Source organism: Bombyx mandarina, chromosome 01 (assembly GCF_030267445.1).
Source record: "Bombyx mandarina strain Sakado chromosome 01, ASM3026744v2".
NCBI lineage: Eukaryota > Metazoa > Arthropoda > Insecta > Lepidoptera > Bombycidae > Bombyx > Bombyx mandarina.
The window spans coordinates 10935115-11047817 of record NC_143208.1 but is presented as its reverse complement, the minus strand read 5'-3'; the positions used below and the strand labels follow the sequence as shown (position 1 = coordinate 11047817).

The 112703-nt window shown below is 35.3% G+C and overlaps 2 protein-coding genes across 11 annotated transcripts; both read right to left on the bottom strand.

The window, feature by feature from the left end:
* Nucleotides 1-3774: 3774 nt before the first annotated feature.
* ftz-f1 (ftz transcription factor 1) lies at nucleotides 3775-83870 on the bottom strand. Of its 7 annotated transcripts, XM_028179608.2 has the most exons (9): nucleotides 83556-83870; nucleotides 21436-21729; nucleotides 12412-13034; nucleotides 8272-8530; nucleotides 7961-8061; nucleotides 7700-7842; nucleotides 7331-7390; nucleotides 5444-5493; nucleotides 4178-4317 (listed from the first exon to the last, which is right to left on the bottom strand). In XM_028179608.2, exons 1-8 carry the CDS (start codon nucleotides 83731-83733, stop codon nucleotides 5445-5447), a joined length of 1707 nt encoding a protein of 568 aa, XP_028035409.1. In that variant the 5' UTR covers nucleotides 83734-83870; the 3' UTR covers nucleotides 4178-4317; nucleotide 5444. The 7 variants fall into 7 exon arrangements, with proteins under 7 accessions (XP_028035410.1, XP_028035409.1, XP_028035406.1 ...); XM_028179605.2 differs by lacking the exon at nucleotides 83556-83870 and having other exon boundaries at nucleotides 21436-22949; XM_028179607.2 differs by lacking the exon at nucleotides 83556-83870 and having other exon boundaries at nucleotides 5444-5487; nucleotides 21436-22949.
* A 3110-nt stretch (nucleotides 83871-86980) lies between these two features.
* On the bottom strand, nucleotides 86981-112252 carry Mcad (Medium-chain acyl-CoA dehydrogenase). Of its 4 annotated transcripts, XM_089729958.1 has the most exons (11): nucleotides 111964-112096; nucleotides 110689-110785; nucleotides 105350-105517; nucleotides 103811-103914; nucleotides 98063-98163; nucleotides 94405-94485; nucleotides 93873-94003; nucleotides 92687-92795; nucleotides 91358-91498; nucleotides 88329-88518; nucleotides 86981-87651 (listed from the first exon to the last, which is right to left on the bottom strand). In XM_089729958.1, exons 4-11 carry the CDS (start codon nucleotides 103851-103853, stop codon nucleotides 87419-87421), a joined length of 1029 nt encoding a protein of 342 aa, XP_089586084.1. In that variant the 5' UTR covers nucleotides 103854-103914; nucleotides 105350-105517; nucleotides 110689-110785; nucleotides 111964-112096; the 3' UTR covers nucleotides 86981-87418. The 4 variants fall into 4 exon arrangements, with proteins under 4 accessions (XP_089586084.1, XP_028035431.1, XP_028035430.1 ...); XM_028179630.2 differs by lacking the exon at nucleotides 103811-103914 and having other exon boundaries at nucleotides 111964-112252; XM_028179629.2 differs by lacking the exon at nucleotides 98063-98163 and having other exon boundaries at nucleotides 111964-112176.
* Nucleotides 112253-112703: the final 451 nt, after the last annotated feature.

The window sequence follows — 112703 nt, the reverse complement described above, 5'->3', positions numbered from 1 at the left end:
CAAGATATTCCTATACAGGTCGGCCAGGGACCGAGACGCAAGGGTAGAGTTTCGATCGTGGCGCAGAAGGTGCTCAGAGCTATTCCCACCTACCCGCATATCCTAACGTTTTGTACTATGTTCACAATACAAGAATATTAAACCGTGACACGTGAATATTAAACCACCCCGCCTCCCGAGTCGTGTACCCACCACTATCTACAAAATAACATAAATAGCCGTAACATCTATGGTATCAGATAAATATTAAAAATTTCAACATCAAATGCTATATTGCATCGGTAATTAATTGCCAGTCCCACATTTTAGATTCAACGATAACCATTTAAAAAGACCGAATTTAAATTCTGTATACCTCGCCCTAACTATATGTACAATTTATCGAATATAACTAACACGGCTCGCGAAATAAAGTTAGGTGCAACGGAAATTATATAATAAAGGTACTTAAAAATTTACAGCTATTGTGAACCCTCCAGGCTGAGACCTGTCCATTCGCTCAAATTCACGCCCTCACATAAACTTAACCCAAGGGAATACTATACACAGACTAACGTTAACAACATCGATTGAGATTAAAACTAACTTACAGTTAATGAACAACAAAGTGGTTAACATACAAGTAGCGAGGGTATAAGTCGAGGCGCGTCACGTTTCGAATACGTTTTGCGGTTATGGTTATTTTGGAATGTGTGCGACGCGTACGTATTCTTCGACTGTGCTTCGGGTGTAGCGAGGGCCGATGACGTAATGGCCGCTACCACGCGTGCTACCCGCGCGCAACCGAACCTCAGCGGAACGACAGCGCCCTAACTCGTCCATCGCTGCTCGACTGCGCGCCTACTTTACCACTACACGTAACTTATACAACTAGTTGAACTCAAAATGTACAATTTTACATTAGAACACTCGTCGTCGAACATAGAGCCTTAAACATTAAAAATACTTATCGTTTTAAAATCATAAATATAGAAAGTTACGCTTACGTAAAATTTAAAAATACAATACACGTTACAACCTAACCTTAGCCGTACGTAAATGGATTTCGGTTTAAAATGAATCGATTAGATATAAGAGTGAATTCATGAAAACATAAATGAAAAATACATTTACCGATTTAATAACTAATGATAATTATTATAAATTATTGAACACTGGCACCTAACTTACAGAGGGTCATCATCGGTGTGCTATAGTGCCAACAAAAGCTTTGTAGTTTACAACTGCGTGAGGGTATATCAAGTCACATCTGAGCTAACGCTGACCCTATTCATTTTACTTCAATTAATGGCACTCGATTTTTGAACTATACCACATCGTTGAAATACTGAAAACGATATTATCATAGAATCTACATATTGTACGTCTACAAAACTTTTGGAAGATTTGCGAAAGCAATACAACGATAAAGATGAAGCGGGAATACTTAAATTATCAAAATAATACATTTTAACGGTAGGTAGTAAAAATATTGCAAAGTTTACAATTGATAAAAAATAAAAAAACTAAATTAAGATTGTGATTGTTGTACGAATTAGGAAGAAAAGGCAGTGTCGCGGATAAAGTTTAGCATTGTTTTGCATCAAATTTATACGGAAGTAGCTTCCGATCAAAAACAGTAATCCTAGTCGCTACATTGGGTTCACTATGAGGCCGGTCTTTTATTGTTTTTTACTGCAGCCACGTCACGGCCGTCTAGTACAGGTTTGTAACTGAGTAGAACCGATGAAGTTTGTTAAAGAACGAACACAGCCTAACTAACTACGTCACACCATCACAGATCAGCTTTGCTATAATTGGTAAAGCGTTTAAACGCGCAAAGGGACAAACATTAAAAACATTTATTATTATTATTATTATTACAAACAAATTCTATCTACATGTCGATGTCACATAAGCACGAATAGCTTTCAGTAAATATACAATAGTTTTATAGCTGTATTCGTAATCAAATGAAAATAATTAATTCGATCTATTTAATTTGTTACATTTACTGTTATTGATAACCTTATTGTTAGCTGCACCGTGCACGGTTAGTAGTAAATATTTAGTTTATTTTTAAACATACTGTTTAAGAAAAAAAACGGATGTTAATACTATGTGGAAATTCTATTTTTGTGTTGATTTTCGTTCGCGGCATCTACTTAATATGTACGGTACGGTACTTTTTTTAACATTTACACTACTTTGTTCAACATTCAAGCGAAATTTATAAATATGGACACTAAAAATAAAATGTTATATATATCACTCGTATCACATTTATTAAAACTCTATAAAATACTATTATTTTTAATCAAAATAATTCATTACATATTTTAAAAAGGTATCTTAAAAACTCTGTGAGGAACTTCATTTTAAAATTTGATAGTAGCTTGAAAATGTTTACATACAATGGGTAACTACGTCCTTTTGTATATTATTTATTCATTGTAAATCATTCCGATCCGCGTTAAAGCAAAATTATGTCGCTGATTATATATAATTATAATTTATTTTTTTATAAGCAAAAGCAAACAGATTTTCTTAATCGTGTCAAAACTAAGACAACTGTGTTCACTGGACGGTATTTAGAATTAACGTGGTGCCATATAATTTGTACATTGATTGTAGAGCTAGTTGAGGAATACTAAATTAAATTTAAAATTCATCACTCGTTAACTAGTCGTTGACGCCTACGTTCGTTTCGCACTTAGTGCGGCCTAATATGACCAAAACAAGTTTTAGATTCACATGAAACACAAAACGACAATCACATAATTTGTTTAACTAAAATAATGAACAGGACACGTGATGTGCACTCTCCTAGCCTATTGCAAAAAGCACACCCTATACTCTGGCTTCTTTAGAACCTATCGTATATCACAAAATGCCGAATACTCTATGTTGCATTGTTTCAATATGATCAAGAGTAAGAGATGTAATCTGTGCAATAGACTTGCTCTACGAGAAAATTGACGACAAAATATTACAAAAATAAAACGTTCTCAAATTAAATTTGCAACGTCCTTCTGAGAATTCTGTACAATGATAACATTAATTATTATGTAAAATTAGTTCCACTTTAAAAGCAGAAAATATTACACTTCTTTCCCATAATAATATGCTATTATAATTAATTGTTAGAAAAATACGAAATTATGTACTTTCAAGTTAACATATTATATATGTTAATAAAGAACAATATGTTTAATATAAAAATACATCATCTCCGTCGGCCGTAAGCCGGTAGACGCTAGTACCCATATATTTAAAAATCTATGATTTTTAAGGCTCTTGCATGTAAATAGAGAAATATTTTACATGATTACAGTATAAGTAGAATTAATCACTGTAAAATGTGCTAAATATGTTATTTACAAGGATAACTTCATTTGTACTGGTACGGCCGATTAATTTTTGATAAAATATTTATGTAACACTCAGATATTTTGAATACATATTTAATAATTTTTTCATATTTAAAATTTGATTCACTTTTCTAACATTCACTTTTCAAATCTCTTAACACATAATATAATAAATATATAATACATATCTTTAGATATTTCCTAAAATTTAAAAATATGAACCCTCGCTAGAGTTATTATTTATAGTAAAATTAATACGATTTATTAAAGCGAAACCTTTCACTCGTGCTATGTTAACTGTCACACATCTATTCATTCATCAATGTACTATCACATGCATCGCAAATACATGCAAGCTTTAGAACACAACTCGTAAAATTTATCTGTAAAGACATTTATATTTATCGTAACTATGGTGCTCAGATTTTTTTTTTTATATAGAAGTAGTTCAATAATTATAATGAATAATATAATGCGCACGAATGAAATTATACTAACATTTATCGTATAATATTACACATAGTTATCTCTTCTACTAATATTAAAAACTGTTCATCAAATTTCTTCTTTTATAATCACAGACGCTTTCCTAAAATATGTATATGTTACTCTCTGAAGCGAACTAAAGAACAACAGAGAACGTAGTTTACAGAGTGCACTTATACAATTCTGGAGTAATACGACATTGACTGCTAAATAAATTAACAAAGCTACACAAGACTGGTGTAATATATTGCATATTATGTTATAGGTAGATAAATATTTGTTTAATCTGTATTGGGACTAGGCACGCGCGGCAACGCCGGCCGGCGCTCGGCTCAATAACTTATTTAATTTAATCACACACCAAGCTAGTAACTAAAACTAATTAATAAGTAATAATTAATTATGTTCTATTTGTTGTGGTGTCGTCTGCGCTTGGCGCTTCTCAGCTCTTCAACTTTATTCGTCACTGGTACTTCAAGATCTGGAAACAATTTAACTCATATAATACATTATGTATTACAATCTTTTTAATGACACTTTGCGTATGAAATGTTCATTAAATATAGCAATAGTGTGCTCTAATATTTTTGATACGCGTCTGTCATACACGTCTGTTTGGAATCGTGCTACGAACCGAGTTCAATTAAACATGTACAATTTTATTTTACATTAAATTTTATCATTTCATCGTCATCATATAGATATATATATATATATATTTATATATACATATATATTAATACATATTTGTAATGAAAACGTTTTACGCGTCAAAACGTATTTTTCAAATAGCAATTCACACTAAGTAATTATATGTATAAGTATTTTTAAGTATTTTAAAATATAAACTTCTTTTTACCATAAAATGGTTAAACATTTCCATAAAAACGTTGTTAATAGCACATAAATATATAAAAAGCTTTATAATGCCAGGATGTATACAGAGATCCATGATTACGTTTGTTGCCTTTTAAATTTAATTTGAATATAATCCTATTATTGAAATTATAAATTAATTTTATATATCGATTCTATCTATTCAATTGATACTTTTATGAAAAAAATATTTATTTAGTTAATATATTATTATTCTTAACCCATGAAGATGAAATTTGAATGAGAAAAACAGCATACTGCAACTTATTTGCAAATAAAACATAACACAACTTCTTTCATTTAAAAAAAAAAGCTGATAATGTTCTCAACTGCAAGTATTTAAAACACGTTAAAACTATCTATGGTAATCGTACGTTTACCATAGCGATAACACGGTACATAGCCAATAAACATTATGAATTGGTTAGCCACATTCTCCTTTATAACTGTATTGTAAGAATTACACACGCAGATCCATAACGCCTCCTCGCTTCGTATATCAAAGAATTATTTACAGTTTTCATTGTTTTTTATTTAGCACAAGTGGAAGAGATAAGTGATGCGTGCTATAAGTACATGAGAGAGTGCGAGAGGCGTGCTTTTCGTGAGTTTTAAGATCACACCGAGCGCACTGGATGAACAGCAGCTATGATATTCTTTAGACATAGCTTTTGGCCATTCTTTAAGTCCCGTTAGCTCAATGTCACATCAAATAAGACCTTAATGCTTACTCTATATCGGAGAATGCGGCTCAATCGTGTCGCTTGGCTGGAAACTGCACCTGACACAAAGAGCATTATATTGTCGGTAATCTTAAAGTTACGTCTTGTGCTGAATTAATGCTTTTTATAGTGAATTAAAGTAACCATTCCAAAATTTAAAACATAATGCTAGGTATGTGATTCTTTAGAAGACGTAGCAAGAGAATGTAAGCACACATCATTCTTGAACATATATTGAAAACTATTTTCTTTAGAGCAGAATCAAACATTATGTGATTCATTATGTCTAATAGATATCTTCAGGACAGAATATGAATGAAGTTAACTCTTATTCATTTAAGATATTTTACACTTTTATTTTATTAAATGATGCGTTTTGTTCTCACAACAAGTAATGAAAATATTTACAGGAGTGCAAATATAATATTCTTCTATAGTTTGTAAGCCTTCAGAAATATCAGATTTTCTAACTACACGCGTTAATTTTTCTAAGGTATCAAAGAATATATTTGGATAGATCTATTTTGTATATCGTGCAATCCGTGTTGATATATTCCCAACTAAACTTGTTTGCAGTTACAAAGATGAAACATAGCTAAATTCATTGGGTGCCAATTAAGGCAATTGGTTACAGAACTCGCTCTTGCGGTTCAGGAGATTGTTACATTGTTACCCGTCATGCATGAGGTCGCATGTCCAAGACTGGGCACGTATCACTGTTTGTGCGAAGACGGTAGACAATATTAACAATATATATGCAAAGTTAACGGGGTTCTGATTTATAATCTCACAGAAGCTTTCTTTACTTTTGAAAGTAAAAAAGTGTTTATTTCCAAGAATATGTACATGCAAGCTCTTCCTCCCCTTAAACTATAGTAAAGTAAAATTGCGCGTTCTGTATCAATAATGTAATTGGAACAACTGGAATCGTTTTCTTATTAAATTGGGCTGCATAAAAAATTAATATAATACATAAAAATCTGAAAACGTCTCGTTAGCTTCCGATACTGAAGCGATAAAATGATTTGATGAGAGAATCGAGAGATGGAATGCTTCGTCCCTTTCCAACAAAACTAGGTTTGAATAATTTTTTGCGCATATAAGAAGTAACCTCATGACAACCTACATGCAATAAAACTTTCGTATTTTGCGAAGATACTTTATTAGATGGATAATAGGAAATTGATCCTTTTCGATGTTCTAGATTAGGCAGCGGCTTGGCTCTGCCCCTGGCATTGCTGAAGTCCATGGGCGACGGTAACCACTCACCATCAGGTGGGCCGTATGCCCGTCTGCCTACAAAGGCAATAAAAAAAAAAAGATTGTATTTTTTATAAGTCTAAAAGAAACAACAACCATCGACAACTGGACAACAGAACTGAGTATGAGTGACAGCCCAACGACGTATATAACTCATGGTAGAAGCGTGGGGAAGCATATAGAGTAATAATGTATTTTTAGTAAGTGTGATATGTTATACAATAAAGAAAGGCTATAATATTAGATAATATATATTATTTTTTGGTATATAATGCGCTAAACCAATTTACATTATATAAAAGCGTGCCGTGAATGTGTTAATTGTTATATTTGAAATCCAGAGACGCCAAACTTGTTAAATTTGTATTTTTTTCTTGTTAGATATTGTATAAGTGTAAGCTGTAAACATATAAAGATTTATATTTCAATTAAAATAAAACGTTAATTTTAATAATGTTAATAGTTAGGTAGATTAATATCCAACAGTACTTAAATTTTTTTTTATCACTTTGACTGGCAACTCTGTTTTTCAGTTCCATAAATATGTTATAACTTATGACGACATAAATAATTACAAATAAATACAATAAATAAATAATTAATTTAATAAAATACAATAGTTATAGGGTAACATACAATCTGTCTAGAGTTGGTGTGTGCTCTGCACTCCGGTTTACCATTTCGCCTCCGTTCGGCCTAGAATAAGACACAACCGATATTCTCAAATGTTATGAGAATTCAAAGGAAAAACTACAACCATTTCAAAAAAAAAAAAAGAATAATCATTAACGTTTCGGTTATTAAAATTTATTTCGAACCTAAATTTATAATAATGGTCCTAAAATTATTTCTCATTTTATTAATATAAATACATAGAAATCTGTCAAGTCTTTTTTATATAAGTGAAGTGCTGCTCAAGGACTTTTAAGAAACAAAACAACACGTTTCTTTATTTAAAAGTAGTCTTGTTCAGATGATGATTTTACAAACACAACTGATACTCACTTGCGTTTTGCGTGCAGCATTTCCATGAGAAGAGTCTGGGTAGGTGCCTGGCCTGCACAATGCCGCTGGTACAGGTGCTCTTCTCCCCGAGCCGCTAAAGCGTGTATCTCTGGCACTACCATTACAAGTTTTCCAAACTTATCCTGAAACGGAACACCGTAATCGTTTTACAGGGCGAAAATTAAATGTGTCCTATGTGATTCGAAAATCAACCTTAAGACCATAGCGTTACAGTTATTTTTATAAGATTGCATTACTGACCTGTATCGTTGGATAGCAGGTAAGAGTGTAGTCAAGAAGGGCGGCTTGTACTGTTTGGTAACCTTCACGAACGCACTTCACGTTTACGATACCCCTAACCTCTGAAATAGGATATAACTCTTCAAACAAATTAAAGATGAACAATTTTTTTTATAAAACCTTTGGTTTTAAACACAACACAAAAAAAATAAAACGCGAAGAAATAAAAATAAACAACATTCGCTTAGGAGCCGACAAAAAAATAACGGAAATGTGCAATCATAATTACATATATCTTAAAGTAGAAAAGTATTTGAATACAACATACTAACCGGGATTGAGAAGAAGCATGAATTTAACGCATATGTAATCTGGAACGTCGAATTTCAATTCTGCTAGTTTATTCTGTAATTCATTGAAGTGGTCGGCTAATGAAGGAACTCCAAGTAGCCCCAAACAGAGCAGGTCAAACTTCTGCCCGTTGTGGAGTGTGGTCTCGTCTGGCAGACCATTGTGCATTCTCTGGTGTAAATGATCCAAAACCAGCATAACAGACCATGAGTCCTGTAGAAGTTTCATTTGGTCATCAACCTGCAACAGTAGTCAACCGCATTGCTATTTGTGCAAAATGCAACTTAAAATTAGTTTGAAGTTAAAAGGTAAAAGAAAAGTAAGCTATGTTATAGCAATTTGATTACAAAGTTTATCTTATACCTGATGGCGTATTACTGGGTGCTGAACAAGAGAGGGTGGAACCGATACTTCCTAATTCTAAAATAATGGAATAACTCGTTTCATCGAATCACTTGAGATTTACTGTTGTTTTCGCCATCATGTGTTCGACCTTGTCTAATGTATTTTCAAGCATAATATGAAAACATAGTTTGTCATTTAAAGTCCTTGTCTCTTAACTTTTAGAGGGAATCAATCCACAATATTTATAGAGTGAGTGATTCGATTGAAGGAGTGTACAATATTTTCACTGTAGTTAAAATAATTGTTAAGTTTTTTTTATTGATGTATAAACGATTTTTTTTATTGTTAATTAAAAAAAATACAATTCTCAAATAATATTTTTCGAAAATGTAGAAGTCAATCTTACTACTTGAAACTTGAAACTTCAATACTTTACTGAAATACACGAGTCCTTAGTTCTAAATGTCGTTTCATAAAGAACCACCGAGTTAAAAATGAACCATCCACAGGTGATAAAAATTTAAAAGTAAAACATCGTAATAAACAAATCACTTTTCAACTGGGAAATAATATGCAGATATAATCCGTGGCCGTGAAGATAATATGTCATCCAGTTTTGCAAAAGAAGTAAACTAAGTTCAGTATCCAAGTAAATATATTTTAAGAGTCCAAAAATAAACACGCCAGCATGTGGTCACCAGAATTTTACAAGTAACGAGTCAATGTTGGTGCTATAGTTTGTTATACTTGGTACATTTCAATATTCGCATAATTATTTGCATTTAGAAACCGATAAAGAGGTGTGTTCATATAAATGTTAAAATTTGATTTGTTTCTTGGAAGCTTAAATGTTTATATGGATTTTTTAATTATTTTCAAAACAAACAGTCATGCCATTCATTTGTGTAAGTATTTTGAAGGAATGGGTATCTGCAAGTTCAATTTTCATATCCACAAAAAAGATTACTTAGTGTTTAAATATATCCAAATTACCGTTTGTTTACTTTTGTCGATTTTGATTTTATGTTTGTATGTTCGTCCGAGTATCACATAGTACCATTGACGCACAATAGGTGGCGCGATTCAACAAATCAGTAAGTGGATAGCGGAACGTGGCTGAATCGGACTCACTCAAAATCAAAATTAAGAGTCATCAGTCAGATGAATCGTATTTTTTGTACTTTTAACGTATTATGAAAAGCTTATTATCTACTATACAAAACAATAATATGTACGGGACAGCCGGTATATCAGTACTACACACGCTAGCATTTATCTTTTAGAATAGATCTGTTTCGATTTTCTTAGTGGGAAGTCTGAAGTTTAGTTGTTTCTAGATGTTATTTTAGATGTTTTGAAAGATTAGATGTGTATACATTCAACAACAAAACATAAATACAATTCCTTTTTTAGAGTGCAAGAACAGTTGTGAACACAGCAACGAGCACTTGAGTAGTTACTCAATTTAAATACGAAAATTATTTCTTAACTTTAAAATTCTTAATTTTCAAATAAAAATACTGGCACACAATAGTTTTTTTTAATACGCGGTTAATTGTTTTTGTGTATTTCGGTACCCTATTTTTATAAAATTACATGAGAAAAAATGGATAGTGTGCGAGCCCGTCAAATTTGTCGTTTACGAAATGTGTTACAACTAAATTTTAGATCTCGAAGGTGTTGCTTCATCGTGCACTGCTTGCTCAACGCGATGGATCGATCCGATGTAATCAAGTTGTTCAATCGGTAAGCGAACTCAATCATTTCTCAAAGATTATGGCAAGATTTTGACATTTAGTACGGTAGAGAATTGTAAAGTACTTTGCGTATATAAAAACAAAAAAATAATATTATTCAAAACTGGCAAATCTAGGAAATATTAAAATTAAAGGAAATTGTTATCGAAAGTTTTAGTTTAGATATTACTATTGTAACGCTTTAGAGGTATTATTTAATGTTGCCATATACTAGCATCCGAGTTTCAAAAATTTAATGTTACAGGTTATGTTACATTTGAATCGATAATTGAAATTTAAGGTTTGTGGAGCGTAAATTTAGTTGCTCTAATGACTGGTCTCACTCAGTTATTAGTAATGTCGAAATCAAGGCTTGATTAATATCTAGACTACAGGAGAATGACGCGATCACGAAAGTGAAAGGCGAAATGGTAAATTTTATCATTGAAATTGTGTCACAATAAAACATGACTGTTGAAAAACAATTTTACCTCTAGAAAATGTATGTGAATCGCGATGTATATTTAAATTGGGGTTTGGTTTAATGGATTTTTTTAATTTAATGTTGATACTGATTACGAGATACGAAAATAGAATGAGGTTAATTTACATATTTAAAATCCCTAAAATTACCGTGGAAAAATAATGAAATTATTACTTGAAAAGTCGTTCTTCTATTCAAGTTCACGGCTTTGTTATATGATCAAACGTAATTTGTAAGACATTATGTAAGAGAAAGCGAAGAAAGGCCACGCAACTCGTTACGTTTCCGTAGCTATCGGTTACACTATGTGGTAAAAAGTGCTTTCTCGCGGCAAGTCGGCCACGGGCACTGTGTCAAGTGCGACGACGAAAGTGCAGCGTTGCCGCCCCGCATGCCTGCATCGTTACATCACGTTTGTCTGGAGAAAGCTTAGGTCATCAACATCTTCCCCCTTGAATTATTAAATTTGTTATGACCCCATTTTCACCGGCAACGCTTGGTATCATTTCAATATCTTTTGGAATGTGAAATTGACCTATATATATAGTTTATATGGGTTGCAAAGGAAAACATCGAATTTCCGTAAACGCGTGTAAATAGCACTTAGTTCCGTCGTCGTCTCGATTCTGAGAAAGATCGTAAATAAGACGCGTCATTTTAGCACAAACAAAAATTACTAGTTGAAGAGTTTATATCTGCTAGAAAGAGACGAGAATATTTGCTCAGACCGGCAACGTCGCCCTCCCACGTGATAGAACTGCGGCTCTTGCGTAAGCGTACGACGACCAGTGTGGCTGCCATTGCCACCACTGTTCTGTTTCTTCGTCGATTGACATCTACTACTGATTGATTGAACTCATTTATGACACCTCATAAATTGATTGTTCCCACTTAGACTTACAAACTTATTGTGCCATAGAACGAATTTAATATTTTTTATTCAGTTTCTGATTTCGGTGATGGTTCATTTTTTTCTCACTAAATATTCTATAGTAGCGCAAGAAACGTTGGTACTTCAAAAATACCAAGCTTTCGAAGTTTAATTTGAGTAATATATCATTCTAATTTTGTAAACATGTTTGAAGTTCGGAAAAGAAAAGTAAGGGAGTATGTATTAGAAGGCGGCACCGCGGCACGCTTGTCGTGGGAACTTGACCCAGTTGGTGCGGCGTGGCGCGGACAGCGCGGTGTATCGATTGCGAGAGGTACCGCGTCGCCCACTGCGTCACACGCGCCCCTTACTCACACAGTCACCCAGTAATGAGCGCAAACTATTAGACAAATTGTTATAAACATTCGCAGAGCTAATCAATAAATCAAACAAACTTATAGCACAGCATCGCAAAGCTACATATTCGCCAGCAATTTGGTGTACACCAGGATATGGTTTAAGGATTTGGGTTAGGATAATTCATACTTATCTGCATGTTTACTGTTGATCAGGCTCTCATTGCGTCCGGAGGTCTTGATTTGGTCTTTGGATAACGGATTCCCTACTATCAGGTGGTTTCAATCTTCACCTGTTTATGTAAAAAGTAATAATAAAAATAATTCACCTTTAAATACTTAAAGAACACTGTGTTTCTTGCCCAATCCACTTGAGAGAATAAATTTTGGTCCAGCACTTTGCACATTAACTCGAAGAGATCTACTTCGCACTGGTTATATGTTTGGCTTTGTAAGAGTCCGAACAGTGCATTCTGCCACTCGCGGTCATCGACGGTTTGTACGAATTCTCTGATCATTGGAGAAACTCGTAAAGTTTCAGTGCTAGTAGCTTCGGCTGTGCTGGATGGTGTAGCGGCGGTGTTCGATTGTGTATCGAACGTGAAAGCATCCGGCGACGCCGAGTGTGGTGAGTGGGCTTCCCACTTGTCGTGAGTTGGTGGTGGAGGTGGCTGCGGTGGCTGTGGCTGAGCCCCAAGGAGCGCTGGTCCCGGCGACGACTCAGGCGAGGACGTCAATGACGATACTTGCGGAATCTGTATCTCTTGTTTAACGGATACAGCTGTGTACGGAGAACCAAAACCAAGGACTAATCCACCGTCCCCTAGAGAACCACGCAGAGTCTGAACGGCGATTTGTCGCTGGCGCATCATTTGTAATTTACGGGCACGGTCTCGTTTGTACATAGGGCCAAATTTATTTCGACCACCGCGCATACGATCTGCTCGAACCGCTGAAAATCATAAAAAGATAACACATATAGTGATTGTAGTAAAGTTTGTGATATTTTATCAGTTCCGTTAAATATTAAGTGATTGGTTCGGGACACGTTAACAAAACGAAATCACGGCATTTTTTTAACAAATCATTGTGTCTTGAATTTAGTCTCGTAATTTAATTAAATAAATCAAACTGTGCTAACTTTCTGAGATATTTCCCAAATACAAAATAATTTAGTATCTAGTCATCGGTTATTATATTTGTGCCCTGTGCACAATTAATCAAAATATTTCAGCTTTATTGTGGAAGCGTTAATACAGAATTACTAACTAAAGAACCTAAAGAATTACTACATACATACTACATTATAAAATGAAAGTATAGACTTGAACAGCATTGAACCTGGAAGCGAAGGGGCTTTCAGTGAATAGCAGAATCGTCCAACCCACGAGTTAAAAATAACAACCAGTTTTTATTGTAAGAGTGGCTAACGCGCATAGTGCGATAAGGATAGATTGTAGGGCTTCTTTAAAGGTTAAACAGAGATGGAATGTGTAACGGATTTAAAGCATTGCTATGTGCGATTCAGCCAGCCGGCTTTGTACTGCAAACCAGACTCTCATGTAGGTATTGAGATTCTAATTAGTTTTTGAATAAATCTTGTTGGATTTTTCACTAACAGAAATGAACTTTACATTTGCCAGTTAGTCTATGTTAAAAACAATAATGATTAAGAATGTACTCTAGTAATTCGTTTTGAGACCGATAAAATTTACTAAGAGATAATAAAAATTGCTTCTATGAATGTGGAATGTTTGTGAGTTTATGTTTTATATGTTAAACATTTCTTGAATGATAAATTATATTTAAATGCTTACTTATGTTATGAGTATTAGGATTAAGGTTTGACAAAATGCAATTTCGAACGATATGTAGGGGTTCCAATATTTTGTAAATAAATATATTTGCAATGCATAAGTTAGTATAACTTAATGAATGTGTATAAACTCATAGTAATGTATTTCAGTATGGTCACAGAAATTACTTTCAATCTAAATCAGATTTTTTCAATCTTTCCATGGGTGGGACAAAAATAATGTTTGGTCTTGAATGAATGTAATTTAGAATTATAACACAACTTAACTTAATAGAGATTCAGAGTTCCAGTAAGGTAATTTCTGTTGAACTCATTGTTTATTTATACAGACTAATTAAATTCAAGTGGTAAAATTAAGTTGTGATGTAATAATTTATAAAAAGTATTCTTAATTATTAAGGACTACACAAAAAGTAAACATTTTTCCGTAATACTCCACCACCAATCAATAATTTTAGTTTTAATGTTAAGTTTTTATCATTTTACTAATTACCACTTGTTAAGAAGAATAGTGTGCAATTTATTATGTCAATGTCAAAAATGAACAAAATCGTAATGGGTATTTTGCAGTTAAATAGTAACATGTAAATTTTAAAACTATTTATTTTTAATTTAAAACACGCTAACAACGAACCACAAATTATTGGTAAGCATAAAATACGTTTAAATGCAACAATATTTATTTTTGTAGTCAGTAAAAAAGAGTCAATATGCATCGCGGTGTTTTAGTACGTTGTTCATAAACTTACAAATGTTTTCAAAACATTAATAAAAAACCTATTAATAGGTCTTCATTATTCGTTTAACACAAATCTGCATTGGTCGTTTCTCGTATCATAGACACAGCTGAGAGTTTATTGATATGTAATAGTATTTTATTAATAACTCATAATATTGTAAACGAATGAATATACTATGATAGTCGATAATGCGGTAAACGAGGTCAGTCATTTATTACTAAGCTAAACTAGATCAAGGTCAAGGTCATTTTTACAAATCAAAAACATACGTCTCTGTGACAAATAGACTTCGGGCCGAAATAGACACATACGTTTGTGTTCACCTCGCATTCTGATGTTATTTGTGGCCTGTAGCCCAATTGTCAGAGATGGGTCAAGGTCTATCTTGGGAACGAGGTCACGCAAAATCGAACGGTATCCTTGCCTCTTTTACAGCCAAAACTTTATAATGGGTGTTTAATTTAAACAATCTCAGAAATTTTAGGCTGCATGATCATCAATATGACCTTGGCATACGCGTCAGGGCCGTCAAATGAAGTAATCGTGTCAACGAGATAAAAAATAGTATGTACTGAAAGGACGGGAAGAGGTGGGGATCGCTCCTTGTACCGACGAGCCGGTGAAACTTGGTCAAGGCTGGCGGAGTGCTCACCCCGCACTCCGCGCCTCACCGTACGAATGAAGCCGGTGATGGCCGATTATTGCCGAACACCCGCACGCATACGATCGCGCGTTGAGATACCTACGTCGACGATCATTACACCATTACACAACACTGTTAAATCATCAACCGTGATGATCCGCCCAACTATGTCAAGATCTTTCATATAATACGATTGGAATTTTTAACTAGGTCTTATTAGAGTCCAAGTGGATCTTTGCCACTAACAGTATTTAAAGATTTTGCACCTGATTACTCCATGTATACACATATTGAACGTATTGGAGATTTTGTTAAAAACTAAAAACCCTACAATGACACATTTTATGTTAAACATAGGGAAACCGGTTTATTTCTGCTATTACAAACGGTTTTGAAGCGCAACAAAAATCCTTCTAAGATGGCGGCACTCGTAGAAATGTCGTAATAATACGACAGGTAATGCCTAAAAAATAGAAAGGCCCGGTGTGCGAGGCCGCTCTGTCGAAACACTCTATTCAGGTCAAGGCAGCGCGCCGAAATAGTCGGCTGGCGCGCGCGTTTTTATTGTGACTTAACATCTGTCCTAGCTCTGAACGCGTGACCCCTACAGTACTAGATTCACAATCGTATCGTTTAGATACCTTGCATAATAATACCATTATAAACATTAGTGGCCTTATTTAATAAGCGCGGTGGAAACTTAGGAATGGTTACGGCACGTTGTCTTCTGCATTGAAAGTCGGCTTCAAACACGATCGAAAGAGACAAAAGACGGTGTAAGCTGGAATTAGTTGCATCGCTTTGTATAACAAAGCCCTACGCCCTACGCCAAAGAGCGTTAAAATTAATTTAATCAAGTCCTTCATTCTATATCTTAAATGGGTTTAATTATTGTTGTTAGTTGTTCACGTTATGTAGGTACGAGTTCGTGAATACATAATTCATGTTTTAAGTATCTGAATTTCCGAACAGTAGTTGCAATAATTTATATCATAATAACTTTGAGTTACGTAAAACTCTGTCCACACTGCGGTCAGCGGTCCATGTAAAAACCGTCATTATTCTTCGCCATTCTACTTGCCCTACCCGGCTCGGCTTTGTTGCGCAGTGGAACAAATAGCAATATATTGAGTACACATGTGTAGGCAAGTTTTTGTTCATCACTATGTATAATAACCGGCAAACTTCTTGAGCATTTGTTGGCGTAGTGGGGGTAAGTTTGCGCATGGTACACTCACGTGCAAAAACATTATTTACTTTGCGTCATAATGCTATTAAATTATTAAAATCAACATATGTATTTATTTATATATTTATTAGAACATCAACAAAACATATAGGTTAATAATTGTAATAATTTAATCTTGGGGTAAAATAAATATTCCTTCTATTAAGTCAAAACTAGAGCTGTTGCCAGGTCTTGGTTCTTGGTCTTGGTGGTTGGTTTTTTTTCGTTATCATAATCTTGACCATCATCATCATCACTGTTTTCATCACCCGAGTCGCTATTATCGTGATGAGTCGACATAGTGCTCATCGGCGTAGTTTACAACTCGGTCGATTCGGTCTTCTTTTTTGTCTATAATTAATTATTTTTTGAAGATATTCGATTCGTAGTAATCGAATGTTACTTTTTTCATTTACGAGCTTCCGATTATTTTCTGTTCTTTTTTTCCATCTGAAGCCTAGCTCTTTCATAATTCGTCGTAAGCTTCATTCCGAGCCATTAAAATTTATATCTTCTTTAAATTTTTAGAAGCCTTTCTACGATACGGAGTTTCGCTGCTTGTTACGTAGTTATTATGATTACATCTTTTTATTACAGATTGAACGAAACTATCCATTCCGGTAACTTTCTTCTTCCCTGATCTTTTCTTACCCGGAGTCCGAAACACGGCGAGCAAGCCAGAGCCTTTAGCTTCGTTAATAATGCACCTAACAGTACTCACTGATGTTTTTGTTGCTTCCTTAGTCTGTTTTAATTTTTCCATATCATTCTTCCCCTGTTTTATAATGAAGCAATATACGTCGTACACAAATTTTCTACCCTTTCTTTTAAGTACTACACCAGTTTGTCACGGCATAGTGTATGTTTTATAAAAAATCAACAAACACTCATCAAATAGCAATGGCAACAAAGTCCACAAGCAATTATAACAAATAACTTAACGATTAATAACGATAGACTTTCCACTGTACGCAAGCGTACTTTTGGGAGCAAGCGGAATGAGGGCGCGGTGCGGGACGCAAGGTTCGACTGATCTACCAATAACGCGCTCGATACGATTTCCCCTGCCGTCGCGCCTCACCCTCACCACCAAAGTGATCTAAAATTCGGTTCTGCGCAGTCAAGGTCATTTGCTCAAGAAGTTTGCCGATTACTATACTCTAATATTATTTTATTTGGGTACTCTAAATTTTAATTTTGAAGTAACCATTACAATATTAATAAATGCTGAATTTAAGGCTGACGTTAACTTGGATGTGTTAATTTTCAGTAGTGATATGACGAATTGTAAGCCCGCACGGCAATGGATTCTTCATATATCAAACATACACGTTATGATATCTATGGGTCCCATAAGCACTAACTAACCACTAAACAAACACTAAATGAAAACAATTCAAATTATGAACTTTTAAAGAAAACAATTACATTTACATACATACATATCTAAACTACCTAAGCACCTACGATAACATTATTCTCATTTCTTATTTTACAACATATAAACACACTCTCATTTCATTAACTATAAAATTAAATAAGTTGTGTGTGTAATTAATAATTAATTTGAAAATACTAATAATATAAAGGAAATCTGGATAGATGGTTCCATTAGCATCGAATGCCCATTATTATTATTTAAAGTGACTGAATAGTTTTACCAACGACTAACAATAATCATACAAAGTATCACTGAACAAAGCAATATAAAGTATCACTTAATATTTCTACATACAAAAGTGACGTAAAGGTACGCTAATTTGCGTGTTTGACTTCTATTTTACATTTTTTTAAATGTATTCCTCTAAAAAAGACAGTGTTGATAATTTATTTCGGTCTTGGTTGCATGAGAGTAATGTTTAATTTAAAAATATAGATAATCAACATTACTTTGGGGCGACCTATAATAGTTTTCTCTTTAGTTCAGTGAAACGTTGTTGCAATTCAGTGGTTGTGGGAAAATTCAATCATCAAGTGCAACTAAATTCGATATTGATAGGTACAGTTGGTATCTTCATGATGTTAAATGGGCTTATTATTGGCCTTGTAATTAAAATCGGATCAAATTTATAATAAAATAATTACGTTCTTCTTAGCTGACTACTAACTCACATTTATTCTTTTAAAAATGTCTCCACCGGGCACTGAAAGTTCGACCAGAATCAGCTCAGTCGTTTCATAGATAAGCCTAGACTAACATACACGACGGACAAAAATATGGGTATTTTGGTAATAGTAAACGGTTACCAACGATGTGAGCTTAAATTGCTTGTATTCTGGAAAAACGGACAGATTAGTACTACATATTTATTTGTAAGTAAAAATATGTGGTTACCATTTTTACAGATCTACATGGCGTTTGTCATGTTTGAAGCCGACTGTCAATGCAAAAGATAATAAAACGGTGCAGGTAACGATGATACCATTTTCAATAATTACACAATTCAATTAATCCATCTGTGATACTGCTAGAAAACAATAACACGAATCGGAGAAGAGAAGGTGGCTGTTTAATGCTGGGCCGATTTGGCATCCTCTACAGTCAGGTAACGCGATACGTGTTCAGGTCACATTTGGGTAGTCCATTGCGACAGGGCGACTGAGCGTCTTGTGAAACGACGCTTGCGCAGCGCACCCCACCGACAACGGCGCTCGATTGTGTCGAAACGACACGATACAGTCGCTGCTGTGAGACTGATCATCAACCCTGATCGCTTTTATAATTTACGGAATTTTTGAAATCTTCTCCATGTTATGTTTAGAAAGCAAAGATTTAGTCTTTCTAACGAATTTAGTTAGAATATTGTCAAATATCATACAGATAATACAACTTAAATTCATAGATGCTATATAATTTCGAAATTTCTATAAATGTAAGGTTCTATTGTCCACAAAAACAGCTACTAACTAACATGCTATAAAAATTTAAAGGTAAAACCGTGGAAACTTGGTAAACAGCAAAAAAGTTGGTATTATTCTTTGATGACAAATTTTATTTGTTTACGCAATTCAAATTCGTTTGTAGTCACGTACTGTAATTTATTTCTATTGTATGTCTTGAGTTTTCTAATTATTTATTTCGTCTCAAAGAGATTATTAAAATAAATAAATACACCATATACGGATTAGAACTGCCGCTAAAGTCTGTTCTGTCTAACCACCATCATTAAGGACGTGTAATAAACGATTAAATACAGAGATGTTCAAAATATTTGAAGCAAAAATATAGATTCAGGTCAATATGCTTCTAGAGTTTTAAGCGAGTGCTTTCGTTGTGGCATTGCACAAGCCTTGCTACGGGTCGGGCAGGCGGTGCGAGGCTCTCGCAACCGCCGCTATTCGGGTCAGGCAACGATTTGTGTGAATTGTGTCATCTGTCATATGCTTGCGATAAATGTTACTTGTTTATTTTTGTTTTTACTTTTAATTCAATTAATATACTTTGACTTGGTTTCGACACAGTACATGAGAAAGTTATATTAGAAAGAATTAGGTATACCAGCTGCATACCTTCAATGTAATTAAATATTTTTCCGAGAGCTCATAGATTATTTAGTCTTGTGTCGTTTACCATTAATTGAAAATATGCAATCCCTAATGGAAACATAACCATTGCAAATTATCATCCTAAATTTGCATTGGTACTGAGTGTTGCAAACATCATCTGGCGAAACACAGAATGGCGAGCGGCTCACGCACACCACAGCAATTGCACGTAGTGTACATGCACGCACAATCAAGCGGCGCGCGCGCCGCATCGCGGCCCCGCTTGCAAGTAGGTCAGGGAGCTCTGCGGCCGCGCGCGTTTTAAATTTAGAACGATCCGCACTTCAAGCTCCGCCCCACACGATCACCGACTAGATATTAATGATTTGCCTAAAAAGTAATCACCTCTAACCGCACCCTTACTTTTATCAGTTATGTAACATTAAATAAAAAAATTAATAATAAACATTACCAATGACAAATAAATTTTAAATACACGATAGTAGAACACGAATTTAGACGTAGTCAATAAAAATAATGATATTATAATAGGTTTCGGTTTCAATGAATCGTGACCTAGGTGAATTTCTTGTTAGGATTGTCAGTCTTAACAATTAACAATCCTTTTGCCTTCTGGCAAAGAATATCTCTAAATCAAATCGTATTTGCAGAATTACACAATTATAATTTTTCCTCATTTTTTAGAACGGGGTACTATAACGGAATAATTACAAACATATTTTTACAAGTATGAAATGATTATGTGTACGTTTATGGTGGCAAATAACAAGCTATGTTGCTTGATACATTTTACAACATCTTGCTATAAGTAATAATTTACGTTTGGCCTGAAATGTGTTACAAATGATGTGTTAAATGTTTTAGAGACTAATAATTTATTAAATTTTTGTAGTGCGAAAACGTGATGTTACTTGGAAAATGTAAAATGAAACTACATACTGAACGTACCTATGTATATATAATTCATGACAGTTTGAATGTTTCGAAAATAAGAATATTCGAGGTTCTACTAATAAGCATTCGTAGGTGGGAATCGAACAATACTGTTGTCAAACAATAATTTGCCTAGTTACGTGGATGAACATGAAGAAGTTAATACATGAAACATTAGGAAATTTGTAGTGAATTTTGTAAACGTTGAGCTAAATAGATAACGGTGAAGAATGTGTGTATTTGGGAAGTGGGTTGCACCGCACCCCAGTGTGGGTGGCGCTACTCAGAAAGCTGGCACAGTAAGTTGGAGCTAGATGATATTCGGAATCGGGTAAAGGTCGACGGAAATGCACGGTTTTGAGGTTCTCTACCAAGTTTGATATGTAATCTATGCTGTAATTTTCTCTATGTAGAGCTATACTTTCGGATGAAACTGACAAATATGTAGTTAGAAAATAAGAACAGGATACAGTGATAAAACCTTACCTTCAAGTTTCATGCCCACATCAAGACATTTCTGGAAACGGCAAAAGGGACAGCGTTTCCGTTGAGTTTTGTCTATGTGGCAGGCTCTTTCGGCGACGCATGTATAAACCTTCTTGTTCTGAACGGTTCTTTTGAAGAAACCTTTGCAGGATTCGCACGTCAGCAATCCATAGTGGTAGCCGCTGACTTTGTCTCCACAGACGGGACACAATTCTTCTATTACATCCTTGGTATCAGTTTGGTCGCAAACTGTTCCTGCTGTCGGCAGATACGCTCCTGGTTCACCTCCAGTGCCTGTCGGAAATAGATATGAAGCATCCAGATTGGCATATCCAAATGATTGTTGTTCAGGGGGGCATTGGTATGCTGCGCCTTGGGGCACATATTGTTGGGAAGCACTGGAAGGTCCACCACCCGAAGCCGATCCTTCTGGACCAGGACTTAAATCAAATGGGGACATATTAAGGGACATGAGGCTTGTTTGCTGGTCCATCGTCATGCTCAGCCGCACGATGCGGCCGTTTTTATTGTAAATCCTGAGCGGCTTTCAACCGCAAAAACGTTCACACAGTCACCGAGTTCACTAGCGGTCTGGCCGCAACACTAGCTGCCGCTTGCGAGCTGCACCTGTTCAAGCACTAAAGTAGGCACGGAAATCCAGCACATTTTGTCCTATAACAATTGTGTGAAAATAATAGCGCTTCGCGCTAATATCAGTCACTATTGGAACTATAACGACCTATCGCACAAGTCTTCAACTGTGCGCGGGGTTAGTTACGATCGCGACGAGTAGATTTGACTGACGGTAGCACGCGTACCTCACAGTAGACGTACCACGATCGACTGGTGGCCGGCCGGCGACAACGACGCGCGTGCCGGCGCCTCCCGCATGCGCGCCCCGCCGTCACCCGCGAGCCCCCGCCCGCTCACACAATGGAAAACGATTAGGAACCCATGTAATAAGTGAAAGTGAGTCGGTGACCTACTTTCCCGCGATCCAGGTCTATGTTAGTGCGCGTTCGCGCTGTTGCGCCACCGCTCGGGTGGAGGGCGGTGCGGGGGGCGGCCCGGTGACCCAGTTGCGCGTAGTGCCGCAGCAGGGCAGGGTTGCCTCCTACAACTCGTGTCTACATTCGAAATATTCGCACACGGCTTTACTTACGCTAATTTGTCAACAGAAAATAAATTAGCTCTACTAACGTGGTCGCTCACATCGTTTGTCAAAATAGAGTTTAAATTGCCGGAAAAATCTAGATTGAGGTCTCAGTACCCTTATACACAAAATTTTAAATGATATTCTTATCATACCCATAGACAACGCTTGTTACGAAGTCGTACAAAAAATAAAGACCTATAAAGCATTCTTAAATACAGAGCTTTAAGTAATTAAAATTAAATAAAGTTCTTGACCTACTTTATTTTTAAAATCATTCGACAGGTCACGAACAAGTGACTGTAATAGCCTTGTGTATGCAGTGTAAAAAAATTCGATGCGTTTACACTTAACACTCTACAATTGTACGAAAATTAAGAAAATATCCTAAATTACAAGAGTACCGATAAAGAAACGTATCAAACATATAACTACAAAATTTCATGGTAAACTCAATTATTAAATTATAGATTAAACGGATTGAATGAGAGTCTGTATATCAAACTGTTTATACTGAATGTAGATCTAATCCAAAGAAACAACATATTTGCATGACTCTCCCTACCAATATTAAGTTTCAATATGTTTGAAAGGTTAAAGAAAAAATTCTATTCCGTTGATCGTTTAGGAATCAGAACAAACATTTATATAGGATACACAACTAACTCAGAAAGTCAGTCTCACTGAATTATTGTAGAGCGATGTTAAAAATAATTAAAAGTACTTCTTACATTTAATCTCTGTTGTTAATTATCTTGGCTAAACCCTTTATATTGTACCCTATACTATCACTAATTTTCGGTGAACTAAAATTGTGTAATTAATTAATTAAAATAAAAGTTTTTATAAAACGTTCAATAATACTTGTTGAAACATATCATAAGTTAAGGCAACCAAATATTGTTATTTACAATGAAATAATGCCATTTAGGCATCGAGACAACGAGCTTTGACGCAGCAAATACTATAAGTTAAATTCCTCATCTCATGTTTCAATAACATGGTTATGCTGAGTACGATTAGTACTAGACGTAACGTTGCAAAAAAATATGATGTTTGTTGCTTAAATAGTGCGACACATTTATTTTCATTTTATATAACCCTCACAAACGTCTACAAAGCAATCGTACGTAGTAAACCATAGTGTGCATCGGTAGGCAGCGGCTTGACTCTGCCCCTGGCATTGCTGAAGTCCATGGGCGACGGTAACCACTCACCATCAGGTGAGCCGTATGCTCGTCTGCCTACAAGGGCAATAAAAAAAAACCTAAACATGCATAATAAACTTAAATGACTCAATAGTTTAAATTTCATAATCAAGACCTGAATACCGGATAAAGTGCGCAAGGCGGGCATACCCGAGGTATGTCGTTTTCGCTATCATGCAGACGCTTCGGCCTCTGATGAAAGCAAGAGTGCTCGCAGAGTCGCACGCGCAGTTTGCTTTCTTCGCAACGACGTCATACTTTCTCCGTGCTCGATGACGCGCTTTGATGTAACGTAACGTAATACGCGCGTATGTGACTAGCGCTCGTTTTATAATAATAACATTATCGCATGCTGTTTGCGGTGCTATCGATAGACACGATGTGTGATCGTACGGTTATTTTAACTAGATTATGACCGAGCTTTCCTCGGTTTTTTTTTTGGATAACGCCATCTTGTTGTGTCTTTAAAGCGGTTAGTTGCCCTCAATTAAGAAAAATAGTATTATTATTCGCCAATAGATGTCGGGAAGACTTGATTATTGAAAACACGAATAAAACAACATTTTCTGAAAATAAATCGTAGCTAGATCGATTTATTGCCTCCGAAATCCCCTGTATAATAAATTTTATGAAAATCGTTGGAGCCGTTTCCGAGATTCAGATTATATATATATATACAAGAATTGCTCGTTTAAAGGTATACGATTTATTTATACATTTTATTTTACCTTAAGCCAACATTATAAAAAAATAATTATTATATCATTATCATCTAATAATAGATCCTTTCATCCCTTGGGATACATAAAATTATTACTCACAAAATATATAAGGAAACGGATAACCGAATTAATTTAATACATACGTTATGTTGCGTAGTACATGGATATCGTTGTAGCTACATACATATTTTTGAATGCTCAGCTCTAAGATGGAACGTGTTTATAAATATCAGGAAGTAAATCAAGATCTTGTTTGTGTGCTAGCTGTGTGTGTGAGACGGCGCCTCTCCGCTGGTAGGAGTCGGGCGGGCGGCCGGCGCTAGGGAGGATTTTGGGTGCCGGAGCCAAGTGCAATGGGTCAGTAGGTCAATGATAATCTCTCGTCTAGGTTTCACGATCGATGATGCTCTTTGTTGAGAAATTACGTTTAATACAGGCTTCTTGAATTTTCAACATTAAAAGTATACGTTAATATTCGTAGCCTTAAACCTTTCGATAAAAAAAATACGTAAGTACGTACGCATTTTTTGTTCATGTTTTAATAACGAAACTGTAACGAAAATTGTTATCGAAAATTGTAAAAGAAACTGATTGCCTGTATGTAGGTAGAGTATAAAATTAACAAATTTTAAACAACAAGTCAAAACAACAATTATTAAATTCAGCGTTCATCTCACGTCTCATCATCACATTACTAAAAACTCTAAAGAAATAACAACGTGCTTCAATAATACAAACATTAGTATCAATAGTATAATTCTATCGACATAGCCATTTGCTAAGTATAATAAATGATCAGTTTGCAGTGCAGGACGGATGATAGCAAGATAAACAAACGTTAGTTTAATAAAATTGCAAAACTGAAAAATCGCGAAGAAACGAATATCTTGACGATTTTAAGTCTCGCTAAAGAATCGTACCTTATGTGCCTCGTAATTACTTATTCTATTCTAGAATGATATGTTCTAAGCTGATATGAAACTACGTAAAAGGCATATTTGGAAGGCTCAAATAAAAAAATATTAACTTTGGTTACAAAATACAGAAACGTTCGTGAAAGTGAACTCTGTTAGTCTACATGAATAGATTGATGTCTTTGATTCAGGTCATAAGAATTGCTTGCCTTGTCTTTTAATCAATAAAGCACTAAAGAAGCGAAAAGGAAATATTAAACTTTACTTCCCATTCGTTTATATATATAAAAATAATGTGATATCGGCATACATATAGCTTGTAATCAAGATATTTCCATTAGTAAATAATTTTTTTATCTATGCAGAGTTTTCCATGCCCAACATAATTGTCGTCACGTGGAATTTTTGATGCTGTATCTCATGGTCCGAGCGCGGTGCAGCAAGCTTCGTTCTAACCTTGACGATATTATACATTTTTACATTCTATCTTTGAGTGTTAGGTAGTTAGCATCTCAATACTTTATGTACGTAGCGGAATTTATTTGTTTTCATTTATTTCATCTAAGTAGGGAGAACGTCGAAATTATAAATAAGACAAAAAACGAGTTCAAACCGCAAGAAGTAGGTATCTTCTTGTTTCATTTATTTTGGACTACATTGTTAATGTATATGTACACTGTTTGAATTGAATTGTCAAAGCTAGTACTTTTTCCTTAGCGACTGTCGTCTCTTTCGACTCTGTAATGGTGCCTATGTAAGAAGTAAAATATGGTAAAAAAAATTTTTAGATATCGTCTGATCTTCATTCCATAATTTTTTTTTTCCTACCTAATCTGATGGTCTGGAGAGACGTAGAAGACTTCTACATTACATTTCTAATTTGGCATGCGGCCCATTGGTTTGTTTTTGGTTTCAGATATACTTAGGATATAACTGGTTTATACAACAGGTATTTTAATTTAAAATATTGTGTCGTATTGTAAGTATCATACTTTATAATAACGAAAATCTTCTCAGCTTGATAAAAAAAGAGCTCATTGTCTATTTGACAGCTTTCCGTTCATTTATGGCCCACTTAGTATTAACATCTCACCAAATTTGCATTTATGATATGTGTTGTTTAGCTTTCTTTCAGTTTGTGTTTTCAAATTTAACGATTCACTAAGATCAAAAGAGCCGCTATGTATAGAAAAAAACATAATGGATGGAACGCTAAAAGTGAAACATTTACCAGACATTAAAATTTACTTTAAAGTTAACTGTGTGCAAAAAATTCATTTCTTTGAAAGTAACCGGACATTTATTGCTGATGAATAACTAGCGTAGTTAATTTTCTAAAATGCAATCATGATATTTATTTAATATTATATAACCTGTTTTCTGCATATGTATTCATCTATATATTAATACGTGAAACAAAAACTTTGTACCCCTTTTTAAGAAAATTGCGCGGTCGGAGGAGAATGACATTTACCACACTTATAGAGAATATAAAGAAGGAGTGCACAATGCTAATTTTTTTTTAAATAATGCATAAAAGATACATTCCATCAATAAAGAAAACATTACACACACTGCCATGTATTTGACACACACACACACATATGTATATAATTATTCTCTTTGTACTCTTGACTCTACGTTGTTACTCTTTGTTTATTGTCAAACTTTAGTTAATGCTTAAAGTCTGTGGTCAAATTGAAAATAGGTTAATATTGTTTATCTTTAATATTATTTGTCTATAGTGTAGTCTTGGCGAAATCTGTGATTATAGAAGTATAATAGTCCATAACAATGTTCAAACTTATAATTTCAATTAATTATAGTCGAATTTCGACTACTGCGGGACAACTAGTTTTCATAATTTAATTAACACTAGTTGAAATGTGTTACTTGCCAACAATGGCAATGGCCTTTCGATCCGCCAGATGGAAAGTGGTTATCACTGTCCATAGGCATTGATAATGACAGAGGCACTACCATGTCGCCATGTACCTGGGAACTTCAATACTCTTTTAAAACTTCTTTTGCGGACATATCATACATAGCCCCCGAGGGATCTTGCAGCTACTGATATAATATTAAATATCTTTAGCTTTTATTCTACACAATGATGTACACGGTCAATATCGTGCCTATGATGTAATTTAATTTTCATATGGAATTTCTATCTCATTTAGTTAAAACATCGAGTCAGATGCTTAATCGGATCAAGATGTTAAAGCATATCGCAACTCGTAAACATTATCCGATTTGAGCTACCTACGCTCATTCAGTACGCTGCGCTAAAACAACAATTTTTGTCTAAAAATTAGTCCTAACTGTATATTACATCTATTGGTTAGCATTAGATTTAAGCCACTGAAGTCACTGATGCTGTACTGATAAACTTAAGATTTAATCAATTTTGGAATGACAGCTAATCAACCTTTCAAAACCGGAAGGCTTATTAGTTGAAGCCAAATAAAAAATGTTGATGTTGCCATAAAAAATAGAATTTTCTTGCAATATGCAATTATTATTTTTACATTATCCATAAATTGCTTTAAAACATTTCTGTATAAGAAGCATTATACTAATATGACAATTTTAAGCTTTCACGATTAGTGAAAATCGTTAATTCGATCGTAAATTATCACTACTATTTAAATCTCAAGGTCTCCCCGCACACAAAACAACAGTCTCTTCAGCTCTTTTTTTCTTATAGTGTGCTACTATTGTTTGCTTCGGGCAAAAAAGGGGATACGAAAAGCACTCATTAATTCGCGATACCTACTAAAAGTGTATTACTAGTTTCGTCTTTTAGTTTCTCCCTACTTACGTAATATCCGAGAACTCCTCTTTGTGCCCCTCCTATACTATAACTTACATATGTATCAAAACAAAGTAATTGGTCATAATTTATTTCGTTAATGCCCTCAACCAAGATTTATTTAATAAATATAATTTTTGTTCATCTCAGCGTGTCGTCGTCTTAATTTCGTATCCTTGAAGCTTATTCCTCAATGATAAATCGACTTGAAACATCCCGATCCAATTCTCTGGAGTGTTCCCTTAACCTACAATCGTAAATTGCTGATTATATCTATGCAATTTAGAACTAGAAATACGGGTACGACTTCTGTTACCATTTATTACGTGTCTCCGAGAAGGTTATGTAAATTAGGTACTATTGATACTTTGCGATCTAATTGAGACTTCGACCACATGTTACAAGATGGGTGGTGTTATTGACGTTATGACGTCTGTGGTCTGCCATCAATACCTCGATGACCTATTTATTCTATCCATCAATAATAAAAAACGCATATAGTAATTTGCGAGTTAAACTTACTTTTTCTTTATTTTAAAAATATTTATGTGAAGCTTCACTTGCTGTTTTTAAATTTAATCATATTTAATGTTTCATGATATAGTGAACCAAGATTATTATGACCACAGTCCCGTTTCCCCGTACCAATAAGCAGTCAGGCGTTGTAAATTAAATTAAAATAATTGCAATTTCGGTTTTGTGATAGTTCGCGGCATTTAGTATCTATATGGGCATCAGTAACGCCTTAGCAACGTGCTACATCACACTCACGCACGTATGAATGTCACAATATAAAAAAGAAATAGGTGATGTATTAATTTTTCGCTGCAGCTTTGTAAGTATAATGCATCGCAAGTATGTATCGATACAATGCCCCCGAACACAATCATACAGCAGCATGCATTAGCATAAATCCATCAGAAACGATGCGCATATCTTGGCACAACGTGAAACATAATTAGGCGTTGACCCAGTTTTTTTATCAAAGCTCGCGTCGATACGTTACTCGTGCGCATGTGGCAAGGCACACCCACTGCACACAATGCGGCTTGTTCACCGTGCAAGCCGTACTTCTGTTACGTGCGAACGACTGCAGTGATAAGTAATATTTGTTTCGATTTTTTAAAATATCATTTATCATTTTCCTTAATGAAACAATCTAAGATGATTCAAATTATATTATTATGAGTTTACACGTGGAATTTCCGCGAGTGCTATCTTTTAAAATAGGTTTATATTCCAAATGTATTTAATTAAACATTAAATTTAAATAAATAAGTTTGGATATATTTAATTATGTACTAATTTAATAATTTCACACAGTTTGTATTGCAAGTTTTATTGATATTTCACTTTAGAAAGTGATGTATTATCGATTATAATCACTGACACCGTACACAATAAAAAAAATATTTAGGTATACTATATTGTTCACACTTTTACGTAATGGTTATGGAATTTCGAAAAACTAAAATTTGATACTTTCAAAAAATATATATGATAACATTAATGTTCATCAACACTAACGAACAAAAAAAAGAAAAGCAATTTACAAATAGCAGAAAATGGCACTAGACAGTTTGTTTCTGTTTTATTTATATGTATATAGACATGCGTTATAAAAACCAATAACATAATATAATACTTAGTCTGGCCATAAATACTGTTACAATTAAAAATAAACAAAATATTACATTTGAATTTGGAATCTGTCATTTTTATATGATTGCTCATTGAGTTTTCTCATTTTGGCGCCAATCAGAGCTGAAGACTGGCCGTCGTCTAGTCCCGATCTTAATCCGCTGGATTATGATTTACGGTTAGTTTAAGAGAGTACGGCTTGCTCTACACGCCATGATAATTTGGAATCCCTAAAACAATCCATACGATTGGCAGTGAAAATTTTTCCCATGGAAAGAGTGCGTGCTTCTATTGATAACTGGCCTCAACATTTAAAGGACTGTATTGCAGCCAATAGAGACCACTTCGAATAAACTTTTTATACTATAAATTGTTATGTATTAAACTAACACACTGTAAAAGTAATAAATGTTATTTGCCATAGATTTTTTTGTTTTCCTTTGTAACAGTATTTATGGCCAGACTAAGTATAATGTTATAAGAGAAGTTAATTAAATTAAAACGATTGCCCCGCCGTTTTTATTGATTCCAAATGACGTCATATACAATGAAGTTCCATTCAGGTGAGTTTAGGATTGATTGCGCGGCAATGTTTAAAATAATAACTGGTATGGTTGTTTATTGTGAGGTATGTAGTTGTAAAAAAAATATTTAATTTTTTAAACCGATAAACCTCACCCGCTAGCCATATCGGTTAACCAAATTGCTTGGATTCCAGAAGATAGGCTTGTATAAGTTGTCGAACTTTTAAATTTCTATTAATTTTCTATTTAAATATTAAATATACCTCCTAACAATTTTTAATTCTACATTGTCGTAAATTATAAACGTGAGTTGATTTGTTTGTTCGATTCACGGCCAAACTAGTTAACTAATTCATTGGAAGTTGTCAAAGATACAACTGTACTTCATATTATTACCCTTTATGTAGGTGGCGTTTGTTAATATTTATAAAAAGAAAATTCATAATGTAAAAAATTTAAGAGATTAAACAATAATAATACCGCTTATTAAATGGTCAATAATTTACCAATTTATTACTAAAGCTGGGTCCCGCAGTATCACTGTCAAATAGAGCCGTATAAAGAAGTATTTTTTGTGTTGAGTAACCGCACAACTATAATTATTGTAGCCCTAACTATTGTACGAAAGAATGTTGAACAATATTTTTTATGACTTCAATGGAAGCACTTTATAAAGCTGCCAAACCATTGGAGATTCAAGAGACCACGCAAGATTCATCAAATTAATCTAGAGCCATTCTTAGATATTATTAAATATTAATTATACTTACTAATTATAAGTTGGGAGCAACAAACTAGTTTGCGTCGACTGTTAAGTCCTATGTGTACCGTGCTTTTGTTTCAGTACTTCTCTTCAATTGAAGCGATACCACATAAGAAGTGACGATAACACAATTTAGTTTTAAGTAAAATAGTGTAAGTGCTCATTGCTTCAGAAACTCCGCATATTTTAGGTTTGTTTAAGTTAAACAGTCTTCAGATTTTTTACTAAACTTGTTATAATTGTTCCAATATTTATAAAGGTTTATGCGTAGCAACAGAAGTATTATTGCTTTTTGATTCATAAGTACATTGGTGTTATGTTTTATTAACCTTGCTCTAGTAAGTGAGCAGACAAGAACCCCATTGAAAACACGTGTGCTGACCAAATGAGCGATCGCCAGTCATCACAGCTAAGCAGTAATATTGATCGATCTAGAGAACGTCACGACACTATCACACAAGGGCACGCGTTATTCTGCTTACAGAGCATATGGCATGAGACAGAGCATGAGGCATACCAACTAATTTCAGTAAAACTTGGACAAATATGTGGCAATAAGTCGTTTTAAATAAGACGTGATGTAAACTTACAAATTACAATACCTACTTAAAGAACTCATCTTATGCTACAGATGTAACAAAAGTCAACGAAGGTAATAAAATAAAAGCATCATCTCAATATACTTTTCCTTTAAAGTCCATAGATAGTGGGAGCCCCATACAGAATTTTCGGTATAAGTAAACCATTGTAATATATAGTGGGAATGAATTTCTCACGTACATGTAAATAAGGTAAGCCTTGGCCTAGTTACCACGATTTTAGCGGTATTACAAAATACACGAGTGATGCGGCGCCAGCGCACCGATGTTCCACCACGCACAGAATTTCCAACTAGCGACAGACAAAATACGGGTTGTTTCATCATAGGCAGTTTGTTTTTATTTTAAGCAATATTTATTTAGCCACTTCGGTATATCCTACTACATTTTATTCATCTAACGGCAGTGTTTAATTATTTGCAACAGATATCCGCGGACAGATTTCTTTCTTTCGTAAAAAAGTTTTCTTCACGTGAAGTGCGACCAAAGGCTAAGTTTTCAAAATTACATTACTAGTCCTCGAGAGTTTAACAGTTAGTTTCAGCTTTTTAATTTTTTGTTAAAAACGATCGATATTATCTTATTTTACACAATGTATAGTATTACTTCGGTAAATGGGTGCCTGGGTACCCAAAAAGTGGCTAAATAATTTCGCTTTTAGTAAAAGGAACAATTTTAGATTTCCTTGATTTACATGACGAAATTACACATATGGAAGCAATAAAATACTGACGCCGGTAAAAAATAAAAAATTAAAATTAAATAGAATAGATATAAAAAGCAACATTAGATAACAAATTAACTCATTAAAAAACTTTTTAATTCATCTACTTTTTTAATTTAATATGATTTCAGATATCACGTGTTCGTATAAAATAATTTATGGAATTTTATTGTTTTAAAATTACAAACGAATGCAATAAATGCCCTTACACCACCTCAAATGGAAAATCAATAGCTCTGTGAAAAACTCGTTTCATACCGATTGGAGAAACAGTTTTTCAGTAAATTGATAAGACGCAACAAAGACATTTTTTGTTTATATATAATTTTTTCATAGTGAAAATACTGTAATAAAATATACTTATTTATTTCTCTACAACTCTGTATATAAAATATTCAATGTAAATCAAAAAGTTTTTACTGGTGGTAGGTCCTCTTGTGAGTCCGCACCTGTAGGTACCACCGCCCTGCCTGCTCCTGCCGTGAAGCAGTAATGCTTTTCGGTTTGACGGGTGGGGTAGCCGTTGTAACTATACTGAGACTTAAGAACTTATATCTCAAGGTGGGTGGTGCATTTACATTGTAGATGTCTATGGGCTCCAGTAACCACTTAACACCAGGTGGGCTCTGAGCTCGTCCACTCATCTAAGCAATAAAAAAAGTTAATGCCGTCATCCATCTTGAGACAACACCGAAGTCTCAATTACATTGTAAAAATCAGTTCCACTGTGCCTACATATTACACGACTGCTTCCTAAGAGAAATATGATGGATGGATAATAAAACATTGCATACAATTTATTCATTTTGAGACGTACCTACTTACAACAGATCGATAATATGTATGTTGATTAACACGAAATGTGCAGGCAGACGCACAAATATACAACACATGTGGAAGTGGCACAAGGCTGTTTGGAGAAACGGTGCCGAGCTGTTAAGAAAACAATCGAAAGTGCCGAATTACCTGGCGACAAATACGTTTTCATAGTGTTAATTTTAAGACGTAAAGACATTCATGAAAGAACTACCTCACGTGTTGTCACTATGTAATAGACGAAATGGTAGTTAATTTGCCATTCTTATATATCTACTCGAAATGCGTGGGTATAAATGAATGTTCCCTAGACTTAATCACAAGAAAATTGTCAGTACGTAAGGAGAAAACATTGTGACTGAAATTACCGATCATGTTTCAAGTTTTATTACTAAGCAACTAACTTACTCATATAGCAATGATAATAAGATTTGATATGTAAATCTCAAAAAAATTATTTGTAGCTCATTATGTACACGTAACATTATAGAATCGATTTTGCAATTTATTTATTTATGTTATTTATTTTATTTATTTCATTTACTTCAGATTTTGCATCCATATTACCTACACTTCATTACCACTGCATTAACATTTCATTTATACTAGAATTAAATAAAAATAATAACTACAATCTAGGACTAAAACAAAAGCAATAATAATAATAATAAAAACAAATAATCTAATAATAATAATAATAAAACAAAAATTAATTACATTATACCATGGAAAGATTCATATATAATGTAATTACTGATCTGCGACAAAATACAGTTCTAGCTTTAAATATACATAGATGCTATTTGAAAGCAAGTTTTATACTCTAAACGAATTCACTGGATTGTTAAAAATCGATACTTTCACTGTTTCGTAGCAGTGTTGCAATAAGTAAGGCCAGAGGGTGTTGCCGCGACACCAAATGCACAACTTCGTATGTATTAATAATTTTCTTCCTTTGATAATGTATTCGGAACGGCAAACGTAAAAGGAATAATAAACAAGCTACCTTGTAACTATTAGTTGATCTGTGGCAACATTGCCTAATTCTAACAAGGTCGCATGAAATGTTTAGGTAACGAGTAAGCTACGAGCTTTAATATTTATAACAATATCCTGAGCAGCGACCTTAGTTTTATTTTACAAAATTAAATTATATATCAAGAAAATAAAAAAAATTATCAGTATATTTGTATTAAAATATATTTTCTATTGAAAACAATTTTTACATTGTTGGCATCGAGTTTCGAATCATTCTAGATTTCAACTTTTCAAATTATTATTCTAAATTACCAATCTTGTGACAATTTTTATTGTTTGAAACGCGTAGAGATTCTTATTTCTAAATATTGTTAATTATCAACGAAGCAGCTGAAATGGGAATGACGTTGGTACTGGTCCGGATATCCGCGCGTATTCACACACCACTACAAAACATTTATGTTTACATTTCCTTTTTGCAATACCAACGTGTATTTATTATAATAATAACGTAAAACTTGAACTGCATTATACACGATGATATATAGAAATAAAAACCACAAGGATCTGTACACTTTACATAAGCCATATGATGTCTCTGTGAAACACGTTCATTGGTACGTGTATTGCAACACGCGCGAGTGCCGTGTCCTACTTACCAAGATAAATTGAAATTCAATTTCGCCAAAGGGCAACTTCGAATGTGTACACTCTGAATACTAAACGGTTAAGAAGAATAATGTAGTTCTGGAAAATACTAAACACTGAATTTAAATAGTGACGCCATATTCGGATCTTAAAAATGAAAGTTGAAAATGAAGCAACACGCGTGATTTATGAACGATACAGATGATTTTTCGAAAGAATAAAGTTCCTTCTTCATCATAATTTAATAATAAATTAAATGTGTACATAATAATTATGTAGGTACATTTTGTAAGAAGTAGGTATTTATTTATGTTGGGCTTCAAAAACGTGTTGCTGATGCACGGAGCGAACAAAATCCTTTGTTCTTAAAAAAATTGGTCACAGATCCGACTCTCGAATGTTGCACAACTGACAACCTTCGAAATGGGAAAGATACGCAAACGCAGCCCACGATGTTCGCCATTTTGGCAAGAACAAGTCGTGGTTTTTTTTCAGAATTATTTACTTTAAATTACGAGTAAATTTTTAAAGCAAACCATTCATTACGAACATATGAATGAAAGGGAAAGTAAACAATTAAAATATGTTTCGTAGTATTTATGAATATATGTGTTTTAAACGAAAGCTCACTTATTACTTAATTTTTTTTTAGAATTGGTAGTTCCCTAGTAATTTCTTCGAACGCTACGTGCGTTTATCCAAATTGTACATCATTACAACGGGACCCATTCTAAATCCTTGAATATAATAAATTTACATAGCTCTCGTTGAGAATAACGATACTTTAAAATAAAATATTAAAAGTAATGCATATATTTATTGTGAGTTGTGTGAGGTGGGGAAATAAAATTTAAGTACCTAAGCACATTGCACTATGAAAAAACACGATCAATACGAAACTGCAGTAGGTGGTTCTCATTCTAAATAAATTATTACGTGCTGCCATGCGAGGAAAAGCATTTGTCACCATGTTTGACCTGTACTTCGTTACCACTAAAAGCCACTTACTGTATTATTCATTGCATATTTAGCAAATGCCTTTATTAAATACTAGAGACACGCCCCGGCTTCACACGGGTGAATCTTGATATTGTGCTGAAAGTAGATTATAGTAATTAAATATGTATTCTTCATAATATCTTTCTCAGCATTTTTTATACAAAAAGCTTAATTATTGAATTCAATGCTTCTTTAAAAGTGATGATCTTTCTATCCCTAATTCACCCTCTTATGGTTAAAGTTGATAGAATCTCTAATATAGGTAGGTTTACATTTAGCTTCAATTATGCTACTTCGAATATGACGAACTTTCAACCAATAAATATTATTTTAACTTCTCGGGGGTGAATTTTCCATAAAATTTTCTTTAGTGGAAGCTTACGACATGAAAGGTACCAATAATAATTATCTGCCAAAATTTCAAGTTTGTAGCCCTAGCATTTTAAGCTTTGTGTTAACAAATCAGACAGTCACAACAAGTAATTCGGTGTATATAAATCTAAGGACTATGCTTCAACCTCGTAATGTTTTGAAACTAGTACAAAACACTGGAAACTAGAACGGATTCCCTACGAATGTAAAGTGAAAATTCGTGAATTGAATACAAATTTAAGGCAAACCTATTGCTTCATACAATCAAAACAATTTCAATAATGTCCAATTAGGACATCAGATTTGAAGGATACACTATAATGTGGCAAGAAGAAGCTGGGTTTCTGTCGTTATCTCGTCAGTGTGTCTCTAACAATTTGGGTTATTTCTGAATCCCTTTTGTTTCTACTCGTACAAAGCAACTCTAAATTTAGCCACAATTTAGCGACAACGCACATTGGTGCCCGTTCCTAAATTAAACAAGGAAAACATGTATATCGCACACATTTCTAGTTCCTAAATCAAATATTTTATTACAAAAATTTATTCTATCAACAATTTGAATGTGAAACTTAAGCAAGTTCATATTAATAATACTACAGATGTTTAGTGTAAACAAAAACTAACTAAGTAAGTAACAATAAATACCCTTTCTGATGTATTTTTTTAAGTCAGAGATCTGAATGATAACTATTAATCATAAGATCAAATATGCTTCGTCGACTTGTTGTTGAATTATTATTTTTCTATCATCGCCCAGAATGGTGAAATTGCAATTGTGACAGCGATTGAGACTTCACAAAACTTAAGATCAGATGTGTCGTTAACTCGTCGTTCTGCCATAATTACTAACACGAAAGTATCTCGGAAACACACGAATGATTGTTAAACATACTCCGTGGAAATTTCTGTTGATAAAAACAATAAATTATCATAACAACTTTATTTATAGAAATAAATTTGAATACAGTAAATAAATATATTTTAAAAGAATGAAATGGAAGAGGAATATGGAATTTAAAACGTGGTCTCGAAATTAGGTGAAAAAGGCACCATGTATGAAAATTTCCGAAAATTTGCCCACATCCTTATTTAATTTCTCCTATATGATGCTGTTAACTGAGGAACCTATATATGACGTACACACAAAAGCATCAGAAGTTTGGGTGAATTTGCACAATACTGTTTCTCGGGAGTTTATAGTCGCGATGTGTCATGCGAAAACGATTATCGTTTTGTATCGCCCAGAAAATAATTATTCTCAAAACAATAGGGATATCGGTAAAACAACTACATATAATTGAATTCTTGTTCAAATTGGATGTATAAAATGTGTAAATAAATAATAAAAGTAATATTAGTATTTTATTTAAAGAACAAACAATGCGTAAGTACTCATTATAGAGATAAAAATTCTGCAAGGCAATAAGTAAATGATTTAAATTGATGTGGCCATGATCGGTAGTAGAGTCGGAGGCGACACAAGATATCTCTACAAACAATAATGGATATATTATGGTTTTTATACGTTAACGAAGGCAATCGGCCGGCTTGCCAATGGAAAGTGATCGTTGTGTAGGGCACAAGGTTAACAAAGAATACCACAATATACATCATCGTTACGATAGCAATCGTAAACACTGTTTTACTATATGATTATATCAAGTATTCTAGAACGTTTGATTTTATCACAGTAATATTATTATTGTATTATGATATGTAATAATAATTAGCTTTACAAATGGCTTTCTTGGCAATTTTTAAGTTTAGTTCGTTTTTAAAAAACGTAATAATGTGAAATCCAATTTCAGAAAAATAAAACTATATATTATGACAGTTTATGAACAAATACATACAAAACTTTTCAACAATTGACAATGAATTTTTTTCAACAATCGTAATTAAAGCCCATTGAAGCGTAAGACAAAAAAAATTTTCCATCTTGTTTAGAAAATTTCTATATTTGTCAAATGAAAACAGCTGCAGTCTCTCAGGACCTTGGTGCGACAGGAGGGGGGGCGGTGGGTGTCGGGGCAGGGGACATGGTCGCGGATGACGCGCGCCCTACTGGCCCACTGACACACTTACCTAGTGACAGTGGTACTGCTTTTGGTCGACGAGGTCGACGCGATGCGTTCTACCTACTAGTCACAATATGTATGATAAACGCAATATCAACTCGGTTACGTCTAAACAATATGACTAATTAAGCTCCTAAGCATGCCGTCCAATCCATTCAAGCAGAAAATTGTTTAAATCGTTTCATTTCTTCGAACTAAATTTATCAGCGCGATTGCGTGATGAGCTCACCTGATGTTAAGTGTTTATCAGTGGCACCTACGATATGGATTAGGGGATTCAGCAGAGAAAATATTCTGAGGATGTGATTACTATAATTACTACAGATGAATAATGAGAAAGTAATACTTAATATTCTATCTTGTCTGAACATCGAAACCTAAATACCTATCATAATTCTAAACAAAAAAGAGACTACTAGATTTACCAAAACAAAAACCTTACTTTTAGTCGTTCAGTTATTTTAGTTACAATTTTAAACGAGGTAGAATCACGTTCGTGACCGATTGAATGTGTGAATAGATTTCCGAACGTTTGTAAAAAAAAATTACGGACGACAGAGATTGAGAAACATTTATTGAAAAAAACCCATCATAAATGTAAAATATTCATATACCATATCAAACCATTAAACATGTTTAATAAACCTACCGAAAAACTCAATTTAAAGTAATCGACGAAACATTGTGTGTCAAGGTTTTACATATTGCACAGATTAAGAGGTCTACATAGCTAATTCAACCTTGTTGAATATGTATACAGCAATTAGTTTTAAATAAATAATTTATTTGTTTATGTAATAACGAAACCACCCTATATAACGTGAAGTTGGTTGCTTTAATATGTAGAACACATTATATGATTTAAAGAAAAATAAGAATAAAGAATAACTTAGTTTCCATTTAAATTTTAAATAAACCCTTCATTACTGCGAACAACATACAAACTACTAACATATTATTCATATTATAAACGAAGCATAGTCACAGAGAATATCTAGTATTCAGAACACTTTTCTCTTTATTGACTAAGCTTTTAGAAAGAAGTAACAATTCGTATTTGATACAAACTACGAATATTGACGTAATACACATTCGTGTAAATGTTATTAATTCAATGACTCAATCTCATAGAAATATACTATATTTGAGATTATATACACGCTCACAAATTGTAAACAAACATTTCCAATTGATATCTAAATGAAATGTATTTTATAACCACAATAAATTATTAATTATCCGCTTTATCTATGTTTATTAAATTTCAGTCTCCAGTTAATAATAAGTAACAAGACAACACAATTGTCGTTATTGATAATCTCGCTGATACCAGTTTAATTAATACATAACAAAACTGGTACATTAAACTCTGTTTATTTATGACATAATATTATACACATTTATTTATCTAAATTACGAGTTATGCACCCAAAAGCGATAGTAATTGGCGGTATGACGTGTATGAATTTTAAAATGTTATTTGGTCGACGTCCCGACCGGGATAAAAAAATCTTCTGGATCGTAGGGAATTAATTTTAAAGTTTAATTCCATTTACATGCTGCATATATCTTAAGTAGAAGATCGTGAATGACCTACTTCTAAGCTAGTCAACCGTTCGCCATTTCACACCGCTACCCGTTTTGACAGACGAAGTGGAAAATGGCAATACTAAAAAAATACTTCAGACCAGAATAATGCAGTGTTTTTAAAATTATAGATGTGGATTAAGACGACAAATTATGTGTATTAAATGTAAAAATATAAATAATAATAAACATGAATGAGCATGTATTGATTCGCATCGGACTTCTTAAAACTAATACTGTAGCACGCTTATCATGCGGAATAGAACACTATAATATGCTGGGATATGTAAAATATTATCTTGAGACAACATTTTTAGTTAATTACTTGGAAGGGGTCATAAACTACGTATTTGAATTTTCTGTTGCACTGCCTTCGTATTGTGTTGCAATTTGAACATTGCCATTAGTTAAGTAAAGTTGTCAGTTTTAGGACTGGCAGTACTATTTTCATTTATCAGGGAAAAACTGCCACGTGCAAGCTATGCACACACACACACCCCTACACCAGCAACAAAATATACGGGTTAATTATAAGCACAATGTTGTTGCTCTATTGTTAAAGTTGTTCATGAATTATTTATGCTCTTAAAAATCGATCGCGCCATACCCAGGATTTTAATTGATTAACTAGCAATTGTTTAATTCAGTGAGACATATATATATATAGGTAAAGAAAAATTTCGAAACCTCTCGATAAACGTTAAAGGAAAAAAGAGGTTTGAAAGAATGTGTTTCTATTTCCTGAACAACATACCCTTAATTTATGATTATCCTGTTTCTCTAAGGATATACCAAACGTAACTACCTTAGTGGCCGTTTCGTAGAATGTCCACGCAATATAAATTCCCATGAGTAAATCCTTTCTCGATTAACCTTGACACGCGCTATATTGCGGAAAGTTCTCAAAATAACAGTATAATTCTGTAATAAATTTAATATCGGATCTAGCCATGGATGCTTGTTAGTGATTACAAGATTACATGGTCCAAGCGAGACAATCATGATGAATTATCTCGCTTGGACCATGTTAGACAGACTCGTCGAGATTAGTTTCAATACCACTTCATTTCGATTTATGTATCCCACATTTTGAAAATTTGAGACTGAGTTGTACATGTTACCTAAATATCCAAAATAAAATAAGGAAAACCGACCAACAGGCGTCTAATGGAAAAAACCGCAACGCCGCTTTAGAAATCAATGGTTTATTATATCGTATTTATCTTTAAAGATGGGACTTTATTAGAACGTTTTAATATTTCCCAATTTGATGCTTTTTTTTTCATTGGCAACTTTACGAATCACAAAGTAGGTTACATGCAATTTTATTCGAACCTTTATGATAAATTTTTCATAAGGTATCAAAGAAAATCTACAATCGATTCAGTTCAGTGTCATGTTGCAGTACAGTTTGAAATATATATTCTGATAGAAGAACATCGATCCGTTTTCAAGAACGCAGTGACCTCGACATAGTTAGTTTTTAGCGCAGCAAGTCGGCTTACTACATATTTGATGAAATTTTCTCCGTTGGCTAACATAAACGCATGTATTTACTTTATGTTCAAAAGTCGATTTGAAAGGTCTTCTCCGAAAGGCCTGAGTAAGTAAAATGTATAAAAACTTTTCTTACTGTATCGCGAAGTGAAATTTCTTACTAAGAATGGCGTTTTATAACTGATTCCAGTGTGTCAAGGCCTCGTCCGGTTTCATTATCCATAAAACAATTAATTAAATAGTCTCAATCTTAAATGCTTAATTTAACTATTGTTTCTTGGACGACCTTATGAAGTAAGGTTGAATTGTTTTTTGCATTAACCTAACATTACAACAACAACCTAAATTCTTAGAATAGCTTTGTAAGCTGCAAACATCGTGGAAGAAAATCTAGATGATATAAAAGTAATTAATTAATTGACGCGAATTTAGTTCAGAAGGATTTAAATATTTAAAAAGTGAATTAATCATTGGGATCATCTTCGAATATAACTAAACTTCATCAAGGCATATTTTGATGATATGTGGTGATTAGGGAATATTGAAGTCAATAACACGTAGCAATACAATACGCAGCAGCACAGCCAAGCTACTGCATACCAAATTAAAAATGTTAATTTTCTTAATTTATCGCCACATATATGTCATGAACTACAATAACATCATTTTTACGTCGGTAATAATAAAATACGTCCTCTTTAAATTGCATGCGAATCCCCTGACATTTAAACTGTGTCATATGACGTATGTGGGCGTAGGAAATGGGTCATGACCAAGCTAAAAGTGGGTCAGAGGGATTGGTACTCGGGCCTCCCCTCACCAAATCAGGAGTATGAGGTTGCGCCCTTGTTCACTCATCAATTCTGTGTCGTGATTCTTATACATATCTAACTAGAGGTTATTTTTTTTTATAAAATTTAATAATACGCATTAAAGAAATGCAGCACAAATAGCGAATTTAAAAAGCAAAGGGGAATTTCAGGCCCAAAGTGGAAAATAGGTTAAATAATAATTAAAATAATAATAATATAGAAAAAATACTTTGTGCATTAATGTCGCATAAATAAATATGCATTTACTTTCTTCCCAATGAGCGCCACTACAATATACAATAAGTAGTTTTAAAAAAGTAATTTTATTGAAAAAACAAGATATTTTAAGTATTATCATTAATCAATCGATTTAAACAAATAAAATAACATCAACGACATACCAATTGGTCTTTACTGTTATTGTTATTTAAAAAACAACTAAAATAAAACTTCTATAAAATAAAAACCAATGTGTACTCGTACAAAAAGAATAAGAAAAATAAATCATTCTTCGGTTATTTAAAAAGGGAATCGAATTATCGATTTAATGCTATTATTTTTCCTTACACTGACAACACTGAATTTAATCTGACTGTTGCTTCGCTTGCTGATTACGCTCAAAATAAATATGTTTTGATTTTTCTTCGAGATATTTTATTGCGACCTGGCTTTATTTTACGGACTTGATTCGGATTTTTACCTACGACTTTAGCTTTATTTTATGGATTTTATTCTCCCTTCAACAACGACTTTGGTCCAGGAGTCAAGGATCACGGCCATGATCGATCAATAACGTTTCATACGATTGAAGAACATTGTGCGAATTGTGGTTTTAACCTGACCGAGATTCAAAAACAAACCTCCGAATCCGAAGAAATAAGCCTGATAAAGCAGTGAGTTGTACAGCAATACACACAGCAGGTAAATACACAAACTATAAAATGAATTTTTCTTGCCTAAATCGTCATCCAATTATTTACTTATAATAATATTGTTTGAGATATCAAGTGATAATCTTGTTTGTCACAACTGCTGGTCGGTAGTAGTAGCTTTGCTCCTCAACAATAACTAGAACGATATGTATGTCACAATAGCTGCATTAATTGTGGACGGTCTGTGAGATGGATAAGAAGTCACTTATTAAGAACAGATACAGATAGAAAGTCTCATTAGAAATATTGGAAAATGCGCAGTAGGTTGTTGTACGCATATTATGTCTGTGCTTTGGTATATAGATTGGGCAAGATATCAATCAACATTCAACATTCGATTATCGAGTTTCAGTTGTTTTTGCAATGCAATGGCTGACCCCAGGTCAAACGCCGCAACAGTGTCCTAAAACAAAGCTTACCAATAAAATGGTAATGGTAACTGTTTAGTGGCCTCAGCATGGTGTTATTCACTATAGCTTTCTCCGATCTGGTCAAGCAATAATGGCTGATGTCTACTGTGCCGAACTCTGAACAATGATACCAAAACTTGCAGTGAAACAGCCCCGACTCATGAATCGATCTTCACCATTATTGCTCCATGATAACGCGAGACCTCATACAGCACAAGAAACCGTTTTAACTCTACAGGAACTGCAATCAGAAACCATTTGTCACACTCAGTATTCGCCAGACCTTGCTCCAACGGACTACCATTTTTTTCGTGATTTGGACAATTTTCTACGTAATAAAAAGTTTTCTTCCCAGAAGGCAGTACAAAATGCTTTCACATAGTTTGTAGAAGCCAGATCACCAGAGTTCTATCGCAAAGGCATAAATGACCTACCTATTAGATGGCATCAATATATAGATAGTAATGGTAGATATTTTGATTAAATAAATGAAGAAAAACACGAATTTCAATTTTTCAGTACAAATCGGCAATTTCTTATTTTAACCCCTAATATAACTAGTCAGGTCATAAGTATTGTCACACAGTAAAAACTTTTCTTTTAGAATGCTGGCCACAAAAAAGTTTATTGAATTCGAATTTCGAATTGTTCATGAAAATAAAAATGTATACTTTTAGAATTTTAACTCATTATTAAATATGGAGTGGACGCTTAAAGAAGACCTTGTTGCAGTTATTGCGTTGCATCGTTGCGGTTACGCGCCAATTCAAATTTTTAACATACTGAAAAATTTTAATATAACCAAAAGATTCGTTTATCGTGCCATCAAACGATACAATGAAGACTCTAGTGTAGATGACAGGTCAAGAAATGGTCGCCCTCGGTCTGTTAGGACTCCAGCAGTGATAAAAGCTGTGAAGGCGCGAATTCAAAGAAATCCCAAACGTAAGCAGAAACTGTTGGCCCTTCAGATGGGATTAAGCAGAACCACGGTGAAAAGGGTGTTAAATGAAGACTTAGGGCTTCGGGCATATCGAAGAAAAACAGGACATCGTTTGAATGCTCGTCTAATGGACCTGAGACTGAAGAGATGCCGCGCTTTGTTGAAGCGGTACGCGGGAAAAAAATATCGGGAAATTCTTTTTTTGGATTAAAACATTTTTACCGTAGAAGAGAGCTACAGCAAACAAAATGATAAGGTGTACGCACACAGTAGTGAAGAAGCGAGCAACCGTATTCCGCGTGTCCAACGAGGTCCTTTTCCATCCTCGCTCATGGTATGGTTGGGAGTTTCTTATTGGGGCTTAACAGAGGTACATTTTTGTGAGAAAGGTGTAAAAACGAATGCAGTTGTGTATCAAAATACAGTCCTGACGAACCTTGTAGAACCTGTTTCTCATACCATGTTCAATAACAGGCACTGGGTATTCCAACAAGATTCGGCGCCAGCTCATAGAGCGAAGAGCACACAAGACTGGCTGGCGGCGCGTGAAATCGACTTCATCCGGCACGAAGACTGGCCCTCCTCCAGTCCAGATTTGAATCCGTTAGATTACAAGATATGGCAACACTTGGAGGAAAAGGCGTGCTCAAAGCCTCATCCCAATTTGGAGTCACTCAAGACATCCTTGATTAAGGCAGCCACCGATATTGACATGGATCTCGTTCGTGCTGCGATAGACGACTGGCCGCGCAGATTGAAGGCCTGTATTCAAAATCACGGAGGTCATTTTGAATAAACTTTAGTGTCATAAGAATCTATGTTTTGTTAAGTTCATTTCGGTATATGAATGGTTACATAATGAATAAACTTGTTTCAATTATTTTACATTAAACATGTGACAGAATTTATGACCTGACTAGGTATATTAAAAATTCTATATGGTCTTCTGATCGGAGTTTTCTTAAAGGTCTTTTGGACAGACCTTCACTTTCCAAGGCAATGTCGTTAGCATTTCCCGAAATATGGACCTAAGCTCTTGATAGTAATTACACGCCATGTCATTCTGCTTGCAAAGTCCGCCAAAAAGTTGCAGTAACCTGAATTAGCGTTAAGTTATCAAACGTTCCTCCGAAATTTGGCACCTAATCTTGCGAGTTTGTACTTTCTACTACCAAAGTAGTTGCAATTTTATTAAGTAAACGGTTCGTAAATGCATCTTAAGAACATAATTAGTTGGCTAAAATTAATATTTAAAAAGTTTGACCTGTATTTGAATTGAATCGCTGTAATAGTAATATCGACATTTGTTTTTGTTAAATTATACGGTATTGACATTTTTTTACTTAACAGTTATACATATAAGAAAAGGTTTTATAAAGATAAACATTTTAATTTATAATTGAGAATGTACAATTTACAATTTCCAGATTCGCTCTAGACAGACTAGCTCTTTAAGAATTACATATGGTATAATCTAGATTCAGTTTATTAAGGGTAAACGTTTTTAAATTCAATACACGACATTTGAATTGCATTATTCAGGTGCTTTACCCTTGATGCAACCGTGAATGCAATGCGTGCAGCATATGACACTGCACGTAAAACATTCACACACGCATACTATAGTAGGACAGATTCTGTTTGGTAGTATCGACGCACATACTGTTTATATAATTTACACATCCATAAATTGCGACAAGTGGGTCAAGTTTATTAAATCCAGGACAGAGGATATTTTTATAGGTATTTCATAACACGCATATAGAATGATTAAATATTTTATTATTAATTTAATTTGATTTTTATTGTAATTCAAGTGTGATCACAGCGCAAATGTGGCCTCGCGCGTATCCTATATTCCCCTACGTGTAACATATGTACATTACATACTAAAATTGTACATGATATATAGAAATTTTTATTTACGACGTACATTACATATTTTATTGTCAAAGTTCGTATTTCTGCAGGTTTGCGCTAGTAACGGGCATTTCCTTTGAAATTATTTGAAATTAGAACTGAAGTGAAATTAAATCGAGTTAAATAGAAAACTAATTAGAAATAATCGATTAAACATTGAAAATTCTATAATACACAAATAAATTAATGTATATTATAATAAAATACTAATAATAATAGATTTTATTTTAACATATTTAGAATTTGTGAAATTGCGCGATATGTATGTAACCTTTTCTGTTCGTTTTCATTGTTGAGCGTCTATAATGAGTGCCTTGTGTTGTTGTGTGCAGTATCAGTTAATTTGTATACGTGGGCCGTACATACCAGCATTGCAGTATGATCTTGTGAAATACATCTATCATTAATTGTTAAGTAACTTTTATTTATTTACTTGATTCAATTAATTGTTACACCTTTGTGTTAACAAACAGCGACTTCTTTGCTGAAAGATTGAATATATTTTGACCGTGATTCCAATAGAAATACCTATGTAGTTTTTTCGTGCTATATTTTATATCATTTTTATTTTTCTTTAATGGTTATTTGATTTTACTTAACCGTGTGACATGACTGACCCGTTCGAATAACGCAGCGATAAAACTAAAAGTATTCACTACGTCGAACATTGAAATCTAATCCATGTACATATATAAAAATGAATTGCTGTTCGTTAGTCTCGCTAAAACTCTAGAACGGCTGGACCGATTTGGCTAATCTTGGTCTTGAATTATTTCTGGAAGTCCAGAGAAAGTTTAAAAGCTAGATACCTAGTCAGGTCATAAGTATTGTCACACAGTAAAAACTTTTCTTTTAGAATGCTGGCCACAAAAAAGTTTGTTGAATTCGAATTTCGAATTGTTCATGAAAATAAAAATGTATACTTTTAGAATTTTACTCATTTTTAAATATGGAGTGGACGCTTAAAGAAGACCGTGTTGCAGTTATTGCGTTGCATCGTTGCGGTTACGCGCCAATTCAAATTTTTAACATACTGAAAAATTTGAATATAACCAAAAGATTCGTTTATCGTACCATCAAACGATACAATGAAGACTTTAGTGTAGATGACAGGTCAAGAAGTGGCCGCCCTCGGTCTGTTAGGACTCCAGCAGTGATAAAAGCTGTGAAGGCGCGAATTCAAAGAAATCCCAAACGTAAGCAGAAACTGTTGGCCCTTCTGATGGGGTTAAGCAGAACCACGGTGAAAAGGGTGTTAAATGAAGACTTAGGGATTCGGGCATATTGAAGAAAAACAGGACATCGTTTGAATGCTCGTCTAATGGACCTGAGACTGAAGAGATGCCGCGCTTTGTTGAAGCGGTACGCGGGAAAAAAATATCGGGAAATTCTTTTTTCGGATGAAAAAATTTTTACCGTAGAAGAGAGCTACAACAAACAAAATGATAAGGTGTACGCACACAGTAGTGAAGAAGCGAGCAACCGTATTCCGCGTGTCCAACGAGGTCATTTTCCATCCTCGCTCATGGTATGGTTGGGAGTTTCTTATTGGGACTTAACAGAGGTACATTTTTGTGAGAAAGGTGTAAAAACGAATGCAGTTGTGTATCAAAATACAGTCCTGACGAACCTTGTGGAACCTGTTTCTCATACCATGTTCAATAGCAGGCACTGGGTATTCCAACAAGATTCGGCGCCAGCTCCTAGAGCGAAGAGCACACAAGACTGGCTGGGGGCGCGTGAAATCGACTTCATCCGGCACGAAGACTGGCCCTCCTCCAGTCCAGATTTGAATCCGTTCGATTACAAGATATGGCAACACTTGGAGGAAAAGGCGTGCTCAAAGCCTCATCCCAATTTGGAGTCACTCAAGACATCCTTGATTAAGGCAGCCGCCGATATTGACATGGACCTCGTTCGTGCTGCGATAGACGACTGGCCGCGCAGATTGAAGGCCTGTATTCAAAATCACGGAGGTAATTTTGAATAAACTTTAGTGTCATAAGAATCTAAGTTTTGTTAAGTTCATTTTGGTATATGAATGGTTACATAATGAATAAACTTGTTTCAATTATTTTACATTAAACATGTGACAGAATTTATGACCTGACTAGGTATATATGAAAATGCTCAGAATTAAATAAAAATAACAATTTTGTTTTTCCTTTGATGTGTCCCTCGTCGGACGGATTCCTTTTGTTAGTTTTAAGGTTATTTTATACAAAAGTTTAGGTCTTTTATTAATCGATTGAGGCACTACGAAGTCTGCCGGATCAGCTAGTTTAAAATAAATACAGTGAATAATTTTTCAATGATCATCATAACTCTAGACGAACATCTTTTTTATTGGCTTTGTAGAGTCAAACGACCATATGACCCATCTAATGCTAAAAAATCACCGTTGCTCACGGTTATCAGCAATGGCAGAGGCGCAGCCTAGCTGCTGCCTTCCAGCCACGTATACAAATTAACAAGCCAGTAGTACCTTCAGCTATTTCAATGTATTAGAGGTTATGAGATAACCGTTTCGGCAATCTAAATATGTAGTAATACAGCTTCCACAGAATCAAAATGCATAAAATGAATCTGGCTGACCACTTCCAATGTTACACGAGAGTCCACTTTTTTCGTTATCTATATAATTTTTAGTAGTCTAAGGGGCTATTCCAATCATGCGCGAACTGATGGGTGAACTCGCGACCTCAAACTGCTAGCACTAGTCTTAGTAACAGCAGTACTTCGCTGAATCCACCACTGGATCGAGATCGCCAGCCACTGAGAAGTTCCGGCGAGAAATTAAGTGGGTTGCATCTAAGGACTAGTGACCAGTGCTTGAAATACCAAAAGCATCGAGATTGGATCGAGAGGATCCGATAGGAAACTAGGCTTTTCGTTGCACTGTCGCCCTGGTCAGTGATATAATTCGAAGCAATCACAATACTAGAGTAATCGTACGCGCGGGTTTGTAGAAGAAGCGTTCTCGAGAGCACCCCTTTTGGATTTGGATTAAATATCATTGCTAAAATTACTAACACGATGATGCGCCTTCATTTTCTGGAATGTTTCTACGTTGTGTATGTATTTATATTCAAATTGTGTGTGTGGCTGTTGTATCGTTTTTACTTATAATATTATGGCCAATGCTCTTAATACTACATATTTCTATCACATATTAAAGCACATATGAATTTGTCGGATACCTAATATCATAATATAATACAATAATCTACAAAGGTAAAATCCTCGATAGCATAATAATCATGGCATCTTCCGATTTCTGATTTTAAAGTGTTTGGCGTATTTTTGTCAAATTCGCTCTCTTCATCATAAATAATTACGTAGATAAGTATAAGTATTAATTGATCGAGGATATTATAATCTATTCGAGTTTAATACCTATTTTCATCGTTTACTTTAAAGTTTTCGTGGTCACCGAAGATTAAGGCTTATTGCTCGATAATTGATTATTGTCCTGTCTAGTTGTTACATATTTATGTTTTTTTGCGCACAGAAAGAACGAATAATGTCTTGACTGACTTGATGAACTTGTATCTTTCTATTTGAAGTCTATAAGTATTTTGAAGTCGTAGTGGCCTAACGGGTAAGACGTCCGGTGCATTCGTGTTGAGCGATGCACCGATGTTCGAATCTCAGGCGGGTACCAATTTTTCTAATGAAATACGTACTCAACAAACGTTCACGATTTACTTCCACGGCAAAGGAATAACATCGTGTAATAAAAATGAAACCCGCAAAATTATAATTTGCGTAATTACTGGTGGTAGGACCTCTTGTGAGTCCGCGCGGGTGGGTACCACCGCCCTGCCAATTTCTGCCGTGAAACAGTAATGCGTTTCGGTTTGAAGGGTGGGGCAGCCGTTGTAACTATACTGAGACCTTAGAACTTATATCTCAAGGTGGGTGGCGCATTTACGTTGTGGATGTCTATGGGCTCCAGTAACCACTTAACACCAGGTGGGCTGTGAGCTCGTCCACCCAACTAAGAAATAAAAAAAAAAATATTGAAGTGCTTTTCCAAGAGAAGCAATTATAAATCCTGTATTTTAATCAGATTTGCCTTTTCATGCGTGAATTATAACAACAACACTGTCCTCTTTTTCATAATAAAAATATCAGTAGGTTCGTAAAATAGATGAGTAGAGTGCTCAACGCAAACAAGTTATATTTGTTTTTCAAAAGTATACTTTATAATGACCCGAATGAAAAAGCTGATACATATTATTTCAAAACGAAGTTAAATATTTATCATTTCCAGTAGAAACAGATGACTAATCCATACGAAATTGTACCACTAACCTAATTCCGTTTTAACAAAATTCAATTAAAATACTTTTAAGTAATTGCAATCTAAACAATTTACCTCGACATTCTGATATCAGAAAACACGTTTTATTTACGAAACGACGCATTTGTTTTCATTATTGCTAGTTAAAATTATTGTTTGTAAAAAACAGTAAACATTTCAAAATATTAGTCGAGAGATAATTTTCGATTGGGTAATACAGATAGTCTACAAATACCTAAATATTTTCTTAGAATAAATCATTTTCTATTTCCGAAAGTTATTTTCCAATAATAATACAGAAAAGTTGAAAAAATTTAGCCGTGTTGATGATATATGTATGTGATTGTTTTGTAATAGAGCTAGCTAATGATAATAGTTACAAAAGAGTGAGAGAGACAAATATAATGTTTTGAAAAGATTCGCCGAGTGGCTCGATTCGAACGAACGAATAAGTAGGCGAAGGTCAGGCGCCATTGTAGTCAGCGTTAGCAGTGACGTAGCATAAACCAAGAAACTAGAGATAAGCTGTAACTGCGTGAGCACCAAGTCTTAAGACTAGTGGTAGATATTATTGCGACACCGTCTATAATGTCTATAATGAAGTACACGAAATTATAATAAATAATAGGGGTTAAAGTATGAAATTGCCGTTTTATTGTAATAAGTACTACGAATTGACATAGAACCTTCACGGTTTGAGATTTTTGAGTGAAACTTTTTTCTAATGGTAGCTATTAGGTTCTTCTTTTTAAAAATGTGCAACATTCGATTATCGACTTTCAGTTGTTTTTTTTTATTCAGCTTAGACAAGAAAGATGGATACTTCGAAAATTCGATTGATTTTTGGATACGAGTTCTGACGCGGAACTAACGCTGCAGAAACAAACAGCTCGCAATATCGTAAATTAACCCATAGACACAGCCCACTGAGTTTTTCGCCGGATATTCTCAGTGGGTCGCGTTTCCAATCCTATGGTAGATTCTGCGAAGCACTGCTCTTGCTAGGGCCAGTGTTAACAACTCTCTCGGTTTGACCCCGTGAGCTGCTAGTTCGATGAATTTAGAATAACCCCTCAAGGTTAGTAAAATAGTTAGGAAAAAAAAACAATATTGCGTTTGGAGAGGGGACTGCTAATGAACGCACCGTGCGATTTTGGTTTAAAAGCTTTCGGACGGAAATTTTGATTTGAACTTACCACGTGAAAGACACACATGAGAATTACAATGAATTGAAAGATATTATGGAAGCCGATCCGAGTCCAACTACCTAGAAATTAGCGGCATGGTTTAACATTACCTTACCAACAATATTGAGTAATTTGCGTCAAAACAATAAAATAAATAAATAAATTAAAAATTAAAAATGGGTGCCTTATGTTTTGACTGATATGCAGAAAAAAACGCGTGTTGAAACTTGTGTTGCCTTGTTGAATCGATACAGAAATGAAGGAAAATTGGATCAAATTGTGACATGTGATGAAAAGTGGATTCTTTACGATAACCGTAAGCGAAAAATGCAATGGCTGACCCCAGGTCAAACGCCGCAACATTGTCCTAAAGCAAAGCTTACCAATAAAAAGGTAATGGTAACTGTTTGGTGGTCTCAGCATGGTGTTATTCACTATAGCTTTCTCCGATCTGGTCAAGCAATAATGGCTGAGGTCTACTGTGCCGAACTCCGAACAATGATAGCAAAACTTGCAGTGAAACAGCCCCGACTCATGAATCGATCTTCACCATTATTGCTCCATGATAACGCGAGACCTCATACAGCACGAGAAACCGTTTTAACTCTACAGAAACTACAATTAGAAACCTTTCTTCACTCTCCGTATTCGCCAAACCTTGCTCCAACAGAGTACCATTTTTTTCGTGATTTAGACAATTTTCTACGTGTTAAAAAGTTTTCTTCCCAGGAGGCAGTACAAAATCCTTCACACAGTTTGTAGAATCTAAATCACCAGAGTTCTATAGCAAAGGGATATGATCCTCCTATTAGATGGCATCAATGTATAGATAATAATAGTGGATATTTTGATTAAGTAAATATGTTAAATGAAAAAACTAATTTCAATTTTTCAGTACAAATCGGAAATTTCGTACTTTAAACCCTAATATCTGCTCTTATAAATCCCTTTTTGTTTTCGAAATACTGTTTCTTATAACTTCTACCCATACCTATAAAATTAACATGTAATTGAATATGACATAATGAGGTTCAATTCAGATACACTATATACTCACAAAGCTAGCCGTACTCGCCCGCTTCGCTGTATATTTAAAATTAATATTATTATTTATTGTCATTATTATTAGAGAGTCCAACACTCATATAAATACATGTATTTTCTACATGGATACCAAGTTTCAAGTCAATCGGATGCATGGTTCAGTAGTTATAACGGAACATCCGTAAAAACCACTGTGGATTTATATATTAGTATAGATATAGATATGTTAGTTTGGTATTATAAACCTGTGGTAAACTAGGTACGAGAAAGGTCTTTTTTTCTTCCCTTTACTCCGATTTCCCTCTGACGATTTTTATTGCCTACTAGTCTGATCTTTCTACTGTTCGCGTTTCCGTAATTCATAATTTTCCAATACTTTATATGGTTTTAATGTCGAAGGGCAGAAGGGATGTGAGTCCTCCTGAGAGTGGGTGCACAATGTCGCTCCTGAACATTATCAGTTCTAGAAGCACAGCCAAGCGCTACCTATTATTACAAAATATTAATGATATCATTAATTTGGATGCAAAATTATAGGCAAAAATTCAGCATGAATTTAATATTACATAATTGATTATCAGAAAGAAAACCCATCAGTGATTTCTCGATGTGACATAAGGGCAAGTCGAGTCGCCAACTGATACCCTTATATGGAGTCCAAATGGCATATTACGCAGTCAACATGCAGTATTACCGAAAGCTTACAATGAAACACATCACAACTTACATGCGATTGAATACTAATCGAAATGACCAGTCTAATTAGTAATTCTACACACATATAGTTCAGGGTTTTCTAATTTCATGATGTTTTGAAACAAGGCGAGACACTGCATAATTTTGTATATAACTCTGGAATCGTGAGGCTGAACAAGATTTACTTTAACCGTTGTAGGTACAGAAAAACGGTCACAATGACAGTCCTTTTGAAGAAATATTTAATTAGAATTCAAAGAAGTTAAACAATATACGTTCTGAAAAAAACAACCGTATTTCCCACAAATTTTTTTTTCAAGACCGTCAATGCGGTTTTCTTCCAACTTATAAATTTTCGACTCCCATTTTTTATGAAAATTTTATACACACAACACACACTCACACACAAAATGCACTGTGATTTAGTCCTGTACCAAAATGCCGTTGCAGTATGATCTGACCGCCTCGGTAGTAAAGCGTGCACATAGTCATCTTTAATTCATGTAAAAATTCCTTCGTACGTATTCATCTAAGCACCAGAGCCTTGTATTTACATCATTTTCAAGCAAATGAATGCATTAGTTCAATCACTCAATTACTCGTCCACGTGTACATATGATATTCGAGACTAATTCTCGAAACTATCAATTACCGAACGTTCTTCTTTTTTTCCGAACCTTTGCATGAAAACGCACGCATGTTACTACTGATTCTTGTAAGTCTGGTATTTATTTTTGGCTATTATTGCTTAGACAGGTGAACGAGCTCACGATGTTAAGTGGTTACCGGAGCCCATAGACATCAAAGACGAATATGTCGTTACTTATCTTAAAACATTACTTCTAATTCTTAATTCTATAGTACAACGGCTGCCCCACCCTTCGAACTGGAATGCATTGCTGTTTCGCGGCAGAAATGGATAAGTGGCAACTACCTTTACGGTCTCACGGACGCCCAACCACTAATAGTAAATTTATTTTTCTCATATTTACTTCCTATAGTCAGCTACACGAAAATGATCTTCACGAGAAACCTTCATCCGTCCCTGTTCTCAGTCAGTGCATCATGTTCTTGGATTCCGACATATTTTCTAAATTTATTTATTCAAAAAATAATTTACAAGTTAAAATATTAGTTCAGTTCTGTCGGTCGGTAAACTATAAGTTGGTATCGCAGGCTCACCCCCTTTTAATTTAAATTAATTGGCTTATGAACTCCATACTTGAATTTGTAATGTCACCAAATGCACGTTGGCGGTACTTGGTTGTGAAAAATGTATCTGATTCTGTTGTCCCATCATTACAAATATATATTTTCCAATTCTGGAGTCTAATCCTAAGTTATATAGCACAAAATTTCATCGAAATCGGTCCAGTTTTTAGTTCCGTAACGCTTGAATAAAAAATTGTAGTCTGGCGAGTGGGACTGCAGTTTGTCTTTTTCTCTTTTGGCTTCTGGTTCCAGCAATCTTTTGCCAGTCTGGTGGTTTTAGACAGACGTATTAGAATTATTGTCTTGTAACGCTTTGGTAGTTTCAAGTTGGGAAATCTTTCCCAGTGACGAGCTTCTTGTTCTCATGAACAGACTAGGATGGAAGGCCTGTTGAATACGAGTATAGCTTTGCAGTAGCATTCAGTGGTACAAGAGCTGGTGGATACCCGCTCCTGCACAGTCTTCGGCAGTAGATTTCACACCACAACGCCAGGGTACCTCATGGCGCCATGAGTAAGGATCGCATAACAAGTCGCATTTAACTATACGTGAGACCTTAGAACTTATATCTCAAGGTGGGTGGCGCATTTACGTTGTGGATGTCTATGGGCTCCAGTAACCACTTAACACCAAGTGGGCTGTGAGCTCGTCCACACAGGTCTTTTTGAGGGTATTTAGTCACTCGTGGCGCATTTTAGTTAGGTAGTGCTATAGTCGTTACATAAAATAAAAAAAAAAAGCAAAAATAATTACATTTAAATGTATACTAGACACATAAAACTTCATTGGTATCTCCATTCTACATTCAAATACGCTTTACACTGTATAAATCGCAAGCGGTTAAGAGTAAGTACGGAAAATTTTGACAAATGAAAGAATAGACTAGATTGATTTTTGCGTATTGTTATTTTTGGTACCTTGAATGGTAAGGTCATACAAACGTGGAGATGTGAAAAGACATTGTGAATATAATAAGTATGCAATGGACGCCTAACCACAATATTCACCGCCACCAAAATCTGCGCGTGTTTACTCATTATTACGATTATTTCAGATTTGGTTTAATGTAATACCGTCTTAATGTGAAATGGTTGTTCTTTCACCACGTTGAACGGGCAATGGACATCGAGCAATAAATGAGCTCACTTATTTAATCGTGTTATGACACTGACATCGTAGTAGTTCTCCTCGACCTAGTCTGCTGCTGAGCCATCTAAGGAGAGCTATCGAGAGCAGGGCCGCCGAGTTGTTAAGGGGACATTGTTGGTTTTGCCTCTATTTATTTACGTTCAAAATTTTTTGACATTTATGGTAAGATATTATATAATGTTTTCAAAATGAAGCTTTAAAAATTTTTCACAAGTGGAATACTACCATATTAGTTCCACTTATTCTTATTATGATAGATTTTTTAAAGAGGTATGTAAAGCGCGTAGTGCTAAAATTCTTAGATTTTATTGGAATTATAGGCCCGACAGATTACGCCTGGAAAACATTGTCAGTTTATTCTATTGACAAATATCTCACTGTTTTAATTCATTATTAGATATGATTTAATTTGAAAGTTTTTGCTCACAGTGAATTTCAAATTTGCTTTCTTAAGTTGTGACACATAGACTGTGACTGAAATAACATTCAGGATTGTAATAAAATCCAGCGAAGAAGCGCGACTAAATTTTAAACAAGATGTACAAAAGAGTTAAAAAAGAGTACGAAAACAGACACGAGATAACTGGAAAAAGTAATCATAATATCAATATTTTAAATGTAATGAATGAAATTGGTTCAAGACAGACTTCCTCTTATTGCCCGTAGAACTGATTGAGCATGTCTCTCTGATGTCATGAGTATAGCATAATTATATTGTATTGGCACAATACGACATCAGGTGGTTAGCTATCATAGTGTGTATTATACATTTCAGAGAGGTTGCTCTGCGTGATTAAAACAAATTTCTATGGTCGTTTATAAAATTACAAATAATGTTTTAAATGCACGAAAACCACGAGTATCGTTGGTTGCGACACTGAATCAAATTAATTACCTCGCAACCGGGCGTAGTATTAAAAAAACGGTATGCGCAAGAGTCGATCCGCACCTTGACACAGATAGCGCTCAAACTGTCGTTTTGAATACACAAAAACCGGACGCTGCCTCCACTATTTTAAAGTTGCTTATATACCTACACAAAAATTTTATTACTTTATTATCATTTATACAAAGATCAAATTATTGATGGTTTGATGGATGAAATTTTATTATTACTAGTGGTCCCGCAATAGCAAATTCGACTGTAATTAATTGAAACTTTGTGTTTAACCATTATTAAAGTTCTATTGTCAAAGACTATTATTATACTTCTATGATCACAGATTTCGCCAAAACTACACTTTAGGCAAATATTAATAAAGACAAACAATATTTATCTATTCTCAATTTGACCACAGACTTTAAATAAAGCAAAAGTTTGACAATTGACAATAAACAAAGAGTATATTATTATATTAAGTATGTGTTATGTCAAATACATGGTAATGCTATATGTGTACTGCTTTTTTTATTGATTTTATGTATTTTTTATGCAGAATTAAAACATATATTAACATTCTGAACTTCTTCTCTATATTCTCTATAAGTGTGGGAAATTTCATTCTCCTCCGTCCGTGCAATTTTCGTAAAAAGGGGTACAAAGTTTTTGCTTCACGTATTAATATATAAATTACCAAACTTTTCCAAACTATCATTTTCCGTTTTATTTTAATAATTAAATTTGAAGTAATTAATTACGTATGTGTTTGAAAATGAAGTTTTATACATAAGCATAATATGAAATATTGTATTTCTAGTAAAAAACAAAACTTAGTTTTTTATTTTTTTTATTTAAAGTATTCGAATTAAGTTTATTCTTTAAATAGGTCCAAACATTCGTTCAACATAACATTTTTGCTGTTAGTCAAAATATTAATGCCATGGAAAGTGCCACAATATTGAGAAGGGTTAAACCAATTTCAAATTGTCCACCTATCTGTATTTTATTTTCCGTTTCTTAACTGCCATAAAAGAATTTATAATATTTTAATGAAGTAATCTTATATTACAAGAGTAAAATGATCATCACAGAAAACATCGGCATCATAACAATGATCCTGCATATTTTTTAAGCTAATCAACAGGTACTAGCAGTATGGTTAGATTTTATTGTAAAGCACACACATGTTAAAGTCGTCGTGGCCTAAAGGATAAGAAGTCCGGTGCATTCGTATCGAGCGATGCCACGGTGTTCGTATCCCGCAGGCGGGTAGCCCACTGAGTTTCTCGCCGGATCTTCTCAGTGGGTCGAAAACGCGATCCGGCGGTAGATTCAACGAAATACTGCTCTTGCTAGGGCTAGTTTTAGCAACGCCTTCAGGTTAGAGCCCCGCGTACGAAAAAAAAAGCAGACAGGTACAAAGTTTTCTAATGAAATTCGTACTTAACAATGTTCTCGATTGACTTGCACGGTGAAAAAATAGCATCATGTAATAAAAATCAAACGCGCAAACTTATAATTTGCATAATTAAAAGTAGGACCTCTTGTGAGTCTGCAAGAGTAGGTACCACCACCCTGCCTATTTCTGCCGTGAAGCAGTAATTCGTTTCGGTTTGAAGGGTGGGCCAGCCGTTGTAACTTAATGAGACCTTAGAACTCATATCTCAAGGTGGGGGGCGGCATCTACGTTGTAGATGTTTATGGGCTTCAGTAGCCACTTAGCACCTGGTGGGCTGTGAGCTCGTCCATCCATATGCAATAAAAAAAAAACCCAAAACTATTACCTATTTCCTTTATTACATCGGCTGCAATGCAACCCCATGTTATTCATTATTTCTAGTATTTACATTATTATAACCAGAAATCCTGATCAAATCTTTAATACTCGTTTTAACTTAATTCACTTTTCGTGTAGTAATTTTTTTAACATAAAAAAATTATTATATCAAATTATTAACATTAAACCACTGTATGTACTTCCCATATATCTTAACTGAGGGAGACAATGGCCATTGATTTAAAAAGAAGAATGCGATCTCGGGTCGGGTTTAAATAAAAATTCAACAACAAAAATTCCGGAGAACCAACTGCCCTAACCGAGTTTTAGTACCAGTTTATCAATTTAAATACGACAATTTCCCGACACAATTATTAGCAATGCACCTGCAGCGTATTGTTATTGAGCAATGTGAGCAAGTGTACGCGACGACATGGGTGATATTTACTGCAGGTTGATCACATGATGGTTTTAAGTAACAAGATCTTAAAAATTACGCATTATCTTTTTTAATATCGCAACAGTGAATTTTATGTTATACTAAAAATAAACATCTAAAATACACTTCTTCAGATACATATCTCTTGAAGATGCTTTATAAGTCACGTTTACATCGATTCAGTCCTTAAAGTTAATTCGTTTTACTCAGAATTGTAACAACAAAGTGGGTTCCAGAGAGTATTTCTCTCACGACTAGCGGGCTGTATAATGATAAGCTGCTTACCAAGACTCTTCACTCGTTCTTGTCGAACCGTTCGTTTCGGTATCGAGTAGAGAGAACTCGCTCTCGCCCCCGTCATGTGACGGCCGGAGTCCCGCAAGGCTCCGCGCTCTCCCCATTATTATTTAGTTTGTATATCAACGATATACCCAGGTCTCCAGAGACCCATCTAGTGCTCTTCGCCGATGACACGACTATCTATTACTCGTGTAGAAAGAAGTCGTTATTGCATCGACGTCTCCAGATCGCGCAGGCACCATGGGACAGTGGTTCCGAAAGTGGCACATTGAAATCAACTCCACGAAAAGCACAGCGGTGCTTTTAAAAAGGGCTCGCCCTCCGAATACCACTTCGAGCAGCCCACTCCCTAATAAAAGCGTTAACACCTTCGCCATTCACCCCATCACTCTTTTTGGCCAGCCCATACCGTGGGCCTCTAAGGTCAAGTATCTAAGCGTCACCCTTGATAGAGGTATGACATTCCGGCCCCACATAAAATGGTATGCCACCGTGCCACTTACATACTAGGACGCCTCTATCCGATGATTTGCAAGCGAAGTAAATTGTCCCTTCGTAACAAGGTAACACTTTACAAAACATGCATAAGCCCGGTCATGATCTATGCAAGATCATTCCCGATCCTGCGGACCGAATCATTCACTCCCGATCCACTTGTGCGAACGGTGCTTTTAGGTACCCCAAGCACCGGTCATCGTTCTCGTCGAACCCGCCGCATGCGACGAAGGATTCGGCGAGTAAACTAACCCGTAGACACAGCCCACTGAGTTTCCAGCCTTTTCTTTTCCAGACTAAGCTTCGAAATAGTTGAACTGATTTAATCTTTTTGCGCACATATTCGCTGGCAGCCTAAGAGGTTATTCCAGCTACGCACGGGAAGTCGATACGGACGGATAGTAGAGCTCGCGGGCTCAACCTGAGAGAATTTTCTAACACTAGCCATTGCAATAGCAGTGCTTCGCAGAATCTACCACCGCATCGGAATCACGACCCACTGAGAAGATGCGGCGAGAAACTCAGCAGGCTTGAACTGATTTTGGCAGAAGTATAATATACCTACATATATAGAGAGAAATCGTTACTCAAAAAATAACTTGGGCCACTTGCTATCCCGGAAATATTCAAAGTTCCTGCGTAAGATTTGGGAAATCTCTTTTTCGATTGATTCATTATTGACTTACTCATGGACATATTTAGAAGAACACAATAACATCTTTAATTTCTCTTTTAATTATCGAGCGTACTGGACACAAAAAAAGCTCCTATTAAGATTTAATTAAGAATGTCGTGTTATAATTTGTTTTTATTAAATATTAATTTATTAAATTTTGCATACTTTCATAGTGCGTTTTTTTATTCACTGTTGTATTTGACTTTTGGGAATTAGGACACAAATGAAATCAAAAATGAATGAAACTAATGAATTTTTTTTGAAAATTCACCGGAAATTTTTCATAAAATTAGTGGTAGTTACGTGGAGCATGAACGATGTTGACTAATTTTTAATATTAAGGGTTTAACACATACTTTACCAAGGGGGAACATAACACTGACTACTCTTTGGCTGTGTAGTGTCGACGTAGCATAGAACCACTTTATCTTTTGCCGTATATGCCGTGGTTAAGATGTCTAAAAGATTTACCGAAGTAACAGAAGAAGCTGTTCATAATTATATTTCTAACATACTGTAATTCCTAACCCGCATTTATTAGAGATATACTGTGTGACCGCACTTACATTATATTTATACTTATTTATTAAAATAGGACCCCTGGCTCTTATCTCACATGCAAGTAAAATTCTACTGCATATTATCAATTCCAGAATCCGATACTTTCTGGATTGGCAAATCCCACAGGAACAGGCTGGCTTTTTCAGAGGCAGAGGTACTCGTGAGCAGATCCTAAACATCCGACAATTAGTAGAAAGATGCTACGAATTCGATACACCTGTTATCCTATGCTTCGTTAAGCAAGGCGTTTGACTGCGTTGGCTGGAATTGCTTATGGCGGGTCCTACAAGAACTCAGAGTACCCATGCACCTTATAGCTCTTCTCTAATCCCTGTACTATGGCAGTCAGGACACTGTAAGGATCAACAGCACTATGTCAAACCATTCAAATTTCAGAAGAGGAGTTCGCCAGGGGTGTATTCATCACCCATTCTATTTAATATATACGGCGAATACATCATGCGTAAGACCCTAGAAAACTGGGATGGAGACATGACCATAGGTGGTGTCAGAGTGACGAACTTGCGCTATGCGGGTGACACAACTCTGCTTGCCACAACAGAAGCAGAGATGACTGAGCTTTTAAACAGAATGGAGCACATAGGGTTGGAGATGGGACTCGCCATCAACAGATCCAAAACTAAAATCATGGTCGTTGATCGCACAAAGCTTGTTGACAACTTTATTTACCTAGGCTCCAAAATTAACAATACCGGATCCAACGAACCTGAAATACGACGGCGTATCGGAATGGTAAAGGGAGCAATGACCCAGCTCGGTAAAATCTGAAAGGACCGTAATATTACCCAAAATACAAAGATAAAACTGGTGCTCACTCTGGTCTTTTCCATTTTTCTGTACGGAGCGGAGACCTGGACCCTTAAAGCGGCTGATCGCAAACGCGTGGATGCTTTTGAGATGTGATGCTGGAGAAGAATGCTCCGGATACCTTGGATAGCGAAGAGAAGCAATCTGTCTATCTTAGACCAACTGCAGATCAAGACAAGACTGTCCACACTCTGCCTTCGCCTCGCACTCGAGTACTTTGGTGATATTGCTCGGAAAACACCGGATAGCTTAGAGAGACTATTCGTGACAGGGAAGATCGAAGGAAAAAGACCGCGCGGGCGCAGTCCGACAAGGTGGTTCGACCAAATCCGCACCACACTAGAGATCCCATTCCACGACGCCCTTCATGCGGCCAATGATCGGAGGTGCTGGCGGGACATTACAAGGAGTAAAATCATGTGGAAGTATAATGGTCACGACCCTCAGCAGTGAGGAAACGAAGCGAGGAGGGAGGGATTATTATAGGGGTTAAAGTATGAAATTGCCGTTTTATTGTAATAGATACGAGGGCGGCACTGAAAATTTCGAGAATTAACGAAGTGACACAACATTACTATTTTAAAATGTATTTATTGCTTTTCGAAGTATTCTCCGAGAAATTTGACACATTTTTCCATACGATGGAACCAATCATTGAAGCAACCATTCCTTTCGGAAGTTTGGGTCTCCAAAATGGCCGTTTTGTAGGCGTCCACAGCTTCTTCAGGTGATTAAAATCTCTATCCACGCAATTTATTCTTTATTTTAGGGAAAGTATAGAAATCATTAGGGCTTAGGTCGGGGCTGTACGGCGGATGGTCTAATAATTCTATGTTTTCTTGCTCTAAAAACTCTTATGTTCTGTGCGCGGTGTGAGAACTCGCATTGTCGTGATGGAGGATGATGCGGCGGTTGCAGTTCTCTTTACGGAGTTCAGAAACGACCTGTGGCAAACAAATTCTAGCATACAATTCTGCATTAACCGTTCTTTGTCCCTCAAGAGGAATAGTCGTAACACGGCCGGTTTTGGAGACAAACGTGGCCACCATTTTTTTTACAACACTCCGTGAACGAACAATTTTTGTTGGCTTTAACTCATTTTCGAACACCCAAACTCGTGACTGGTTTTTTGTTTCGGGTTCGTACGCGTATATCCAGGATTCGTCACCTGTTACAATGTTGTATACAGCATTTGAGGATCTTGCGTGGAATCTTTCAAGAGTTCTGACGCACCAAGTAACGCGAGTCGCTTTTTGCTCTTCACAGAGCGAATGCGGTATCCATCGGGAAAACAACTTTTTTACACCTAATTGTTCATGCAAGATTATTTGTATTTGACTATGCCAATGTCTAAAGTTGCCTGAATTTCGCGGTATGTCACATGTCGATCTTCCTCAATCAGCTTACGCACAACATCAACGTTTTCTTGGGTGACTACAGTTTTTGGACGACCTTGACGGGGATCATCACTGAGCTTGACACGTCCACGTTGAAACTCAGCAAACCAGCGATAAATTGTGGTTTTGGATGGGGCTTCATCACCAAATGCAGAAATCATCCGGTCAACACACTGTTTTTGTGTTAAACCACTTCGAAAGTCATAATAACTCATCGCTCTTGAATTTTCTCGAGTTAATTCCATTTTCTCAACGACTAAACAAGTTTGACAAAACCTCGTGACAAGACCGAGAATCTTTTTTTAAATAAATAAATGGTATTCGATTTTTAAAACCAAGGAGTTTTCAATTAAAAATATTTTAATATGACAGGAACAGTGGAAATATTCCATTCCCGATAGTTTTAGTGCAGCCTAGTACTCCGAATTGACGTAGGACCTTCACGTCTTGAATTTCGATGAAAGTTTTTCAAATTATACCTATGAGGTTCTTCTTTTAAAAAATGTGCTACATTCGATTATCGAGTTTCAGTTGTTTTTTTTATTCAGTTTAGGGAAGAAAGATGGATACTTCGAAAATTCGAGTAATTTTTGAATAAGAGTTCCGACGCGGAACTAACGCTGCAGAAACAGCTCGTAATATTAATGTTGCGTTTGAAGAGAGGACTGCTAATGAACGCGCCGTGCGATTTTGGTATAAAAGCTTTCGTGATGAAAATTTTAATTTGAAGAACGAACCATGTGGATGACCGCCCACACATGTGAATAACAATGAATTGAAAGAGATGGTGGAATCCGATCCGAGGCAAACTACCCAGGAATTAGCGGCATGGTATAACGTTACGTTACCAACAATATTGACTCATTTGCGACAAATCAATAAAATATAAAAATATGAAAAATGGATGCCTCATGTTTTTACTGTTCTGCAGATAGAAACGCGTGTTGAAACTTGTGTTGCCTTGATGAATCGATACCGAAATGAAGGAATATTGGATCGAAATGTGACATGTGATGAAAAGTAGTTTCTTTACGATAACCGTAATAAATTGCTTTGTTTTTCCAATTCGGAAACTTTTGTGTGCAAGTTTTATGTTTCTGTTTTTTTCTATAATATTTCTTGTAAATTGTTTCATGCTTAATACAAATTTACAGATATAGAAAAAAAAATGTTGTCCATCGTTATTAAAATGCTCTCGGAAACCTAACTTCAACGTCGTTTCAATTATATAACATTGAAACTAAGACTAAAGACCAAGGTCAAATAGAAACGCATGACAGAACGTCAAATAATATTGTGTTTGGTTTGTAGCTCATTTACAACCGTTTACTTAATAGATACATAGTAAATTAAAATAATTTTGTTCTATTATTACCAATTTTTTTATATTGGAAGAGTATTTTATACATCATTTAGTCAGGTATAGGTTAGGTAGGTATTGTGAGTTGCAAACGTTATAAAAATGGCTTAAATGTTTACCATTATTATCTATACATTGCTGCCATCTAATGGGAAGGTGATTTATGCCTTTGTGATAGAACTTTGGTGATCTAGATTCTACAAACAGTGTGAAAGCATTTTGTGCTGCCTCCTGGGAAGAAAACTTTTTATCACGTAGAAAATTGTCCAAATCACGAAAAAAAATGGTAGTCCGTTCAAGCAAGGTCTGGCGAATACTGAGGGTGACAAATGGTTTCTAATTGCAGTTCCTGTAGAGTTAAAACGGTTTCTCGTGCTGTATGAAGTCTCGCGTTATCATGGAGCAATAATGGTGAAGGTCGATTTATGAGTCGGGGCTGTTTTGCTATCATTGTTCGGAGTTCGGCACAGTAGACATCAGCCATTATTGCTTGACCAAATCGGAGAAAGCTATAGTGAATAACACCATGCTGAGACCACCAAACAGTTACCATTACCTTTTTATTGGTAAGCTTTGCACCGTACACTATACTGTACGTACTTAGTACACTGTTGCGTTTCTTTCTGCAGATCTGTCAAATCATGAGACACCCGTTTTTAATATTTTTATATTTCATTGATTGGACGCAAATGAGCCAATATTGTTGTTAAGGTAACGTTAAACCATGCCCCTAATTCCTGGGTAGTTTGGCTCGGATCGGCTTCCACCATTTCTTTCAGTTCATTTTTATTTACATGTGTGGACGGTCGCCTTCCACGTGGTTCGTTCATCAAATCAAAATTTCCATCGCGAAAGCGTTTAAACCAAAATCTCACGGTGCATTCATTAGTAGTCCCCTCTCCAAACGCAACAGTGATATTGCGAGCTGTTTCTGCATCGTTAGTTCCGCGTCGGATTAAAAAATCACACAAATTTTCGAAGTATCCACCTTTCTTGTCTAAGATGAAAAAAAAACAACTGAAAGTCGATAATCGAATGTTGCGCATTTTTTAAAAGAAGAACCTCGTAGGTACCATTTGAAAAAAGTTTCACAACAAAAATCTATTGTAATAGACAGTAAAACGCCAATTTCATACTTTAACCTCTATTAATTATTGTCGGACCGATGGACAGAAGGAAATCAACGGACAGACAGATAACGTATAAAATTTGAAAAATATGTTTGTCAATCTTGTTGCCAAAGCCTAAAAGTTATAATTTTTTGATGTGGTCTTCAAAAGTTTCATCTCAGCCGACCTGGTTTTAAAAACGACAGTGGGTTTAACTTTCCTTCTTGTATAACCACACAGCTCCAACAAGTGGCATGAAGATATAGCAATACAACTGCCACCACAATATTTACTTTTAATTTGAGGGCTTGCTAGTCTTCTTTAAAGGTCGGTGAGTTAGGGTAAACAGAGACTAAACGCGCTGATTATTTGTACACAAACCATTTGTTCTCCGGCTAAGAGCCAACAAAGCTGATTGGTTTAACATGGAACATTGGAACTGACATGATCTTTTCTTGTTGTTTCTTTCGCTTACAAATTGAATTTCATTAAACATTGTAAGATTGTCTTAAATTGTGTGACTAAAAGCAGACGCTTTCATTCGTCTTCCACTTAGTTGCTACCTCTGGAAAAGTCTGAATTGAACGAAAGACCTGTTGTTGTTACGAAATACTAAGGACATGAGCTCTCAATTACAGAAGCCATACTTAATTGTTACGTAGTTAATAATCGTTAATCGTTATGTTAAGGTGCGGACGAATTTATCACCAATAGAATAGAATTACAAGCAATTGGTATACTGGTATTTAGAACATTTAACTTTACCGGTACCCTTGATTATATCATACTCAATCATGATGCAGGCTCCCCCAAGGCACCGGGCCTTCGTTTAGTTGCTTCATCCTGCATATCAATGATACTGCAATTCCCGGCTGTAAATTGCTCTGCGGATGTCAACACAGGTGATTGGGTTCACACGTTAAACCAAGGAGGGAAGGGTCTTCAATTATTAAAAGAGGCCGGCATTGACCCACTACTATAATAATATTAAAAATAAATAACATACACAATGCAAAATTTCAAAGCTCTATTCACATGCTGAAATAGTAAAAGTGTAATACCTACTAACAATAGATTATTCAGTGAATTTTTTTTTTACATGTGTTAAATAAATTTTAGTAAATTAATATTTTCTGCATATATGTATACAGTTGTCATTAGGTTTATAGTAGCTAACGTTTGATGTCCATATTTATATATTTAAAACAAAATAATCCGACTTATAGCCCTTCTATTTTTCGTACCAGAGACGACTAAATATAGGCAATGTTTTAGAATCAATCTAAATGGTTCGTATACATACACTCGAAAAATAGTACTCTTTTCCGGAGGTAGTCCTATGGGAAAAGGAAGTTTACTTTGGTTTGATATTTTAATAAGATATTGAGATTTAATAAAAGTTTAAACTCTGGCTGTTTGAAACTTTATGTGTTCATTACCCATAGCTAAATAAAAAAGTGCATATTATAAGAAAGAACAAATATACCTATACATCTTGGCTCTTCCTATACATCTTCTGGGATAAATGGAATAGTATCATGATGCAAATTTTATATTAAAATATATCGACAAAAATGGAGTCCATGGGATAAACTCATGGAGTCCCCGAATAGACGTATATTGAAATTAAATAAAAAAGAGAATATTTTATCGTTACTTTACACGTTCTTTGTTTTTTCTTATTTTGAGACATATACACATATCTAATCGATATAGGGAGTTCTTTTCTGATGTAAAATAAGAAATCTTATATTTTGTCGAAAGACAAAATTCATTATGTGTATTATTAATAGACCAAAAAATACATTTGATAAATGTGATTTACCCTTAACGAACGGTCTTAACTTACAAGTTTCTGATGAAATGAACACGGAAACAACAGTTCTGTAGCCCTGAAAATGTGGAAACCGCCGAAAAGGTCCCTGTAGCTAAATAACTTTCAAGAAATTGTGCCACATACGGCATAAACTGTTTGAGAAATCAGTACGAGTAGTTTCGTAACGCTGCAATGACAATCTTAAATTGTTGTGTGTTGAGAAAAACTAAGACGTTGCGTAATTCTACTTTACTTGCTGCTATTTTGCATATTTTTTCTTTATTAGATTTTAGTCTTTAGAATTGTTTTGGGATCGAGAGTTTCAATGTTCAACGAACATTTCTTGAGTATAAAATAAATAATAATATGCATAGCCACAGTGAAAACTATTCACTGCTCTCTCTTCTTTGAATTTCTTTTTATAAAACACAAGAAATCAATATTTTTCATATTTTGTCGTGGGTAATCATGTTTCAATTGTTTTCTTTCAATTTGTAGCAGGAAATATTATAGTGTGGAAGAAGCTCCGTCAGGATATTTCTTTCTTCCTTGCAAGTGGGATCTGTCTGCAAGATCTTACCTTAAGATAAAATAGCACATAACGCTCACTGGTACACCAGTATTATACTAATGCATCGGGAACATGGCAAGCAAGATTAATTTTTCTCCTACCTACGCCGAAAGTTCGGTTTTCGTCCCGCTGTACAGGGAAGAAAGTGTAACTTTTCCTCCCGCTATACAGGGATGAAAGTGTAACTTTTTCTTCCTGGGTACAAGTGCGCATGCGCGTTAGTGTCTACGTCTGCTCTCACGCACCTAAAATTCTCCGCCATTGTTGTGCTCGGGTAATTTGCAATATTGTGTTTAGTTTAAAAGTGAAATAAACAAATGGCAATAAAATTTAATAGTGAAGTATTAAACAAAGATGAGTTCATCAGACAGTTCTTATTCAATTAGTAGGAGTTTATTTAAAAATTAAAAAACAATTAAATTGTTATTTTAAGGAGTAGGGGGGGCTCCGCCCCCCTTTCACCGGCCAGGGCTTCGCCCCTGGACCCCGGCTCGGTACTCTACGAATTTTCGGGCTGGTAAGAGAAAAATAGTATGTGCACCGCGGGAGAAAAGTTGGACTTTTCCTCCAGCATATTTGCCATTGCAATTTTACACGCGGGAGAAAATGTCCAACTTTTTTCCCTTGGTGCACAATGTACTACTTATTTGCTTGTGAATATGTGGAGGCTCGTGACTCAACCTATACACAGCCTGGATTCTCGCACCATGCGAATTAATTATTTTCTTAATGATTTTACAATAATGTAGAACAGAAAAACGAATATAATGTGATATTTTGATCTTTTGGGTATTCGAAAATCCACATTTTAGTGTAAATGTTTTAAATAATAAAATGCAAATCATAGAATTAAAAACTGATTATAGAAAAATAACCGGCCGAATAAAGTTCATCCTTATCTTCTTAGTCTTGTCATAAATACTAAGACAAAGGAAAAAAATTTATTGCAAATAACATTTATTACTTTTACAGTGTGTTAGTTTAATACATACATACAATATAAAACAATTTAAAGTATAAAAAGCTTATTCGAAGTGGTCTCCATTGGCTGCAATACAGTCCTTTAAACGTTGAGGCCAGTTATCAATAGAAGCACGCACTCTTTCCATGGGAAAATTTTTCACTGCCAATCGTACGGATTGTTTTAGGGACTCCAAATTATCATGGCGTTTAGAGCAAGCCGTACTCTCTAAAACTGACCATAAATCATAATCCAGCTGATTAAGATCAGGACTAAACGACGGCCAGTCTTCAGCTCTGATGAAGTCCGAAACGGTCGTTTCCAACTAAGACTGCGTAGACCGAGCTTTATGACCTGGCGCCGAGTCTTGCTGGAGGGACCATTCTTGATTATTGAACATGGTGTTGTTAAGGGGCTTCACTACCTTCTCAAGAATGGTATCTTGATACACTTGTGCCGATGTTTTGATACCTTTTTAATAAGCTAAGCTAAGCTAATACCCCACCAAACCATCACTGAAGTCGGTTAGTGCCCACGTTGCACTCTGTCGACTAATTGGGAAGCTTCCTTAGAGCTTTGAGCATAAATACGGTCATTTTGTTTGTTAAAATGTTGCTCAATTGTAAAAAATTTCTCATCCGTAAATAAATTTTTTCTATGACCTCCCTTTGCGTACCGCTTCAGTAGTTGTTTCGATTTTACCACCCTATTCTCTTTTAAATTATCAGTTAAGAAATGACCAGTACGTATCTTATAGGCTGCAAATCCTAAGTCTTCTTTTAAAATACGCGACATGGTTCTGGGTGCTATCTTCATCTCCCGAAATACAATCTTTTGCTTTCGGACAGGATTTCTTCGAATTCTTTCCCTTACTGCTTTGACCACCTTTTTCGTACGAACACTACGTGGACGGCCAGATCTTTTTCTGTCACAAACAGAGAAGGTCTCATTGCACCTATTAATAGCCCGGTACACAAACATTTTACTAATACCAAGCGTATGGAGAGTTTTAAAAATTGCATTTGGCTCCATACATTTGTGTAATGCAATCACAGCGATTCGGTTCTCTTTATTACCCCACTCCATTTTAATATCGCAAAATATTGTACAGCGCCAAAATGAGAAAACTCAATGAGCAGTCATATAAAAATGACAGATTCCAAATTCAAATGTAATATTATGTTTATTTTTAATTGTAACAGTATTTATGGCCAGACTAAGTATTATAATTATTGGAGATTTAACCCAATGATGGTTGACGCCATACAAGCGGCTGATCGTAAAGCTCAAATCCCTGTGCCAAATGATAAGAGGCTGCGCCGATCTCACAAAATGTGGGATAAGGGCAGAAATAAGAAAAAAATCAAAGATTCTGTTACAGCTTTTATCCATCATGAGGCCGGAAGAGGCCGTGACAGCTTTCAAAAATAACTTGTAAAAGTATATATTATGTAGTTAATTCTTATATTTTCAAAAATGTTTTAGACGAATGAAAAAGTGTTACAATGAAGAAAATTTATATCCATAAATTATAATTATAAATTGTTTTATTTTTGAGTTACGTAAAACCAAGAGTGTACATTCCACAGGAAGTATACTATTGCTGGAATTGAACTTTTAACAAAAACTATGTACTATGTCAACTTAAACGATTTGTGACAGAAGTCTATGTATCGTAGGAATAAAGATTCCCTCTTCTTTCATTATATAATTGAAACTAGTGATCTTACAGCTAAACACATTGGCATTTAGTCAGTGTGTGCGAAAAAGACAGCAATGCTGATTTAAATATTTTTTCATTTATTCGCTGAAGTATGTTGTACGAGTATATAATGTTTTAATCGAGACAATTATAGTTTGAAATGTAAGAATGAAATTCGAATTATAAGGCTCGTATGATTTTTCGGAGCCATATTTTTAGTGAAGTTTTTGCATTATATACAGTTTTTTTTTGAAGATTATGAAAAAACTGCAAGTGTCATCGTTATTTAACACATTTTTATTATATTTCGGATTAATTAGGAAATTTCAGCTTGAAAAGTATGTCACAGTTGCCGGCGGCTGGCGCCAACTGATGTGTGCCAGGTCACGGGGGCTCGGCGTCATCCGAATTATTTTTATTGGCCCATCGGAGCGTAGCCTGACTAAAATAACTCTTATTGCTAATATACTTTAATATTTTTATTCTAAAGCGTTTTATCAAAAGACTAAACACATTAATTTACCCCATGAGAGCTATATACCTACATACATACATTTCATTTAATGAACAATCGCCCTAGTGATACTCAGTCTACCGGTGAGATAGCAGCAGCTTTCAACGTTAGCAACAAAATAATATGCTTATAGACGAAGAAACGAAAGGATTTTGAATGTCATTGTCACTTGCGATGAAAAATGGATTATTTATGATAATAGTAAATAAATCGTAAAAATAAATACCCGTGAGGCAGTACAAAATGCCTTTGTTGGCGGGAGTACACATGATTTCTTCAAAAAAGGCATTGAAATATTACCACTACGCTGGCAGAGATGCATCGATACCATGAGTGCCTATTGTGATTGATAGAAATAAAATATATAAAAAAAAAACTTTAATTTCTGTATACTAAAAAGCTATTTCGTGGTTAAAGACCTAATTTTAACAGGGGCTTGGTGATGCTCTTAGCACTGTGCACCCTTTCAAGTGAGCTGTGTACTCGTAAATCCCTAGTCCACCCATAAGTTATGTTACAAATGCATTTTTTTTTAATAAAGTAATATAATATTATTAAAATTTATACCTACATTTATACAAATTTATTAGTCTCAGCAAAAAAATAAGAAAACATTCTATTCGAAATGGCTATCTTTGGTTTTTATACAGGCCTTTAATCTGTTCGGCTACCAATCTACATATTTTACGCAATGTTTCCTAGGGAAATGTCGCCACTGCTTGCTCCAAAGATTTTTTAAGACACTCAATGTCAGTGTGTCGTTTAGAGCAGGGCATGTCCTCTAAAACTGACCATAATTTGAAGTCTAATAGGTTGAGATCTGGGCTAGATGAGGGCCAGTATTTAACTCTTATAAAGTCCAGAGCGTTGGTTTCAAGCCAGGCTTGGGTAGTTCGTGCCTTGTGGCCAGGCGCAGTACCCTGCTGGAAAGTCCACGGTATATGTTTAAAAAATGTTGCTGAGGGGTTTCTCAACATGATCCAAGACTGTATCTTGATACACTTTAGCTGAAGTTTTCACTCCTTTTCACAAAAATGTAGTTTTGTGGCTCCTCGACAAGACATGCCCCACCAAACTATCATTGACGCAGGATGATGACCACGTTGTATCTTTCCGACCACTTGAGCACTTTCTTTAGAACTGTGAGCGTACACTTTATCATTTTGCTTATTTTAGTGTTCTTCAATCATGAAATTTTTTTCATCGGTAAAGAGGATATTTCTGTGCCTTCCACCTGCGTATCGCGACAGAAGGCGTTTTGATGGATCCACTCTTTTTATTTGTAAAGATTGATTTAAGGCATGCTCTGCATTTCGACGATAAGCACTAAGCTTCGGGTCTTGTTTCATAACACGCGACAGAGTCCTATCGGGAATCTTCATTTCTCGCGATAACATTTTTTGCTTCCTAATGGGGTTTCGACGAATTCTGTCTTAACAGCATTAACAGTCTTTGTAGTTCTAACAGCACGCGGCCGCCCCAATCTTTTCTGGTCTTCGACAGACGAAGTGTTGTTGTATCTGTTGGTAGTACGATATACGAACATACGGCTAATACCAAGCTTTTGAAGTGTCTGGAATGTGATCAACGGCTCCATACCCACAATGTGAAAAGCGATCACTGCAATGCTTTTTTCTTTAACATCCCATTCCATATTGTAATTTGTTAATGAACACGAAAAAATATGTGAAATGGCGCAAACACGGTGGCAATGGTTCGGAATCACTGAAAATGTCACAGAAGGCTTACGATGAATCGACTTCATCAAAAATACGTACTTATGAGTGGTACAAAGCTTTTAAAAGCCGTCGAAATGTGATGGAAGATGTCTTTGGTTTGGTAGGCCATCAACGCCAGCAACTGAAGTTAAAATTGCAAAAGCGAAGGACAGTGATAAAGTCCTCACTCAAATTTAAGAGAGAGAGCCACCGAACTTTCTGTGTCTCATGAGTCGATCCGTACCGTTTTAAATACTCACATATGTGTGAAACATGTTGCCACTCGGCTAGTCCCAAAAGACCTCAATTTCCTCCAAAAACTCGATCGCATAAAGGTTGCTAAGGACATGCCAGAACAAGTCAATTACGACCCAACGTTCATGAAATACATTGTTACTGGTGAAGAGACGTGAGTTTACGAGATTGACATGCAAACTAGTCAACCAGCTCGGAGTGGCGCCTTCCAACTGAACCGAAACTAAAAAAATCACGCCAAAGTCGATTAAAAGTCAGTCCTGTTGACTGTTTTTTTGACTATCATAGTATTGTGTACTCGAAATTCTTTCCGAAAGATCAAACGGTAAATAAATAATATTATTTGAGCGTTATGTGGCGTTTAAAGAAAATTCGACCATATCTGTGGATAGAAAATGTTTGGATTTTACACCACCCCTTTCCACAAGGCCATTGTTGTGAGCGAGTTTTTGACCAAATACTCTACGAATACCATCGAGCAACCACCTCATTCACCAGATATGGCCATAGCCGACTTCTTTTGCTTTTTTAAAATTCAAATTACTACTTCGTGGCACCAGTTTTCATTTGGTAGAAAACAGAAAGGAGAACTCGTAGAGAACTGAACTCAATTCCGAGAAAGCGGTTAAAAAATGTTTTGACGATTGAATTATTAAGTGTAATGTTTTTGGAGGAAATAATAAAATAAATTTGAATGAATAACTAGTTTTTGGTGTGTTACTGATCTTTTCCTGGTACTTTCTTGAGAGAGGATTATTTCAATGATTTTTTAGTTTCTTGATGAAACTGTTATCCTACCCACCTACGTTGAGCCGTTAATATTGCAATCATCTAGTTATATCCTCGATCAGGGAATTTATAGTTCCCTAAGTACTTGAGTACTTAAGTACAAACGTTTCAGAAAAACATCACATAAGTTATTTTTCTAAACTCACTAGAAGTCGGAGGAGGTACTATTGATAGAATTCAGTGGTATGACGCAACAACAAAACGGCTCCTGACATACATTTTCCGAAGATCAATAATTTCAGTTGACGACGAATAGCATAACTGTTAAATCTGGAAAGATGTTAAATCATATACCAACTATCAAATAACTTATCTGGCTACACTATCTCCGGTAGTAGTAATATTTAATACCGCTCCTTTACAATGTACAGTATTTTCTACAGTTTTCTAGTCTACAGTGTTTTCTAAGTTTTTTAAATTATTTTTGGTCCAGATAGGCGAACAAGCTCACAGGCCACCTGGCGTTAAGTGATTATCGGAGCCCATAGTCATTATAATGTAAATGCTGCCACCCAACTTGACATCTGAGAACTAAGTCTTAATTGTAAAGTATAGCGACTGCCTAACCTTCTGCTGACTGCTTTGCAGCAAAAATTGCGAAATGGTGGTTACTTTCCTTGCGGGCTCATAATACACCCTACCACCAATAATTTCGCAAATATTTTTGCGGGTTTGATCTTTATTACACGATGTTATTTCTTCAGCGTGGAAGTTACTAGTGAACTTTTTTTTTTAATAACAAACGGTAATGGTCATAAGAATTAATGACCGTTGGGCGTATTCAGAGACCGCACAAATAGAATCATTAATCCAACTGCTTTTGCCGCGAATCAGTGCGCTCCAATTTAAAGGGCGGAACATAATAAATTGCGCTTCCGATCTCATGCATCAGTGGGTGACATTATTCATGTACATATATGGTAATGTCTACTGAAACTTTTTGCAATACTTATCATCAATGTACCTACGACACGCGGCGTGTGGATCGTTTCAACAAATAAGTCTTTTTCATATAAGGTGGATGTTAGCCAAATGCCGTGCCATATCTACAACATTTACAGTTAATTCGAAGTTATTAATAATGAAATAATGACTCGTAGCCTACGGAGCACAAGAGTGGCACGCAATAATCGAAAACAAAGACGAATAGAATCTCGTGAATATCCACCTGAACTAAACCACTGTAGCAAGTTAAAGAGCCCGTAATTTAAAAAAAAAGTTATTAAATCCTCTTCAGCTTTCCTTAAATAAGCAACAGATAATTTAGCTTAGCTTCGCATTATTTATTTCACTAAAATACGAATCTCAGAGGAACCTCTAGTGTTCTTAAAACGTGAAATATGAAACTCATCACATTCGCAATATGGAAGACTTGTCTCCATTCCAATTTTATTATTCAGCTGTGTAGACCCTTACTTATAAGATAATAATCCTTGCCCCTATTATCCATTTAGATCCTTTGTGCTGTCGTCACCAAGGCCGATACGTGTCAATCATGGTTATGATATTGTTCAGATAAATGTGTTCCAAGTAAAACGTGTTATATTTTTCGTACATTAATTCATAACAAACAAAAATGAGGATATTTCAATTACATATACATTACTTATATATTACTTATATTGTACATAATATTGTCCAATATTATCGTACGTTTCAATGGATGACTGCGTGTGTGTGCGTGTGTGTGCATGTACGAACAAATACGAAGTATGTTTTTATGGACGATACAGCGATTACTACTCTGCCGCGCAACTGGGTCAGTAGGTCACAGACGAGGTCTGCTGATAGTAAAGAACTGTTGTTTCCCAAAGTACAATTTATTTTTCTAGAAATATAAACAATACGCTTGACGAGGTTTACAGATTTGTAATAAAAATCTGACGTTATCATGGCCCATAGCTCTGTATTTTTCCACAAGCCACCGTCGTGTATATTTTTTTTTAGAACAATACGATACACAAGGTTTCTACAGAACAATATCTTTATAATCATTACATTGTGTTAAGTGTTTTTAATTCAAACGCGTTATGCTCGAAGTTGTGCGGGGTCGCACTTGCTCGGTCAACTAGGTGGTCGTGCTTTCGAGGTATAATGCTGTGTCCGATTTTCATTTTCTGCTAAACTACTTATGATTCCACTATTACTAGTGCATATTTCTTTGTATGTGATTATCGTTACATTAGCAGCCGGTTTGAAGGATCTTCGAACTCATTTTTCGAGTTGGGTGGCGATATTCATATCGTGGTGTTTACGCACCTGACAAGACATATAGACTGGGTAATTAATCAATGTTCCGTTACCTTAAAAATATATCCATCTAATTGTAGTATCAATGACAAAAGCTAAGTAATCAGCTCGAATTTAACATCAAAAAACTGTGATCATACAAATTAAGTAGCAGTTTTTTTTTAAATATAATAGGTGATTATTATTAAAAGGATATATATATCATGTAAATAGTTTGTGTTTACATAGCTTTCATTAAAACACATGGTTGCGAATCTATGCTACTGATAAAACTGAACCATATTCTGAGACATAATCAAACGCAAAGGAACTGACTATCGAAAGCTCTGCGTGTGTACTTGAAGAGAATACATTTTATTTAAAAAATAATTAAAAAGAGTAATTTAAGTGTAACTCGGACACGGTGCACATTGAAGCGTGCGTGTCTCAAGTTATTTGTTCTATTTTAATGTTAGTCGAACGCGCCAACCTTGCTCTACATTCAAGATTACAATTAAATAAAAAAATAGTTAAGTGCGAGTCGGGTTTTGATGATGAAATTCGTAATCGAAATTATTAATTTAATTTTTTACATATTGTACAATCTTATACCTTTTTTGCTCAATATCAGTATTGATTGGCTCTACCCGATGTTATGCAGGCGAAGTAAAATGTCCCTTAGAAATAAGGTCTCTACAAAACTTGCATACGCCCCGTCATGACCTATGCAATTGTAGTGTTCGCTCACGCGGCCCGCACTCACTTAAAATCCTTTCAAATTATTCAATCCCGTTTTTGCAGGATAGCCGTCGGAGCCCCGTGGTTCGTCAGGAACGTCGACCTCCATGACGACCTGGACTTAGAGTCCATCAGTAAGTATCTTCAGTCGGCGTCGATGCGCCACTTCGATAAAGCGGCACGACACGAGAACCCTCTTATCGTGGCCGCCGGTAACTACATTCCCGATCCTGCGGACAGAATGGAAAGCAGTCGACGTCACCCAAAACACGTCATCTCGGATCCTCCCGATCCACTAACGGTGCTTCTAGGTACTTCAAGCACCGGTCACCGTTCTCGTCGAACCCGTCGCTTGCGACGAAGGGCTCGACGAGTAAATTAACTCCCAGACACAGCCCACTGAGTTTCTCGCCGGATCTTCTCAGTGGGTCGCGTTTCCGATCCGGTGGTAGATTCTGCGAAGCACGGCTCTTGCTAGGGCTCGTGTTAGCAACGTCATCAGGTTTGAGCCCCGTGAGCTCACCTACAAACGTTAGGGTTACGCTGAAATAGCCTCTCAAGGCTCTCAGCTTAGGTAGGAAAAAAAAAAAAAAGATTGTCTTGAGGTCAGAGTACAACTTTTTTATTAGAAATTAAGTTGTTTTTTTTTTAAATTCAAAACCGTGTATAGCTGTCGCATTTGGTCTCATGAATAGATATTATTATGGTCACAACCCGTGAGGAGCACGATTGAAGGAAAGAATATCACAGCGCAAATCTAATGTAACAACATAAATACGTATTGGGTATTATTAAAACAAAATTTATGCGATCTTGACCAGTATTTGCATTCAATTATATTATATTTGCTCTGAGCAGCATTGCCCCACCCCACCTTCGCCGCACCCACCACCTATACGCAGAGATAGAAAAGGCGCTTAGACGACCCGAGCTGCCTATCAACAGGGACCTAGCCAACTTCAAACCGACGAGATTGAAGTCACGAAACCCACCGGCATTACAGACACACCAACCACACTCCAATTGGAACACAAACGAGGCCTGGGTTAAAGAATGGTCAGCCAGATGTATCCCACCTGAACTGTTCGAGCTGAATCCACACTCCCGCCCACCTGGTTTCAAAGAAAAACGCCCAATCTGGTGCACGCTTAACCACCTGAGAACGGGAGTTGGTCACTGTAACCAACTGCGGCAGAGATGGGGCTGAACGGAAAACGAAAGCTGTGAATGTGGATGCCCAGAGCAAACTATACGCCATCGTGATGGAATGCCCACTAACGAGATTCGCAGGCCAAGTGGAAGATCTCAAAAATGTAACAGAAGAAGCTATCGATTATTTCACAAACTGTTAATTTAAATTATAACCACGCAGTGTAAACGAATGCCATACGATAAATAAATAAATAATTTAAATTCTAAGAAATTGCCAAAGAATATTATTTATCGTAGATAAGTTTGTATGTAGTTGCAATTTTAATTATTTTCATTTCTCGAAGAATATTTCATATCAACAGAGTAATTGAGTAAAAATAGTTAAGACAGTGTTTATCGCTTTGTTGCTGCACAATGCATTACTCGTATGTTAAATACGTGTTTATTTAACAAAAATGTAACACTTCCACTTGTGGTTTTGTGTTGAATTAAATTTTATTGTGATCGCGTATTACCACGAGGAAAGTAATGAGATTGAAGTTAATTGTATCGTTTTTCAATATCCTGCACTCTTTATTCGGTTAGGAAATCATCATTTATCGTGACATTTATGGTTTTTCTAAATTTTTTATTTATTTCATATATTAAAATGGTGTTTTGGGGCTAAATTTGTTAGTTTTCTATGCGAACGCTCGTCATTTATTTGATATTGAATTGAATCTTTTGAACTTGTTCGCTATTTAGGGAAGCTTTCTGGCTGGAACGGTTAAAATGTTAAATTTCGAGATAGAACAGATGATTTCTTCTGATATGGTTGCAGATAGTAGTACTACAAGCGCATGCCAGATGAAATGCGAGTAGTTTCAATTAATGGTTATTCAGCTATTTCACTAATACGTTGTATTAAAGAAAATACGTAAATATATTTTAAAAAAATTACACACATAGTTAATGCAAATAATATCAATAACTACAAGTATGACGATTCATTAATTATTTCGAAAGATCAGCATATTACCGTATATATAAACATATCTATTGACTTATAATTAATAATTTTGTAATGTTTATCAATACGACATCGACGAACGAGCATATTATAAAACGCATGTGGTCTATTAAGGAATCTCTTGATACATATACAACGTTAAGAATTCTTTAACAAAGTACTGAAGCATATCCTTTTTTAGTTATAAAATATGATATTTTCAACGCATGCATGCTCCTGTCTTCCACGGTTATACGAAATTATGAGCAAACAATATCTGTATTTGTGTTGGACTCCGTGTCAATTACAAAAGTTACCCTGGCGTAGAAATAACAAAATGATTTTTAAATTATTAATGCGGAACGAAGGTACTTTACAATAATTGTAACTATTAAATCTTGTTTATCGACTTACACTAGGAGACTAACATAGAAAAAGTATCGTAGCGTATGCGTAACATTTTATGCTTATAAAATGGGTTGGAGAGGGAGGACGTTGTCAAATTTATTGGTAAACTATTTTCCAAAGGACATAAATTAGTCTGCAAAACTGCGGTTGTTGAAATTGTTTGAAGAAGATCTAACTGACTAATTGGCAATGACAAATAATAATTTGATGGGATCGTTCTATCTTTGGAGAAAAGCTTTCTCTGCCTAAAGATGAGAAAACTCTGGAGAACCCTCAAAAACTGATCCCAACCCAAAGCTGCATCAAACGAAGTTTGAGATATGTGTAGACTAGACCTGTTTTAGTAGACCTAGTGTTCTTCATCAGACGTTCTTGTGAACAAACTATTACGGTGCGTGGTCAGCGATGATGAAAAATCACATCATTCAATAACTGAGACACGTCTGTGGCTCTAAGCCACTATTACAGGACAACGCTCGACATCACCATGTACGACATCAATGCGCCAAATTAAAGAAGCTGCGACTAGAAACTATATACCTTGTTTCTACTGATTAGATAATCATCCTTCCTTATAAATCCTTTTCGGAGTATTTACTTGTTATTAAAAAAAAAACACTTCAGATTCGATGAAACAGTCAAAATTGCCTTAAAATAGTGATTGCCTTTACGATCCTATGTTTTTTAATCTTCGTAACTTTCTGCCTTTGTAAACAGACATGCTTACGGACTGGAACTGGCAGTATGTGGTTAACGAAGCTCATGGACGTCAGCGTGCTTCGGTTATTTCTTTTCGTTGCAGCTGTGGTTTGTGTCGTTGCTGCGACGATACTTACGCTTAGAAATATTTTCTAACCTTGATTTTAAACGGACAGAAAAAGTGCCATAATTAAATGAAGAAGTAGTAATGAAAGAATAGGATACCTACTCTTTGGAATTGCGGCGCGCTAAGGAGTTCTGCGCAATGAACGTATACTCACTGAGTTTCTCGCCGGATCCTCTCAGTGGATCCAGATTTTGATCCGGTGGTAGTTTCTGTGAAGCACTGCTCTTGCTAGGGCTAGTGTTAGCAAATTATCATAATTATTATAATCAGGTTGAGCTCGTGAGCTCTTCGGCCTGTCCGTGCGTATCTGGAAAATATCCTTGAGCTACCAACGAATAGGTAGGAGAAAAAATGAATGAACAGCTGTTCCTGCAATTAATTGAATGGAACCAATTTCAATTGACCTATTCAAAGAACGTGCCCAAAAGAGATCTCCACTTTAAACACGAGTTTTGATCGTGTCCTAAAATCATGCGCTGAGATACACTCTGATGATTGGTAAACTGTATCATCCAGACGCATCCCATCCCAGGACAGAATATCATTGATATGCCCGATGAAAAGCATGAGAAAGAACACCGTACCTTATTATATAATGGCAGTTCTATCGATTATGGTGTGGAACGGTAGGCATCAACGGTCACTTGGGTTCCATGTCGAAAAGCCAGACTGTCATCATCAGTGGCGGTAGATTGGATCGTCTAAAGTTGCTCTCGGTAGCCTTGGCGTGGGACCAGAAAGCGCGACTTTCAGATTGTTAGATTTGTAACCGCCCGCCAATTTCGGTAACGTGGTCAGATTTCGTCTTGGCAAAAGCCCTCTAGTGAAATCTGAACACAGAGTTAAGATTTCACATTTAGTCAGAGATGCTAGGATTCCGCTTAAGTAGTCTAAATGAAGTTTCTTGAGGTTGTTCCAGTACTTAGTCGCGATATCTGCGATCCTTCATCATTACTTTACTGACTGTCTTGTATCGGCGTAGGATTTAAAAAGGTCACTCAGCACTGTTTTTTTTTTAATTTACAGTCTTGTGTTTTTCACAGACCGCTGGCGCCAAGTGTTTCCAATTCGACGATTATCACTTTCAAGTCCGATATGTTCTAAAAAAAAACTACGTAGCGCTAACTAGTTTAGGGTTTAAAAATATTGAATAAGAAGGCGAATTACACAACAATTGCGCTGATTTGTATTTCAATAGTGAGCAGAACATGATAAATAACGTATTTATTACTTGCACCTCATCTCAGCATCGCTTTCCGTATTAGAAACTCCGAAGTGTAATACAACAACGACCACAAGACAATAACAAAGTAACGTTTCATGAACGACCAGCTAAGCACCAAGTAGCGACTGATAATTACGATTTTCTTGTCTACGATCCCAACGAGAAATCATTCAATTTATGTAGTGTTTCATGTCTCTTTATTTAGAGCCACCTAAATACTTAAAAGCGATATCAACATTGATTTTAGTATCGATACTTTAAATAGATAGTGATAATGTGGTATGATTAATTATGAAAGATACGATTTCATAGCTTCTAAATTTTTATGTGTACCCAAAACCTACTCCTACTCATCTTTGATCTACGGTTTTTGATAACAAAATATCAATGTAGCGTAAAGCTTAGTGTTTATATTGTATATTGAATGTCGGCGCAATATGTACATTATTACATGATAATGAAATTGCAAATAGATTCTCTATCGGTGCACTTGTCGTGAACTTTGTAAGCCGTTCGTTGGCTCGGGCCTTGAGGGAGGTCTGACAGTGGTCGTCTTTAAGCTAATTATGTGCACTTGTGGACACTAATCACCACATTATATTTATAGAGTTTTTAGTAACCGCTTGAACTTAACATGAGCTGTTAGATTCAAACAAGTCTGTTGACATTCAATTAAGTTCTGTTTGTTCCTTTAAAAACTCAGACGAAATTGTGAGCATGCGATTGTCTAAATTTCATTATTAGTTCATTAGCTCTTTTTCGTTCCTCAGATTCAGAATACATTGAAAAAAAAGCAGTTTAAATGTTGCAAACATTTTGTGTAAAATGGTTTCATTCAGAAACCGAACGTGCCAATTTATTCAAGCTTGACGTACCTATATAACCGGGTTTAATCTTTCTACAACATACTATTACTTCGATTTCCCTAGAGCTTTATCAAATATTTAATGAGTAAAGGTGACTCTGTCTGTTTAGGTGTCTATTAAGTCAATGTTGACCAGCAAGTATTCGAAGATCTTTGATTGATGTAATTCACGAAGCCATTACTGACATCTGTACTGACAGAATCAAGCAAACGTGCCCTACTGACACCGAACGAAACCAAAATGCGTGGACGCACCGTCCATTGCATACAAAACGTTGAACATCACTATTTGACAATATTCACCGCAACTCATTCACCGCAATGTGGAAGCTAATTATACATTCATACTATTCTTAAAACACGTTCCGTGAGCCACTGTTATTCAGTAACTACATATTAAAACTCTGTTCCACACAGCTAACTCTATCGCAGGATAACGCAAAAAACAAATGCGACGTTGCCACACCGTGCAGCCGAGCGTACGAGCAGGTAGCCTCTACAATGCATACAACACATTGTATCTACATACATATATATGTATGCGTTATTATACAACACTTGTCTCGAATGATAAATTTGAGTTTTGGTCCAGGCCTCATATCCCTATAATTTTTAGCGGAATCCAATTTAAATGTTCACTAAAAGCAATATGTTCACAAAATGTGACGCATAAATTTATTTTTCTCATACCTATTAAAATTTTAAGTTCTAATAAGGGTAAGACAGTAGATATAAGCTTTCAATTAGAAAATGTTTACGAAAGTCATTAAAAGTGCATGCTTCATTAGACGGATATAAGACTGAATGACTGAATTTCCGCTATATCCGCCTTTGCTACAGACTGGTTACGAAAAGATAGAATTGATAATTCTAGAATGCGATGAAAACTTACCAGTTGTAGGATCTACGTAGGTAATTTTCAACTCCACGTTGGTTGTTTCGATAGATTTTGTCTCCATAGAGCTCATGGCGAATTCCAGGGGAATTTCTGTAACGATATCACCTTTTGGCTGGCTCGTGGAGGCGGCCAGACTTTGCGCTATACTCATTTTTGGAGCGTCTTCGTGCATTATACACGAATAATCTGACGAGGCGATCGTATTTTATCGCCTACAAATTCTACGATATATATTAGGTGTCTAGGGAAATATTCTATTTAAAAAATCGTCCATAAAGCGATTTTACGTTTCAAAAACAAAATGTAGGTCTCTAGGCCACTTCACTTACACTTTGATATTCCGACCGACATAACTCTGATTCAATGGAGCTACTGTACTGATGACTGACATTGAAATAAGTCGGTAAAGGGCAGCGAGAAATTAACCTAATTTGAAATAAATATGTGTCATAGCCCGTTTTAGGGATAAATAATTGCTTTAAAATATTATTTATGAAATATAATATTATAAATGATATAATGTGTATTAATGTCATCAATTATAACAAATTTCAATTTGAAGGTGCTTAATATATTTATTTCTGAAAAAACTACAAGCGCAATTATAAATGAAAATAATATTAAATGAATACGTATGCTTATGAATACACTCTGTTGTGTAATAAATGACCGTTTCTATTGCACAATCCTTTCACAAGGGCTCCAAATGTAGGTCAATTTTTATGAGTTTGACTGCACGAATCACTTTATTTAAAAATACGATTTTAGTTTCCGTTGGTTCAACTATTAATATTTCTTAAAGAAATTTTCGTTGATATTTTTTTAATACTGAATAATATATTCAAATTATAAAATATAAAGATGAATAAAAGAACAGTATCAGTGTTGCACATTCCGGAAACAAGTAGCGCACTCTTCAAGAAAAACACTCGAAGCAGTACGTTAGTTAGAACCTATTTTTCACAGATGGCGTTGTTCACCGTAACAATTCAAGGTTAAAGCTTTTTTACTTTTTTTTAAAACTAAACATTTTAAGTATTAATATTTTATAAATGGAATGAGCTTGTTAAAATATTAATGGATTTTCGCATCGAAAATGGTTTTTTTTTTGGTCAACCAACCAAACACCTTAACTGAGTACGCCATCTATTGACATTGTTTAAAAAATACAATGCGTGCAACTGACCCAATTCATTTGAAGCTGTTGCAATGGTGATGTAAATACAAATTAAATTATTGCCAATGACAAATTTAATTTAGCAGAATATAAATCCAATCGTCTATAAACTCTAAAATTACTTATGGCTTGTTACCTATAAAACAATACTTCAGTACATATGAAAAGTATGTTAACATCAGACCCTTATCATCATTACAGAAGAAAGAGCAACAAAAAAAATGAAGTTAGGTACCTATTTCAATAAGATTTAGTTTTACTTTTAGAAAGAGTAGCTTGTTTTAAGTTATCTGCTGACCTCAACGTTAATTCAGAAACTTACCAGTGTTTTGGTTTTTCAACTGGAAACACATTTGTTGACCAATTCTTCATGCATCAAACCGAAAGTAACTAAGAGACTAATTTTCTAACCTAAGCATAAATTCTTGTCGTTTTAGTAAGTTTATATTTCTTGAACCCGTAATTCATTATAAAAAGCAAACACACAATAACATAAAATAAAAGCCAATTTTGTAAAATCTGTTCCTAAATCAAATATTTCAAATAATTATCATATTAGACATTTTCTTAACTCTGCGGGTTTAATTAATGACACGTTGCTGCGTCCTGTGAATATTTCGTGAACAAATTAGACACATAATTACTTAAAATATGTAGTTTATAAACTTAAAAACACGCTTACCTAAATAGCAATTAGTTTGCTATTTACGCTAAGTAACAATTAATTTCACCTCTTTTTTAATGTTGTAAATATTCAGGCCGTATGTATAACGTAGGTATATAAGTATTATCGTCGGTCCTTGATTCGTGTGCAAATTTTAAAGTTATTTGGAAATGTTGAAGCCGATGAAAATTATGTTCAATGATTCCTTTACATGAAACTAAATACACTAAGATACATACATACAAAGCTAATAAAAGCGTGCTAAAAATTAGTACCTACCCACAAGACAACAAAATTTGTACCCAAAGATCGAACACAGCACAATCGTATGACTACGAATTCTTGGCGTCTTTTCTGTAACATTATGGTCCCTCCAGATTTGCACTAAGGAGGTAAGTTTACTTCAATCCCCAACGTGATGATAAAATATGTAAATAAAATATATCTTTTATTTTAAAACTATAAATATAATGCTTCTTTGTAAGTAATAACTGACTTATGCAATACGAAAATATTAGATTTTTTGAGTTGCATATTTAATATAAGTCGAGGGAAGCGAATCGGGAATAATATATAAGCCCTTATATCTGTATATAGCCAGGCTTTGCGTCACGGAGGCGAACCAAGAACGAAATAAAAACATGAAAGTATACACTGGATAGTCTACATTGTTAATTGTTATCATTCCGGAACTGTCTGAGCAATTTTTCTTGCATCTGCTTAAGACGACGACGAACGAAGTTAGGGCTCAATTCTTGTGAAGTGATTACTGGAATCCACAGACGTGAATGTCGCCACCCACGGTGAAACATGAAGCCGAGATCTCGATTGTGTTATATTTTGATTATCCCATCATTTAGAGTGGAGCGCATGATTATTAACACTCAACAGAAATAAGCAGGATGTAGGTGTCTACTCGCGTCGACTCGATATCAACAAGCTTGCAGATTGATCAACTTGTAAGTAGCCACTGCTAGTTATAGGGCTACCTCGGATTTCGCCACATTGGCCAGTCTTACCGTACCTGCAATCAACAGATTCCCGCGACCTTCAGTAGATCATTTATTCGATTTATGGAAGACGTATTTAGCGTTTGTAGATTAATTTAATTAGTAGTTGTCATTTTGACAATTAACTACATACCTAAACAATTAGACTAACTATTCCCTCTGCTAGAGTGCGACATGTCAACTATAATCCCTTCTATTGTTTTAAGAGCTGTGTTAATCTAAAAGTACATAACTATGAAGGATTTCGTAAAGGAGTTTTATAATTATGTTATAATAGTTAATGTGATTAAGCCAATTAAACAAGGGTCCTCCTCGTGTCTGAGGGTCGGGAACACTTCCACCCATTTCGTTTTCGCGATGCTGTGCCATCTCATCTTGACTTAATATCTCTATTACCTAAGCAATATACGATGTAAAATTACATTTACAAAAAAGCACATAATACCATTATATTGCACATTACATATAAGATATTATGTTGTTTTGTTATAAATAAGGCAAATATAAAGCATATAATGAAAATAAAAACTCATGTATACATTTACGCCAGGAAAACAAAAAGGAAGCGTCGTTTTGCATTATTTTTTATTGGGTCTTTGTATAAATTTGATAACTTAATAATAATTAAAACAACTTTTGGAAAAACTTACAAACGTACAAATCTATAAGAAAAACAGACTTGTGTCATACATAGAGTCAGGGTAATGAACTCTATACTAAAACATTGTTTCTGTAAGACAAAAACAATTTTATACATTCAAACATTCATGATCTAGTTTTTATTAAAACGGGCTGCATATGATAAGAAATCACATTATACATGTAACAACGTGATCATTTTTAATATGAGAAATGTATATTTGTTTTTACTCTTGTTTTTTTTTTCGTTCGACTGGAAGACTGTTTCTATATATGAAATAATACAATAGAGTTCAACCGATGGCCCCATCCCATTACACACCCAATATTATTATACTTTAACAACTACGCTACTTTTGTTAACACATCAGTTGGTTTGAGTTGCTGCGGTGAGGATCTCTCTTGATATGATGAGCCTTTGAATCTGCGAGGTTCCTTCGTAGATTTGGTATATCTTGGCGTCCCGCATCAGTTTCTCGACCGGGTATTCGGTGTTGAAGCCGTTTCCTCCGAACACTTGGACCGCATCAGTGGCTGCCTTGTTAGCGATTTCCGAAGCATGACACTTGGCCACTGATGCCATAACTGTATTCTTTTGTCCTGTCAACGAAGATAAAATTGAAAATTCAAGTTTTAATATATCGGTTAATGATCAATTTACTTATAACGTGAGTTTTAAGAAAATGTGAAGACTAATCTATCTATATATATAAAAATGAAACCCGTTTTCCGTTGTCACGACATAACATGAAAACGGCTTGACCGATTTGGATTTTTTTTTTTTTGTAGTTTTCTAATACTCTGTACAAGGTTCTTACGGAAACAAATATTAAGAAAATCTCTCAAAAGTATTGAAAAATATACATTTAATTTTGCATATTTATTTGTGAACTATTCCACGCGGACGAAGTCGTGGGCAAAAGCTAGTAAACAATAAATATTAATAAATTTGAATTAAAAATAGTGTAAGAAAAATGATTTTATTGTAAAAAATCAGGATATTATCATAAATAATAGTTTAAAAAAAACTAACAAAATACGCTTTTATAGAAAATCCAACAAATTTTTTTTTTTGTTTTTTTCTATTATTTTTAAAATTGAATCGTCATCGGTCCTTAATAAGTATACCAAATGGGGGTCAAAATCATGTTCAAAGATTCTGTTACAAACATACATCTGAAGCTAATAAAAGCGTATTAAAAATGGTACTTTATGATTCCTTTAATATCAAGGTGACATCAAGACAACATCAAGACATAATAGTGTGCGTGACAAACCGTGGTCAACCATCCATGCGGCGCGTTGCCATGCGATACGAGCGGTCTCAACTCCTATCGCCATGTCGGCAAGCATGAACGCTACCGCCTGGTGTCTCGCTATGGGCACTCCGAACGTTTTGCGTTCCAACGAGTACTTGGTGGCTTCGTGGAGAGCCCGTTGAGCCAACCCAGTAGCACCAGCCGCTACCTGAACGTTTAAAAACTTAGTTCCCAGTCCGTAAGCGAGGGACCACGAAAATTTATTTTGACTAGTCGTCCCGCAGTAGTCGAAATTCGAAATTAATTTGAAATTATGTTTGAATATTATTAGGGTTCTACTGCCAGATACTTATATTATTAATGAATAATAAAATAAAATAATTTGCATTCTGCACTCCTTATGTGTGGGAAATTTCATCTTCCTCCGTCCGTACAATTTTCGTAAAGGGTACAAAATTTTTGCTTCACGTATTAGATTTCGCTAGTAAATTATTTGCTGTCAAATCATCAAGTACATCCCTCCTAATGTAGAAGTAACATTACGCTATTATCCACTTCGATAAAGCGGCACGACACGAGAACCCTCTCATCGTGGCCGCCGGTAACTACATTCCCGATCCTGCGGACAGAATGGAAAGCAGTCGTCGTCGCCCAAAACACGTCATCTCGGTTCCTCCCGATCCACTAACGGTGCTTTTAGGTACTTCAAGCACCGGTCACCATTCTCGTCGAAGCCGTCGCTTGCGACGAAGGGCTCGACGAGTAAATTAACTCTCAGACACAGCCCACTGAGTTTCTCGCCGGATCTTCTCAGTGGGTCGCGTTTCCGATCCGGTGGTAGATTCTGCGAAGCACGGCTCTTGCTAGGGCTCGTGTTAGCAACGTCATCAGGTTTGAGCCCCGTGAGCTCACCTACAAAAGTTAGGGTTACGCTGATATAGCCTCTCAAGGCTCTCAGCTTAGGTAGGACAAAAAAAAAACGCTATTAATGTTTAATTTTAACATATTGACTGTAATCATATTGTTACGTATTAAGATATTAATTATAGTGTGATAATTACGTATTTGAAAAAATATAAACAAAACAAAAAAATACTATTTCCGAATCCACTCATAGCACACAATCAGTTAATTAATAAGTCAAGCGACTCTCCCCTTTTTTTTACGAAAACTATTAAATACCACCTAGCACTAGCAATTGTCGAATGGCGGTCGTAATAATCTGGTGTTATCTTGCCTTTTTTTCTGCCTTTTGCTGGTAGCCTCAGAAGGCTATGCAAGCGTGTAGGCTGCCCACTCTCCGGCACATCCCTTAGTCGGCTTTTACGACACCCAGGGAAATAGATAGATAGGGTGGTGCTATTTTATATCGACTTACATGTTTTTTTTATTGCCTAGATCGGTGGACGAGCCTACCTGGTGTTAAGTGGTTACTTTTTATTTTATCCCTACCTATGCTGATAGCCTTGAGAGGCTATTTCAGCGTACCCTAGCTTGTGTAGGTGAGCTCACGGGGCTCAAACCGGAGAATAGCTAACACCGCCCTAGCAAGAGCAGTGCTTCGCAGAATCTACCACCGGATCGGAAGCGCGACCCACTGAGAAGATCCGGCGAGAAACTCAGTGAGCTGTGTCTGTGGGTTAATTCGCTCGTCGAGCCCTTCGTCGCAAGCGACGGGTTCGACGAGGACGGTGACCGGTGCTTGTATTGCCTAAAAGCACCGTTCATGGATCAGGAGGATCCGTGATGACGTGCTTTGGGCGACGTCGACGGTTTACCAATCAGTCTACAGGATCGGGTATGTAGTTTCCGGCGGCCACGACAAGAGGGTTCTCATGTCGTGCCGTCTTCTCAAAGTGGCGCAGCGATGCCGACTGTAGATACTTACTGACGGGGTTAAGTGGTTACTGGAGCCCATAGACATCTATAACGTAAATGCGCTATCCACCTTGAGATATAAGTTCTAAGGTCTCAGTAATAGTTACAACGGCTGCCCCACCCTTCAAACCGAAAGGCATTACTGCTTCACGGCAGAAATAGGCGGGGTGGTGGTACCTACCCGTGCGGACTCACAAGAGGTCCTACCACCAGGAAAAACCTCTACATATATTTGATGAATGAAGCCTCTTTATAATAATAAATACCGAAAACAAAACAACTACTGTACGCATTGACGAACCGCTAACTCGTTAATATAATCGTTGGATAGAAATATACCGTTCGTCGAGCTACAATTTGAATTCTTGTAAACCGATGAAAATATATACATTTTAAATAAAACTTTAACCTATATAGAGTAGTTGCTCAAGAAACGTTTCAGAATTATTCGATTTGAAATTCATATAAGCGGCCTAGATTTCGTAACGAAATATATAATATGTTTATGTATTGTAGAGTCGCCGGGGTGTGTCAAAGATATGCAGAAACTGATTTCAGTCAGCAACCAGCCCGCATTATCTCGGTTATGCTAATGAATTACCGCGTCCGTTTTCATGGAAAAACGAAATGAGCACAATGATTTCGAAACAAACTGAGAAATGAAAAAAACATGTTATTCCGATATCCCCGAATGTTTTAGCGCGCGGGGCTGCTGCGAAATTCCCTTTGTCTGAAAACGCAATGTCAAATGAAAGGCATTTTTGTTTCTTACAGTACAAACAAAACCAGAACGTTGACGTACAACCGTTTAACCCCGTTTTTCTGAAACTCATATTTAACTTGACGTATCTGTTAGTAAAATCGTCTAGAAGTAATTAAAATGTTCGCTGGGATGATCGCCTAGCCCACTGAGTTTCTCGCCGGATCTTCTCAGTGGGTCGCGTTTCCTATCCGGTGGTAGATTCTGCGAAGCTCTGCTCTTGCTAGGGTCAGTGTTAGCACCACTCCGGTTTGAGCCCCGTGAGCTCACCTACACACGTTAGGGTGTGAACCTGAAATAGCCTCTCAAGGCTATCAGCATAGGTAGGATAAAAAAAAAAGATCGCGTTTAGACCGACAGACTCAATTACTATAAAAAACTATAAAATTATAGAAAGTGTTTGTTTTACCGGAGGGCGAGTCTTGTCAAAGGCTCCCATGGCGATCTTGAATCCAGCTCCTTCGCCGATAAGCACATTTTCTTTGGGGATACGCACGTCTTCAAACGTGATACCTCGGGTGTCTGAAGCACGCTGACCCATGTTTTGTTCCTAGTATATAGATAATTAAATATAATTATAACAGTCCCCGTAAAAGTCCGATGGCATAATTTGTAGTCTTGATGTTGTTGTTTCCGAGTAATTCGAAATAAATAAACCGCTAATAAAGCATCGAAGTCCACTTCATCCGAGCGAAGTGGCACTTCACTCCGGGTCAAAAGCTTAACGTGCTTAAGCAGGGGTTTGGCCCTGTAGTGTATCGTCTACATCGGGATCGATCGCTTGGAACTTCTGGGTGTACGATGCGAGGGTCATTAGTCCTTAATTATATGTACACTAGCTTGCTTCATATTATGGACATTTTTCTTTGAACGGACATGGGGAAAGTTCTTAGCGACACTTTATGATTCAATGTACACGCTGGCAATACAGCAATATCTTTTTAGTAACCTAAAAATGCCCACGGACACCCATAAAAATGGACACAATGAAAGCAAAATACTATTTTAGTTTTTGGTATGTTTTTTTGTTTATAAAAAACATCCATTATAATTTGACACCCTAGATATGATGCTCCATTTTTGTAACATTTATCAAACCTATCTATCTCGCTAACAAACACACAACCAGTTTTACTATTTCTTGACTGTATATGGACGCTTGAAAGGCAAACGTGACTAAGCAACAATAACTGCTTTATACATAAATAATAGGCAATAATCATATTCGATGCGCAAAAAATATATATTTCTAAGTCTATTAAAATCATTTCAATCCTACAGCTAGATTCTTTAAAATAGAATTTTTTTCAGGTATTTCTCATGTATATTTTAAATTAATTTCAACTTTAAATTAGTCTACTGTAAAGTTCACGCATTGTCGCTTAGTCACGTTTGCCTTTCAAGCGTCGATATGTTTAAACATTTTTAATTGATAAAATACCCTATAGCTTTATTTTTACAACTAGCGACCCGCCCTCGCTTCGCTTCGGAAACATTAAAACACACAAGAAACCAAAAAAATAAAATATTTTTTTTTTTTTAAAAAGTAGCCTATGTTCATCAGGGACAATGTCGGCTTCTAATGGAAAAATAATTTTTCAAATCGGTCCAGTAGTTTCGGAGCCTATTCGAAACAAACAAACAAACAAATAAACAAATCTTTCCTCTTTATAATATTATAGTATAGATAATTATCTGCTAAAGTAAATTGAAACTATAATATGGGTATATAAAGTACCTTTCTCCCTGGAGTGACCCCAGGCCATTCCCGTTCGACGATGAAGCCGGTGAATGCTTTGCTGGCCGGACATTTAGGGTCCGGATTCGTACGAGCCAATACAAAGTACCTTGTTATTAAAGATAATTGGTTAATAATTTGAGTATGGGAATTATATTTTTTCTCGTACCTACGCCGAAAGTTCGTGGAGTACCGAGCCGAGTAATTTTACACGCGGGAGGAAATGTTCTACTTTTCTCCCTTGGTGCACAATGTACTATTTTCTGCTTAGATGTGTGAACGAGCTTACGGTTCAAGTGGTCCATGTCCTAAGTGGTTACCGGAGCCCATGGACATCAGCAACATATGTATATGGCCCGCCACCCACTTTTTTACACAGTACGGTTGCCCCACCCTTAAAATCGAAACGCATTACTGGTTCACGGTAGAAATAGGCAAGATAATGGTAATTACCCCTACACAACAACACGCCTTACCACCACCACCACCAGTAATTACGCAAATTATAATTTTAGAGGGTTTTTTTTATACGACGCTATTCCTTCACCTTGAAAGTGAATCTTGAACTTATGTTAAGTGCGGGATTCCGTATTCCTAATTCGAAATTACCTTGAATAAAAACATATTTCTTTATTCCGATATGTATGTTTATTCAAACATATCAAAGTTTGGACAACTTCTTGGCGAGGAAAAAGTCTCAATAACTGAGAGGCACTACAAAATGCATTTGAAGAGTTTGATGCCTCCGGTACACCTTACTTCTTCAAAAAAGGCACTGAAAGATTATCACTGCGCAGGCAGAGATGCATCGATACCATGGATGCATATTTTGTATGTAGAAACAAAAAATATTAAATATTAAAGAAAAGACTAAATTTCTGTATACTAAACGGCATTTTTACTGGTGGTAGGACCTCTTTGTGAGTCCGCACGGGTAGGTGTCACCACCCCGCCTATTTCTGCCGTGAAGCAGTAATGCTTTTCGGTTTGAAGGGTGGGGCAGCCGTTGTAACTATACTGAGACCTTAGAACTTATATCTCAAGGTGGGTGGCGCATTTACGTTGTAGATGTCTATGGGCTCCAGTAACCACTTAACACCAGGTGGGCTGTAAGAACGTCCACCCATCAAAGCAATAAAAAAAAATCATAGATAAAGACCAATATTTGTGATTATTTAAATTTTACCAGTTGGCAACACCACCGTTGGTGATCCACATTTTCTGACCGTTCAGGATCCATTCGTCGCCTTTCTTCTCCGCTCTCGTCTTTATACCGGCTACATCGGATCCAGCACCAGGTTCGGTCACCCCATAGGCCTAATGGGGTTCATAGAATCACATATCATAAATTACGCCTAAATTGTAAACAAGGGGAGCTAGATACCGGAAATGAAATACTTTTATACAAATTACTCTTTCAAATGTTAATATATTTAATGAAAGAGCATTATTTCGTTTCAAATCGTATAAAATAAATTTATTAATTATACTTTAATTTATTTTAATACGTACTCGTACGTAATTATATTTTATATACATAGTATATATTTTGGCAATTGTCACAGTTATGATATAAAAATATTCTTTCAATCCGCATTAGTTAAGATATGTTATGTAAATTTTAATTATGTACATTTGTAGTTTCAATTAAATAAAAATGCATTTCATCACATGTTTTTGTTTAATTGTAAATAATAATAAAAATAAGGTATACTCACAGCGACTAATGGTTCGTCGATTAGTCTACCCAGATATTTCTTCTGCTGCTCCTTATTTCCAGCAATAATGACGGGAGTTTGCTGAAATAACAAACTATATATGTACCTACGCGCCTCTAATCGAACGAAATATTGTAATTGGAAAATTACTAAGCATCCATACTTCCAATGAACCCCAATGAATGATGCGTTGTATACAGAAACAAATGCCTTGCAATATTAAAAAACCATAAATTGTAATATACAATACATAGATACACACATAAAAATGATATTTATATACCCGAAACAAATGTAACAACATTTTTATTATAAATGTATCAATTTTGCAGGAATATATCGATAATAATCAATTTTTATTTCGCCACAGATTTTATGTTATATTTTCGAACATGATAATGCAAACCTCGACACATTTAAACTTCATATTAACAAAGGTTGGGTAAGCGGAGACAAAGACAAAGAAAAAAATGACACCGTCAATATGAATGTATGGATTGAGGCAAATATTTAAAATTCTGAGGCTAGTTTTGTATTAAATGTTTCTTGTTGTTGCATTTGCGATACCCTCTGGTTTTCTAGAAAATTATAATACAGTTCCTCGTTTAACTCAAGCTTGATGTATTAAAATTTTATATAAATAAAGACTCGTATATAAGTGTGCGGAAGCAACAATAGTTTCAAGGCGAAGACTAGACGTTCAATAAAGATCGCAATCGGTAATGCCTATAATCCATTAATTGATTTATCACGATTATAAATGTGACATGCTTCAATATGGTTCGTTAAGAGAAATAAGTTAAGGAACAGAAATCTCCAAACGCTTGAAGGAGGTTACACGTGATGCTAAGACTGACTGGTACTTTGCAGAAAGTGAGTCTGGCTGTCCAACGAGGCAACGTAGCCAGTATCTTGGGAACTGTGCCTCCTTCAAGCGCATTGGAAGATCTGTTCTACTGTGTTAGTTGATTTATGTTAAATTATTTTGATTTGACTTTTTGTTAATAATAAAATTTAATTTTTTTAGTTAAGGTACTAGTTAAGCAAGTTATGTAATAAATTAAAGGATAAAGCAGAGTTTCCACGAGTTTTCTACGAATTACGAACATAACAACATTTCAATTTTAGCTCATATAAAAAAACATACATCAAGAATTTCATTTTCTGAACAATTTTTATCGTTAGACAATTAAAACTTTCCGCCGCCATGATCACGTAATTAAATAACACATATCTCAACAATGTGACATGTGTATTAATTTGCCGTTTTTAAGTTGTCACTTAATACACGGTGTGGCAAATCATAGTCAACAAACGTTAAGTGGTTAGTAAATTGCTGTGGAGGTAGCCGCCTATTTGTTTAGAAAATAGAAATTGATGCCTGGTCGCACAAATGTCAAAACTTAGTAAAATTTCTAGAAAAAATCCGTTATTCACAATTAAAACAAAACACTTTTTAAGAGATATTATTTGAAGTACTGGTGGAATTTTACGACTTTATAGTACATCCAATAGATCAGTTTTTTATTTTTTTATTGCTTAGATGTGTGGACTAGCTCGCAGCCCACCTGGAAGTTGAGTTGAACTATTTAACGAAGTTTTTCACAATCTCGTTGGATTTGTATTTACTAATCTCGTGTATACTCGTTTTATAACAAATACAATGAAAAACGGACAATCCGCTAATGACTACTAACTACTAACGATTTTCTTCTGAATATAATTTTCTAATTAAATAATGAATATTCCAGTAAACAAACTACGCGTGATATTGAACATCTACCCTTCACCCAGAAGCTTGGTAAAAAATTAATTTACAGTTTAATATCATAGATTCATTGTACGTTATTGGAGTTTTATTCATTTCACCGCGCATCTTTAGATCAAATACCATTTTAATCCCAATTGTATAATATTACGACATTCCGATTTGTTTATAAACATTCTTATAATGAAGGTGAGTAACACAACAACTATTTACATAGTGCCTAGACAGTTGATTTAGTAAAATTACGCTTAGACATTACGAAGCATTTGTAGTTGAAAAACGATATTGTTTTTATAACTGGAACTTATCAAACAATGAAGACGCTGAACAATGCATTCTACAAGTATCCAATCTCTAATTTCATAATAAAACAATTTGCAATGATATAAAACTTACCGGTTGCTTAACTGCAAATTTTTATAGCAATAGATTATTACCAACATCAATTTTGTAGTTTATAATTAAGATTACGTTTACGGGTTAATCACACGTTTATTTTTTAACTTAAAACTTGTCTATTTTATTTTTATTTTAAGCCTCAGTCTAAACCGTAAAAGTAGTTTTAATTATGTCTACGAACCGAATGAAATAGTAAAGTTTAGTTTAGTTGAAATGTTCAAACGTATTTTATGTTATTTAAGCATCACTACCACCCACAATATAGTACAGGATCCCCCCTGGTACACTTTTCATCATTTATTACCAACAAGCTGATTTTTCGTGAGCAGCTTCCTTTTGACTAGACGCCCAACTTTTTTCCTTACACTAACGTTGGTAAATGGTAGCTTACTAGGGGTAAGATTGTATTTACCTAGGTATGTTATTAAGTCCTGCATTTTATTTCTGTCTAATAATTTGCTATTTTTACTTTTTAGTTTTGCGTGACAACTTATAAGGAAATTTAACAGAAAACATTCCCTCGAGAACGACTGATAAGTCTATTCAAGTATTTATTACTCACAAGTTCAGAAGTAAAGCCGTTCAAACAGAAAATAAATTAATAAATCAGATGACATCACCCTTGAAACCTCATACCCAGTCTGTTTCTACATCACCATTTAAAGTTACAAGAGGCAATTTCACGTTCCCATGGACATCCACATTACATAAACCTACAAGGCAAATATATCCCCCTGAAGATCAGTCTGATAGTGATACTTCTTTTACACCATCTGTAATGCACAGAGAATCATCACCATCAACAATATCTCAAAATTAAATCTATATTAGACTGCAGTGAGATGATACAAGACGATAAAAATAAGGAGGCATCTAAAATTCCGGAATGTACCTTGCTTAAAATTACAAAGAGCCCGCGATCTTGCATTGGAGTTCCCAAAAGCTGTTATTACTTAATTGATTTAATAGAAAAACATACTAATATTCCTGCTAACAAAATATACTCATGGTTCTAAACAAAATTAGATTTAGAGAGCTTGTTGATGGCTTATGTGGAACTTCTGTTGTGGAAACGGTAAACACGATTATAAAATGTATTTTAGCGACAGGTAAGGCGAAAGCAATAGTTTTTTTTGTTAAAATTGCAGTAATCGCGCGTAAGCACAAACGAAACAAGATGACGTTTACTAAAACGTGACGTCATTCGCTCTGATTGGTGTTTAAGCTATCATGGCTGATTGTTGTATTTTGTAGATTTATTTTAACAAAAAAATCATAAATCTCGTCATTAATATGAAAATAAATACATTTTTCAAAATCCTGGAATCCTGTTTCATTAAATCAGTTGAATATTTTAGCGATACTTGACTACTGTCATCATGCCTATTAACAAATTTTAGTACACGTTATAAAAATAGTTAAATGGACAAAGAAAATTAACGTTTCCGTTATTTATTGCGTAAGCCATGCATACATTTTAGTGGCACTCACGCCAAGTCCACTGGCTTCCATTGCGGTCATAATTCCGGTGCATCCGTATGCAAGCTCCTCAGCCACAAGACAACCATCAAACACACCCATGTCCATACCACCTGTGAAAGTCGTACAAGATGCATACCACAAACAATGTGACATTATTATAGCGGGGATGGCGAACGAACGTCAATTAAGCAATTCTCAAATAGCTTTGACAATCACTAATTAGAGTCTCAATGCATCGAACTAAAAATGTGGCAATGTTGTAGAGGTTGAGTACATGATAATTGTGTTTTTACCACAACTCATTCGCTCTATATTTATTCGTAAGCTTTAAATAATTAGTTATTAATTAATAATTAATTAGAAATTAGCAATTGTTTAACTGAGTAATTGATAAAAATAATAATAATAATTAAAGTTCGATATTGTTAGCTATCCCAGCTACACGACAGTTAGAGGAAACACGCGTTGCGTTTTGTATACACTAATGTAATTCCTTTTTTCCATTCTGAATAATTGAAACTAGAACAAATATCTTTATGTCATACGATTTATGTCTACTGCTGTGATCCCTAAATTTATCAGCATGCGTGTTTCCTTGCAAAGGAAGAAATTTAATGTACTTCTACCATAACCATGTGATTTGATTATGACCTGATTTATCAAAGTGATTCTTAATATTATTTCATTCAGCAATGCTTTTTTTATTGATTTTCGTCTTAAATATACCAAAAATATTCCTCATATAACATACAGTTTACATCAAATGTTTTATATTTTAAGAAAGTAATTAGATCTTTTTTAATTCGTATATACTCGTAATACGCCTAAAGATAAAGTTACTTTTAACGATATAAAATATACATACGTCCTACTATATCTATATTCTTCGATGCCCATGTGCAGAGATGTCACTTTAGACCACGTGGGACGCATTGTGATTGAGGCCGTCAGCGCAAAAGTAGTCTAACACACAATTCATATTCGTGCTTATGTATTACAATTTATATAAAACATAAATTTCGATGCAAAATCGGCCTATCGCTATACATAGATATATAGTTTCAATCCATAGATAATAGATGAATTTGTAAACATCATTTTAGCGTATTTTTTTTGCCTTAAAGGTAAATTTGAACCTCATTATCTCCATACTAGCTGAGGTAACTGGTAAGCTTAGGCCACTTTTGCGTGGACGGCGTCAATTAATAAGGCAATTGAATATTAAAAAGAACACAACACAAATGAACCATTATCGTAATAACTGAAGACTCAAATGTCATATAAAATATTCTTATAATATACGAGAATAGTCATAAAATTATAGGATGAGGTACCTATATATTTTAACAGAGTACCAATATCTACATAATGCGAAGGATTATTTTAATATTGAAAATTAATTTGATTTGTAGAATAAATCCAATAGTGTTTCGAAACAAGGATTGTGAGAGCACGTTTTCGAGCACGTGCTTGTTTGACCGAATTACATTCAATTTAATGCACATTGTTGACATAAACAGTTGCTCAAAATGGTGAAGATTTTCACTGGTTTTTTTTAGTGAGGACTCGCAATTGTATAATTTTATAACTATCTAATTTTTTCTCATATATGTATTATCTAACGTATGTCTTTACTATGTGTTAAAACTAGCTCCGTTTCGTCTAAATAAAATTAAACGTAATATCAGACTGAATTGGAAATACGTATTAAAGATATTACAATAACAATTAATGGTAGACAGGGGATTAGCCCTGGCATTGCTGACGTTTATAGGCGACGGTAACCACTCACCATCAAGTCCACTCACCATCAGGGCCGTATGCTCGCCTGCCTACAAGAGCAATAAAAAAATCTCTTGAAAGTAGCGCGCCATCCACTGTTCTTTTTCTTAAATCCCAAACCATACCTAAGAGTTGTTACGGGTTAACTTAATTTTATCCACATTGATATTTTGTTTCTTATTCTGATAACAGATGACGCTATTCAATATAACATTCGAATCGTTACAAGAGCAGTGCCATCTCTTTGCGTAAAATAGAATCATTATTGCGACTAAATTCTCACGAGAATATGAGAACGAGTGGATCATAAATGTAAATCTCTGTCAGCTTCGGTTGATGATCGACCTAGGCGAGGTCTTAAAAATGTTGGACCTGTCGCATTTACGTAGAAACTAGGCCAGCACGCTCTGATTCTTAACGACAATTACGTTCTCTAATTAAACTAAAACATCTTACTTTTTTTATGCGAATAAAATGAATTTTAAAACCCAATATGCACTTTTTTTTGTAACGACTTCAGAAAGAGATGTTCAAGATATATGCATTTGTATTAAATAAAACTTTAATCTCTTTTTATGTTGAATATGGAAACAAAACAAATCCAATTTTGTATGTGAAATTGAAATCGTTCGCTTATCATAAAAATACTATTTGCGTTTATCATGAATCATTTGGCAGTGCACCGTGTTGCGGTTTGAGGTTTTCTTTAATATTTTATTTATTGTTTACCAAAATGTTATAAATCATTACAAAACATTACAGGTAGGACATGCATTAATCCTGCACTAAATGGTAATACAATTATATTATAGGTACCGATTGCATGCAGCTGTGAAACAAGCGGTTAATTTTTGTTTCTATTTGAAAATTAACTTTATTACTGTTTATCACTACATACATACATTGAATCGCAATTATTAGTATCATCTATCTACGATCTAAGATCGCATAGCAAGGCCGACGTAACAGATCGTGCACCACACCTCGCACATGATCCGCACACCCAGGAGGCGGCAAATCGAGTAAATAAATACTTTAAAATAAATGTTTTATTTTCCTTGTTTTTTTTTTCCCTCACCTTAATGAGAAAACATTATCCTTTTTTTGACAAAACTTAAGAGTGAGTAGTTGTAGGGCGGCATAATCGGTATTTCACGCGGGCGACGAAATAGCTAGCGGCTGGTCTGCGCATAGCTGTTACGCATATCGGTATGAAGCATAAGACGATGTTATTCTAATGGGAATTAGACTTTAACCTCGTATCTTAAGGTTGGTTATGAGCTCTGGTCCCTCTATAGACAAGAATTCTTCTTCTTCTTCTCAGTCGTATGCACTCTTGGTAGAGTGGTCGTGGTCATCACTTTGGTTGGTGGTGCGCTTCACCAGACGTCGCCATTCCTCGCGTACCGCGGCCCTTCTTGTGCACTCGCTAACGGGACCGTTTAGAGCTGCCTTTATTTGGTCGGTCCATCGTAACGGTGATCTGCCGCGCGGTCTTGTACCCTCTATCATGCCCTGCACCACAAGGCGCTCAACTGAGTCGTCACCCCGCCGCGACACATGCCCGAAGAAAGTGAGAATGCGACCCTGAACGATGGAGGATAGTCGCTGCTTGATGCCGAGTTCCTGTAGAATTGACTGATTCGTTCTGAACTCTGTCCACGATATTTGCAGCATTCTTCTCCAGCACCACATTTCGAGAGCATCTATCCTCTTTTTCTCACTTTCTCTCAATGTCCAGGTCTCAGCAGCATAAAGAAAAATGGGGAAGACCAGTGCTCTTACAAGTCTGATTTTAGTGGCTTTAGTGATATTTCGATTCCCCCATATTTTCTTCAGCCTGTCCATGGCTGACCTCGAAACAGCCATACGCCGCTTAATTTCATCAACGCACCCGCCCGTGTTCGATATCAATGCACCTAAGTAAATGTATGACTGTACGACATCGCAGTTCGCAATTTTTGTGACCTTTGGCGAGTTATTATTAGCACGGTCGACAATCATGACACTTGTTTTGTTGCGGTTAATTTTAAGTCCGAAATCAAGACTGACGCGTTCCACTCTACCGAGTAGCTCTTCCATCTGGCTAACACCTGACGCGACCAAAGTGATGTCGTCTGCATAACGAAGATTTGAAATCTTCCGACCTCCGATAGTTATTCCATCCGACCAGTTTTCGAGGGCGATTCTCATTATAAGCTCCGTATATAAACAAGAATAGTGGAATATAATCAGGAAATTAAATTTAGACAAAAAAGTGTATTTCTAAAACTATACTAACTAGTAGGAGTGGGTGATATAAATCGTATATAGATTCAATATCTATATATCGCAGCAATATCGTTGAATCCGATATCGCCCCGCACGAAATCTATATATCGATATCAGCCGATACACGATATTGCTCGATGTGATGCGCATCGGCATATCGTACCGATTCGTGAATCGAAATCTATATTTCGATATCAGCCGATACACGATATTGCTCGATGTGATGCGCATCGGCATATCGTACCGATTCGTTAATATCAGCAATATTCGTTTGGTTCGTATCGAATCGGCCAGAGTGAGTGAGCGCACGATAGGGATATCATGTGATGAATGAAACAGAAACAGGCATTATCCATACAATTGTAAACCTTATATTTAAGTCCATATGTCTGTAGATTATTCTTAGCGTATCAGCAGGATACAATTTAGGAAAGAAGTTTCAACTTTCGACCCTAACTTGAATGCAGTATAGCCTATTTGCATCGTTGAATTTAATTTAACGCGCTTTGACCTTGAACTAGAATTTTTGGACAAGTTTTTAAAAATACTTAAAAGTTTTTTGTGTTTGATTTTTAAAGTACACATTTTTCTATTTTTAGTTGAATCCAAATAATTGAGTTTATTTCTTGTGTTTGTATTAAACTTTTGAAATATACACTCTTTTGATATATTTTGTAATTTTAAATTAAGACACAAAATACTAAAAACTGAAAATAATGTAGCCAGTCCTAAGCCTGATAAATGCATGAAGGAAAGTTTTTTTGATATTTTTATTTTCATGTTCTTTTTATTACTTTAAAATCATATTATAAATTGATATCAGAATGATGAAACCAACCGTATAACGTTGACTTAAATCTATATCTACTACGATATTATATCAGCGTATCGTTTCAAATCTCAAATATCATGAATCGAGAAAATCTACTAGCATCCATCAATATATAGATTCAGAAAATATATAGATTCAATATCCGATATTGATACTCGATATATAGATACGATTCGATACGCGGCAAAACCGATATTACCCACTCCTACTAACTAGTGAAAAAGACCATCCAAAATGAAGTATGTACTATTCTAGAAGGACAGATTTTAGACGGTCTTCCGGCGAAACTTGTCCTATTGAATATTGTGGTAAATAACAAGATGCTACAGTGAAGAAAAACGCTCTTATTGTTCTCCCTAAGAAAATCTACTAAATACATAGCAACATGAAGGTATAGAAAAGGAAAATTGATCAGTACATTTGGAAATGTATATGTAGCATGTTCCAGTGTGTCAAATGCTCTGAATTTATATCTATTAGCGAATAAAAGTCCATAAAACATCGGTAACGCGAAGCCGCTGGTAAAAGCTACTAAAATATTGTAGTTTAAAATCGCATTAGTTATTTGCATTATTTATCGGAGTGTGCATTTGCTAGTTTTTAGAAAACTCATTCTACATCAATACGTTAAATAGACATGCACATAACATATACAGAAACATCACAGCAGTATAATTATGACATTTAATAGAAATTACCATTACCAATACAAATATTTAAGGTTTTTAATATTATTTTGTGCATAATAAAACTATAAGTAGCATAGCTTACATTACGTACATGATGATTACGCGTGAAATAATAAAAATATATTTAAAAACCCCCCAATATTTTTATAACAGTTTTTTTAGGCGTTCTATTGTATGACTCACTCCTAAGGACGTGCCCCCAATAGCTGTCGTGATGCCAGTACATCCAAACGCAAGTTCGTCCGCTACGATGCACTCTTCGAAGACGCCAAAATTCCCTATGCCCCCTGAAAACCTCCAGTATTTATATTCAAATACATTTTATTTATGCCTCAGTCATTTAAAACGTTGTTAAATGTATGGATGAGAATACCCCGCACCATAGAAATCCCAGTATAATAACGTTAACCTCCAAACCCCTGTTTTTTTTTAACTGGACTTCAGTAAGAACAATATCATGCTCGACACACGTTTTTCGGATTAGTGAAACACAATTAGTATGTGCGGCGTGCTCACACCAACTTCGGTGATGTACACCGCTGCCATGATACCAGAGCATCCGTAGGCCAGCTCCTCGCTCAAAATACAGGCCTCGAACACTCCTAAACCTAGACCTCCTGTGGAATCGATTTTAGGGACCACAATATAACATATTAAAAATTATAACATTTTGACAGATTTCGGCCTAATGGGTCGGGCCAATTGGTGTACTCGTGATGCACAGTGGATACAAAAAAATTTACCCTAGAACGTTAAATTTATAAATTCTCCTAATTACTTGTGGTACGATAATTCTGCCTATTTGTCGCGATACAAACGTACTAGATTTTTATGGCAAAATATTCACCTATAGTGATAACTTATAGGCTCCGTTTGCCATTTTCATATAAAATACTGTATATGTAATATTTAAAAAGGCTTTGATCACTTCGCGTGCTGCCTAAAAAGTGTTTTTAATTTTGCCACTCTATTCATTTTCAAATTATCGGATAAGTAAATACCAGTGCGTCTCTAATAAACAGCAAATCATAAGTAATTTCTAAATTATACCACATTACGGTCGCACGTAATACGAATATATTATAAGTAGATAAAACCTTTTGACATGATTTCTTCAGATTCTGTTCTGCACTGCATGGATCGCCTTATTTTTATGAATTAGTACTACGTGGATAGCCTGTTTTTATTTAGACGGATCGTTATTCCCATCAAAACTCCATTTCACAAACAGTAGAATGTTATCAAGCCGATGGAGTATTTAAAAAAATACATTTGGCTCCCATATCTGCTTCGTGTAAAACATACTATCATAGCAATATGGTTCTCTTTTTCACTCCACTACATTTAAATAGTATTAAAAATTTGTTTTGGCAAATATTATCGCGACAATGCGGATACAAAGCATTCCCAATTCAAAGCTTTTTTTTCTTATAGTATTTATGATCAGATCAAATAAACTATAAACAGTCAAATCAAATAAACAGATAACTTTTATTAAACAAACTAAACCCGCTCGGTTCTAACAATCTTAACTTAGCTTCAAGAATTTATAATTTCTACCTTAGATTAATATCTAAGACAGAAAAGTTCCTTGTTATACTTAAAAAAAATAAAATTTCTTCCTTGTCGGAATTATGCAGCTTTGATGGTGCATACCTACTATGCCGGAAATATGTAACAGAAACGGATAAATATTTGTTTAAAGATAACAGATAACTTTACCGCAATGTTCTGGAATGTGTCCGTTCATTAGGCCAACTTCCCAAGCCTTCTTTACAACGGGCCACGGGTACTCCCCCGTCTTATCATATTGACCCGCCACAGGAATGATTTCATCCTTCGTGAATTTACGCGCTAGTTCCTGAAGCGCTTTCTGCTCATCGGTTAATTCTGTAATTGAAACATAATGTTTGTAAATAATTTGTGTTCCTAATTCTTCATTCCTTTTGCGGGCCTACTGGAAGAGATTTCAACATGAAATAAGTAGTGCCCTTGTACTCTGTATCCTTATTGTCGTGTTTCTTCTAACAGCTGTGTGTACAAAATATATTAAATAAATAAATAATTAAATATGAACAGGATGGTTTATTATGATTCAACTCCCACATTTCCATCACATAACCAATACATGTGGTAGCTTGGGAGATTGAAGCTATTGTAAAAAAAACATAGCATGTATTGAGGACCGGTACTGGTCGTACTACTACAGCCATATTTTTTGCAAAGTTAAGATGTCTTATGCAGGTATACTGCGTAGCTGGTAGAGCTTTGTTTTACTTTTAGAGTCTACCGTTAAAATGTGGAAAGCACATTCGTGTTTTTAGTTTCTAAGAGTTTCAGCAAACCTTTAAAAACAATCAATATATAGAAAATGTAATAGTACTAACGATTAAAATTCCAGGAAGCAGTATTATCGGTTCATTTTTAACAATTATTTGATTGAAGTTAAACGTAGACTCGAAGATCCTTAGCGACAATCTGATAAGTTGCTCCCAGTATTTGATTTCAAAAAACTAGAAAGTTCTCAGTATTTTATTTGTCACATAAATACTAAGAGTTACTAACGTAATACTACGCCGAGGTGGCAAAAAGGCACAGCATTATTATTAGCATTATCATGACATCGCTTCGCCACTGGGTAAATGGACAATCGCAAATAGCAAGTATTTGTTGCCAAATTTCGCTACGACAAGTTGTCATCCCTGATAATGCGTAAGCCTTAGCCTCAGCTAACCCTTTTTTTCGGTCAGTGGGCCGAACTTCATATGAGGTATCCGCGCCTAGGGGACATGCGTAGTATGTGGGACTTGACGCTCTGCAGATGATGTGAGCAGATTGCATGTCCAAGGATGTTTTTAGTGCCCTACCTACCAAAGAACTCCCATTGCACTCTTTCACCCGATGTCCGATCACTCCAACCAGACTCGCGTCGCCACCGCTATTTCTCCCAAGTCAGGCTTTCGTCGACGACCAATGACGGCCGTTTTCGCGATACGGCGGCTAGTCATGCCGCCCGGGCGGTGTCATTAGTGATCCGCGATACCTTGCTGGCTTAAAACCAGCATGCCGGGACAAAATGCGATATGCCACCAACCAGGTTGCTCTTTCTTAATACGTCCGACAATAAAAGCGACGATGGCATCGCGGATTGCAGCCACCGATTGTCATCCCATCCTTCTGGTGCTAGCGCGTAAGAGTGACCACAGCGTGCGGCGCAGCCTCGATCCCTTCAGGTTGCCTCGTTACCAGCATCGGGAAGAGACTGCCTCCTCAAAGGGGCCGGAGCTAAACGAACGCCTCGACCGCGGCCCGGCGATATTGGAGACCCGCGTTGGGATCGACTCGGCCTGGGCTGAGTGGTCGCATCACGCATAATGCTTAAGGAGGAGTTCAGGCGAGCACGCCCGCCTCGTCAAACGAGACGGTGCGGTACACGCGCACTGCTCTAGCATCGATCGCAAGCTTCGGACGTCGCAGCGTTGCGACGTTGTCACGGGTCAGGTTGTGCCACACAGGAGCTCCATAAAGTGCTATTACCAGTGCACCAACCCTGTGGAAACGCGGCGCTATCGCGTTGGGACCCCCGTCGTCCGGCAACAGAAGACTCAGGGAGACGGCGGTCGGGTCTACGATTTACCGAGCGCCACTTTCAGGCCAAGGATCCTGCCGACGACTAAGGCCATCCCTGCGCAGGAAAGGCGGCAACTGGCAGATTCGGTAAAGTCCTTCCCCCTGGCCGCGACCTAAGTGTCGTCCGCGTAGCAAGCTACGCTGAGGCCCCGGAGAGTAATGCCCAGGACATCTCGTAGGACCCAATCGTAGCCGATATTTCACAAGAAAGTTCGGAGAACCGATCGTGAGTAATACCGTGCTCAACGGGGAAGCTGAACACCGTCTCACCTGATCCCGGTTCAAATGACTGACCTAGCTGTCAACTAGCCCACGCCTAAATGTAAACTCGTATTTCGCATGCACACGAACTCGTAATGGCCTAAAGTAGTGGTGTGCAAACTAAGAGGCAAGAAAAAAATATAGACGTATGTATTAACATTTAAAAAAACAATTCCCAACCACGTTAAAAATTTAAAGGATTTTTTTCTCCGATAAAATTTAATTTTTTCTTCATAATTCAAATGATATTGGTTGGATTTGTGATCCATTTTCCTATGATATGTGCAGTTTAACTATTAGGCTATTATTAGCTTTGATTCGTGATGGTACGCTTCGGATTTAATTTAACAATCAATTTTGTCAAAATTGGGATTTTCCGTGGTAAAATAATAACTCGTTTTAAGCCATTAGAGTGTTAATACAATTTGTTTCAACATATTTATGTGGAACCGAATTTATCAAACTAGTAATAAAATACACCTCATTTGTGAACATTTATTTAAAAAATTTACTCTCTTCTCAAGGAGTCTTAGTCAAAAAAGTTTGCGCACAGTGGTCAGTGGCCCTAAAAGATAAAACGCCCGGTGCATTCTCATCGCGCAATCCGGCTAGGTGGGTGATAGAAACCCAGTTCGATTTAAGAGCCGGTTACCAATATTTCTAATAAAATACTTACCTACAACATTTTTACGAATGACCTACACGATGAAGGAGTTAACACCAAGTCATGAAGAAAAAAACTCACAAAATTAATTATTTGCGTAATTTCTGGTGGTAAGCAGTCTTGTGAACCGGCACGGGTAGATACTATCCCTCGGTCTATTTCTGTCTTGAAGCAGTAATGGGTTTCGCTTTGAAGAATGGGACGTCGAGAATGTCGGCTTGTTTTTGTAAATCATTACTATTTTTCCATCTGATTAATATCTCAATTGCTATACCATTTATTTACATTGATAAATATTGGAACCTTAACTTGGATAAAGGAAGAAGTAGGTACCTACGCTAATCTTTAGGCAGCTGCTTGGCTCTGCCCCTGGCATTGCTGACGTCCATGAGCGACGGTAACCACTCACCATCAGGTGGTGCCCTTCTGCCTATACGACAATAAAAAAAAACTATACTATCTTTTTACATTGATAAATATTGGAATCTTACCTTGGACAATGGAAGAAGTAGGTACGCTAATCTGTACCCTCTCGAAAACGCTTTGTGTTTGGTAAATAGTTTTGAAATTCAATTATTTTGGGACTTTGCCCTTTGCATATCATGATAAGCGAATCGCTTTGTAAATATCTCTAAAGTGGTAAATAAATGATAAAATGACTTCTAAGCTACGTCATATCATATAAAATATTCTATATTCAATATGATTATTAATCTTTATGACAAATATGTAAGATCAAAGTCTAAGAACATCGTTTTTATATGTTGTTATTGACTCATTTACCAATGATTTCGCAAATATTTGTTAACATGATTCTGTTCGCGAAACCTCTCGGTTCTCAGTTATTGTGAATGTTAAAGAAGACAAAAAAATAAATCCTTAAGGGAGATTTAAAATGATCTTCAAAAATCAACTTCAGTTTCATTGTTCTCTGGACGCATTTGCATTTTAAAGGAATATACATGGATATTTAAAAGGCTTGTTTGTTCATTATTTCACAGTACTATCAATAAAGCAGTTATTTTCTCCAGAGCCCTTTGTTCTGACATTAAAAGACGATTTCTTGCACAAAAAAGTAAATCAAAATCATAATGTATGCCTGGCTTTCAGATTTGCAGTTTGTTAACGACTGGCATGTTTATTAACGAACGATAAAATCTCCACCTGATTGGATGGTCTTAAGTTTTACGATGTCCAAACTTATTATTTACTTAATCGCACTAAAAATTATTTGCGTAAATCACTACGTCACCAAAAGATTATCATCAATAATAAATATCCGATGGGTAGAGTAAAGGGGAACTATGTGCATCAATCTAACCCACCATTGCAACCAAACCATGGTTTATCATGTTTAAAATATGTTGAACGATTTCATAGTTATGTGCTTTGTCGGCTCGTCTTACACACATTAACATTCTCCAGTATTTTAAAATACGAAAGGGGTAGTAATAATTAATTGTGTTAATATGGTCTAAATTAAAGTATTTTAGACCAGTAGTCTGGACCAATATTTTGCTTTATAGTACTCAAAAAATGGGCTTGACTGCACTGTTAACGTACTTAAAATTCATGAAACTAATTAAACGTGTCATTTTATCTCACTGTTCTCAGATGACAGTTCAAAGACACACTTTTTAAATTTATTTGTACCTATAAAGTTGTACCAACAGAATAAATGTATAATATTATTTTGTTTGCATTTGTTGGTAAATAGTCTATCAGATGTTTACTTTTATTGACTGTTTTTATTCCAGAAATAATTATAATTGTAAATTGTTTTTTTATTTATTTAATACATACCTATTTATCTGATGAAATTTTTTTTCTGTCTTAGGATACCTCATACATAATCAGATATAGGATACATCTTACATAATCTTAATACATACACATAAATGACATTAATAATTAGATTAATTATTATGAAATATCAATGCATAGACCATGTGTGGGGTATAGTCATAGTGATACTAGCACCATAGCCTGTGCTTCTTTAGGATATTTTTAACAACATATTAAACTAGCGGACAGACATTATCCTGCAAAAATTCATTCAAGTCGATCCAGCTGTCTAGTTGTAGTATAGATAAATAACCTAGATACCGACTGCAACGCCATCTGCCAGCCTAATTTGTGAATCTAAACCATCCAGGGGGCCACCCAAGCGCATACAAAAAAATCATTCAAATCGGTCCAGCCGTTTAGGAGGAGTCCATTGACAAACACACGCTCAGAAGAAATATATGTATGTATATAAATATATGTTTTGGTTTTAATTAGAGGTTCTGCTATTTTTCTGAGCAGATTATAATTCATCAGTTGATTTTTAACAAGCGGAAATGTTTTTAATGCTACAAAGCATTTATGTAGTTCGGTTCCCAAGATTTTGCTTATAGCTATCTGGAGACCAGTATGCTCCAGGTGAATCATTTTCTGAAGAATGTAGTTAAGAGGTAAGTCATTTAATAAATTAGTAGTGAATGAAAACCATTAAAATAATTACCGAAACAAAAGCCTGTTGTCGGTATTGGCTTTGCAGCAGAAGCAGTTGTTGCAGTTGTTGATAATTTCCTGTAAATAGGGCGAGTGGCACGAACAATCTGGAATGTTAAGTTTGAATGTTAATACAGTAATGGCTCTTTCTTGCTTATAAAGTAAAGTAAAAAATATTCATTTATAAATACCAGAGTTGAAACATGTAAACAAAATAAAGTTAAATTTAGAATGATCATAGTTCTATACTCTTCGTATATACTGTGTTACTTATAATATTTTGTATTCAAGTTTCACAATATTTGCTATGTGTATGTGCATTACTATAATTCTCATGTTGTATTTGTTATTTTGGCTGTTCTACACACACACTCATCACTTTTAGTTATTATTCTCATAATCCTCTCGCAGGTCTACTGGAAAAGATTTTTCAAAGAAATAAACAGTGCCTTTGTACATAATTTTCCTATTACTCTGTACTATGTCTTCTTTTTTGTGTGTACATAAATAAATAAAAATAAAAATAAATTTACAGCATACTCCACGTATCATTTATTCAACAATGCATGTATATTTATATAAAATAATTTAATTGTATTGGATTTCAAATCCTTTTTGCCTTTTTTATTAACTTATTGACAAATTAACATTTGACACACCAGATGGTGATGGGTACAAACATTCATGTTATACAAAGTGCATGGCTAAATCAATACCTATTCCCGAGGCCTCCATTTGAACCTCATTTGAAGAAGAATATCTTATAACGCTCAGGTAACATCAGGATTAAAAAAAACTACTTAAGGTGAGCTTGACACGTCATCCAAATATAACATCAGTGAAATTGCAGGGGATGCTTTTTACATACTCAAAAAAAGGTGTCCTTTTTATGATTAAAAACCAAATTCATTTGTGAAATAATGGCCTTTCCAATTATCCCACTTTTTGTATCTGCATAACATATAGCATTACCTTTCTTTTTATGTAAGTAATCATTGAAATTTACATAACTACAGCCGATATAAAAATATAGACTGTTAATCTAAATGTCTCTCTAAAATGTTCTGCAACAATAGAAATATGAAGAGAAGGTGTTATTCAATAGACTTCGTGTGGAACAATTTATGAACTTTGGACTTTGACACTTTACTTTTATAAAAATAAAATTTTCCCGAGTGTCAGAATTTGGAGAAATAATAAATAAGAGGTTAATGAGCTAAAAATTAAAGTACAAGATATCCGAAAACTAAGTTTAAACAAAAAAATATTTAATTTTATTACTCACCTGCGCCAACGGGTTCATCTTGAATACTTCGTCCTAATTTAAATTATAGAACTATTCAAACGAATTAATAATATAAAAATTTTATACGTTGCGTACAGTTCGGCGATATTAAATTAAATGACAAAATAAATTCAACAAAAATACGTAAATGTAGGTAACGTAAACGTCACTACTAAACATAGTGTTACATACTCTTTGGTCACTACGCTCATAACTTAATTATTTTTTTAAAAGAGTTTTATGACCTGGTAACTAAGACCTTCAGAGGGGAATGAAGTTAGCCCCTCAAAAAAATTTTTTTTTCCTATTTTATACTTATTTTCTATTAATTCGTTTGTTCATCATTTGTTCATGATTGTTCACTGTTAATAATTGTTTGTTCTGCATTTATTTATTTAAAAAAAATATTTAAAAATATACCTACAAGTTAGCCCCTCTAATGCAATTTTTAATACTTTTTCATCCTTAATGACTCGTAAATATTCATTTTCGATTGTCCTTATATAAAACATGTTTGTTCTCTTTCGAAATTACTCGTTTTTTGTTTAATTTACTATTTTTATTAGTTGAATAAATGTATGCAAAATATGTGTACTGCGCATGCGTTAACTATAATGCCTAAACTTTCTACACGGTTTTAATCGAGAAAAAAAAACAAATATAAATCCTGAAGGAGCAATTAATTGGTATACAGTTTAATAAAAAAAATTTAAAAATAAATAAATGAAGTAATGTGCATT

What these genes read in the sequence shown, in the direction of transcription:
- ftz-f1 (XM_028179605.2), bottom strand. Translation starts at nt 21,934, where the DNA reads ATGACGATGGACCAGCAAACAAGCCTCATGTCCCTTAATATGTCCCCA. An exon ending in TGTGGGCATGAAACTTGAAG is followed by an intron (nt 13,035 to 21,435) that starts GTAAGGTTTTAT and finishes TATGATTTTCAG; the next exon opens with CGGTTCGAGCAGATCGTATG. An exon ending in ATGCTGCACGCAAAACGCAA is followed by an intron (nt 7,391 to 7,699) that starts GTGAGTATCAGT and finishes GTCTTATTCTAG; the next exon opens with GCCGAACGGAGGCGAAATGG.
- Mcad (XM_028179629.2), bottom strand. An exon ending in AACGGTGGTGTTGCCAACTG is followed by an intron (nt 92,796 to 93,872) that starts GTAAAATTTAAA and finishes TTTAATAACAAG; the next exon opens with GTACTTTGTATTGGCTCGTA. An exon ending in TTGACAAGACTCGCCCTCCG is followed by an intron (nt 88,519 to 91,357) that starts GTAAAACAAACA and finishes TTAAACGTTCAG; the next exon opens with GTAGCGGCTGGTGCTACTGG.